The sequence below is a fragment of the Delphinapterus leucas genome, chromosome 1, assembly GCF_059928025.1.
Source record: "Delphinapterus leucas isolate spDelLeu-1000000601 "Yukka" chromosome 1, BTC_Dleu_Yukka2, whole genome shotgun sequence".
Taxonomy (NCBI): Eukaryota; Metazoa; Chordata; class Mammalia; order Artiodactyla; family Monodontidae; genus Delphinapterus; species Delphinapterus leucas.
Window position 1 is genome coordinate 158,373,343 of NC_143129.1, and position 140,821 is coordinate 158,514,163.

Consider the following 140,821-nt stretch of genomic DNA (forward strand, 5'->3'; position numbering starts at 1 on the left):
TGGAAACCCAAATAGGGGGTCCTAAAGGAAGCACGGTGTAAAGTTTATGCCTTTATAACCCACCCGCTCTTCAGTCCCCAGTGGTGGACTGGTAAGAGCATAGAAGGATGCCTAGGGAAGGCTGGTTAGGGGTCACTCAGGTGGAGAATGGGGACAGGAGTTGATCTTGGAGATCAGGGTGGTCTGAGATGGAAGCAAAGATGTGGAGAGGAGCAGAGTCAGTGTCGAGACTGCCCGGCAGCTGGGCGAGGTTGTGCTGTGACAGCCAAGCCAACATCAGTAACCATTCATGGCCCCCTGCATCAGCACTACCACCACCTGTGCTGAGGAGCCACGATCACTTGCCGGTAAGTCCTTCTCTTGTCAGCTACCTGCTGTTGCCCTTGAATCACCCAGCAGGAGTGATGCCCACCCATGCCATGCCCCAAGTGAGCCATTTCCTGTGGACACCCACTTTCCACAACAGCTCAGGGACATTATAAGCCTCATAAAACAAAAGGTGGGATCCTGACGCTGAGTATCAGTGGTGTGGGAAAGTCTGCAGCACCTGAACTTGGGCAGAACTGGACATTGAAGCTGACCTGTTTCACACGATGACACCCCACGCCACACTGAGGAAGGAGCCCCTGGGAAGGAGCAAGCACTGAGTTGGATTCATCTCTGTATCCCTAACGTATGGGTGGTGCTTGGTAGACATTTATGTTGAAAGAATGAATGAAAATCACAGCCTAGTGAGGAAGACAGATACACAAACACATAATTATAATACAACCCAAGTGCCGAGATAAAGGACCGTGGAAGAGGAAGAGGGTCCAGAGACGTAGAGATTTCCCGAGGCAACACCAGGATTAGTGCACAAGTTTTTTGAACTCTACTCCAGAGCACCCCTGGGGCAGGTAGATGCTCTGGGGAACAGCTGTCCAGCCCGTGCTGCTGTGTCCGGGCACTAGGACTGGGTGCCTGGCTGCGCCCTCAGCCACAGCTGATGGGCTCTTCGTGCAGAACCCAGGGAGGGTTCTCCCTCCCCTGATTTTGCTGTTGGGATTCAGAGATGCCAGTCCATTTCTGCTGCTCACCTGCCCTGAGAACCAAGAGTGGGTCACATTTCGCCGTGTGTTTAGGACAGTGAGGCCCAGGGAGGGAGAGAAGCTTGCTGTCTGCTCCATGGTTTTAATCAGAATCCTAATTCCCTTGAGGTCTGATTGCCCCCTACCCTTGGGTTCCGTGTGACACCGCAGAAGACTTGTATTAAATTCCTCTTTTACTCAACTTGCTGGAGCGGTTTTTGTTTTGTGCAATCAAGAGTCTTGGCTAACGTTAACCTCACTGATGTCACCATCACACTCTCAGCAAACACTTCTACAACTCCTACCCTGCCCCAGACTTTGTTCTGAGAGCTTCACATGTAATAGCTTGTTAAATCCTCAACATTCCCCCGAGGTAGCTACAACTATCATCCCTCATTTTCAGATGAGGAAACTGAGGTACAGAGAGGGTAAGTAACCTGCCATGGTCACACAGCTACGAGGTGATGGAGCTGGGATTCACATCTAGACAGCGCCCATGCCCAACGTTGCAGTTTTATCATATTTTCTTGAGCCGAAGTTTGTATTTTTATACATCTTTAACCCATTCTTCCGGAAGAAAGTAGTTCTCAATGCCGAACACCACGAGGAGCCCTGAGTGAGTCCTGACAGGAGGCTGGGGGGCCCGCTCTGTCCGCCCTCCCCCAACCCCGGGTCCTGCCTCTTGCTTTGCCGGGACTGGCAGGGGAAGCGCGGGAAGGAGCTGCTGGGCCGGGCGCAGAGCTTGGCGGCAAAGCTGCTTGTGCGCGGGGCGGGGGCAGAGCCGCGCCCTGGCACCTGGCAGGCAGCCCGGCCCCGCCGTTGAGAAAATACCTGGAACAAAGGAGTCCTCCCGCCTCCACTGGCCGCCTCTCCTGTGCCTGCAGCGCCTCCGCTGAGGAATCTGACCTCCGGGCCAGGCCAGGTCGGGTCCTTACACGGCCTCAGGAGGCCACGGGGAGGCCTTGATGCACAGCCTGGAACGCCTGCCTGACTGTCTGGGATGGGCGTCCTAGAGGGAGGCCTTCATCTCACCCCATTCCCAACCAGGGGCTCTGCTGGGCTGCCTGGATCTCCTGTTACTGCCATCCCCCACCCCCCTCAAGGTGTCTTCACGGCTCTAGGGCCTGGCATTCCTCCCAGCCAGGAGGTCCGTCTCAACAGCCATGGCTGCTCAGAGGAGCAGACCGGACAGACGTGAGTCTGTGGTAAAGAACCAATGGCCCTGCAGAGGAATTTGGACATACCACCAGGCATCTGGGAGAGTAAGTCTGGACTAGGGGCCCAGGAGAGTGAAAAGTGGAAAAGACTCTGGACCCCCGAGGGCAGTGGTATGGTTCGTGTTAGACATATCTTTTTTTTTTTTTTTTTTTTTTTTGCAGTACGCGGGCCTCTCACTGTTGTGGCCTCTCCCGTTGCGGAGCACAGGCTCCGGACGCGCAGGCTCAGCGGCCATGGCTCACGGGCCCAGCCGCTCCGCGGCATGTGGGATCTTCCCGGACCGGGCACGAACCCGCGTCCCCTGCATCGGCAGGCGGACTCTCAACCACTGCGCCACCAGGGAAGCCCCTGTGTTAGACATATCTTGAGCAACGCACTAGAAGCTCCTCAAAGGGGAGGTGCAGCCTCCTGAGGGGGTGGCCAGCCTGTTCCTTCTCCTTCCTTCCTTCCTTCTTGTGAGCAAAACTTCGGGAGCACAAATCTGGGCAAGAGACCACCACACTGCAGCTCTTTCATTCAAACAGGGCCCAGCCCAGAGCCCCAGGCCCAGCTCCCAGCCCTGGCCGACATCAAGGCTTACCCCACCACCGTGCTCTAGTGAACCCTGACATCAGGGCCACTGCCAGCCCGTGTGGTGCTTAATGATGATTCAGAAAAGGAAGTTCTTTACTCCAGGTGGACACAGCCTTCCTCCAGGGCCCCCAGCTGTGCTAAGCGGAGCCTTCAACCCCCGCTTGCTTCTCATTTATGTGAGCGTGCGCAGATCCAAGCTGTGTTGTCTTATGCAGGAGCAACAATGCCTGGGAGGATAATCCCCGAACCATGACCCTGGGCCCCTGATTCCCAGGCCAAACGCTGTTCCCCTGACCTGGATATTCCCTGGGCTGGACAAAAGGAGGCCATTTCAGAGGTGGTCCCTCTTCACTGGCCCAAACCAACTCCAGACAGCAGGGCAAGGACTCAGGAGGGGTCTCTTAGAAAAAGCCCCCAACACCGTTGGGAGGAGACTTCTTCCCAGGCAGCACTCCCTGGCCCCGGAGTAGCCCCTGAATGAGGAGCTCCCAGCTCTGTTGGTAGCCTCGAGGCTCTTCTGGGGGCAGAATGCTACCCAGGAGATGCTCTGACCTGCAATGTGTCAGTCTGTGTGGAAGATCAGGCACGGGTGGCATGGAGCCGGCACACTCAGGCCTGGCTTTCTGGCCCTTGGGCTCACTGCTCAGTGCCCAGACCAGGGAGCCCATAGGCTCAGGGCCTGCAAGCGTGTTTCTGCTCATTTCAGTCCCCATCATTCACCACAGGGCCCAGGGCATGGCACCCTGTACCCACGACAGGGCCAGCTCGGGGTGAGTCCTGCACAAATGAATGAGTGAAAGAATCATCCAGAGGAAGAGGCCCCTCCTGGGGCAGGTGTGGCTGCCCGGGCCCGGGGTGCCAGGACCCCGCGCCTTGCTGCCGTGGGACTCCCTGAGCCTCACCTCCTTTTCTACAGAACGGGCCTAAATGATGCCCATCTCCCTTGGCTGCTGGACAACTTCCTATTAATAATAAAAACAGCAACAGCAACAATAATATAGCCACCACTTCTCTAGAACTTCCTCTGTGTTAGTGCTTTGCATGAATCCTCACAGCAGTGCTGTGAGCTAGGCGCTCTCCCCATTTTACAAAGAGCTGGGTAATGACTTAGTGAGGATGAGCCTTGTTCAGGAGATGCAGCTGGATCCCTTCTGTGTGTAGGGCAGTGTGGGTTGTGCATGGGGCCACGGGTGTCTGTAGAGTTCACAGCTAGGGGAGGAGCCCCGATCACAGTCCAGAATCCATGCCCACCCCGTCTCCCCACCAGGTGCTGAGTGTCACCTGAGTCTAGGGCCAAGGTCATAGCTGCTGGGAGGCTGGAGTCCTGGGCTCTGGTCCCACTTCTGCTTCTGATCGGCTATGCCACCTGGGTCGGTCACTATACCTCCCTGGCCTTGGTTTATCCTATTGTAAAGTGAGAAACAGAGGTCAGATCCCTGATCACCAAGATCTCTCACCACAAAGAAAGGCCCAGAGGAAGTTCAGGCAAACTTGGAGCCTGAGTCTGAATGCCTGGCTTCTCTCTGCTCCCTGGTGGACATTAGCAGCCTAGCACCCGGGCGAAGTGGCCGCCAGAAAACAGTAACTCCCAAGGACTTGGGCACTAGCTATGTGTCCTCCACCAAGGATCCTATCCCTTGGAGCCCCAGTCCCCATCTGTTAAATGGGGATAATAATAGTACCAACATCATCAGGATGTTGTGAGGATTAAGTATAACAGTGAATATAAAACACTTGCTACTGGGTCACACACGGGATGTGCCCAATACCTTCCCATCATTATCATTACGCCTTCTTCTCCTCCACCTCCACGTCCTACCAGTCACCAAGCCCTGCTGGTTCTGGTTCCTCTTGTATCCCCTGTACCTCTTAGACCAGGCCTCATGATCTGGATTTCTCCAAAATCCTCAACCCTGCTCCATCTGCCAATGCCCCATCTTGGACGGCTGTCCGAGTCCCTCAGCCAAGCCCTCTGGGACCCCGCCTGCCTCTGCAGCCTCAGTCACCCTGTACCTTTCTGCTCCCTGTCTTCTGACCACACCCACCTCCCAGCATCCCTTCACTTAAGTGAGTTCATTGAAAGGGTACTTCAACTGTCTTTGCTTCCCCCTTCCCCACCTCTGCTGTAGCCCCGAACCCTCTCTAGGTCTCAGTTTCCTTATCTGCCAAACTGAACTGCTGTGAGGATGCAAAGAGGTAGTATACAGAAGTACGTAGCCCACAGTGGCCACCAGACAGAAGCCAGGTGCCTACAGTTGGGAAGGAGGGTTCCAACATCAGTGCAGTAGGGAGTCACATTTGTGGGCAGGGAGGGGACAGAGGCATGCGATGTGGTGAGAGCTCCAAGACCCCACCACGGCCCTCAACCCCAGCAGGGGCACCATCTGAGCAGGTGAGCATAGACTCGGCTTCTAGGTAAAGCACAGAGCTTGGTTGGTCCCTCAGTGTGATCCTGCTGGCCCCATCCCACTGGAGGACTAAATGGAGAACTGTCTCTCTGGCTCAGTGGCCCCAGGCAGCAGCACTGGGACTGAAGCGCTGACAACCCTGAGCCTGACTTAAGAGGAGGGAGGCACCTGACATGAGGCAGACCCATTCTGACCCTCTATCAGGCCTGGGGCCAGAGCAGTAGACCAGAGTCCTAGAGCCTGTACACAAAGTAGGGGAACCAGGGATGGGAAGGCCCTCAGTGGTCCTCCAGGCCACGTGGGGAAACTGAGATTTCGATTAGGGAAAAGAAGTTCCTTAGGGTCATATGGAACATTCATTAATTCAACACATTTTTATTCTATTTAATATTTTGGTTAAGTAACATATTCACAACATCCAAGAAGCAACATATAGAACGATATACTTTACAAGGCTTTCCTGCTACCTCTATCTGCGTTCCTTCACTTACCTCATCCATGCCCTATAAGTAATCCACTTTATTAGTTTCTTATGTATCCTTTTCAGGTGAATAAATACAACCAAATAGAAATATGCATTCTTATTCATTCACACCCCTGTTTTACTCAAAGGAGGGCATACCATGCTCTGTATCTTACCTTTTTCACTTGAAAAGGTGTTTTGTAGTTTAATTAGTCCATAGAGAGCTTTCTTCTATGAGCTTTCTAGTACATGATGGGATGTAGCAGAGTTTATTAGCTAGCTCATTCCTTAATTACACTTGGGTTGTTTCCAGACTTTTGCTATCACAAACAATACTGCAGTGAATAAACTTGCCTACCCAGGGCTGATAATTAAGCAAGAGTATCATGGGCAAGGCTATACCAGATGTTAAAATATTGAAATACTTTTGTAGTGTTTGGTAAATAGTACAATTGTAGCTGTAACAATCAATAACTTAATACAATTCTGCTATAACTCTTTAGTTCAAGCTATGGTTGTAGGATGTCAGGACTTGCCCAATGGGCCTTCCGGACGATTAGAAATGTCAGGACTGGGATTTCCCTGGTGGCACAGTGGTTAAGAATCTGCCTGTCAATCCCTGGTCCGGGAAGATCCCACATGCCGTGGAGCAACTAAGCCTGTGTGCCACAACTGCTGAGCCTGTGCTCTAGAGCCCGTGAGCCACAACTACTGAGCCGGCATGCCACAACTACTGAAGCCTGCGTGCCTAGAGCCCGTGCTCCGCAACAAGAGAAGCCACCTCAATGAGAAGCCCATGTACAGCAACATAGAATAGCCCCTGCTCACCACAACTAGAGAAAGCCCACACGCAGCAATGAAGACCTAACGCAGCCAAAAATAAATTAATTAATTAATAAAAATAAAAAAAAAAAAAAAGAAATGCCAGGACCAGTTGGGACTATAGCCCATGCTGCAGGGTGACTGTGCTGATGTATTGAGAAGTCTTTACAGAACACTCTGTATTTTAGAACCATCACCGGTTTATCATTCTCTTTTAATTATCTAGCTGCTACTGCTTGTAAATATTTTAGTTTTCACTGAGCTTCTACTGGTTCATTTTCATTCTTGTTCAGTAGGATGAATGCACTGCTTTGATATTTGTAAATTTAAGATTTATAGTAAAATTTTAAAAACAAACACCAAAATGAAGAGACAAGAAATGTTGGATGTTTCTTAACATTTCTTTTAAATATTTTTTAAATTAATTAATTAATTTATTTTTTGGTTGCATTGGGTCTTCATTGCTGCGTACAGGCTTTCTCTAGTTGTGTCAAGCAGGGGCTACTCTTAGTCGTGGTGCGCGGGCTTCTCACTGTGGTGGCTTCTCTTGTTGTGGAGCACAGGCTCTAGCTGCACGGGCTTCAGTACTTGCGGCATGCGGGCCTCAGTAGTTGCGGCACTCAGGCTCAGTAGTTGTGGCACATGGGCTTATTACTCCACAGCATGTGTGATCTTCCCGGACCAGGGCTCGAACTTGTGTCTCCTGCATTGGCAGGTGGATTCTTAACCACTGTGTCACCAGGAAAGTCCCTCTTTTAAATATTTTAAATGTGAATCTTCCTTTCCAGGGAGAAAGAAGAAAGAAGAAATAACAATAATAATCCATCACAGCCTGGGATATCGTTTATTGCTGTGTCCAAATCTGAAGAGCCTAGAATATTTATTAACATGCAAGAATCAGAACAAAATAAGACAAATAATTTGCATTTCTAGAATAAAAAACAAATTGATAGTCTTGTGCTTCAGGTTATTATGGATGGGGTAATTCTAATCAATCCTCTTTTTGAGGAATAGAAAAGTTGGACAAAAGTTGGACAAAGTAGAATCATTTAAAAATCATTCTACTTAACAAGTGAATGGGTTTAAAATGTGTCCAATTATTGATGACATGCCTCTTTTCAAGAGGTAGAGCCCAATTCCCCCTCCTTTGAGTGTGGATTGGACTTTGTGGCTTGTCTCTAATGAATAAAATAGAGTGTAAGTGACCGTGAACAGCTGGGCCGTTAAAGAGATTGCGGTCTCCTCCTGCTCTCATTCTGGGAGAAGTCAACTGCCATGTTATGAGGACACTCAAGCATCCCTAGGGAGAGGTCTACGAGGTGAAGAAACTGAGGCTTCCTGTCAACAACCAGCACCATCTCACCAGGTGTGAGTGCACGATTTGGAAGTGGGTCCTCCAGCCCCAGTCAAGCTTTCAGATGACTGCAGCCCTGGCTACCAGCTTTACCGCAACCTCATGAGAAACCCTGAGCCAGAGCCACTCAGCTAAGCCAATCCTGGATCCTGACTCTCAGAACCTGTGTAAGATAATAAATGTTTATTATTTTAAGCTGCTAAGTTTAGCAATTATTTGTTATTTGGCAATCAATAACTAGCACAAAGGCAGTGGAGTGATAATAAGTTAGTGAAGAGTTACCAAGACTGGGCCAAGACTCTTGGGAGTGTAGAGGCTCAGGGAGGTGAGCTTACGTTTGGGGCTGCTTTTCCCCTGAGGGGGAGGCTTAGAAGCTGAGTAGTACTTCCACAAATTTGCAGGGTAAGAGGGACAGGATTTGGAGTCAAGGACCATCAAGGAGGGCTCCTTGGTGAACGCCCCTCCCTTTGCGTTAGGACACTAAAAGGCTAGCCTCTGGGCGTATGTAAGGACAAATGGGAAGTAGATAGATCTTCATAAAGAATGCACCTCAGGGACTTCCCTGGCGGTCCAGTGGGTAAGACTCCATGCTCCCAATGCAGGGGGCCCGGGTTCGATTCCTGGTCAGGGAACTAAGATTCCGCATGTCACAGGGAGCAGCCAAAAAAAAAAAAAAAAAAATTTACCTCCACTCTGTACCATCACAATCCCTGAAATTGTACTAAGGCGATCCCGGATTGCAAATTTCTCCAGGTGCTGGGCAGAAACAAAAAAGTAAGTCCTCTCTGAACTTACTCTCTGGAGGAAGCTAACACTACCCTCAGCCTGAAATTCCTACAAGGAATTTTCCAAATACAGTGACTGTCCAGCACATGCATGTGTGCACACACAAACACACAACAAGCACATGAGGAGTTAACATGAACAAGACCAGTAGAACAAGAGATAAGAAAAACTGACTCTCAGAGGCTTCAGATATTGGAGCTCTAGACAGACCTTTAAATAACTTTCTACATTCAAAGATATAAAAGGCAAGCTTGAATTTCAGCAGAGAACTGGAAACTAGACAGAACGATAAGGAAAGTGTTATGGGTTGCATTGTGTCCCCCCCCAAAGATGTGTTGAAGTCCTAACCCCCAATACGTCAGAATGTGACCTGATTTGGAAATAGGGTCAGTGTAGATGTAATTAGAAGTTTAGATGAGGTCGTACAGGAGTAGGGCGGGTCCCTAATCCAAGATGACTGGTGTCCTTACAAAAAGATGATGTGAAAACACACAGGGAGAGAATCCATGTGATGATGGAGGCAGAGATAGGAGCGATGCAGCCACAAGCCAAGGAACACCAAGGATAGCCTGCAATGACCCGAATGGAGGTGTGGGCCAGATTCTCCCCCAGAGCCTCCAGAAGGAACCAACCCTGCTGACACCTTGATTTCAGACTTTTAGCCTCTAGAACTATGAGCGAATTCGTTGCTGTTGTTTTAACCCACCCAGTTTGTGGACCTCTGTTCCTGCAGCCCTAAGAAATGAATACAGAGAATCAAGTTGAAAGATACAATGACTCAAAGTAAAAACTCAGTGGATGACAGTTAGTGAGCTAGAAGACTGGTCAGAAAAAAGTACCCAGAATCAGGCACAGAGAGACAAAGGGATGGGAAATACAAAACAGAGAGTAAAAGACCGTCAGGGAAGAACTCTAACCTCATAGAGGACGGCAGGTAACAACGCTGCCACAACTCCACAGAGGCTGAGCAAGGCGACCTATTACTCATAGCACAGCAATGGCAGGACTATCAGTATAATGGTGCCCGTTCCCTTGCCTCCAAGTCCCACGTGGGTGACGTGATGCACCCGGATAGAGGCTGCACACGAAATATGGATTGTGCCACAGCTACACCAGAGGAAACCAGAGCCAAGGGCCCAGCCTTTTTTTTTTTTTTTTTAAGATTTTTTTGATGTGGACCATTTCTAAAGTCTTTATTGAATTTGTTACAATATTGCTTCTGTTTTATGTTTTGTTTTTTTGGCCACAAGGCATGTGGGATCCTAGCTCCCTGACCAGGGATTGAACCAGCAACCCCTGCACTGGAAGGTGAAGTCTTAACCACCGGACTGCCAGGGAAGTCCCTCGAGCCTTTTTTTTTTTTTTTTTTTTTTTTAATTGAAGTGTAGTTGCTGTACAATATTATATAAGTTACAGGTGTACAATATAGTGATTCTCAATTTTTAAAGGTTATGCTCCATTTATAGTTATTATAAAACATTGGCTATATTCCCCATTTTGTACAATATATCCTTGTAGCTTATTCTATACCTAATAGTTATATACTTTAATCCCCAATCCCTATCTTGCCCCTCTCCTCACCCCTCTCCCGACTGGTAATCACTAGTTTGTTCTCTGTATCTGTGAGTCTGCATCTTTTTTGTTATATTCACTAGTTTGTTGTATTTTTTAGATTCCACATATAAGTGATAACATACAGTATTTGTCTCTCTCTCTTTTTTTTTTTTTTTGGCCATGTCGTGTAGATCTTACTTCTCTGACCAGGCATCGACCCCACGCCCCCTGCAATGGAAGCACGGAGCCCTAACCACTGGACTGCCAGGGAAGTCGCCCAGTATTTGTCTTCCTCTGTCTGACTTATTTCACTTAGCATAATGTCCTCCAAGTCCATCCATGTTGCTATAAATGGCAAAATTTTGTTCTTTTTAATGGCTGAGTAGTATTCCATTGTATATATGTACCACATCTTCTTTATCCATTGCTCTGTTGATGGACACTTAGGTTGTTTCCATATCTAGGCAATTGTAAATAATGCTGCTATAACATTGGGGTGCATGTATCTTTTCAAATTCGTGTTTTTGTTTATCTTCAGATATATACCCAGGATTGAATTGCGGGGTCATATGGTAGTTCTATTTTTAGTTTTTTGAGAAGCCTCCATACTATTTTCCACAGTGGCTGCAAGGGCCCAGAACATTTTGAAGCGAGAAGCAAACTAGTCTCATCCTCCGGAGAGTGAACGGGTACATCAGTCTCCTGTGGTCTCCTTGACCTGTCCCATCATCTTTGTGAAAAGCTGCAGAGACTGCTCAGTGCCAGGTAGTTTGGTTTAGCCCAGCAAGGATAGACAGGGGCTCTCAGGGCCCATGGTGGCTGCCTTTCTCAACAATCCAACCCCTCAGCCCTGCACATTTTTAAATGAGTTCAAATCTTCGCATGAATAGGCCATCCTATCAGAAACTCGGGTTAGACACCATCAGCAGAATCCCAATCAGCAGTGCGAGGCCAGGCTGCAGGAGTGACCTCATTCGTGCACCCCAGCATCCCTGACTCAGCCAAATGAGTAAGTCCCAGAGGGATCGGTAGGGGTTGTTTCAGATAATCTTTGAGCTTCCTTTCTTGTGCTGTAGGTGGATTGTTCTGCTTAAACTATGGCATTAATTCAAATCTAACAGGAGGTGTGGACAACCATACATGCATACAATCATACCCATTGCAACCACACAAGAGAGCTTAGACTGATCTGTTGACCTGGGACTTGTGTCATCTCTGTGACTTGGTGGCTAAAGTAAAAGGTGGGTCTTTGATTTTTTTTTTTTTTTTTTTTTTTTGGCCACGCCATGCAGCTTGTGGGATCCTAGCCCCCCTGCAGCGGAAGTGTGGAGTCCTAACCACTGGACTGCCAGGGAATTCCCGGTGGGTCTTTGATTATGGTCTTTGGAGCATGGTCTCTGTTGACAAGGTACAAGACTCATACTGCTTATATAGAACCAGGAGTCAGTGTATGCTCCCGGTTCCTAGAACTATCCTCTTTATCCGGGGACCCAACAAAAGGAATGTGACCCAAGGGGAGGGCAATTGTCAATAACTACAGAGGATGATAGGGAAGCCAGAAAGCAAACCCATCCTTAATGGAAAGACTTTAATGGCTCACTCTCCCCCACGTACAAACATATGCCTCCAAGACTTTTGTGGTGATATAGTGGGGCCAGTTTGGAACCTATACAGGCAGTGGGTTGCAGCATAGCTGAGGAACTCAGGGCCAAGGGCCCAGCACTTTTCGTTGTAGCAAGCCAAAGTGGTTATTTGAACAAAAGTAAAATATACAATGAACTTTAAATTCTCCTAACTTCTTATTGAATCCTGAAACTTGGTCAAAGGATGCTTGCAAAGTTATGTGAGTTGAAGGTAAAAAACGATCAACAACCTTAAGCCAACTATTTAAATATGACATTCAGATTAATGACCTTCATGATTGATTGGTAATAGAGATATTGTATGATACATACAAATCTCACACATCTAAACTGGAGAATATCAGTAGTAAAATTTCTAAAGGGATGCTCAATTTCATTCACTGTATATATATTTTTCTATACAATTTCAATGATTTGATATACAAATGTAAGACTTTTCATGTTACCGACTCCAGTAAACAGCCCTGAAATATTTTTAAATAATCTCACACAGTATTATAATTGTTAGAAGGACTTTGAATATAATTGCTGTTACTTCAGAAGAACTAAGAGCAATTATAACAGAAGAAAAGTTTCAGCCCTATGAATAATATGACTGCTTTTAAGAATAAATTCTCTATTGATTGAGAGGACACGTCACCTACAGATGATCAATTTAGCGGAGAAAGCGTTAGAAGAGTTTAATGTCGAATCACGGCTCAGACAAGAATATCACTTAGCTAGTGACAGCTGCATTATACAAACAATATGCCCGCAACTTCTAAAAACCAATATATGATTTGGAAATCATTAGAAGAATTTGATGAATAGGTTAGCACCTACAATTTGTATCACTTGTTAGACAGTCATATAAGATATACTTTAGATAAATTAGACAATAAGAGGGACTATTTTTAAATTATTGTTATACATATATATAGACACATATGTGTATACATTTTAATGATCATATCCACTTGTTAAATATATTGAATATCACCTTTTTACATATGTCATTTCTCGGTGCAGAGATATGTCTATAAAATCAATTCTCAGAAGAGGGATTGCTGGGTCTAAGTGTAAATGTGTTTGAAATTTTGATAGATACTGTCAAATTGCCCTCTGTAGAGATTGTACTATTTTTGTACTCCCATCAGGAATTTACAAGTACCTATTTCCTCACAGCCTCATCATGCCCGTGTTGATAAACTTTTTGATTTTTTTGTTCTTTTGATAGGTGAGAAATTTTAGCTCAATGTAATTTAAATTTGTACTTTTCTTATTATGAGTGATGTTGGCATATTTCAATATATTTAAAGGTTGCTTGCATCTCTTTTCTTGTGAACTATGTATTGATGAGAGCCATGTCAAGCATTTTTTTTAAATCCTGAGAGCAATAGGAAGGTGCTGTAGGGTTACCTGTTGGGAATGAACATACCCAGATTTGCATTGTATAAAGTATATTTTTTAAATTAATTTATTTATTTTTGGCTGTGTTGGGTCGTCGTTTCTGTGCGAGGGCTTTCTCTAGTTGCGGCAAGCGGGAGCCACTCTTCATCGCGGTGCACGGGCCTCTCACTATCGCGGCCTCTCTCGTTGTGGAGCACAGGCTCCAGACGTGCAGGCTCAGTAGTTGTGGCTCACGGGCCCAGTTGCTCCATGGCACGTGGGATCTTCCCAGATCAGGGGTCGAGCTCATGTCCCCTGCATTGGCAGGCAGATTCTCAACCGCTGAGCCACCAGGGAAGCCCCAGATTTGCATCTTAAAACAAGCACCTCTGCAGCTCTCTCCTAATTCTTCTCCCTTCACACTATATCACTTCCCTCCAAAGAATAGTGCAAAGTTCCCAGGAACCTGGAGGATGGAATTCTGTGCACAAAAGGAGTCCTTGGATAGGAGGGAAGGAAGGGAGGAGAAGGCAGCTGTATGATAGCTTCTATTTTCTCTGTCAGGTAGAACATTAGGTCATCTGCTGAGCATGAGCAGGGTAGAAGGGAAGACAGAAATCTGAGAACAGTGTATCTAAACAACAAAACATAATAGAAGTGTTTAGCAGCCGTGAGGCTGGTGACTATGAATTTACAGTGTCACTTATATGGCCAGTTGTTTGTGTTCTTCAGCAGTGCTGAGCAGCCTGGATGCAGGCACAAAGGAGATGGGCAGTTACGTTCATCTAGAGTTTGGAGTTTTGTTAGGTAAGGACTGAGGGCAATTGTGTTCAGGATGTTTGCAGGAAATGATTAAAACAATAGAACGTGAGTCCAAAAAAAACAATGGAACGTGAAACTTAAGTTGGGTAAAGAGCAAAATAAAAGGCAGATAAGAGTTGATGGATAGGGAGAAATTGGAAGGTTCAGTGGACTGGATATCTTTTTTTTTTTTTAATATTTTGGGGGTTGCTTTTTTGTTTAAAGTTTGTTTATTTATTTATTTTTGGCTGCGTTGGGTCTTCGTTGCTGCACACAGGCTTTCTCTAGTTGCGGCGAGTGGGAGCTACTCTTCGTTGCGGTGCGCAGGCTTCTCATCTCTGTGGCTTCTCATCTCTGTGGCTTCTCTTGTTGCGAAGCACGGGCCCTAGGTGCACAGGCTTCAGTAGTTGTGGTGCATGGGCTTCAGTAGTTGTGGCACACGGCCTCAGTAGTTGTGGCTTGTGGGCTCTAGAGCACAGGCTCAGTAGTTGTGGTGCACGCGCTTAGTTGTTCTGCGGCATATGGGATCTTCCTGGACCAGGGCTCGAACCCGTATCCCCTGCATTGGCAGACGGATTCCCAACCACTGCGCCACCAAGGAAGTCCCAAAAGATACCATTTAAACCATTTTTAGGTGTACGGTTCAGTGGCATTAAGTGTATTCATAATGTTTTCCAACCATCACTGCCAACCATCTCCAGAACTTTTTCAGCATCCCACAGTGAAACTCCATACCCATTTAAAAAAATGACTCCTGGGACTTCCCTGGTGGCACAGTGGTTAAGAATCTGCCTGCCAATGTAGGGGACACAGGTTCGAGCCCTGGCCCAGGAAGACCCCACATGCTGCAGAGCAACTAAACCCGTGTACCACAACGACTGAACCTGTGCTCTAGAGCCCACGAGCCACAACTACTGAGCCTGCGAGCCACAACTACTGAAGCCCACGCACCTAGGGCCCGTGCTCAGCAACAAGAGAAGCCACCGTGATGAGAAGCCCACACACTGCAACAAAGAGTAGCCCCTGCTCGCTGCAACTAGAGAAAGCCTGTGTGCAGCAACGAAGACCCAACGCAGCCAAAAATAAATAAATAAATAAATAAATTAGTTAATTAACTTAAAAAAAACAGAAAAACTCCCCTCTCCCCCACCTCCTGGAAACCACTATTTTACTTTCTGTCTCTATGAGTTTGACTACTCTAGATCTCTCATATAAGTGGAATCATAATATCTGTCCTTTTGTGTCTAGCTTTAATTAAGCATAAGGTCTTCAAGGTTTGTCCGTGTTGTAGCATGTGTCAGAATTTCCTTCCCACACAAGAGGGAAGAGATATGGGAACATATGTATATGTATAACTGATTCACTTTGTTATAAAGTAGAAACTAACACACCATTGTAAAGCAATTATAATCCAATAAAGATGTAAAAAAAATGTAAACATTACTATTAAAAATAATAATGTTTACATTATCGTTATTATAATGTAATATAATACATTACACTATAATAATACTGCCTCTGTCTCAACAGAGACACCCTGACAAGATTCAAAGTTTTCAAACATCATACAACTTAAACATGTGTATCTCATTGCCAGGCCACACCATCTATATAGTATACTGTCAGTTAATGTATTTATCTTACTATATTTTCACCTTTTCCTTTTATAATTTTGAGACTAAACTATAGAAATGCTATAAACTGACCATTAAATTATTTTTGTTATACTTAAAAAAAAAAAAGAATTTCCTTCCCTTTAAAGGCTGAATAATAGTCTATTGTATGTATACTCCACAGTTTGTCTATTCATCTGTTGATGGGCATTTGAATTGTTTCCACATTTTGGTTACTGTGAATAACGTGAACATTGGTGTACAAATATTTATTCAACTCACGACTTTCGATTTTTGGGATATATATCCAGTAGTGAAACTGCTGGATCATATGGTATTTCTATGTTTAGTTTTTTGAGAAACTTCCTTACTGTCTTCTGCATTGGCTGCACCATTCTTGCTGGCAATACACAAGGGTTCCAATTTCTCCACATCCTCACCAACAGTTGTTATTTTCTGTTTTTTTGATAATAGCCATTCTAATGGATGTAAGGTGGTATCTCATTGTGGTTTTGATTTTCATTTCCCTAATGATTAGTAATGTTGAACATCTTCTCATGTGCTTATTGGCCATCTATACATCTTCTTTGGAAAAATGTCTATTTAAGTCCCTTGCCCATTTCTAAATTGGTTGTTTGTTTTATTGTTGCTGAGTTTTAGGAGTTCTTTATGTATTCTGGATATTAATTCCTTGTCAGATGTATGATTTGCAAATATTTTCTTAAATTCTGTGGGTTGCCTTTTATCCCTTTACTCTATTGATAGTGTCCTTTGATGCACAAAAGTTTTAAATTTTGTTAATGTCCAAAAGTCCAATTGATCTATTTTTTCTTTTGTTGTCTGTGGGTTTGTTGTCATCTTGATAACTTGCTGCACAGCTTGCGGGATCTTAGTTCCCCAAGCAGGGATGGAACCCGGGCCACTGCAGTGAAAGCTCCGAGTCCTATCCACTGGACCTCCAGGGAATTCCCATCGTCTTGATAACTTTTAACTGCATTTCTAACCATTCTAACCTCCAATATGGAGGTCCTTCTCTATATAGGGTTCAATCAATATTCCCCTTCAGTTGGGCTATTCATAAAAAAGAGATCCCCTGAATTGGGAAGGTTTGTGTGCTTTTCTCAGACAGCACAAGTTGATGGAGGTCCTGCTGTTTTCAGGCCAGTTTATGGACACTTTGCTGGCCGTGGTCAACTGGTTGTACAAGGTGGAGCCGAAGCTGGCTTGAGGACCAGCCTGTGCACGGGGATCTCAACCTCATCATGAACCTCACAGATGCCCATAAGGTGAGGGATGAGATCTGGGCTGCGTGGAGGGCAAAGCTGTTGGGTCCTCCACCTGTATGTGCCTTCGGCTCAGGGTACCCTCCTAGGGGAGAAAGGAAGTCTCAGAACGTCTGTATCTCTGCTTGTCAGAGAGGCAGCTCCCTGCTCTGTGTGTTTAAACAAACTGTTGCCAGGGTTCTGCATCAGCCACAAAGAATTTACCAAAGTTGGTTTGATTCAGATTTGGCGATATGTAAACGTCACTTCGAGAGGTTTCCCCCACCTCCACCCCCATCCCCAATCCAATCATCCATTGGTGTCATTTGGGTCACAAAATGGATTTAATTTCAGGTGGAAAGACACCCATTTCCACTGACTCCCAAAATAAACGTGAGGACTTTTTAACCACTTTGGAACCATACTCATCAATATTTAGTGTAGCCTGAGCCTGTCATGTTCAGGTGCATAATACCCTCCTGTTTCAGTAGGATGGATTCTGATGAAGTGACACTTTTATCATTATCTCTGCTAACATTCTTTACCTTGAAGTCTAGTGTCTACTTGATATTAATACAGTCCCTCTAGCCTTCTTACTTTTTTATTTGCATGATATATTTCTTCCATCCATTTACTTCCAACCCATGTTTTGTATTTACAGTGCATCTTTCATAGACAGCTTATCATTTGTTCTTGCTTTTTTTTTTCTCCCTTAACTCATCTGACAATCTCTGACTTTTAATTGAAGCATTTAGTCCATTAACAGTCCATTACCCACTGGCTGGAGATTCCCCACGAAGACAAGACTGTCTCGTTATGTCTATGTTTATTCTTGCCATGTAATCACACCTTCGGAGCATGATGAACTGGATTTTCCCAGCATCCTGGATGCAGTCAGGAAGGTGAGTGAGGCACCTCTGAGGCCTTTCATTGGTCATTTAATGAGGCATTATAGTGCGCCTACACCAAGGCAGCCTGTGGGCCTGACATGATCATGAGATAGGAGCTCAGGACAGGATCCTGTGATCGTATTCATATCTGTGATAGGTCCTCAGATCACAAAATGCAAAGATTACATGTATTGGTGATAACATCAGATAATCTCCACTCCTGTAGTATCTCTCATGGGAAACTTGTCCCTGTTCTTTTATTATTTATTTATTTAGGTTGCCTGGCGCAGCTTCCGGGATCTCAGTTCTCTGACCAGGGATTGAACCCAGGCCATGGCAGTGAAAGCCAGGAATCCTAATCACTAGGCCACCAAGCTACTCCCTCTGCTTTTTTTTTTTTTAATTTAATTAATTAATTTATTTTTGGCTGCGTCGGGTCTTCGTTGCTGTGCGCAGGCTTTCTCTAGTTGCGGCGAACAGGGGCTACTCTTCGCTGGGCTGCGCGGGCTTCTCATCACGGTGGTTTCTCTTGTTGCGAGTATGGGCTCTAGGTGCGCGGGCTTCTGTAGTTGTGACACGTGGGCTCAGTAGTTGTGGCTCGCGGGCTCTAGAGCACAGGCTCCGTAGTTGTGGCACCCGGGCTTAGTTGCTCCGCGGCATGTGGGATCTTTTTGGGCCAGGGCTCGAACCCGTGTCCCCTGCATTGGCAGGCGGATTCTTAACCACTGCGCCACCAGGAAAGCCCCTCCCTCTGCTCTTTTAAATTGCTGTCTCTTTTTCATATTCTATATAGAGTAGGTCTTGGCGATCATGAATTTAACCTTGTGGTTTCAGTAGTGAAAGTTCAGGGGTTTGCATTTGTGGTTGGCGTGCAAGAAAGCTAGGCACACAGCAAGAGAGGAAGCCTTACTGGACACCGACGCCCACATTCCAACACAGCTTTGTTCTGTTCATTGCTCCCATGCGATAGTGAGCAAGTCTTAGTGGAAGGATTCATGAAGGGTGGAGGCTACTCTTTTGTCAGAGACTAGTAAATTCACAGATATTTATTGAAATCTTAAATATGAGCCTGGGACTTCCCTGGTGGCGCAGTGGTTAAGAATCCGCCTGCCAGTGCAGGAGACACCGGTTTGAGCCCTGGTCCCGGAGGATCCGGGAGCAACTAATCCCGTGCGCCACAACTACTGAACCTGCGCTCTAGAGCCCACAAGCCACAACTACTGAGCCCACGTGCCACAACCACTGAAGCCCGCACACCCAGAGCCCGTGCTCTGCAACAAGAGAAGCCACTGCAATGAGAAGCCCGTGCACCGCAATGAACGGTAGACCCCGCTCACCACAACTAGAGAAAGCCCCCGTGCAGCAACGAAGACCCAATGCAGCCAAAAATAAAATAAATAAATAAGTTTTTTTTTTAAAAAAAGAAGTATGTAGGACGGAGTAGTCGGGAGAAAGGGGAGAGGCAGGAGAGCGGGGGTCCTGGAAGCCGAGGGAGGAGAGTGTTTCAAGAAGAAAACAGTCAGTAATTCCCCTACGTGCAGATGACAGCGGTAGAGAGGTGTTTTTACCTGACAAATTGGCAGAGACTTATTTATTTACATATCTAACAATAACACCTAGTGTTGGCAAGGGTTAAAGAAAATGGGCAGCCTCATACTATTGGGGCAGCAGATAATACGTAGCAAAAACCTTAAAAACTGTGTATGCTCTTTGACCCAAATATTCCATTTCTAGAAATTTATCCTAAAGAAATCACCATGGGTGAGCACAAATTATTTGACAAGATTGTAACAGCAATGTGCATAATATTAAAAAAACATATTATTCAATCATGTATACTTGGTTAAATGTTATGATAGTCATATGATGAAAAAATACCATGAAGCCAAAAAAAAAAAACACATGAGAAATAATCAACGGCATGGTGAAATATTGCAATATATTGTAAGTCAATAGGACAAGTGTGATCCTGTTTTTTTTTTTTGCATTAAAAATGTACAGATGGGGCTCCCCTGGTGGCGCAGTGGTTGAGAGTCCGCCTGCCGATGCACGAGACACGGGTTCGTGCCCCGGTCCGGGAAGATCCCACATGCCGTGGAGCGGCTGGGCCCGTGAGCCACGGCCGCTGAGACTGCGCGTCCGGAGCCTGTGCTCTGCAACGGGAGAGGCCACAACGGTGAGAGGCCCGCGTACCGCAAAACAAACAAACAAACAAAAAATGTACAGATGTGTTTAAGAAAAATACACCAAATATTACCAGTGAATCTCTTGAACATGGGTTTGGTGATTTTTGTTATTTTTTTAATCTTTCTGTATTTTCAAAAGTTTCTGCAATAAGCAACCTGTTTTCGTAATCAGGAGAAAAGTTTTTTTAGTGCTTTGAATAGTGTAATAATAATACGTTAATAATAGTGACAATAACAATAGCTAACATGTATTGAGTGCTTCCCGTGTGCCAGTCACTGTGCTAAGTGCTCTGTGTACATTCTCATGTAATTCCCATCGCAGTCCTACAATCGTGAGCCTTACTGACAGATGAGAGACAGCCTGAGAGAGGTTCAGTAACTTGCCCAAGGTCACAGAGTTGCCAGGTGGCTGGGGAAGCCCTTATTTGACACTACTTTCTCCAAGAAACCTTCCTCATTTCAGTTCCCCTCCAGTTCAGGAGTTCGAGGATCACCTGTCCCCACTTCCTCTGTCTTTCCAGGCACTTTGCCGGCCCCTCTGTCAGAGCGCATTCTGCTTTTGGAAAAGATTGTATGTTCACCTGATGGCCACCCCTGTTAGAGTGGGGGCCTCTTGGGGGCGGGGAGCTGATCCGCTTCATCTCTGGCTTGGAGCACAGCACAGAGCGCCCCCTGTGGTTGTTGCTAAACTGAATTGTGGGGTGATGCCCTTTGGACTGGCTATAACCTGCTGTTTAGGTTTATGGGAATGTGAGCCTATTGTTTAAAGATCACAGTTATTTCCACTCATCTGAAATTGAGATAAATGATCTCATCTATTACAAGAATACTGGTACTGGGCTGCTTGCAGTCTTGCTGGGAGGCCAGCATTGTACAATACACAACCAGAGAGTTACAGGCTCCATCTGAGACCCCCCAGTGATGTGGTGTGGACTCAAAGGGGAATGCAGAGGGATGCCCAGGGACATAGGGACAGTGAAGGGGGCAGGAGATTCAGAGACCCTGACAAAGTGTGACAAGGGGACACCCCTTTGACTTGGCCCCCTGCCTCTGCATGCAGTCACCAAGCCCTGTGGATTCAGCCTCCTAAACAGCCTTCTCTGCCTTCCACCCATTGCTACTGTCTTCCTTCCTGCCCTCCTATTACTGTACCTGCCCTGGGTCCTGACTCCAGTCTCCCTCCTTCCAACCTGGAGTCCCTTCTGCGTCCAGGCTCTGGTCTTGTCTTGGGCACTTTCAGTGGCTTATCTCCATTGTCCTTACGATAAAGGTCAGCATTCTTACCTCGCCTTACTCGGGGTGTGGAAATCTATCCGCTGGGTCAGACAGACTAGGCGTTGTTGCTAAGGCAACAACAGATGATTGTTTAAGGATTTACTTGACACTTAAATTTTTAAGTGATCTTGGAAAAACGTGAAATTTTTGGACATAATTTTAAAGTTTAATCTTGAATTTACATTAGGGCACCATTATGGCCAGAGGCCCAGAGCCCGCTTCTAGCCTTCCAAGGCCCTTTGTGGTCTGTCCCTTGTCAGTGCCTCCAGCCTCACCCTCAGCTGGTCATTTGCCCCGCAGGCTCTCCAGCCTCCACTGAACAGCTCACCTGCATGTGCCCACCTGCTGCAGCCCAGCTCCAGTGTTGTGTGACCTGAGGGAAGTCCCTTAACCCTTGTGTGCCTCAGTCTCCTCGTCTGTTAAATGAGGTGGGGGAGGGGCGGTTAGGTATCTACCCTATGACAACGTGTGAGCACGAAGAAATGGTACAGAACACGGCTGGCACATGGACAGTGCTCACTGTCACCTGCCACTGTTATGCTCCTTGGAGTCTCGGCCTTTGCACAAGCTATTTCCTCTGCCTGGAACATTCTCCTCCCACTGACCTTTCCTTCAACCCAACCAATTCCTTCCGGCCTTCAGAGCTCAGTCTAAGTGTCTCTTCCTCTCAGCGCGGCGCCTTAACCATAAACGAATAAATGCGGTGAGAAGGCGCCTAGGGAAGAGCAGGGTGTGCAGATCGGGGCTAGTCAATGGAGGAGTTTCCGTGAGGAGCCTTCTCTCGCAAGCCGCTGAGGTCCGTGACAATTCAGATGCGCAAAGGCTCAGGAAGGGCACCAGAGCTCCTTGACCGGCGGGAGGCGGGAAGCGGGTGCGCGTATCCAGCGAGCACCGGGATCCGAAGGGCGCCCAGCCAGACCTAGCGGTGGCAGTGCGGCTGCTGGAGCTGCCGGGGCGGCCCGCCGGAGGCGCCAGCCGGGAGCGCGCAGAAGCCAGGCGGGTGGGCGCGCCAGGAGCAGTGACGGAGCCGGCGTCAGGTGTCCGGGAAAGAGCTCCCAAAGGCGCACGCAGGGGGACTGCGGAGAAGGCACCAAGAGGCCGGCGAGGAGCTGCGGTGGCTGGGAACCCGGGCCCGGCTGCTGGCAGAGGGATGCGCCCCACTCTCGGGCTTGGCTGTCACCCACCTGAGGCGTTTCGGGTCCTGGGGCGACACTCCGCGCACCAGTTGAGGCTGCAAGGTCACTCTGCGGGCCGGACGGAGAGTTGGGATCCAGCTCTGGAAGGGCGATCAAGGACACGCCCCGCTGGAGCGCAGGGTCTGGTCTCCCCGAACCGCACCGCTACCCTGGGTCCCCCGGCCGAGTCCCCGCGGCCACCCGACAGCGTGGCCAGCGGCGAGAAGGGAGCCCAGGACGACCGCGAGGCCCCCGACGGCGGGGCTGCGGACTCATCGCCAGTCCCGCCCGCCACCCACAAGTGGGTAGTATCTCGGGGGCATCAGCGCCCGCCCCCCAGCGCCCCTTCCTGGGGCTTATGTTCCCCGGCCTTGGCCCCGCCCCTGTACTCCATTGGTCGGGTACGGAGGGGGCGGGACCCGACGGCTGCAAGTTGGACTGAGAGAGGCCACCTCGGCCCGAGGCTCGCTGCACAGACTGAGGGTCCGCGCCTCCCGGAGCCCGGCGGGAGCTCGCCCTCCGCCTCTGAGCTGAGCTGCCTCGGCAGCAGCCGGACTGTCTGGCGCGGCGACACAGACAGACTAGCCGACGGTCCCCGGTCCCCGGAGGAGCCCTTGCCCGAGGAGGTGCTGCCGCATCCGACTACTCGGAGCCGCGACAGGCGCCGCGGGCCGGGCGCTCTAGGGACCGCGTTGCGTTCGCGGGCGACGCCCGCCCCGCCCCGCCGGCCCCAAGCCCGGCCCGCCGCTCGCCGTCGGGGCGGCCCCAGCCCCGAGCCCGGCCGGGAGCGGATGCGCGCGCGGTGAGGCCGCCCGGGTCCCGCCATGGCCGCGCGCCCCGGGCCGCTCTGGCTGCTGGGCCTGGCGCTGTGCGCGCTGAGCGGCGGCGGCGCCTCTGGCCCGCGCCCCTCGCCCGGCTGCCCGCAACGGCGCCTGGGCCCGCGCGAGCGCCGCCACCTGCAGCGCGAGATCCTGGCGGTGCTCGGGCTGCCCGGGCGGCCCCGGCCCCGCGCGCCGCCCGCCGCCGCCCGGCTGCCCGCGTCCGCGCCGCTCTTCATGCTGGACATGTATCGCGCCATGGCCGGCGACGACGACGAGGACGGCGGGACCCCCGAGCGGCGCCTGGGCCGCGCCGACCTGGTCATGAGCTTCGTCAACATGGGTGAGAGCGGGCCCGGGGTGGGCGGTGGCGACCCCGCGAGAAGGCACGTGGGGGACGGCGGGCCGAGGGTCCCCTCGGGGGCTGAGCGCGGGCTGCAGGGGTGTGTGCGCCACCTCGGGCAGGGCGAGCGCCCTGCTGCGAGCGGGGAATCCCCTTGTCGTGGACAAGGAAAGGCGGGAGGAAAAACCGCCCGGGTAAGGGCAGCGAAGTTTCAGGGGGTTGGGGGTCGGTGAGCTGCCGATCCGTCAGGGACAGATGAGGGATGTGAGTCCCAGAGGCGTACATTCACCCGCAGCCAAATACATCTGATGGTAAGATTCATGTAGTGTCGGGTGGACGCGGGCAGTGCCAGGAAGACAGTCTGGTCCTGGGAAGGGAGGCAGATGAGTAAACAGAGGCTGTGATGCTGTCCCGTTGATAAGGGCGGTACTGAAGAGAGGGACAAAGTTCAGCGTGGAAAACCCTGGTCACATCATCAAAGCACCAGAGTAGAGATGAGGACCCAGATGTTCTGAGTCCACAGCAGCCTCTTCCCTGGGCCACCTGGGGGTGGGGTGCTGCTGCGGGGTGGGACGGTGGAGAAGGAGTAGACTCTGAGCTCAGCGGGGCAGGGACTGTGGTCTTGTCACCCTGGGCTCACACCCGGGACTTGGCTTGTCATGGAATGAGTGTCCAGGCCATTGAATGACCTGATGGGCAGCTTGGACCCTCTTTGTTCTCCCATGTAAAGCCCAGCTTTTCCTCTCTGCAGAAATTATACTCCAAATCGTGGAGCCATTGACCCTTAAAGTTCTCAAAGATAAGTTTTCCATTACTAAACTCTCTTTAATCTACATTCATGAACATATGTCCCCCACCTGCTTTGCCTCCTGTCTGTGGCCAGTGAGGGGCAGGAGTCTGAGCTGAGGCAGACACTAGGTTGGACCTGGGGACCCAAGGACTACAGCTCAGCCCCAGGTGGGGAGAGCTGTGGGACCCAGAGCAGGGAGAGGACCCTTGCCATGGTCACCAGCCTCCCTTCACGTACAGCACCGCTCTTAACCCTCCCAACAACCCTGTTAGCGACATGATATTCATCCCCATCTCCCAGATGAGGACAGGGAGGCTCAGAGAGGTAGTGTCTTGCTCAGGACAATGTGGCCTCTATGTGGCCAAGCCAGGACAGGCCCAGGTTGTTTGGCCCTCCATCCAGTGCTCAAGGAGGTGACGTTTCTGTGTCAGGAGGGCAGGCTTTCAAGGTGGAGAGAGCTTTCAGAGGGACTTCGGCAGAGGAACCCAGGGGTCAGAGTGACAGTAAGTTTTGTGGGTCTTCAGCCATTTGCCTAAAGGAGGCCCGTCCCCCCCAAACCAGAGCTTGTGATGGGCTCAGGTGGGGGAGCGAGCAGCAGGAGGCAGCTGTTAACCTCTGCGGAGAGCCCAGTGCCAGGCACAGGACTTGGGCTGGCGGGTTCTAGATGCCACCTTCCTGGTTAGAGGGCAGGGGTGGGGACTTGGGACAGAGGCGACCACATGTGGAACTGAGGCTGGAGCTCCGTGCTGGGGGCAAGCTGACCCCGGGCTCAGGACCAAGAAGAGCTGTGGATGCAGTCACCCTGAGAATGCCTCCAGGGGAGCCGTCCATCTGAGTGAGTCACCGCCTAGCCCATGCCCCTCTTCCCTCAGCATCCCCTGGGGCAAGGGGTGCACAGCCCTGGTGGGAGCTGCTGCTGTGAGTCGAGCAGCACCCTGAGCTCAGGAGGAGCTGGTTGCCCTCCAGCTTCTGCTCTGTGATCTTAGGGAAGTCCCTTGCCCTCTCTGAGCCTCAGATCTCTGCTTGTAAAATGGGGCTCCTAGTGATCCATCCTCAGAGTTGTTGTGTGATAGGTTGATAGAGGGGGAGGGGCAGAAAGTCAGCCCCCTTTTTAGGGTGAACCTGGCCCTGGTCAGTGCTGATACCAGACCCTCCCAGCTGCTGCTCAGCCTTGGTGTGGATGTGATGGAAATGTCCCCACATGTCTTATAGACATGTGAAACCCAGAAACAGATTTTTAAAGTCAGCCAAAGGTGTTTCTATCTGTTTTTGAATAAAAACTAGCATTTGAAGTTCCATAGTCCTATAAATACTCATTTCACCCATGCAGCAACTTGTGAAGCTGTTTTACCAGCCTCATTTCATGGGCTCAGAGAGGCTAAATAACCAACCCAGGGTCACACAGCACGTCCATGGCATCATCCAGGCTGTGGATTCCAAATCCCAGTTTCTTCCCACACCACCTCTGTGTGTTTCATGAAGATCTAAGGCCTCTGACGCTGTGGATTAACAAGCAGATCTTTGTTCAGTGGAAGCCTGGCCTGTGGGCAGTCCAGCCAGCTGTCTGAGGGCCTTCTTTATTCTCACGTACTAATTGCACTAGTAAAACTCCTTCAGTTCGAGTAGTTTTAACTGGTAATTAGCTAGGCTGATGTGGGGGATTAGAACCTACCAGGATTGTTTCCTCCTTTGGAGGCCCCGGCTCCAGGCCCCTGAAGGTCAGCGGCCCCTGAACCACCGTGGAGTCTAATAGCAGAGTCGCTGTGGCATCAGCGCCCACGCCGAGGCTCCCACACTGTTGGCTCCAGCTCCACCTCTGCTATTGGCCTCATCAGCTCCTGAGAAGCCAGCCGGGCCTGGTGCTTGCCGGGGCCCTGACCGTCAGTGGCACCTGTAGGACCCAGAGGCCTGGGCCTGCCGTCCAGGGGTCAGGCCTCTGCTTTTGAGCAGATGCTTTAGGAGCCGTGTCGTGACTGACAGGGCCTGTGTTGGGGGTCAGGGCTGCGGTCAGAGCTGGGCCCTGCCTGGCCTGCCTGTCGATCTCCGCCTGTGGACTCTTGGCTCCCCTTGGCCAGGACACAGTGACGGGGCCGGTGCCCTCGAGGAGCAGACGGAGCCTGTCCCTGGTGCCGCCTGAGCTCAGGGGAGGGGGCCCTGATCTGGGAGGCAGCGCCCAGGTTCTTGTCCTTCCTGGGCCTGCTGTGGACTCCTGCACGTCCCGAGCCACATCCCTTCCCTTCTCTGGGCCTCTGCTTTCCTGTCCAGTCCACAGCGATGGTGTCAGAAAAACGAGGTGCCTCCCAGCTCCGGCCCTGTGGCTCCTCGGAGGCAGCTTCTCACACCACCGCCCATCCCTCCGCCCGGCTCGGTGTGACTGGCTGGACCCCCGAGGGCCTCAGCCGGCCCAGCCAGCCCTGAGGGAGGAATGAGGCAGCAGAGCCCACCTCTGCATGTTCCTCCTGAGCCCTTCTCCGCATCCTCTCCTTGGAGCACCAGGTGCCCATGCTCTAGAGTGAGAAACTGAGGCACAAACAGCACTGCAGGCAGAAGTGTAGTCAGAACTGGATGGGCCGTCTTCACTTTTGTCCTGACCCTTCCGTGGACTGGACTAATTCACTCCCGTGATCCTGGGTGGCTGAGGACACGGGTGGGGATGAGCTGAGGCTGTTGGATTCGGGAGACGCAGGGCTCAGTGCGAGCGAGGGACCTGGCCCGGGTCCTGCTCAGCCCCCTGACCTTCACCTCCGTGAGCCCCAGGGTCACTTTCTTTGGTTCTTTAGTAAGCAATTCTTGCATATTTTCCTGAATTCACTCCACAAATTGTCATGTAGTACCTGCTCTATGCCAGGCTCCCTTCTAGTTCCTGGAATATAACAGGGAATGAAACTAAGTCCCCCCTTGTGGAGCTGACTTTCCAGTGGGAGAGAGAGACAGATAACAGTACATCAGCCACAAGGTGATTGTCACGTGGTCTAGACAGTGACGCCTCTCTCTGGAAACCGGGAGCGGATGGACAGTGGGAGGGCAGGCAGGACTGGGCTGGGGGTTCTGACCTGGGACTCAACAGAATTTGCATCATGACTCCACCCACTACTCTCAGTGTGATCTGGATTTTCAGTCCACCTCTAGGAACCTCAGTCTTCTCCTCTGTAAAATGGAGATACTCATGGTACCCACCCTAGGGGCTGTTCAGGGATTGTGTGAGATGACACCCAGTGATGACCACATGCCCAGAACTTCCATGTCTGTCCTTTCATTTCATCTCACATTTACTGTCACATCTTTCTTTAAAAAGATGACAGTGAGGGGGATTCCCTGGTGGCGCAGTGGTTGAGAGTCCGCCTGCCGATGCAGGGGACATGGGTTCGTGCCCCGGTCTGGGAAGATCCCACATGCCGCACAGCGGCTGGGCCCGTGAGCCATGGCCGCTGAGCCTGCGCGTCTGGAGCCTGTGCTCCGCAATGGGAGAGGCCACAGCAGTGAGAGGCCCGCATACCACAAAAAAAAAAAAAAAAAAAAGGACAGTGAGATTCAGGGTACTTTGGTGGTTTTCCCAAGGTACACAGCAGGTTGTCTCCCTGCCTGCACATCCTTTGCTGTTGTCCTACACAGAAGCTGCCTCTCCCCCTGGCCCAGGGCCCCTCATTAGGTGCAGTTCGTGCTGCTGAATTGGACTGAATTAAATGTGAGCGTGTGTTGTAAACTAGGAACGTGATTTTCAAAATATCTTTGTTTTGGGATTTATAGAACTGCTGCATATTCATTGTAGAAAATTCATACCGTATGGCGACATTATAGAATTTCATGATAGAAAATTCAGACCATATGTCTAGAAACATATAATATGGAAGCTCCTAATAATCCTCTGTCTACCTCAGGGAGAACCAATGTTTAATCCTTTAGCTTAGCCCTTCCCCAGCAACCAGCCCTGATATTTTATCAATTTGTGTTATTCTTTTTTACAAAGTGGAATCTAAATGCCCACTGTTTTGCCATTTTGTCTTTCACTTAACAATAAATCCTTTATCCGTCTTGAAAGTGACTATTAAGTGACCACATTATTTTTCTTTTTATCTATCTACCTTTTATTCATTTATTTTTATTTCAACTTTATTGAAGTATAAAATTGACATATAAAATTGTAAGTTATTTAAAGTGTACATCAGGATGATTTGCTATACATATACATATAACAGTCCCCCCATCTAGTTAATTAACACATTCATCACTTCACATATGTATTCTTTTTTGTGTGTGAGAACATTTAATTTCTACTCTTTTAGCAAATTTCAAAATTACATAATAGTGTTATCAAATATAGTCGCCACGTTTTACATTAGCTCCTCAGACCTTATTCAACTTATGGCTGAAAGTTTGTACCCTGTTATCAACCTCTCCCTATTTCCCCCACCCCCAGCTCCTGGCAACCACTTTTCTACTCTTCTGACTTTTTAACTTTTTAAAATCCACATATAAGTGATATCATGAAGTATTTGTCTTTCTCTGGCTTACTTCACTTAGCATAATACCTTCAAGTTTCATCCACGTTGTCGTAAATGGAAGGATTTCCTTCTTTCTCATAGTTGAATAGCATTCCCTTGTGTGTGTGTGTGTGTGTGTGTGTGTGTGTGTGCGCGCGTGCACACGCCTTATCTTCTTTATCTATTCATCTGTAGATGGACACTGAGCTTACTTCCACATCTCGGCTGTTGTGGATAATGCTGCAATGAACATGGGAGTGCAGATATCTTTTTTTAAATTGAGATATAATTGACATATAATATCATCTCAGTTTCAGGTGTGCAACATAATGATTCAATACTTGTACATATTGCAAAATGACCACTACCATACTTACACTTTTTTCTCTTTGATATCCTGTTTTTATTTCCTTTGGATATATATCCAGAAGTGGGATTGCCGGATCATATGGTGGTTCTATTTTTAATTTTTTGAGGAACCTCCATATTATTTTCCATAGTGGCTGCACCAATTTACATTTCCACTAACAGTGCACAAGAGTTCCCGTTTTCCCACATTCTCATAAATACTTGTTATCGCTTGTCTTTTTTTTTTTTTTTTTTGCTGTACATGGGCCTCTCACTGCTGTGGCCCCTCCCGCTGCGGAGCACAGGCTCCGGACGCGCAGGCTCAGCAGCCATGGCTCACGGGCCCAGCCGCTCCACGGCATGTGGGATCCTCCCGGACCGGGGCACGAACCCGCGTCCCCCGCATCGGCAGGCGGACTCTCAACCACTGTGCCACCAGGGAAGCCCCGCTTGTCTTTTTGATAATAGCCATTCTAACAAGTGTGAGGTGATAGCTCACTGTGGTTTTGGTTTGCATTTCCCTGATGATTAGTGATGTTGAGCACCTTTTCATGTACCTGTTGGACATTTGTATGTCTTCTTCGGAAAAATGTCTATTCAGTTCCTCTGCTCATTTTAAAATTTGGATTGTTTGTTTTTTTGCTATTGAGTTGTATGTGTTCTTTATATATTTTGGATATTAACCCCTTATCAGAAATGTGGTTTGCAAATATTTTCTCCCATTCAGTAGGTTGCCTTTTCATTTTGTTGATGGTTTCCAAAGGTATTTCTCTTTCCAAGAGTTGAAGGTGGGTCTCTTTTCTCCAAAACCCTGTTTGGCCATCAGAATGGTGTGCCCTATGAATCCCTGACGACTGGCTACTCCTCCCCGCCCCCATCTTCTCAGTCTTTTCTCACCCTTCTGAGGTAAATGACTACTATTGCCCCTAGGTGACAGGGGAGAAGTCTAGTCTCAAAGAGTATAAGTGACTGGCCCAAGGTCCTGGGTGCCCAGATCGATCCAAAGGAGCAGATATGAAAACTGGGTCATAGCAGTGAGGAGGGTTGGCCTTGGAGGTGGGAGAGCACAGTGGGGAAGACCAGGTTTTAATTCAGGGTCTGCTACTTGAGATCTGTGAGATTTTGAACAGGTTACTTGAAGTCTCAGCATCTCAGTTTCCTCATCTTTAAAATCAGGATAATAATACCTATACCATAGTGCAATGGTTATACAGGTTAAGGCATTGAAAAACTTAGCAAGTGCCTAGCACCGCTCAGTAAACAGTAGCCAGAATTATGCGGAAGAGCCTGCTGTGTTTGTCTACCCTCCCGCCCCTATCATTTACTTGGGGACCTGGAGCCGAGTGGTAAGAGCACGGTTCCAGAATCAGATCCCCATTCTACCACTTGTTTTTAGTGGATGCTGCGGTGCCCCCCAGATATTCTCTTTGGGACTGCATCACTTGTTGCACCAGCTGCTTGGAGGGTGGGCTGCTGACGGCTGGGTCCTTCTCTCAACATCAATCCACAAGCTTCTTGCTCAAGGTTGGGCACCCTCCTTGAGGGCACCCCACATCCTGGCTTATTGGGGTATAAATGCCCAGCCCCCTTGCCTCAAGGAGGGACAACTGTGAAGGGCCATCAGCCCAGAGCTCCCCGTGCAGATGGGTTGGGCTGGCCCTTTTGTGATTGCGTCAGCTGTTCAACTGTACCCACTCCTGCTTGTTCCCTGCAAGAACACTCTCCACTAAACCTACCCACTCAGCCTGTTGCCCAGGAAGTCTGACCTAAGATATATTTATATGACTTTTGTGTAAGTTATTTACTGCTGTGTGCCCCAGGTTCCTCATCTGTAAAATGGGAGCGATAATAGTTCCTGCCTCCTAGGATGGCTACGAGCATTAAATGACTTACTCTATGTAAAGGGCTGAAACAGTGCCTGGTAAATGCTCAGTAAATGTTAGCCTGGTTTGATTGTTTGTTTTTAGCCCAAGTCCAGCTGGTCAGTGACAAGACCAGAAGTAAAACCCAGTTCTTTCCTTTAACTGCTGGCTCTGCCCCCTGAGCCGCAGCCATTCCTTCAGAACAGTCTAGGGCTCTGAATACAGGAAGGGTTCTGGGGAAGCCAAAGGCTGCAAGACCCAGGTATGGAGAAGGTTGGATCCTTCAGTCTGAGGTCATTGCTTCACAAACACTCCTGGGAACCTACTGTGTGCTGTTGCCCTCCCTGGTTATCTTGGTGCCCACTCCAAAGCACAAGCCCCAGCCCAAGATCCGCTCATTACTGTGGGAAAGATAGGCCCACAGACAACTCAATGTAAATGATTGCAAAGTGGGAGAAATGGCCATTCCCCCACTCAGATACGAGCATGAAGGTTCAGTGCTGCAGAAGACAGACCAGGTCCCGCTCTCATTTGTGGGGGATGGACAAGGCCAGAAGAGGGGGAGGAATGAATGGCCTCCTGGCTGGGGGACAGAGAAGGCTTTGAAGGAGGTGGCATTGTGCTGGACCTTGAAAGAAGGGTAGAACTTAGTCAGAAGCGGGTGAAAGGAGAAGGTGTCCAGGCAAAGGGGAGACATGGAGGTGAAAAAGCTCTCAGCCTGTTCTTGGAACTGCAGTTACTCAAGTGAAAATCCACTCATGGCTTCTCCTGCTTGGGATCCTTCTGCGTGTTCCTTCTTACCAGCCTGGCACTCGGCGTTTGACATTCTAGTCCTGCAGAACCCTGCGGTGTTCCCTTGACATGTCCCCAACCTGATGAGGCTGTGGATGGGGAGAAAGAATGTAGACTTTGGAGACAGTTACACCTAGACTCTCATCCCACCTTGGGGGCTTCTGGGTGTGGTCTTGTGCAAATCAGTTAACTTCCCTGATCTTCGGTGTTCTCACCTATAAAATGGGGTGAAGAATGCCTCTTTCACAGGGTTGCTGTGGTTGCCAGCCTCCAGTATAGCTCTCAATGATCCCTGCCTCCTGGTTTTCACACCCTTATGTCCTCCCACACTGGGCCAGTGCTGGTCTATGTGACCAATAGGATGTGACAATAGGGATGCTGCGTCACTTCCAAGATTAGGTTATAAAAACACTGCAGCTTCCGTCTTGGGCTCTACCTGCCACCCCCCAAGATGACTCATTCTGAGGAAAGGTCATGTCGTGAGAGGTCCACATGTGGAGCCTCTACCCTCAGCCACAAGTGTGAGCTTAGAAGTGGATCTGTTCATCCCAGTCAAGTCTCCAGAGACCACAGCGCCACCTGACAGCTTGACTGTCACCTCATGAGAGACCCTGAGTCAGAGCCACCCAGCTAAGCACCTGGATTCCTGACCCTCAGAAACCATGTGAAATAATGTGTTGGTTGTTTTCAGCTGCTATATTTGGGGTAATTTGTTACACAGCAATAGATAACTAACACAGTTAGGTAAACATTAACAAAAATGGCCTGTGTAATGTGCCCAGGATGGTGCCTGACATACAGTTCAGTGCTCAAAAAATGGGAGCTGACACATTATTTCCCACCTCCGTGCTTTGCCTCAGATACTTTACTCCATTTCTGCTTGTCAGAATTCTTCCACCACTCTCAACTATGTTTCCTAGAAAAGTGTTCTCTGACCACTTCTCCCCAAGGCACCTCCACGAGCACCCTCCACCTTGATCATCTGTATTTCTCTTAGGAATGGAGTTGCTTTCTGCCTGTCTGATTCGGGGGCACATCTAGTCCCTTTTTCTCTTACCCACCCCTTGGCCCTACTAAGAAACTATGAACAACCTCAGAACGGGGACCAAATCTGACTCTGGGCCTGGACGGATGGCACATAAGCAGGGCCAGCCTCCCGTCTTTTTTTGTTGTTGCTTTTTTTTTTTATAATTTGGCCACGCCACACGGCATGTGGGATCTTAGTTCCCTGACCAGGGATGGAACCAACGCCCTCTGCATTGGAAGCACAGAATCTTAACCACTGGGCCGCCAGGGAGGTCCCTCCAGCCTCCCCATCTTTGCAGATCACCCTGTCCCTCCCCTGGGACCCGAGTCCCCGCAGGGCCCTGCCTGGAGAACAGTGGCCTCAGCAGGCCACCTCTCAGGTACCTGTTGATGGAAGAATCTTGTGGAGAGGTGATTCCCGCATACCAGTATCGCCACCCAGAAAGTCCAGGGCCACTCATTTTATATGGGCTCCAAGTCTGCAAGTCCACGTGAAGGGCCCCTAATTTGACACGTGACCCCAGCAAGTCTCTGCCCCTCTGGGCCTCAGTTTCCCATCTATGCAGGGTTGCCACGAAGCCCTTTCCAGCTCCCACAAAAGAATGTGTCCCCCACCCTCCCTGCCCACTGATGGGGCTCCTCCAGGGCTGAGGCACAGGGCGGGAGGACACCCGCCACTCCTCACGGGCACCCATTCCCCACGGGAGAGAGGGGATGTGTCACCGTGACCACGTCCTTCTGGAAAGCCCCACAGTTCAGGTCCTTCCTGGGTTTGAACTGGAGGAACCGCATCCTTCTTGCTCACATCTCCTTGGATCTATTTTTGGCCTTGGCGGGCTTGATGTGGTGCAGTGGGCAGGTTGTTCCCTTTTAATTTGGGCTCTGAAGCCGGCTGAGGCCTGGACCAGTAATTATAAGCACAGAGCCATTTATGGAAAGAGCTCTTGTAAAAGTCAGTAATGAGAACTGACTAAAAATACCCCCAGAAGTGAAGCAGGGGGCCTGCTCTGGGCAGCGCTGAGATTCCTGGGCAGGAGGAAGCCCTGAAGGGGCAGAACCGGGGGGGGTGATGGATTCTACAGCTCACTCGACACCCGCATGGGCCGCGGAGACCCGGGTGTTTCCTTAGGTCTGAGGGGCCCCTCGGCCTTGTTACCGGCAGGACCAGCCAGACGGGTCCAGCCCATCCGCCTCCGGGGCCCCGAGGGAGCCTGTCCTCCACCTCGGGGGCCAGGCCGTGAACGGAGGCGAGTCCCACAGTAAAGTGAGAACATGGGTGGCTTGGGTTGGAAACCCTCGGTGACGTGGAAGCCACTCCCAGACCAGCAGGACGCCCCAGCCCAGGGGCTGCGCTGCTGGATGCTGAGCCGCTGTCCTGGGGACCAGGAGCCCTTGGGATGAGGGGCCGGGCCTCCCCTCTCTGGGCCCCCGGGATGAGCAGACTGCTGAGGCCTCCCGTTTCCACCCCACATTGTTCAGTCTGTGTCCTCAAAGTGGTCACCGTCCAGAGGGCAGAAGAACCAGGGACGGGGACCCCCGGGACAGGGACAGGGAGAGACCGGCAGGCTGATGTGTGTGGGCTCAGAGGTGGGCAAGGGGGCTTTCACAGCTGGACCGAGAAGAAAGTAGCCTTTATACTTGGTGGGATGGGGCAACTCCAGAGAGAGCGGCTTTGAGGAGGGACTCCAGGGGGAGGGTGTTGGCACCAGAAGGCCCAGGAGGCTGTGAGGATGGGCAGGGCCAGCCTGTGTGGGTGAGGGGCGGTGGCTGGACCGGAGAGCCAAGCGTAAGACCCTCCCATGGGCCTTGAGGGGCTGGGGAAGGGTTTGAGGGCAGGAAGGACTGTCAGGTCAGAAGATGCCATTCTCTTAATAGCCACACTGGACTGGAGGAAGGGGGTGTCTTTTGAAGTCTTACTTTTTGGTCAGGAACAAGACAGATTTAGGTTGGCCAGGTGACTCTACATTTTGTTGAGGGCACAAAAATAGCCAAAGCCGATGAAGGTGTTGGGCGGGTGGCATCTGGAGCCTGAGCTGTGGGTGCAGGGCCTCAGACATGGAAAGGCAGAATGAGGGCCACAGACATGGTGGTGGAGGCCGCCTCCTCCTGTGGGCCCTCCCCTCAACCGCGGGGTCTGGAGCTGGTTTATCAGGGGCTGGAGGCGAAGGCCGAGGGTCCAGTTGGCACTCACTGGTGAATCATGACTGTTTATTGTTCTGGGGGCTGCATTAAGGCGACCGGAGAGTAAATTAATTTGCTGCTGCTTCTCCAGACAGAAAAGCTGGTTCAGTGATTGAACATTTTGGGCAGCTTTTTATAATTTTGTGGAAAATAAACATGTCAAGGTGCCTATGGAGCCAGACATACCTTTGTCTGCTCCCTGTGCCCAATGAAGTGCATTGTGCCTGTCTTTTCATATCTTTGCCAGTGTGTCTTTGGGAATCTTGGGTCAAAGGATAAATTCATAGGTAATTTTGCCAGGGTATTGCAAAAGGATGTTGCCAAATTCCTCTCCATGGTATCCCTACCAGCACCATGTGAGAATACGCACATCTGCGCTTACCTCTTTCCTTCTCACAGGCCATACTGTGCATCCAAGGACAAGCCCCCCTACCCCTTCCAATCCTCTTGAAACCATAATGCTCTGTATTTTTCTTACAATAGAAATGGCATCCCCTATTTTATTTGTCTTGTTTGTTTCTATTCTGTCTCCCCTGTTAGACTGTAAACACTGTGAATGCACTGTCTTGTTCTGTCTGTTCACTGCCGTGCTCCCAGTCAGAACAGACTCTTACATACCGTAAGAACCTGATAAATCTGTTTATAAATTGAACTTGATAAATTAATGAATAAATAAATGAATGATGAACACACTCATTTAGAAAACCATCACTCAAAATCTCCCCTTCCCCTCCACCCCATGGCCTTGCAGTTGCTGACATGGCCTTCGAGGGTATCTCATCTTGGCTCAAAGTTGGGAGGTTGCAAGTCAGGCTCATCCCAAACTCCTGTTGAACAGCCATCCCTCCCAGTCCATTGCCTGACTATTTACAAAGTCCTTTCATGGACTTGTGAGGAAAGCTGGGTGTCTCCTCATTCCCAGTTCACACAGGAGAAGACCAGGCCCAGAGGGGATTTCCATACCTGGTTAGTGCAGGGACAGGCCTGCAGTGAGGCCCTGACCACTGGCCAGAACCCTCCAGGATGCCCTAAGCTGCCTCTCTGGCTAAAACAGGCTCGGTCTGCACAGTTAACAAGGGGGAAATAGAGGTGCCAGAAAATGCTTTCCCAGAACACCAGCTTTTGGGAACTCTCTCTCCTAACTCAAAGCCACAGGCACTGAAAAACCTGCACCTCCACAGGTGGCCTCGCCCTCCCCTCCCCACTGACTGTCAGATAAAGGACTTACTCTCTTTACCCAGTTCCACACTCAGGATAATTCACCAATTTCTGATGAAAATCATTTTCCTAAAAATGTCCCGCCTCTAGCGCTTGCCTGGAACTGCTGGGGTGGGCAGTTTCCTGTGCTGGAACTATTGCGGGGGTGAGGGGGTGGTGGGCATCGATTTCAGAAACCCACCGGATGGAAGTTTGGAACTGGGGTCAACCCAGGTGAACAGGGCTCTCTTGACCCAGCACACGCGGGCCCCCAGGTCAGCAAGGGAGGGAGGCCACAGAGCTTGGTGCCCGCGGGAGCTGGCAGGTTTGTGGTTGTTCCCTCAGTCCTGGATACAACATGAGTGAGTCAGTGTCAGGCCTGCAGACAGAGGTTCCCAATGACCCACCAAGGGTCACCCACTGTGCCTTGGGGGCAGATATATAAGAATGATTTGAGAGGGGTCAGGTTCAGGGCGTGGCTGAGTGACCCCTCCTTATTCTCAGGGCCACACCCTGTGACAGCCAACAGCCTGGACCTATTTCATCCTGCAGATCAGGGATGCTTACACAGTCACGTAACCGAGGTTGTCTCTGCAGTTACCGAATCCGAAATTGTCCCCAAAGCTCTGTGTGGGAGTCTGTAGGGAAGAGGGGACTCGTGTGGTGATATTCATGGCGAGCATCACTCGGCAAAGGTCCAGAACCCTGCCCTCCGTGCCCTGCCTGTATGGGAGGACCCGGATCCTCCTATGACATGCTGCCCCTGGAACAGCCTGGCTCGTGGCTGGGCATTTACTGCGGGTCCAGCACCCTGTCAGACGATGGAGGTTCTATTTCCTCTCCTCCCTGGTCAGGGGATGAAACGCCCATCTCCTGCCCAAACATGTGTCCACTGGCCCCGCCCAGCACAGCTGTTTGCCCATCCATCACCGGACCAGGTCTCCACCGCAAGGACAGGAAGTGCTCCCACATCCGCCTCTGCCACCAGCCTGGTGACTTGTGGTCTCTGAGTCCAGTAGCCAGAGAGAGAATTTTTAAAAAGACTCACAGACATGTAATTAAAATCTCAGTGTTGGTTTTGGGGGAAGGCTCTGGGAGGCTCCCGCCCCTGCTTTGCGGAAACACAGATTTTTAGTGTTTGAAAGTGACAGGAGGCTAAAGTGAGACGCTCTAAATATACTGTCCTGGGCATTTCCGGGCAGCTGGGGAAATGTGGGGTTTATTCTGCTCCTGTGGTCTCTTGCCCAGACTGTTAGAGCAGCCCTGCCACTGGCCTGCCTCGGGTCCCCTCCAGCCTGGGCTTTACCCTCGCCTCCACACATAGCTTCCACTCTACCCTTAAACCACACTCCCTTGCTGCCCAGAGCCCTGACGCCCCACTGGCCAGAGCACAGCCCACGCTCCGAGGCCAGAATTCCAGCTCTCCGCAGTCAGGCCACAGCCAGACTTATGCCCTGAGCTGCACATTGAAGGATGGTGGGTGGCCCCAGCACCTCACACCTGTGCAGGACCTCTGCCTAGAATGTCTTCTCCCCCACCTTATCCACCTACCAAGACTCAGTCCCATCCTTCAAGGCCAGTTCAGGTGTCACCTCCTCTGGGAAGCCTGCTCAGATCATGCCATGGGACCCTCCAGCTTCCCCAGCACTTGACCCAGCATCTCCAGGAGCTGTCATCCTACCTCGCCTCTTCCTGGTTCTTTCCGTGTCTCCCTCCGGCCCCCCTTCCTGCTTCCCCTTGTTTCAAAGAGGGTCCTGCCGTCCTTTCACCCTTTGCTGGGCTTTATGGCTGCTGTTTTCCCTGCCGGTGCTGTCGTTCCTTGGCTCTAGGCCTTTGCTCAGGCTGGACCCTGCCTTTGCAGCATCCTTCTCCCTTGACATTGTGGCAAATTCACTCTCACCCCTCAAGGCCCAGCTCCAAAGCCCTCTCTCCCCTCAACTCCCATCCACATACCGGCTGACTCCGGGAGCCCCGTCCTGCCCAAGTGCACTCAGCTATGTCCCTGCTGCCACCGTGGCGCTTTCCTGCCTTGGGTCTGATGTCCATCTCCCCAGAGGAGGGACCTGTCCTGGGCCCCATCTGTGGGTCCCAGAGCCAGCGGGGTGCTGAGCGGGGCAAGCTGGGTTTGGGGCTTGCGGACCAGACGTGGACACTGCCCTTGTGGCACCGCCGCCGTGTGCCAGGTGCCGTGCCGGGCGCCTCATGACACAGCTCCCGGAGCCTTCTCGGCACCCAGGAGGCAGAGCTGGGACAAGCCTGTTCTCGAGCAGGGAGCGGTCCACCCAGACTGCCCAGGCCCCCAGATCCCACCCGGCCCTGCCCACCCCGGAGCCCGAGCTGGAACCACAAGTGACCGCCAGTCCCACTTTGTCTTGCAGTGGAGCGGGACCGCACCCTGGGCCACCAGGAGCCCCAGTGGAAGGAGTTCCGCTTTGACCTGACCCAGATCCCGGCGGGGGAGGCCGTCACGGCCGCGGAGTTCCGGATTTACAAGCTGCCCAGTACCCACCTGCTCAACTGGACCCTCCACGTCAGCATGTTCGAGGTGGTCCTGGAGAAGTCCAACAGGTGCCTGCCCTGAGCCCCACGGGCCCACTCAAGCCTCTGTCGGAGGGTCCGGCCCAGCCCTGGGTGCCGGGGGGTACATTTCCCAGAGGACAGAAGGGGAGCTTCCTGGGCAGCCCACCCTCAAAGGACAAAGATGGTTGGCCTGAGGCCTCGTGTCACCGTGGGGAGAGGCCCAGCATCAGTCCTGGATTCAAGTCCCCATCCTACTGTCCTAGCTGTGGGACATGGGCAGGTCACTGAGCTCCTGAGCCTCAGATTCCGCATCTGTACACGGGCACAGTAACACCTTTGTACAGTAGCCGCAGTGAGAAAAGGCATGTAAGGCACCCAGGTCAGAGCCAGGCGGGGTAGATGCCCCACTAATGGTCCCCCAGGAGGGCACTGGAAACAAAGGCAGCTGTGCCGGCCCTCGGTTAATTGTTCTTTCGTGTCCACAGGGAGTCTGACTTGTTCTTTTTGGATCTTCAGACGCTCCGATCTGGGGACGAGGGCTGGCTGGTGTTGGACGTGACAGCAGCCAGTGACCGCTGGCTCTTGAACAGTAACAAGGACCTGGGACTCCGCCTCTATGTGGAAACAGATGATGGTAAGACTCGGGTCAGCAGTGAACCTTCCCCTGGGGGCTCCTCCGAGGAAGCTGCTGGCGGCAGGCGCAGCTGGAGCCCCTCACGTGGCCCTGGAGGCCTGGCCTTTTCCGCCTGTGCCGCTGGGGGATGCCTCCACCCCTCCGCGGGGCCCAGTGGGTGGAGTGAGGTTTCCGCAGTGCAGGACAGCAGGAGGCCCCTGCCAGCCGAGGGTCCCTCCCCTCCTTCTGCAGGACCAACAGCTGCGCTGCTCGGAGTGAGCCCACGTTTTCCCTCCCCGAGAAACGGGAGATTCTTTCTACCCTACGGAGCTACCTTCTGCATCAGGAGTTTCCGTCCTGGGCTGGGGGGGTGGCGGGGGGAAGCGCTCACACCCTAAGGCTCTGAGGCAGAGGCCTGGGTGTGAATCTCGGCTCTGCAGCCTTCTAACTCGGTGACCTTGGCAGGTTACTTACCTTCCTAAGCCTCGGTTTCCTCATCTGTAGAATGAGGATTCACACCTTCATTCATTTAGCGGGTGTTTGGGGGAGAGCCTCCTGGTGGGCCCAGGGTTGGTGTGTGCAGTACAGCGGGGGCCACCACGGCTGGAGCACAGAGGGCTAGGCAACGGCTGTGAGGAGGCTGAGAGAAGTGGGCAAAACAGTAACTCTGAAATAAATGTCATCTTATTTAATAGCAGTGGAGGGGGACAGGATCTGATTCAGCGTTCTATAAAACAACCCTCTGAGACACTCCCCCTCGAGGGGGTGTAGCATCTCTCCCCCTCCTTCAGTGTGGGCTGCGCTTACAGACTTGCTTCCCAAAGTATGCCGTGGGCTGGGGCAGTACCTTTGCAGGGGCAACCTGAGCGGCACCCCTCAGCCGGGTGCTCAGGCTCCCATGAACACGTCATGTAGCTCCCAGACACCCTTGATCTGACGGAGTGGGAACAGCACTTCACCTCCATGGTCTTCGTCCCCAAAACCCAGAACCCCAGTCTCACCATGAGAAAAACATCAGACGACCTGAAACTGAAGGGCATTCTACAGAACACCTGCCTGACCCGTACTTCTCAAAACTGTCAAGGTCATCAAAAAACACGGGAGGTCTGAGAAATTGTAACAGCCCAGAGGTGCCTAAAGAGTTGTGATGACTATATGCCAATGTGGGACCCTGGGTGGGATCCTGGAAAAAAGACGCTGGAGAAAACTAATGAAATCTGAGTAGATCGTGATGTTTAGTAAATAATAAGATACCAGTATTGGTTGATTAGTTGTGACAAATGTGGTTCCAGGACAGTACGTGCTGGGGACACAGGTGTGGGAACCGCTGACGTGCAGGTGGATCTGGGGGCAGGGGGACGGGAGTAACGCGCCGGGGAGGAAGGGTGACGATGGAGAGGAAGGAGACGGCGCCCAGGCTTCCCCGGAGGGACGTCGCCTCGGGGCCTCCGTGCGCCAGTCCCCGGATCCCTCCAGTCCCGCCTGACGGTCCGGACCGGTCCCGCCTCCTGCCTTCGCGGCCCGGGAAGCCCGGCGCCTCGGGCCCTCGGAGCGCGGAGACAGAGCGGGGCGGCGGGGAGCCAGCCGGGGGCCCCGTGCCCTGTGACGCGCGGGCGGGGCGCGCACGGCCGCCGCCTGTCCCCGCTGGGCCCGGGGCCGGAGCCCCAGCCGGAGCGGAGCGGACGATGGCAGCCCTGCGGCTCCTGGAGTCTGCGCTCGGGCGCCGGGTCGCCGCTGGCCGCTCGGTGCCCACGCTGGCGACAGGCGGTGTGTGCGGCTTCACCAGCAGGACCCGCGCGCGTGCCTAGTCCTACGTGGAGGCCGTGAGAGACATCCCGGGCGGCGCGAGGATCATGGTCCGGGTCTTCGGCCTCTGCGCGATCCCGGAGAACCTGATAGGGGCGCTGCTCAAGGCCCGCGTGAAGGACTTGACCTTGGTCAGCAGCAATGTGGGGGAGGAGAACTTCGGGCTCGGCCTTTTCCTGGGGACCAAGCAGATCACCCGCATCGTCTGCTCGTACTTGGGGGAGAACTCGCTCTGCGAGCACCGGTACCTGGTGGGCGAGCTGGAGCTGGAGATCACGCCCCAGGGCACCCTGGCCGAGCGCATCCGCGTGGGGGAGCGCCGGCATGCCCGCCTTCCGCACCCCCACGGCCTACGGGACCCTGGCCCAGGAGGGAGGCCCACCCAGCAAGTACTTAGAGGACGGCCACATCTCCATCCTGAGTCAGCCCAGGGAGGTGAGGGAGTTCCACGGACAGCAGTACTTTCTGGAGCACGACGTCACGGCCGATTTTGCTTTGGTGAAAGGGTGGAAGGTCGACCGGGCAGGAAACCTCGTCTTCAGGGCCAGCGCCAGGAACTTCAACGTGCCCATGTGCAAAGCTGCGAGAACCTCAGTGGTGGAGATTGAAGAAATTGTGGACCTGGGGTCGTTTGCCCCAGAGGACATCCATGTTCCTAACATTTACTTAGAGGACATCCATGTTCCTAACATTTACTTAGAGGACATCCATGTTCCTAACATTTACTTAGATCGAGGAATACAGGGGGGAAATATGAGAAAAGAAGCGAGCATTTAATGACCCGGAAAGAGGGTGATGAAATATGCAAGTCTGCAGACAGTATGAGGACACGGGTCCTCAAGCAGGCAGCTCTTGCCTTTGAGGACGGCCTGTATGCCAGTCTGGGCATGGGAATCCCTCTTCTGGCCACCAGCTACATCAGCCCCAGTATAACCGTTCATCTTCACAGTGAAAATGGAATCTTGGGCTTGGGTCCGTTCCCACTGAAAGAGGAGGTGGACTCAGGTCTCAACAATGCGGGCAAGCAAACAGTCACCCTTCTTCCTGGGGGCTGTTTTTTCTCCAGCGATGAATCATTTGCCATGATTCGAGGGGGACACATCGACCTAACCTTGAGGTTTCCAAATATGGTGACCTGGCTAACTGGATGATACCCGGCAAGAAGGTGAAAGGAATGGGGGGTGCGATGGATCTGGTGTCCAGTACCGAGACCAGAGTGATGGTCACCATGGAGCACTCCACCAAGGCCAGTGAACCCAAAATTTTGGAGAAATGTACCATGCCGCTGAATGGAAAGCGGTGTGTGGACTGAATCATCACCGAGAAGGCCGTGTTTGACATGCACAGGAAGGGAGGACTGGGCTTCCCTGGTGGCGCAGTGGTTGAGAATGAGCCTGCCAATGCAGGGGACACGGGTTCGAGCCCTGGTCCGGGAAGGTCCCACATGCAGCAGAGCAACTAAGCCCATGCGCCACAACTACTGAGCCTGCACTCTAGAGCCCGCAAGCCACAACTACTGAGCCCACACGCCACAACGAAGAGTAGCCCCCACTCGCCGCAACTAGAGAAAAGCCTGCCCCAACGTAGCCAAAAATTAATTAATTAATTTAAAAAAAAAGAGAGGACTGACCCTGATCGAGCTCTGGGACGGCCTGATGGTGGAGGACATCAAAAAGAGCACGGGGAGCACCTTTGCCATCTCCCCGAATCTCAGACCCATGCAGCACGTCTAAACCTAGCCAGAAAGTGAACCTTGGTCCCAGAACGTGTGCTTCTCCCTTTAACCTCCTGGATTGCATCCTGAGAACGCCGCAATCACATTTCTACATTTCACCAGCATCTGGCCGGCTTTCTCCTGCCATCCCAGACTGGCTGCCACTGGATAGGCTTTGTTCTCTCAAGAGGGACATGCCTTTAATTAAAAACAAAAGGAAAACAGAGGCACTGACCTTATATGTCCTGTGAGTTCTGAGAAAGCTCTGCTCCAATCACCCTCCTCCCTGTCTGTGGTATTTACATTAAATTCTATGCAGCTTGAGATGATCCCATGGGAAAGGTTTCACTGAAGTTCCTGCTCTTGTGAATGAATCATGAAATGTAGGGAAAAGTGATGGGGGAGGAACAACTCCACCCAGAGTCTGTGGAAGGCACCATTTTAGTGTACTGGAACTATGAAAACATACACACATAAATGTGAATTTGTCACCAGGAGAAACGCTGTCTAAATGAAAGGTATTTTCCTTTGGCTCTATTGACTTTCCTTCTGGGGACTTTCATTTTGTCGCTAAGTTTTGTTTCCTTGTAGCCTCACCTCCTCTGCCTCTCACATTTCTCCTCCTCGTAGCTAAATAGATGTCTCTAGAAGGGAAGCAAGACCGTCTAGGCGGCCAGTAAACTGGTAATAGGGGCAACTGAAGGGGGAGAGACCGTTGGTGCTGACATTTCTCCGAGAAGTCTCCTCTGTGGATAAACGGCCGCCTGTGTGTGGCCAAAGGCTGCGGCTTAGGATGGGAGGAGTTCTAGAAATGCGGGCGGTGGACGTGGATGGGTTTTCTCTTCTTAAATCATAGCGTTCCTCTGTCGTCCAGATCAGACACTTAGACCCTTCCTCTCTGTTACGGAGCCTAAACCAGCCTCTTGTTCATACTCCCTTGAAACCCATGAGGGGCAGTGATGTACTTCATCCTGAATCCATAGTCTCACAAACTAGACAGAAAAAAATGAGTTTTTGTTTGCGTGCGTGTGTGCGTGCGTCTGTGGGGTTCAAACCCAGGCCTGCCATGGAGGCTGTGCTTTCTCAATGCGGCTCTAGGGCTGCACAAAATGGATGGGAGCCCGTGGGTAAGAACAGGAAGCTCCAGCTGGTCAAGGAAGGCCTTTCAGAGAGGCTCCCTGCGGCCTCACGCTGACGGGAGGCCCGGATCCTGGAGTGGAGAGACAGTGCACCTGAGGGGACAGCCACAGAGTGTCAGGGGACCGTGGCCAGGCGGGCGGTGGATGGACGTCACCGAGTGGGCTGTGCAGCCCTCTGGGGCTTCTGGGGAGGAGGACTGATCTGCCCTGCCTGGAGGGAGACGCCTTCCAGCATCGGCCTGGGACAGGCAGAGGTTTCCAGAGGCAGACGAGTTACAGGTCTGTTAAACAGTAGCAAGAAGGAAAAGCACTGAGTTCCTAGTTCTCATGCGGTGAGGAAATAAATAACCTGTGGGACAAAAGCACACCTGGTCACAGCTGGCTCCCCTCCAAGGGTTTCAGCCAGGCGTCCTGATTGTCCTTCAACGTGGCACTAGGGTCATATCCATGACCGCAGGCTGAGGTGGGGCAGGGGCTGCAGGGAAGGGGCAGGTGGCACCCAGAGCAGAAAGAGGCCTTGGGGAGAGATGGGAGCAATCTTGGCCTGGCCCAGGGGTAGGGGGCGTGAATCCCCAGGGATGGGATAGGGCAGGGGAGCTGCCAAGACATCCGGGCCCTGATGGGGTAGACTCAGAAATGGGGGGAGGCTGGAGGTGTCAGGGGCCTTCCTGGCCCAGAGGAGCAGCATCTTCATCTGGGTCTGCGTGCTGGGGGAGGCCACAGTGTGGCCCCCATCTCGAGGTGTGGCCACACATCCCACGTCTCTCACAAAGGGGACAGCATGCCTGCCAGCACCCTCACAGTTCAGGTCTAGAGGCAGGGACCCTGGGCCTCAGAGGTTCCTGAAGTTCCTGCCTCTGCTTTCTGGAAAGGGTCCCGCCAGAGCCAGGCAGCCTGGGGGCCACCTCCTGGACAGCCGGGGCCTGCCTTGTGACCCAATCTCTCTGCGCCCAGGAGACCCCAATACGATCCTTGACCAGACAGTTGCACAAGAAAAGTCTACAGTGAGCACAGCCTCGGGAGCACCGAAGGTCTCCCTGGCCTCTCAGTGGACAGGGCTCTCCAGGGACTCACAGGACAGGGCGGTTGCACATACAAGCCTAGAGGGCTGCCGGGTCAAGGCCGCCGCATGTGTCCACCAGGTGTGGAGCTCCGCTCCAGTGCCGCGTGGACGACAGCCGCCCGCCTGCCCCCATCACTCCGCGGCCTCCTCCTGGTGCCCTCACGGGCCTTTCCCTCTGTGGGAGGGCTGCTGTGTGTCTTGTGGCTCCGCATCCTCACGGGCCTGCTGTTCTTCCTCGTGACCCTAACCTGCCATGACCCAAACTCCCCGAACGGCTTCTCCCTGGGCCCCTTCCAGTGTCAGCTCCTGTCTCAGCAGGGTCATCCCTGAGTGGCACCTCTGATGGGCCCAGTGCATGTTTGTGGCAGGTGATGTCATAGGTCAAAGGTTAGTCTCTGGTCGATTAGTTGTTTAGTCAACCCTGGCCCATGGACTCAGGGCTAAAGCACAGCTGTGTAAGGGCCGGTGATGTCCCTGACCTGTAATGTGCAGTGGAGGCTCATGAGACCCACTAATAGAACACACGTTTATGTATGTGCACATGTGTACACTAGCTGTATAAACGCACACGTGTGTGTACACATACATATATGTGCATGTGTGTCTATGCCTGTGCATCACTGCTGCAACACTGGGGTGAAATGTAGCTGGAAGTGGGATGTTCGGCCCTGGGTTTTAAGAAACATTAACAGTGAGCTTGTAGTCATGCCCTGTTGTTTAGTGTGTGAAAATTCCACAGGGAAAGGAAATGAAGAGGTTCTATCACATTCTCATCTTTATGATGAAAGCCAGGAAATAACTTAAATGTCTAAAGATGAACTAATATCTAAATATTCAGATGTATCTACTCAAAGGAATTTTATACATTTGAAATGTTCATAGTTGAGACTTAACAACCAAGAAGATGTTTACGTGGAAAAATTGGGGAAAGTACACACTTCTTTCTTAACGCTCACAATTTAAATTAACATATGAAAATAGCCCAGAAAAATGAAAATGATGCGTTGTAGCAGGGGAGGGGTTTTATGGGTGATATTTTTTCTAAGGTTCTTTACAGTTGTTATATATCACTTTGACAATTAAAACACAAGAGGTCATTGGAACTGCAAAGAGGTACAGGAAGATAGTTTTACTGGTGGAGGTGACTTTTCCGGGGATAAGCAGCGTGTTTTTCCGGCATCCTCAGGCTTTAGCAGCTGCGGGTAAAATCCCAGCTTTACAAGCATCACTACTCCTAGGCTGAGGCCCCAGTCATGTCTCTGCCCACAGCCTTTTCTCTCTTTCTTCCTTTTCAAACCACAAACCCGCTGGTTGAGAACTTAAATGGATAAGAAGGGCTCTGGAATTAGATGCACGTGTCTGAACGTGGACTTGGGGTAAATGTCTCTGCCCGCGGAGCCTGGGGTCTCGTTTGGGGGCATCGGCGAGTGGCCTGCTCTTGGGTGGTGCTCAGCAGAGCAAGCACTGAGTCCTGGCAGCCGCTCCCGCCAGCCAGGTGTTGTAAATCCTACACTGATCCCCAGAAAGGATGGGGTGGAAGGTAGAACTCGGGCCCCGGGGCCCCGAGATGGATGGGAACCCTGGTTCTGAGAGTCCCCGGTAGTGGTGCTCTGAGCCGTCACCGAGGGGCTCTGATGCTTCTCAGTGAAATGATGGGTCTGGCGTCACCATGAAGACTGGTTGAGATCATCACGTGAACTGACTGAAAGCTGTAAAGCGCTGTCCCAACAGGCGGTGCCCTGGACCATCACTAATCCCAAGCCTGTGCTCCCGAGGACCCTCCCCCTCTCCTGCAGACCTGCCCGCTGGGGGCTGGGGCTGGACTTCGGACTCAGGTCTTCAGAGGAGGAAACTGAGACCCAGTGGGTCCCCTGCAGCCTCAGGCTCCATGCTCCTGGCCCGCCCACAGAGAGGTCCCCGCTGTGTCCCCGTGCAGGGCCCCACCCTCGAGTGACCACCCTCTCTGCTCTCTCCGTCTCAGGGCGCAGCGTGGATCCAGGCCTGGCCGGTCTGCTGGGGCAACAGGCACCGCGCTCCAAACAGCCTTTCGTGGTCACCTTTTTCAGGGAGAGCCCCGGCCCCGTCCGAGCCCCTCGGGCGGTGAGGCCCCTGAAGAGGAGGCTGCCGAAAAGAACCAACGAGCTGCCGCCCCCAAACAAACTGCCGGGGATCTTCGGTGAGGTTGGGGACCAGGTGGTGGGGACAGAACCCTCCTGGCTTCAGTGGGGTCAGGCTGATGGTCAGTCACCCAGCCACCTTTCCTGACACCACTTTGCCCCTGCACCCTGGGGCCCAGCCACTGCACGGTCTCCAGGGCTCTGAGCATCTGCCCTCGCCGCCCTGAAGTCCCTTCCTGTCCTCCCTGGCTCACCAGGCCCCCACCCCACCCCCCCATCAAAATCAGGTGCCCCTGGTGGCCCTCGGTGCTGCCCCAGGCACCCTGAAGTATCCAAGCGTTTCTGTGAAGGTGTCCCTACCAGGCCAAGCCCCTTGGGATCAGAGCCCCCTGGTGCCCTCCTTTCCTTCACGGGGAGCCAGGCTTTGCTTGGCCTCAGTGGGAGCCACTTGTCCTGTGGAATGGGCGCGGCTGGAGAGGCGGATGAGGTCAGGGGTGTCTCCGGAGGAAAGGAGGAGGGGCTGCTGGGCGGCAGAGGGTCCCCGGGCTGCTGAGTGGACCATGGGGAGTCACAGGCTGAAAGTCAGGGGAGGCTGGGCTGAGCGTGGGGTGACTGTAACCACGGGGAATCATCTGGAGCCGTCGAAGGTTCTTGACCAGGGTCACGGCGCCAGCAGAGCTGCAGAGATGGGCTTTATGAGACCAAATGGGTTAGTTTCCCATCGTTCATTTACTCAACAAATGAGCCCATCAGGGCGTCCCCCGCCCCGGGAGCTCCCCGTGGTGGGTGCACAGAGCGGGAACCCCAGCAAAGACCTTGCCCCTTCTGTACCCCGCAGACGACGTCCACGGCTCCCACGGCCGACAGGTGTGCCGTCGGCATGAGCTCTATGTCAGCTTCCAGGACCTTGGCTGGCTGGTAATTCCTGACTCTCCTTCTTTCCTAAATGACAGTCCCCACCTTGATGATGGCAAGTGTATGTTCAAGAGGAGGTAGAAACATGGGGGATTTGCATTTTCTTGTTTTATTTTCCTCTTTGTTTTCCCAAGTTCTCTAAAGGGAGAATGTGTTGCTTCTGTAGTGAAAAGTGCTTTTTTGTGAAAACCATGAAAATGGAGACTGTCTGAATCCTTAGCCATAAAATGTCAGAGCTGCAGCAGGAAAACTGAGGCCAGGGTGGGCAGTGCCTCTGGCCTTTGCTGTGGAGCTGGGGAGGATGAAGCTGAGCGCTGATGGCGCATGAAGGGGACGGAGATCGTGCCCAGCCCTGTCTGCTGAGGGTCTTCCGGTGGATGTCAGACCTCTGGGGGAAACTGCCCTGGGAGGGGCCCGAGGGTGGGCTGGTGGGCCCTGAGGCTGAGGGAGGGTAAGGGGCAGCCCTGAGTTGTGCTGTGACAGGTGCTGGACTGGGGGGCTCGGGAGGGGCACATGGATGGGACTCACCTTCTCCCATTACCTGCCCCCAGGACTGGGTCATCGCCCCCCAAGGCTACTCAGCCTATTACTGTGAAGGGGAGTGCTCCTTCCCACTGGACTCCTGCATGAACGCCACCAACCACGCCATCCTGCAGTCCCTGGTCAGTACCGCGTCCCTCTGCCTGGACGCCCAGGGGAGGGGTTTGCGGAGGAGAGGGGCGCGTGCAGCCAGCAGGTGATGGCAGCACTGCTGTGTCAGGGAGCTTTCTCTACATGGAAACCTTTCTGCATGCACGTGCAGTGAAATCCCACAGCCGTGCAGAAACTGGTCCCCGTGTGGGCCACCCCCAACCCGTGCACCTAAACACACGTGCACGTGGGGGACTTGCACGTCCATGCGGTGGGTACCAGACTTACAAAGGCCCGCCTGCTGGTGGTCAGAGGCACAGCCCGTGCATGATAGGCGGGCATCCCACACGGCTACTTGTGCCCTCGGAACACACACGTGCACCATGTTCACTGGCACGTTCGGCCTCCTGTGTGTCACACACGCCCTCAGGGTCGGGGTGGGTGACGCACATGTGGGTTCTGCCCCCTCTTCCTGTGCAGGAGTCCCCAGGTACCCCGTGCCCTTCTGGTTTCCCCTCCTGTTCCTTTCCCATTGGCTCTTTTTTCTGGGTCCCTCTGGGCTCTTTGTGTCTCTACAGGCTTTTGATGCCTCGGTGTCTGGGGAAACTTTAAATGCTGAAAAAGTTTCTAATAGGAACACTGTTGCTGCTGCTTATCGCTAAGTGTTTTAAATGTTTTTTAGTGCTGAGGCTTCTTTCTAGAACATTGACCTGGACACTGTAGTTACAGGTTGTTCAAGGTGATGCCCTAGAGCAAATGAGTTAAGGCAGCATGGACCCCAGGATAATGCCTCCTTTCCCAATGGTCACATGGGATTTGCTGGACCCCTGGGGAGCTGCCTTCCTTGAAGAAGGTCAGGGGTGATGGAGCCTGTCCTGGCAGCAGGCTGCTCAGAGCTGGGGCTTCTGGGATAAGGCTGGGCTCTGGGAACCGGGGGCCAGGCTGCCGGACAGGGCCCCCCATGAGACGGCTTCGCCCAGGTCCTGCTCAGTGGCCTCCGTGAGGCCTGGGAGTTCCCGGTGGATGGAAGCAGGTTCCCTTTTCTCTCTAGCCCCTGACAGGCTGGACAGGCCCTTCCATGTGGGGCCCCGATGAAGAGTCCAGGGTGAACGGCAGCATGAGTCTCCAGATAAATATTTTTGTAGAGGCTGCAAGAGCTCACTCAGTCAGGCTGTCTTTAGGGGTAGAGCTGTTTGGAGGAGGGTAGCAGAATCCTCGTGCCAGGTCCCAGTCGTGCCACGGCCTCGGCTTCAGCCATGGAACTGGACAGGTGACTCGGTCCCTGTGCCCTCAGCGGTCATCTGCCCAGAACAATCCCTGCCTAGAAATTGTTAGGAAGGGTGGAGGTGCTTTGAGAAACAACAGTGTCGGACACCCCAAGGGTGAGCCTAGAAGTCTGGCCGCTAGCAGGTGTACCACGGACCTTCACCGGCTCCCAGTCTGGAGGGGGAGACGGACCAGAAACAGCTCATGCGGACAAGACACGATCAGGGACGTTGCAGAAGCGCAGGGACAAGAGAGGAGCAGAGGGGACCCCGGGGGCGGCGCTGCAGGGGCGCAGGCAGGACCTAGGACACGTGCCGGGGGCCAGCAGGGTCAGGGTCGTCCTGTCTGACGGGAGGGGCTGTGACAGAAGCCACAGGTGCCCTGGCTGGGTCTGAGGGCAGCGGCGGGGCGGGGGGAGGGGTTGGGGTGGCCAAGGGGGCGGGGCCGGGGCAGAGTTCGCGCCAGCACCTGCCGGGGTGCGGGGCGAGATGGCGCCGGGGAGGGGCGAGCGGCTGCAGCCCGGGCGGCAGGAGCTGGGGGCTGGGACGGGGTCCCCGCGGTTCTCACGCCTCTGCCTGCCGCCCCCTCCCCGCCAGGTGCACCTGATGAAGCCTGACGCGGTGCCCAAGGCGTGCTGCGCGCCCACCAAACTGAGCGCTACCTCCGTGCTCTACTACGACAGCAGCAACAACGTCATCCTGCGCAAGCACCGCAACATGGTGGTCCGCGCCTGCGGCTGCCACTGAGGCCCCGCCCCGCCTGCTGCACCGCCCCTACCGGGTCAGGTCAGACCTCCGCAGGGGGCACCACCCAGCGCCCTCACAGCTCAGGCAGGGCGGCGGCAGCGAGGGCGCCCCTCCGCTGCCCACATCCTGCCAGGGGCTGGTCCTCCCCAGGCCCCTCTGCCCCGCCCCCGCCCGGCGCCTGAGGCGGTGGTGGAACTCCGGCCTGGTGGTCTGCGTCCGCAGCAGGGTCCTACCCCAGCCCCTCCCCAGAGGCACCGGCTGACCGTTCTTTGGGGCTGGCAGAGAGTCCTGTCTGAGGACCTGCCCTTGTTCACTGCTGGCCCAGCTGTGGGCGGATGTGGGACGAACTCAGAGGAACCTGCAGCCCAGGATGGCCACCTCAGGCCCTTCACCGTCCACGACAGGGTCTAGGGATGTGTAGACAGGTCCTGGTCCATCTCCAGTTGCCTGCCCTTCCCAGGTGCAAAACTGGGCATTTCTGGGCACTTCTGTTAGAGTGTGGAGTTGCCCTTGGTGGGCTATATTTGTGGATCTGAATTACCAAACCGCTGGCCACAAGGAGGCATGTGGGTCGCCTCCAGAAAGAGCTAAATGAACAGCATGAGTTAGGGCCAAGGCCGATGGCATTCATCTTCCCTGCCTTCCTCCCTTGACCAGCCTCTGCTGTCTGGGGAAGACGTGCAGGGCACGGACACTTTAGGGAAACAAAAAATACTGGGGGCTTTATTGACCCCGTCTGTCTGTCACCATGTTGAACCATCGGGAGTTCAGGTCTGTGGAAAAGTTATCTTTTTGCTGAGCCAAGTATGGTGGATACATCGGGTGGCCCAGGGTGACAATGCCCAGCACGGGTGACATAGTTTCCCTTAACCTTCTGCACGGCAGTCATCAATTATCAACCTTGATATTTTTTCTTTCAAATCTGGATAGAATTTCAAAATGACCAGCACAGAACTCCAGGCGGCCACCACCAACAGGTTAGAGTTGGCATGTGGAGTGAAAACTCTCTGCCATCTCCTGCCTCCAGTGCTCTGGGACACGGGGCAGCCTGGGGCCAGGCGTGGAGCGAGGGCAAGGCTTGTTAGCACCTGCCCGTGTCCAGAAGCTGCTGTCAGAAACAGACTGTTCAGCCAAGTCTGCGTCACCCTGTGTGCCCAGGAGCCCTGTCCTGTCTCTGGGGGCCTGTGAGCCAGAGAAAAGGCTCCGGTCCCAGGGGAGTGACAGGCAGCAATTAAGCTGAGCTGGGTGGGGAGGTTCCCGGAAACCTCTGCTCTCCTTGGAGCGGCCGCCGGCAGTTGGAGTGTTTATTTGATTTCTGACTTGGTAAGCCTGTAATTTACCTGGTGGAGCAGACTGCGTCCAGCTGCCCGAACCCTGAAATACTGTGTCATTAAAAGCAGAGCCTGGGCCCGCCCCAACCCACAGGCACAGCCCAGGACGTGCAGCCCTGGAATTCACTCTGCACCCCAAGGAGGGGCTCCGGGAGCGCAGGTCTGGCAGGAGGGGTGGAGGCTGGGGCCTTGCTGCAGGACAGCAGCCCCTCCGCCTGGACCTGGGAGGGCCTCTGGGAGCCAGTGCACAGGAAGAGACCCTCCCCATGGACACAGGAGACTGGAAAATGGTGAGCTCCCCATCAGTGTAGGGATCTAAGCTCTGGCCTACATGTTAGGGAACGTGACTTGGTGGCTTCCTCCTCTGGGCCTATTTCCCATCTGTAACATGAAGCATGGACTTTTTGATCTGAAAAGGGCCTTCAGCCAGGGAATCTGTCTGCCAACCCTGTCTCACACTGAGCCCAGAGGCAGCCTGGTAACCCTGAACACGGAGCTCAGGTGGCCATCACGAATCAGAGCTGGCACGTAACATGGAACCTGTTTGTTATTCTAGTACTTACTAACAGTTCTCTCTTCCCAACATGGAGGATTGTCTCTTAGGTAAATATAAATCTTAAATTAGCAGATTATTTTGAGAACTAACTTTTTTCACTTGAAAATTTTTACTTGTAATTTTCTGAATTTCAAATTGTTTTTTATTGCGGAAGTGGAAAAATCAAAACATGTTAGCTCACCAGCTACAAATTACTGAAAAAAATGGTAGTCTTAATGGTAGTTTCATCAATGACTACCATTAAAATGGAATTGACAACTAATTTTTTATTTTTTTTGACAATTTTTTATTTTTTTTGGCGGTATGCGGGCCTCTCACTGCTGTGGCCTCTCCCGTTGCGGAGCACAGGCTCCGGATGCGCAGGCTCAGCGGCCATGGCTCACGGGCCCAGCCGCTCTGCGGCATGTAGGATCTTCCCGGACCGGGGCACGAACCCGCGTCCCCTGCATTGGCAGGCGGACTCTCAACCACTGCGCCACCAGGGAAGCCCCGACAATTTTTTAATTTGGTATTTTTAGGCCCAGCCAGTGATTAGCTTGGTCGGGTACACCAAGAATGTCTGTCATACTATCCAAAGGTTGGTAGATGTGGAGTACACCTCATCTACCAATCAAGCTGTGCACAGCAGGAGTGGAGTTACAACCCTTTTTCAAGTAGAACAACTGAAAAACAGTAAGTTATTGCTTATGTACCTGGCCGTCAGACTTCCAGCAACTTTTGCCATCCAGTTACCAAATGAAATCAAATAGGAAAAGCCCCGAGGAGTGGAACAGTTGTGAATGGACACGAAGCCCGTGTATGTTATCCCGAGAGTTATCTGTTTGCTTAGCCAAGCATTGCAGCTGCAGTACCCTTGCTCAGGGCCTGGCTTGTTTACCTGGCCAGACTAGAATAAATAAGGGTGGTCAATTCAGACTCACTGACAGCAGTAAGAAATCAGTGACAGTTGATAGGGAGGACACGTAGGAAAAAAGGCTAAGGTGAAATGCACAACAGTTTTGGTGTTTGCAGTGCAATCCCGGCCTCAAGACCAAGTCATCATAATGTGAGGTTCACTGTCTTCAAACTAAGATAGGTAGTAACATGTTCTGGAAAAATCCCTAAGAAATAGGAAAAGAGGCAGCACAGCAAGAATACAGATTTTTGGAGCCAAATGGATTTGAATCCTGGTTCTTCTTCCTCTGTAGAGCAGGATACTGGCTTTCCTTCCAAGCTATTTAAAAAGATCATATATGGACACATTTAGGACAACATCTGGCATGTAAATGCTTAACAACTGGTACCTGTTGGTATTATTACAAATGAATTTGCTAGTTTTGAGCCCCTTCCGTGCTTGTCCACTAAACCTCTCCTCCTCCCAGGATGTATCCTGTGGTGTTTTATTTCAGAGCTGTGCTTTTCCCACCGCAATCCTTTGAGGGCAGGACTTGTGTTCTCACCTGCTTTAAAGGCCTGGGACAAGTGCCCAGTTATGCAGGCCAGGGCTGTGACACTGTGCTCTGTGTTCCCAGAGACAAGGGGATCCCAGTGGCCTGCTGAGGGCACTCAGCACCACCAGGTGCCCTTTTGGCAGTTTAAACAGGGGTTGTCCATCCCAAGTGTTATTCCTTATGAGGAGGCCTTTTGTGAGCATTTGGCCCACTTTTTTTAAAAATGTGCTTTTCATTTATTACAAAAGTAATGCAGTTTTGGAGAAAAGTTCGGAAAAAACAAAAAATAAAACAATTCAAATCACTATAATCCTCTAAGTCAGATAAACATGCTAGAAAAATTTTGAATTTATTTCTAGGCTTTTTTCTTAGAATACATATAAAATATAGATGTTTACATATTACAGATAGGTATTTGTACAAAATTGGGATCATACTGTATTATATAAACTGCTTTAGATGTGCTTTTCCCATTTTATTATATGGTGTAATTTTCCCTGTTAATAAATATTTTTTGAAAATATGGCTGTCTAGTTTTCTATCACCTAACTCCATAAGACTCAGTTTTCACCACTAAAAAGTAGGTCCCACAACCTCTTTCTTGTGCTGGCAGCATCTGGAGCGGACACGCTGTGAGAAAGTCCAGCAGTCACAGGACTGGTCCCAGGGCTACACCCCCGGGTCTGTTCCTCCATGCAGCCCTCACAGGGCCTGCACAGATGGGGCCCGGCCCTGGAGGAGCTAGTGAGGGGATGCATGAGCAAAGCCAAGCCCCATGTTCTCAGTCCTGGTGCTGGAGCAACAGAGCAATGGAAACGTGGACGGGGAGGCCAGGCAGTCCCAGGAAGGCAGCTTTGACCTTCAGCCTGCAGCAAAGGCCCCACAACGCCCTGGGTCCACTTCCCACAAGCCAGAGTCCTTCTGAGCAACAGAGGGTCAGTGCTGTGCTGTGACAGGTTGAGGAAGGTGGCTGGGCCGCTGCTCCCCACACTCTGGACTCCCTGTCCTGCCTGGCACAGTAGGGCCCAGACCAACCATGGAGACCATGACTCTGTCTCCCCACAGGCCTGGGGTTGCCCTGCTGTAGACTGAGGCTAGAGCTCAGGAAACACCCCAGGACTCCATTATGACTGATGGGGAGATGGCCACACTTTCGACCCCAGCTCTGCCACGTCATCCTGGGTGACCTGAACAGTCATGTCACCTGAGCCTTGGTTGACCTCTGCACAGGGTTCTGGTGTGGAAACAGTGGGTTAACACCTGTGGACACCCAGAGAGGCACTGGGAAGGCCACTGTAGCTCCAAACCCACTGAGCTTCCCAACCTGCTGGCTGGTCTCAAGCTCCCTAGGCTGTCAGGAGTCGGTCCTCTCTTGGGGGGCTGGCTGTACTAAGCTCTTCATACATACCCTTTCTTGGCTCTTATAAAAGCCCTGAAGTCACTGCCATCACCCTGCTTCACTAAAGCCTGCCCTAACGCTGTGGGCAGTCAGGTAGACTGACCTGTGACGGCCACAGTCTGCACTCAGAGGGGGCGCCTGGGCCTTGAGATGGGGGGTCTCTTTTGGCAGCTCCATAAGGATCAGGGGTAACTGTGGTACATCTGAGGTCCAAGGAGACAGAAACCTGGTCAGCTGCAGCAAAGGGGGCTCAGCTGAGGGCCAGGAGTCCACTTGGCACATGGGAGCCAGAGGTAGAGCCAGAGTGCCATCATCCCTCAACAGGAGCTCTCCTGGGGTCACCAGGGCCAGGGGACAACAGGCCACACTCCTGCCTCGTCCAGACTTCTACTCAACATGTAAAAGCCCAGCCGGGTAGACTCTGAATGGTCTGAGTAACCCCACCCCACAGGGAGGTACCTAGTGGCTACAGGGCTCAGTCTGCTCAGTGCCTTCAGCAGGTCAGGGTTCCTTTAAAGCCACTTGGCTGACCAGTCCATGGAGGGTGAGCGGAGAGAAGCCAGCCTGACTTGAGCTCCAGGAAGTGGCTGCACAGAGGGACCAGACTGTGAGCTCAGCATGGGTGAGACCATTTGTCTCATCAGTGGTCAGCAAACTTTCTGCAAAGGTTCAGATAGTAAATATTTTAGGCTTTGGGACGGCATTGGTTAATTTTGTGTTTATAGCTAAGCCATGGTATCAACTTTTTAGCCAAACACCAGTCTGGATGTTTCTGTGAAGGTATTTTTCAGATGTGATTGACATTTACATCAGTAGACTTGGAGTAAAGCAGATGACCCCTCCATAATGGGGGTGGTCCTCATCCAATGAGTTGAAGGCCTTAAGACAGAAAGACTGGGATCACCTGAGGGAGGAGGAATTCTGCCTCCAGATGGCCTTTGGACTCAAGCTTCAACATCAACTATTTCCTGGGGCTCCAGCCTGCTGGCCTGCCCTGCAGCTATCAGACTTCTCAGCCCGCACGACTGCAGAGCCAATTCTGTGAAATAAATCTCTTTCTCTATGAACACATACGCACACCCTACTGGTTCTGTTTCTCTGGGAACTCTAATACAGGGACCATACAGTATCTGTCACCAATTACTCAACTCTGTCACTGCAGTGAGCAAGCAGCCACAGACAATATGTAAACAAATGGGTGTGGCTGTGTTCCAATAAAACTTTATTCACAGAAACAGGCAGTGGGCCGGATTAGACCCAACGGGTTTGCTGACCTCTTGTCTCCTGACAAATAGGTACAGTACCTGGCATGGAGAAGGCATTTTGAGTAATAAAATACCATTTAAAACACCTGTAGAATGAAAGTGAGCAAATGAATCACGGAGACTGGGCAGTACACCCACTGGCTACGAGACTGGCAGCATGATTTGGGAGTGGAGGCACTGTAGATAGGAACTTTTCCACTGTCTTTGATTCCCATGGTCTTGACAATGGTCTGACAAGGGTATCTGGCTTGAAGATATATCACCCGACATCTCAGGGAATTGCCCGAGGGAAGAAAGAAAAGCTGTGGGGAAGACGCTATTTCCTATTCCTTCACCAACCTGTCTCGGGGGGCAGTTTAGCTTTAGATGCAACCTCTGACAACTCCCAGGAACTAGCTGGAGGCAGCAGTACAAAAAAGAGAATTTATTTTACCAGAAGAAAACGTCTAGGATCCACACAGGTGAGCCCAGGAGAGGCCCTGGCCTGGAAAGGGCACACACAGCCGTCCATGGTGGGGAGGGCAGCACCCTGGCCCACGGCCCCACTTGGGGAAGAACCAGAGGCGGCCCAGGCCGTGCCTGCAGAGGAGCTGCCCCACGCTGACCCCAAGGAAGGGCCAGGACACAAAGCCCTGCTTGCTGCAAACGGGACACCTTGGCTGCCGGTTCCCCGGGCTGACAGCTGCCCTCTCACACGTACTCCCCACAGTCGGAGATGATGACCTTCTGCTTGGGCTTCCCATCCTTGCTGCCCTGGGCCTTTGCAGGCAAAACAGAAGAGGAGGAATCAGGGGAGGGAGGGAGGGTGGAGAGGAAAGGGCAGCTCAGGATACCCGCCCCGCCCCCTGCCCCCCCCACCCCCAGCAGCAGCAGCCGTGGCCTCTCTCTCCAGGCCCCGGAGTCCCCGCTCCTGCCCTCCCACACGGCTGTGCACCGGGGGCCCGGGCGGCCGCCCACCTCAATCTGCCGCAAGACATCCAGGCCTTCCGTGATCTCCCCAAATACCACGTGCTTGCCGTCCAGCCAGTCCGTCTTGTCACATGTCAGGAAGAACTGGGAACCGTTGGTGTTTGGGCCAGAGTTGGCCATGGAGAGCAGGCCTGGGGGAGAGAACGACCACATCGACCCCCTCCACCCTGCTCCCGGCCCTCAGGACGTCTGGTAGTAGAGGGAGGAGCGTAAATGCTGCTGGGAGGGGGAATGGAATGAGGACCTGGAACTGACTATTGGCAAGATGGAGGCTGCCAGCATCTTTGAGAAGAGTGGTTTCAGTGGACAGGTGGCACTAGAAGTCGGTCTAGTGGGGGACAGAGAGAATGGAAGGCAGGGAGTCTACATAACTTTTTCAAGAAGTTTTGCTTACAATGGGGACCAGAGGCATGGGTGATAGCTGAGGGGGTACATGAGTCAAAGATTTTTTTGAAAGATTGATGCTGCGCACTTTTATGCTGAAGGACTGATCTAGCAGAGCAGGGGAAATGCATTACACAAGGCTGCAGGGGTACATCCACAGAAGCCAGGTTCTGAAGTAGGGGAGAGGAGTAGGGGTCCAGGCCACGAGCAGAGGGAAGACAGCTCAGCCCCTGTACTTGGAGGGAAGTCAGAGCGGGCATGTGTGGACAGATGCAGGAGGCCAAGCATCAGCTGAGGCAGAGGGTGACATGAAGGCTTCGGGAATGAAGGAAGGGATGGAATTGTTATCTCTGACCAGGACTGAGTGTTAACTAGGGAGCTCTATCTAGTACGGCTGCTGAGGGCCTCCTGCAGAGCTTCGGTCATAAATTTCAGTACAGTTCTGTGTTTTTCCTAGTTGCTGGGGGACCAAGCACTGAACTTTTTTACTGGATGAGCCTGACAGAGCGAGGCGGGTAGTGGGGCTGAGGGAAGACAAGGGCTTACACTGGCCGACCACAGAATGTAAGCTAGGCCAACAGGGAGTGCGGACGTGGTCGGGGGACGGGCAGTACATGAATGGAAACAAGCTCACTCTGCTTAGCCAGGCCCAACGCCTCTCCTCTGTTCACTGGGTGGGTCCCCTCCAGACCCCCAACCTGTCAGCCAGAACCACAGCCCATCACTCCCCCCGCACAGTCATCCTGCCCCAGCCCAGCCCACCGATCACCAGCCACTGATCGGGTCCCACCTGGTCCCGTGTGTTTGAGGATGAAGTTTTCATCGTCAAACTTTTTCCCGTAGATGGACTTGCCCCCAGTGCCATTGTGGTTGGTGAAATCGCCGCCCTGGCACATGAACTGGGGGATGATGCGGTGGAAGCTGCTGCCCTTGAAGCCAAAGCCCTTCTCATGGGTGCACAGGCAGCGGAAATTCTCTGGCGCCAAGAAAGGAAAAGGTACCCAGGTTAAAAAACAAACCAATGAAACCTCTAACTAGGCTCTGAAAAACTGTTGTATTTGTTTAATGTTCATATTTTCATTTCAAAATATGACATGCTCATTATAAACCTTTGAGATGCTGACATCTTGAAGGACTAGAGGGGATTCTAGTTAAAGAAGGAGTGAACACACGCATTCCAGCTCTGTTCTACACTAAACTGGCAGTAAAGCAATTTTTTAAAAGAAAAACCAAACAGGATCTTAGAAAAAAAACACAGGGGCAACTCTTTGTGACTCTGGATTTGGCAATGGTTTCTTAACTGTGATACCGAAAGTGTAGGTAACAAAAGAAAAAATAGGCAAATTAGACTTCATCAAAATGAAAACTTCTGTGCATCAAAGGACACTCTCAACAAAGTAAAAAGGCAACTCAGGGAAAGGGAGAAAATATTTGCAAATCATTATCTCTTAAGCATTTAACATCCAGAATATATAATGAACTCCTACAACTCAACAACAAAAAGACAAACAACCCAGTAAATAAATAGGCAAAAGACTTGAATAGACATTCCTCCAAAGAAGATACACAAACGGCTCCTTCCCCTAAGCACATGAAAAGATGCTCCACATCATTAGTCATTAAGGAAATGCAAATCAAAATCACAATGAGATCCTACTTCACATCTACTAGGATGGCTATAATAAACAGAAAACAAGTTTTGGTGAGGATGTGGAGAAATTAGAACCCTAATACGTTGCTGGTGGGAATGTAAAATGGTGCAGCCACTGTAGAAAACAGTTTGGCAGTTCCTCAAAAAGTCAAATTAGAATTACCATATGACACAGCATTTCCACTCTTAGGGAGGCACCCAAAACAATTGAAAACAGGGATTTAAACACATATTTGGGGACTTCCCTGGTGGCGCAGTGGTTAAGAATCCACCTGCCAATGCAGGGCACACGGGTTCGAGCCTTGGTCCGGGAAGATCCCACATGCTGCAGAACAACTAAACCCGTGCGCCACAACTACTGAGCCTGTGCTCTAGAGCCCACGAGCCACAACTACTGAGCCCACGTGCCACAACTACTGAGCCCACATGCCACAACTACTGAAGCCCACAGCCTAGAGCCCATGCTCTGCAACAAGAGAAGCTACTGCAATGAGAAGCCCACGCACCGCAATGAAGAGCAGCCCCCACTCGCTGCAACTAGAAAAAGCCCACGCACAGCAACGAAGACCCAACGCAGCCAAAATAAATAAATAAATAAATTTATATTTAAAAAACACACACACAGGGGCTTCCCTGGTGGCGCAGTGGTTGAGAGTCCGCCTGCCGATGCAGGGGACACGGGTTCGTGCCCCGGTCCGGGAGGATCCCACATGCAGCGGAGCGGCTGGGCCTGTGAGCCATGGCCACTGAGCCTGCGCGTCCGGAGCCTGTGCTCCTCAACGGGAGAGGCCACAACAGTGAGAGGCCCACATACCGCAAAAAAAAAAAAAAAAAAAGATAAAAAACACACACACATATTTGTACACAAACGTTCACAGCAGCATTATTCACAATAACCAGAAAGTGGAAACAACACTCAAGTGTCCATCAACACATGAATGGATAAACAAAATGTGGACTATCCAGACAATGGAATATTATTCAGTCATAAAAATGAACAAAACATGGATACACAGATGACCCTTGAAAACACGATGATAAGTGAAATAAGCCAGACACCAAAGGACAACTACTGTATGATTCCATTTATATGAAATGTCTAGAATAGCAAATTCTGAGAGACAGAAAATAGAATAAATGTTCCAGGGCGGAGGGGAGAGGAGAATGGGGAGTTGTTGTTTAATGGGTACTGACTGAGTTTCTCTTTGGAGTGGTGAAAAAGTTTTGAAAATAGATAGTGGTGATAGTTGTACAACATTGTGAATGCAATTAATGCCAGTAAACTGTACACTTAAAAAATGGATAAAATGACCAAAAAAAAAAAAATAGGAGCAAGAGAAAAGACAACAGCAACAAAAATCTTTGAAACCTAGAAGACAAATAGATGAGCCATAACTGATATAGCAGACCTAACAAACCTGAAGCTTAAGCTGGTAAAGCCGAGAGCAATTCGATTTATGCTGCAGAAATGCCAAAAGCTCAGAGCCAAGAATGAAGATGGCTCTAAAAACAGTAAGTGTGGTTGAAAGCCTGTTTAAAAAAGTAGCTAGCCCCCAGATCCTCTCCCTTCCCTGGCCCTGGCTGCCGGCTGGAGGTCTGCCCTCTGGTATGTCAAAGCAGAGGGTCTATGCTCTGGGATGCACTACACATAGCCGACGGTTGAGGTACCATAAAGACAAACGGAGATCAAGTGAAGTTTATATACTGTTCCCATCCCCCCAACCATGATGGCAAAGAGCTGTAAACAGGACCACTAGCAAGAGACTAGAGTCTGCTCTGTGGACTCCGCTTTGTCCAAGAGACTACAACTCAGGAATACTGACCATCCAGGGTCCAAGAGAGAGAGAGAACCACCTGGCAGTGGAAGCCTCAGTCAGCAAGCCTTACCAATATCCAGGGAGTTTCCAAGCAGATTTTTAGGGCCCTAGTCTTAAAGGCATCTAATGTGAAAAGCAAAGACCAAAACAAGCAAACAGACCAATAACAAACAAAGCAAAACAAAATTTAAAAACTCAGAAAAAAGTAACCTGAAACATAAGCTGTATAGGAAAAAGAAGCTTTAGTAATCTCCCAAGATGAAATGGCAGTACATGCATGAAATAAGCACAGGATGCTATAAAAAAGGACATTTAGGAAGGTTCCAGAATGAGAGAAGAGAGAAATCAGAAGGGACAAATGCAAAGAAATAATCCAAGGAAATTTTCCCAAACCAAAAGATAGGACTGTCCTGATTGATCGGTGTGGTATGCGGAATAATGTCTCCCCAAAGATATCTATGTCCCAATCCCTGGAACATGAGACTATGTTATGTTGTACACAGCAAAAGGTACTTTGCAGATGTGATTAAGATTACGGACGTTGAGATGGGGAGAGTAGCCTAGATTATCCAGGTGGGCCTAATACAATCACAACCTTTCCCATCTATAGTCAGAAAGAGAGTTAGAAGTGGATGGAAGAGGAGGCAGGAGAGAATAGAAACATGAGAGGGACTGGATCTACCACTGTTGGCTGCGATGATAGAAGAAGGGGACCACAAGCCTCTAGAAGCTGGGAACAGCCCTCAGCTGGCAGCCCACACGGAAATGGGTACCTCAGTCTACAGATACAGGAAATTGAATTCTGCCAACAACCTCACTGTCTCTGGAAACAGATCCATCCACCCCTAGAGCTTCCAGTAAGGAATGCAGCAACCCAGCCATCATCTTCATTTTAGCCTGCTGAGACCTGTGTTGGCCTTCTGGCCTTCATAACAGTTAAGATAATAAATTTATGTTCTTGTAAGCTGCTAAGTCTGTGATAATTTGTTACAGCAGGAAGAGAAAACTAACAAAATAGGGCCCACTGAATATCCAGCATGACGAATGGAAGGAGGTTTACTCCAAAGGCACACTGTTTCAGAACACAGGACAAAGAGACACTCCAAGCCTCCAGACCAGTGTTATCTAACAGCTATTAAGCATTTGGATAGTGTAACTGAGGAAGTGAATTTTAATTTTATTTAACTTGAATTAATTTAAACTTAAATAGTCACATGTGGCTAGTGGCTACCATACTGAACAGCTGAGCTCTAGGCAGAAAATTTTAAAAAGGTTTTGTATAAAGGACCAAGAATCAGAATACTAGACTTCTCTACAATTTTACAACCAAACCATCAAGTGGGAAAGTAGATATTTTCACACATCAGTCTCAAAAAACTTATCCTCCAAGCTCTTTTCTCCAGAAGCTACAGAAGTATGTCTTCTACCGAAACAAGAGAATAGACCAAAAAAGACAACAGAGGTTCCAACATAAGCGAAAATAGGAGATCCCATGACAATAGCCATGCAGTGGTGTCTGGAAAGCAACTGGTTCAGGCCAGAGGAGGTCAGAAGACTCCAAGGAGGAACAGTGAAATTGACAGAATATCTGATGTATTTGAACATGATGAGAGATTTATAGAAGCAGGAGAATTTCGGAGAGACTCAGGAATATATGCACAGAAGACTAAGCAAATGTGAAAACAAGACAATTGTGAATTCCAGGGAAAACAAAGTGCTATGTATGAAAGGAAGTTATCACAGTATGATGCTTACATAGAATAGCATAGGTTATTACATAGAATAACCTATGACCTAAACAAAATTATGGTAACAATGTAAGGAGGATGAAGGATCAGGGAAGGTGATTTAGAAAGCTAATTCCTTATCTTCTGAAGTGGGAAGCCAATAGATGTCTAAAATGAAGAAAAAACAGAAAGTAGCAACATAAATCTGTTATCTACCAACACGGAGGTAAAAACCAAAAGAATCAGCTAAGAGGGGAAATTGGCTGCCTCTGAGAAGCAGCAAAGGGGGGGATGGGGCAGGATGGGAGGACAACATGGGGGCACTGCTGTTTTTCAAAACAAGCTTTGTGGAATTAACATTCTAAACTATATGTCTATATAATAAAATTTAGATTAAAAGAAGAATAAATAGAAGTCAATATTTAGCAAATGAAAAATACTCAAGAAACTGTTAGTTAACAGTAGTTACTTCTGGAGAGTAGGACTAGATGTGGAGAAGAAAGAAAGACTTAGGTTTTCAATTCACTGCCTTCAATATTGTTGGAATATACTTATGTGTGTATACTTTTTTTTTTTAAACCATGAATACAAATTTACTTGTATTAAATAAAAAACTATTATTAAAAAGTAGTAAACCAGGGACTTCCCTGGTGGCGCAGTGGTTAAGAATCCACCTGCCGACGCAGGGGTGGTTTCGAGCCCTGGTCTGGGAAGATCCCACATGCTGTGCAGCAACTAAGCCCGTGAGCCACAACTACCGAGCCCACGTGCCACAACTACTGAAGCTCGCGTGCCTAGAGCCCGTGCTCCGCAACAAGAGAAGCCACCGCAATGAGAAGCCCAGGCACCGCAACGAAGAGTAGCCCCTGCTCGCCGCAACTAGAGAAAGCCCGTGTGCAGCAATGAAGACCCAATGCAGCCAAAAATAAATAAATTAATTAATTAAATAAATTTATATTTAAAAAAAGTAGTAAACCAGCACTTCTAAAGCTTCAAAAATGCCTGCTCTGACTCATCTGTTAATAGATCCCAGGATCTGAGATGCCGCAAATCAACTCAGGTCAGAAACAACGTCAAGGACACAAGAACTAAGGCACTGAGAACCTTGGAAAGGCTCACTGCTCAGCTCCCAGCTTCCCGGCCATCCTGACCGGAGTCCTGCTCACCTGCTGTCATGGGAACGATGTCTGAACGTAGGAGCATCTGAATGCGGCCTGCTGGCTTGTTCCCAATCTTGATGTCCATGTACACCTGAGGGTTTGACCGGGCCTTTTTTACAGCGGGCTCTCCCTAGACGCAGGAGAAATGGCCAGGTTAGAGAGAACAGCCTGACTCCCCGACTAGGAGAGCAAGTGTTCTTCTGAAGACACCCCAGAACCCACTGCAGCGAGCGGGCTGAGCAAGGCACTGACAGGAAAGGCCTTGGGCCCTGATGGGGCTGCAGAAGGCGGAGGCCATGGCCATGGCCCCCAGCCGGACACCCAGTGACAGGAGACCTCAGCACTGTCTACCCGGAGCCCCACCCCTCGGGCATTTTATCTCATCTCACTCCCTCAGACACGTCAGCTCGCTTCGCCTTCACTCTCCCCTGCAGTCACAGAACAACGCTTTTCTGGCTCAAAACACACAACTCTCAACAACTTCAACTTCCAGTTCAAGCCCACCCACCTTAGTCAGTTAAACGGACCCACTTCTGCAACACCACCCCCTTCCTCTATGCTCAGCCCTGCATATCCACAGGCTGGCTGCAGTGGAAGCAAGGAGGGCCTAAGTGCTCAGAATGGAGGTGGTTGGGACCTTGCTTTATACTCCAAGTAGACAAGGCTGGGCAGAGGAGATATTTATTACAGCTGTCACATTTGCTCCAAAGAGAAAACTCCAGTGTTCTTGTTTGTGCTTCAGTTTAACAAACTCGCTGAGGTATCACGCTGGGCACTGAGGACACTGTGACTATTATTTGCTGTTAACAACAGCAGTAGCGTAGTTGTAACAGCAAATACTCACATAGCACTTGCCATGTACAGGGTACTATTCTGAATGTTTTAGGTAATCAGCTCATTTAATCTTTACAACCACCTGTGAGATCAGTGCTACCATCATTCCCATTTCATAGATGGGGAAACTGAGGTACAATGAAGTTCAGTAACTTGCCCAAGGTCACAGAGGTGCTAAGTGGTGAGCCTGGAATTCACACCTAAGCCCCCCATCCCCCAACCAAGTCCATGTTCTTAATCACATTACCCCACCTCACATTCCACATTTTTATTAACAAGGCCTTTATTAATACGAGGCCCCTATCCTCACAGAATTTACTGACTAGAAAGGGAAAGGCAATAAGCACTTGCGTAGCCTTTACAAAAGCAAAGACATACAGGGAAATACAAAGACTGGTTTTACCAATAGTGTAAAGTGGGGACTACAAGGTGAGAGGTGGGCAGGGTCAAGGCTGGGAGAGTCCCCCCGCGACTTTATCTCACGGGACAGGTGATGGGCAGCCACTGAAAAGTTCTCAGCAGGAGAGTCAGGTGATCCATGGTATGCTTTAAAAAGATCATTCTGGCTGCCTTTATAAAAGACGGGAGGAGAGCAAGGCTGCAGCCAGAAGGCGAGTTAGGAAGCTATTGCAATTATCCAAATGAGACGAGAAGTTACATTGGGACGATGGAGTAATCAGGGGAGGATCGATTCAAGGAAGATTTAAGAGAAAAACTTGGCAGAATATGATGTTCTGGCTCTATTTTAAAGAGGCGTCTAGAGTGACCTAGGGTTACTCCACTGACTGAGGGCCATTTATGTGCTCTGCTTTGCATCTGGATTTCTGGCTGAGGTCAATGTGGATGGATGGTGGCAAGGTGGTGAGTTTGAGAACACAGGAAGAACGGGATTAGAGAAGGGAGGGCGAGACTTGCAGCAGAAACGTCTGAAGCTCAGGACTAGAAACAGAGGCCAGGAAAGTCAACAGCACAGGAGAGGCTGTGCAAAATCAGAGTGACTGCCACTGTTCTGGCAGAGAGGGGAGAGGGCTGCTGTGAGTCAAGAAATTCAGAAGAACAACGTTTAGAAGAAGGGGAGAGGCAGCCTGAGAGGCAATGGTTAGAGAGGTATGCCGAGAATCAGGAGGAAGTGCCAAGGCGGGTTCTCTGGAAGGGAGACCCTCAAGCCTGTGCCCAGGCTGCCAGGAAGGGACCCCCACCCAGCCCTGCCTCCCCTGCATCAGGACAGGAAGCCCCAGCGATGGGGGGGGCTGATGAGGAGGGCTGCAGTGGTGCGCTCACCACCCCTCCCCACCTCAGGCTTCCTCCTCGTCGGCGGCAATCACAGAACAGAACCCAGGCAGAGCTGAGAAGCTCCTCACGCAGAGCACAAGGACAAGAGGCCTAAAGCTTCCCTTTAGTTCACTCATTAGCACCTCCACCAAAACACTAAAAGCTCATTTTTCATTCTCTCTGCTTTTGTATATATGTTTGCAAATTTCCATAAAAACCTAAAAAACGAAGTCTCCTGTGGGAAGTGCCAGCCTTCAGTCTCACCTCCTGGGTTTCCACTTTCGGAGGCTCTGACCCTTCTTCCTCTTTATTTTCCTCAAGAGTCTTCCCAGAAAACTTCTTCAACCAGTCGTCATCGGACCAAACTGAAAGGAAAGAGGCAGGCAAATGAGAACAAATTCAAGCTATCAGCCAGCTGCTAAGTGGCTGCTTTGGTCAGCAAAGCAGAACATGCTCTGTGGCCCTCTCGGCCACAGGACTCCACTTTGGGAACTCCCACGGTAAGGAAAGTTCCCACCTTTCAGAGACTGCCAGCCCTGAAGCCCGGCTCTTAGCAGGACTAAGTGAAAAAGCTATGTCCCAGGGAAAGGTGCAGCCTTTGCCAGTCCCAGCCCTTGACGGAACCTGCCAGGAGTGTTCAGAAAATGGGGACAGGTAAGAGATTAGGCTGCATTTCTCTCATAAAGCAAACAATTACCCTGGCTTGGCTGAGAAGCTCAAACTCTTTTTATTTCCCCACAAAGGTGGCGCATGTCCTTCGCCAATGTAAACCATGCTCTACTCCTGTCCACCAGAGTAGCATTCAGCTCCCACTTCCAAGAAAATCGGGACAGAAAGGCAACCAAGGCCAAACTGGAGGATGTGATGGGGAATCTGTATTGCTCCCACTCACCTGGTCTGGAAGAGCCTTCCTTAATCCTCATGGGTTTTGCCAAATTGACACGAATTGTCCGTCCAAAGAGCTCAGACTCATTCTGAAAAGATTGAAAATCCAGCTGCTTAAACTCTGTTAGGTTAAAACAAAGTCAGACAGCTTTCCATTTCCTTCTGAAAAATCTGAGACAAGCTCATGACTTGTTCTCCCTTAACCCCTGAGCCCCTAGCACCCAAGCTATGCACCTACTGCAAAGCAGTCTGTAGGTTGCAGGGAATTTCCTCCCTGGAGCCATCACATACCTCCTTTCTTTCTTTTCTTTTTTTTTTTTCAAAGTTGAAGCATAGTTGATTTACAATGCTTCAGGTGTACAGCAAAGTGATTCAGTTATACTTTACATATATATGTGTGTGTGTGTATATATACATATATATATACACACACACACATATATATATACACATGTATATATATTCTTTTTTAGACTTCTTTTCCATTGTAGGTTATTATAAGATATTGAATATGGTTCCTTGTGTTATATAGTAGGTCCTTGTTGTACATCTATTTTATATATAGTAGCATGTATCTGACCTTTCTTTCAATACCACCAACGACCTGTGCTTCCAAAGGTGACTCTGGGTTCAGAGCACTCTGAAATTACAAGGATAAATGCAGTTTCCAAGTACCCGAGTTCACCTTCAAAAGTCAAGATCAGCTTTAAGTGGTGAGAAATGGTCTCTCTCTCTCTCTGAGAGCTGAGGAATATGTTTGGTGAATGGGAAACAGAGAACAGGAATAAAGGAAAACCTTATTATCCTAAGATAACTGGTACCAGGAAAAGTCACTGAATGTGAATTCACTTAAGGCAGTGAAGAAAATTTCATGGTAAAAAGTGAAGGGAAAAAAGATTGATTGGGAATTTACTGTGATGAAACTAAAAATAATGAAAATAAATGTCTTATAGTTAAAATTCAGGTTTAATTTATGTGCTAATTTATAGGACAAAGATGTAATGGATGCTGATTAATCTGTAGTATTTTTCCAACAAAATACTATCAAAATATCAGTATGATATTTTTGCATTTCTTATCTGCTGTGAAAATCATAAGCATCTTGAAGAGGGAATACATAATCAAGAGCTACATCATTTTCCCCAAGGAGCTCTCCAGGCTATTCCAATCATTTGCATCAGTAGCATAACCTATCTTTATCCTTGTTGAATTTCTCTTCTCAATTGTTAACTGGTCTAACACTTCATGAAATCCTGCCTCTTTTGTAAAATATGCAATTTCATTGTGCAATCAATTTGCATTGTGTTTGCAATTTCCTATCCTAGACTCGGGCAGCCAGTGAGAGACTGGTCAACAAGGATGGTTAGCATTCACATTATTATCAAGTTGATCAAAAGCGATCAATTCACAGTGAATATTTTCATATGATGATAATCTGTACTTGCCCATGCAACCTTGTAACTTTGGAGGTTCAGCAAACTCATGTATGAATAAGTGCCCTCTGTACCACCAAAAAGCAACTTCTGTAAGAAGGAGGATTCCTAGCCATACCATGTTGTCGATAGCTGCTGCAGCATCCTGCCAAGGAAAGACAAGGGACAAGTTTAGGCTTGCAATATATGTGGAACCTAGAAAATGGTACAGATGAACCGGTTTGCAGGGCATAAATTGAGACACAGAAGTAGAGAAAAAATGTATGGACACCAAGGGGGGAAAGCGGCGGGGTGGTGGTGGTGGTGGTGGGATGAATTGGGAGATTGGGATGGACATGTATACACTGATGTGTATAAAATGGATGACTAATAAGAACCTGCTGTATAGAAAATAATAATAATAATTTATTAAAAAAAAAATTTAGGCTTGCAGTCAAATGCTTCTTGTGGTGTCTAAACATACTCAGTAGCCAAAAAAAAAAAAAACCCAACCTCACAGGAAAAGGTCTATTTATACTCCTTGCCCAGGTTGTATGTGTCTAACAAAGTGCACTTCCTGGGTGACTTCAGCTATTGGCTATTTAGTGGAAGACAAAGAAATAATCACCAGTGCCACAAGAGCTCTGCAGAGCAAGAGGCGCAGGACCTGTCTGCGATGTTAACCACAGCCTACAGTTTGATTAAGTGAGGGAAACTTTCCTTCAAATAGCACTTCTTATCTCTCTGGAAGCATCAGCACCCCAAAACCCAACCAAATGGAGAACAGCTCCCTTTGTAATCAGTAACAATAATAACACAAGCCAAAGACTTAACATAGGTAACAGAATTTTCTCACCTCTGCCAACTCAAATTCAACAAAAGCAAATCCTCGGTGCTTTTCTGAAAAAAGGCAAACAAAGCCAAGCAATTATCATGTGGGGCAATGGGAGGAAGCAGGTGGTCACAAGGAAAGTGAAGTCAGTTGCATGCCTTATCCATTCATTTGAAATTCTACACAATCACTATTTAGGAAGAAGGAATCTTACTCTTTGATTCTTTCTAGTTTAAATAACATTTCAAGCAATATTAAACTGTTCTGTAGTGAACATAGCTGAATAATCAACTATAGTTTTAATCTCTAAAAGCAGCATTCAATTCTTTTACCAAAGCCAAATTAAAACCTTAACCTCTGCGTGCAGGAGCTAGAAAAATGAAGTCATTTAACCTATCAATTATTCATTCCAAGCATACATTTTGAACATCAACTGTGCGTAAAGCATGAATCCTAAAACCTGGGTAAGGACACTGTCTTTATCCTCAGCGAAACACTAATCTAAGTAGAAAGGCCAAGTGCACAACAGCACTAGTTTAATTAACCAATTAACCTTAGAGAGTCAATATAACCTTATCATTTTTATAACATATAAAGATCCCAGGGAGGTTAAAATTATATGCAAGGTTGATGACAGAGCTGAAACACACAACTCGACTCGGGACTCAGTAGAGCATAGGTTGCTAAAACCTCAAAACACATCTTAGGACTTAATGAAGCTCACGTTCTTTCGTCTTGGCCCAGAAAGAATTCAGTGAGAAGCAAAGTGACAGGCAAGAAGTGATTTATTAGTATAGGACACTTCTGAGAGATACAAGGGGTCAGGAAAAGAGAGTGCCCCACAGAGAACTCAGTGGGCTACATACAGTTTTATAATTAAAGGAAAAGTGGGGAGGGGGAGAAGACCACCTTCTTCCTCATTCTTCGAGTCTTCCATAATTAACTCCTCCTACAGGTTGGGCAAGGGAGTTTTTGACCCTACCTGGTCCAACCTGGACTGTCATGATGCTATGGAAATGAGCAAAAAGGCGGTAATATACACTAAAATATGGTAAATCACCTCAGGTTTCAGCATAATGTCACCTTTCCCCTATGTTTTTGTTTTTAGTGTGTGCAGAGAAGCGTGTCCTAGGGATCATTAACTTACTGACCTCAACCAGCAGGATGCAGGCATCACTGACTTGATGTATAGTTTTGTTGTTAAGCAAGCCTGCTTGGTTGCACGAGTTAAGCAAGCCTGCTTTCTTGAGTGATCATTAACTTACAGGAGTCTGCCAAAGTTCCCTCTCTATCTATGATCCCCCAGTGGGATTTCTAAACTAGCTGCCTACTCTATCCCTATCAGATCTGGGCCTAACACTCCAATCTTAAAAATGACAACAAAGGCTAAAATAGAAAACTGAACTACAAATGTGATACTAATTGATGGAAAGCTTATCCCCAGGTACACAGAGGCTAAGGCCCCACTGTTGAAGCTGGGCTTTCCTGCTACCCTGTTTAATAGCACAGCCGCCAAGAAGGGAGCAGGTGCACTAGAGTGCCTGGCAGGTAGTTCAAAACAACAGATCTCCATGTAGCTCAAAACCTATCTTCCTACTGGCTAACTGAAAAGTTTGTCTTTGCTCAAATGCAACAGATGGGACTCTCTGCAAAGCATGTTACAGCTCACAACCACAAGCCTCAGAACAGTCCTTCTGCACCAAGATCACTGTCATGCTGCCCAATGCATATTTAGAATGCACTGTGATATAACTTAAAAAAATTTTTTTAAGCTCTTTTCCTTGCAGGAGGATTCTGAGCAGGCGAGACACTAAAAAGACTTACCTGTTTCATAATCCAGAGGAATCTGGATATCTGTGATGTCTCCAAAAGGGATAAAAGCAGCATGAAGAACTTTGTCATCCACCTCCTCTGCAAGTCCACCTGCAAAGAAGCCAAGGGCCTTCTGAGACACTGTCCTCTATTCTCTCAAGACCCCGCCCATCTTGAGAAGTCCCTGCTGTAAAGTCAGCATGCTACCACCAAGGGGAGGGGTCTTTCCATCCAGTCCTTTGGGTTCATAAACATCCCTCTCATATGCTCCCTCACACCTACTTATGATGCACACCCCTCTCTTCACCCTTCTTTCAGACCCTCATCTAGCCCCAGGATTACTGCAATAGCTTCATAACTGACCTTCCTCTCCTCCACAAAGCCAACTAGAAAGATCCCGGGAATGTGCAGATTTTAACCCATCACTTCCCTGGTTAAACTACTTCAAAGGTTTCCCACTGTCCTAAGGATAAAGTATAAACTTAGCAGTATACGCAAGGCTCTTCATAAGCCCCTGCCCACCTCTTCAGCCTCTTTCCCTTTGATTCCCCGCAAAATGATACACTTGCCTCCAAGTGTCAGGCTATTTTACACCTTTGGGATTTTGCTCCCTTTCAGTAAACACACTTGCTTCTACTTCAGCTACCTGGCTAACTCCGGCTCATCTGCGGCGTCACCGCATCCTCAAAGCTTGCTCTCACCTCTCCAGATGGAGGGGTCACTTCTCCCCGCACCCAGGCCCATATCACCAGTGTCCGTCCCCACCAAAGCGCTCATCAAACTGTGCTGCTGAGGTTATTCCCATTTTTAGCCGCCTAGTCTGGGAACTCTTTTGCCTAGGGCAACAGCGGGGGCTGAGCCCTCACTGCTGTGAACATAAAGTGAATGGGCGCGAGGATTCAGAGTTCCCTAGTATTCCTCCACCACTGCCCCAGGCCCAGGAGGTGAAGAGGTTCCTGTCAGAGCCTAGCGGACTTGGAAGAGCTGCAAAGATCGTTACGTCTCAGGCTCACACCCTGAGGCCAAGCAAAACTGCCAAAGATACGGTCTACACAGCTGCTCGCCGCCCTCCGCGCCCGGAGACCTGTCCAGCTCCACACCACGGCCCACTAGCTGCCCGGTTCGCCCAGACTCCACCCAGAGCCCGCGCCTGCTCACCCACGTACAGCACTCGCTTGGTAGTAGCCATCTTGCTCCCGCACTCTTCCGCCGGAAGCCTACGCTCAGCCCGCCCCCTTCCCCAAGGCCCCGCCCCCGGGTACCGCTCTCGCAGACCCCGCCCACTCCCGCTTAGGCCCAGCCCGCCTCCGGCTCCCTTTGAGCGGCGGGCGCTGTACAGGTGTGTCTCGGTGGGTGAACAGCGCTGCCCGCGTTCCGTGGTGCTGAAAACAATCCTGTGAGGAGTCAGCCGGTGTCCGCAAGTAATAAACTACCAACAAACTACGGTCCGCGGGCCATCCTGCCCGTCTGTTTTTGGACAACCCGGGAGCTACAAATGATTTTTACATTTTTAAAGAGCTGGAAAAAAAAAAGATAAGAAAAAGAAACGAAACAAGAATAATATTTCGTGACATGTGAAAATTATATGTAATTCAATTTTCATCAAAAAAATTCCAAAAAAATTTTATTGTAATCCAGTCTTGCTCATTCCTTTTAGTATTGATCTGTGGGTGCTTTCGGGATGCAAGGGCAAACCCAGGGCCTACACAGCTTGAAAAATATTTACCATCTGGCTCTTTGGGAAAAGCGTTTGCTGACTCTTGGAATAAATCAGCTAATACATAAATCGATTGACTTAAGTGGTACAAAGTAATGGGGCCACTTATTTTAGATACAGCAGTTGGTTAAGACCTCCCTGAGGCCACATTTAAGCTGAAACCTGGAGGAAGAGGAGCCAGAGAGAGGATGGAGCAGGGAAAAGGGTTTCAGGGAGAGGAGACAACTTCTGAGGATTAAATGAACTGAAAGGCTAGGTGTGGGAGCTGGGGAGGGGAAGGGCATGAAACATCAGGCAGGAAAGGTGGGCAGGGGCTGCTTGATGCAGGGCCCTGTAAACCACGTGGAGGATTTGGGGGCTTTGAGAAGCTACTGAAGGTTGTGATAGGGAGTTACATTGTCACATTTATGTTTTAAAACAGTGCTCTGGGGCACTTCCCTTGTGGTCCAGTGGTTAAGAATTCAACTTCCAATGCAGGGGACACAGCTTCGAACAAAGAGCCTGCGCCGCAATACAGAGCCTGTGTGCCACAACGAAAGATCCCGCATACCACAACTAAGACCCGATGCAGCCAAATAAATAAATAATAAATAAAAAAATAAAACCATGCTCTGACCACTATGCCCAGAATGATTTGGATGGAAACCTGGAGACCAGGAGGTTAATGCAGTCGAGACTAAGGAAGAGTTGATGGTGGCTCTCTCCCTCCAGTCTGCCCTCTGACTTGTTCCCAGGATGATCTTTCATCAAAACAAACCTCAACTCTCTAGAGTTCCCTTCTTTTTTTTTTGTTTTTTTGCAGTACGCGGGCCTCTCACTGTTGTGGCCTCTCCTGTTGCAGAGCACAGGCTCCAGACGTGCAGGCTCACTGGCCATGGTTCACAGGCCCAGCCGCTCCGTGGCATGTGGGATCTTCCCGGACCGGGGCACGAACCTCTGTCCCCTGCATCAGCAGGCGGACTCTCAACCACTGCGCCACCAGGGAAGCCCTAGAGTTCCCTTCTTAATCAGTGCTACTGATGACAAGACTCCTAGAGCCCTTCACAAGGGGCCATGGCCACGTCAAGTCAAGCCCTACCAACACACAAGCCCTGGCCCTTACCATGTGCTTGATTCTCTTGACTCTGCCTCTGCCCATTTGGTTCTCTCCTTTCTCCATCTGGAGGCATCCACCTGTCCTTGTTGGAGGTCCTACTTACCCCTCAGAGAGGTGCCCTGGCCTCCAAGTCCAACAGTTGACTGAAACACACCCTGTGACTGTAGTCATGTGTGTGTCTGTCTCCCTCTTTGACAACAAGGCCTGTGTCTGCGTTCCCAGAGCTAAGCAGTGGATGCAAACACAGCCAACCTCAGCATCCTTAGGCCCAACCAGAGCGGTACCGCTCATAGAAATGAGGCTGTGAGATCTGATTACAAGATCCCCTTGTGAAACTGTCACTACTCCAGACCAACAGGTCACTCTTCAGGGGAACCTGACCAGGTGTCCTTTATGTGGATATGGTATAATATATATATATATATATTTGGTCTTTGTCCCCAGTACCTAGCACCAAGCCCCTAAAACCCCTGAAATTTCCTGAATGACAGGAGGACCTTTTTGTTGTTGTTAATAAATTTATTTATTTATTTATTTTTGGCTGTGTTGGGTCTTCATTGCTGCTCACGGACTTCCTCTAGTTGTGGTGAGCGGGGACTACTCTTTGTTGCGGTGCGCGGTCTTCTCATTGCAGTGGCTTCCCTTGTTGTGGAGCACGGGCTCTAGGCACGCGGGCTTCAGTAGTTGTGGCACACAGGTTCAGTAGTTGTGGCTCACGGGCTCTGGAGCTCAGGCTCAGTAGCTGTGTCGCACGGGTTTTGTTGCTCCGCAGCATGTGGGATCTTCCTGGACCAGGGCTCGAACCCGTGTCCCCTGCCTTGGCAGACGGATTTTCAACCACTGCACCACCAGGGAAGCCCTAAGAGGGCCTTTTTAAATTCATAATGAACCCTTTTGACCATACCTGAGTTTACCCTAAGGTGGTGACGCATAGTGGGGTCCTGTATTAGTTAGGAATCTTCAGAGAAATAGAACCAATAGGAGAAATATATATATACATCATATAGATACATATGGAGAGATTTATTATGAGAACCAGGGGAGCCAATTGTATAAATCCCAGTTCAAGGGCAGGAAGAGGTGAATTGAGATGTCCCAGCTCAGTCATTTAGGCAGATGAAAGGGCTAATTCTCCTCTCCCCCACCTTTTGTTCTGTTCAGGCCCTCCATGGACTGGATGAGGCCCACCCACATTACAGAGGGCAATAGCATTACTGGGTCCACTTATTCAACTGCTAATCTCATCTAGAAACACCCTCCCAGACACACTCAGAAACAATGTTTAGCCAATATCTGGGCACCTTATGACATAGTCTAGTAGATACATAAAATTATCCATCACAGGCCCCTAGATAGCTTCCAGATGGGGGCTGCTCAGCAGAGGAACCAACCACATGATTAGAGGGTTGGAACTTTTCAGCTCCAACCCCTGACCTTCAGGGAGGGGAAAAGGGATGGAAATTGTGTTCAATCACCAATGGCCAATGATTTAATCAATCATGCCTAGATAGTGAAAGCACATGTAAAAATTCTAAATGCGGTTTGTTCGGGGAGCTTCTGGGCTGGTGAACACATGGCTGTGCTGGGAGGGTGGTGTGCCTGGAGAGGGCAAAGAAGCTCCGCATCTCCTTCCTCTGACACCTGGCCCTATTATTCTCTTCCATTTGACTCTTCCTGAGTTGTGTCCTTTATAATAATCTATAATCATAAGTATACCTCTTTCCTGAGTTCTGTGAGTTATTCTTGCAAATTTTCAAACCTGGGGGGGGGTGCAGTTCATGGGAACCCAAATTGGTAGTTGGCTGAGCATAAGTGTGGGTAGCATAGGGACCCCATTTGTGGCTGGTGTCTGAAGTAGGGGCAGTCTTGTGGGACTGAGCCCTTAACCTGTGGGGTCCGTGGTATCAGAACTGAATTGAAATGGTGGGTCCCCGCTGTTGTCAGAGAATTGTAGAATTGATTGGTGTCAGAAGAAAACCACAGTGGAAACTGTTGTTTGCCCTTTGTAATTCACAGCTTATCCCCTCCTTTCTCTAACTTCAGATGACAGATAAGGCACAAAGGTAACAGGATAAGGGGGCAGGATAAGCAGTAACAGAAGCAGCGCTCTCTCCGTTCCCTCCTCCTTCTGCCTTTTTAGGATGATTGTAAATCAAAGCCATCGCAGGAAATGAAAGAGCCAAACATACGGGTTGTCCTTGTCTAAGAGGTAGCAGCAGCAACAGCGCCCACCTTCTGGGCAGCTTCTTTCTTGGCATGATGAGCCTGTAGGACCGCCACAGCTTCATCCACCTGTGAGAAGCTCCAGGTGGTCAGTGACACCTGAGGAGAGCCCCTCCGCCCCTCCCTGGCACCCAGGCCCAGCGGTGGCCTCTCCTGGTGCTGACCGCTTTCCCAGATACCCACGCGCCAGCAGCCCTCAGGTCACAGGCGAGGCACGAGGAGGTCACAGGGGCAGCAGACCCTTCTCTCTGCTGCCCCTGGGTGTCCAAGGCCACCCGTGTCCTCCTGACCCGAGTGAGCGGAAGCCGTGGGGGTCTGGGAATCTGCTCACCTTGGAGCGGAGAGACTCGGGGGACTCCAGCATGTGCAGCAGCTCCGAGTTGTCAATCTCCAGCAGCATCCCCGTAATCTTCCCAGCCAGGTTTGAGTGCATCGTCTGGATGAGCGGGAACAAACGTTCACCTGTGGGAAGGTATTCCGTGAAAAACCCAGTGGCATCCCAGTAGAGAAGGGACGCTGGTGTCCAGGTCAGTAGCAGCTCTGGCCCCCTCTTCTGCAAGCACGTGGGTCACTCACCCAGCATCTGTTTCTGTTCCTGCAGGGGTGCTGCGGCCAGCATGGAGGCGGCCAGCGGCTCCTGCCCCTGCACGTGGACCGCAGGCTGGGGTGCCTGGGAACCAGGAGAGGCGGCGGGCTAGCACCAGGGAAAGGACACTTGACAGTGGTCGAGGTTAGGACAGTCCAACCATTCAACACCTGAATGCTACCATTCAGCATGCCAGGAGAGGAGGACGAGAGGTCCCTGGGCAAATTCAGTCCACTGAGAGGGGAGTGGTGGGAATATAAAACCTATATAGATTCCTGTGTACCTATTCAGGTATGTAATACAATGCAGTACAGTCAGAAAGGGGAGGTGAAGTGAACCCATAGAGGACACACCTGCTCTGTGTCAGGCCTAGTGCTAGGCAGCTATTTCCTCAGATATTTAGTCCTCATAAACTTTTTCAGGTAGAGATTATCACCCAATTTTACCCATAATGCCCAATGAGGTCAAGTCATTTGCTCACATTAGCAAAATAAAAACTGAGTATTGAATTTGTTTATTGAACATACAAAGTTATAGTAACTATCTTTAGCAGTACAGCTTTTTTCTAAAGACCCCGTTATTTCCTTTGGAGGGACTCCCAGAAAGTACTGGGCCCAAGGGCATGCATTTCAGACCAGTTATAATTATTATATACCATACGCCCTCTCTCATAAAACGCTCTATAGAAACATGAGATGTTTCTAGACATCAATGTCTAGATGCTTCTGTGGGGTCAGTGATGATCTGGGGCATAGAAGCAGGACCTTGCAGGCTATAGAAAGGATTCATGCATTGCAATGTTTGAGCCCAATTAAAAGAATTCTAATAGTACTTGCTTCACTTGTGAAGAAGAATAAATCCAAAGGAAAGGTGTAAAAAAAAGAAAGGCTTCGTATCTTTTCAACAGGGCATTACATCTTGGAACTCCCATATTTAGAGAGCGTTAGGTAGGTGAAGTGAATGAGACAGTGGGCCACATCCGTTTCTCTCCTGCATTTCTGAAGGGAGTAGTTAGACACTGTGCTCACATTTAGCACAAGTTGTATTTAATTTTTCTTTGTATCTACTTTTTAAAATCCCCTTTCTCCTACTACAGAAGGAGCATTTTGAGAGCAGAGTCTATGTCAGTTTGTTTACCACTGTCACGCCATCCCACTCACAATTCCTTGGCATTTAGTGGAGTTTTAATATCTGATGAATGAAGCATGGGATGTGGGCTGCTGACACTGGGTGCATTTCCGTGGAGCAAAAGCCCAAGGAGGAGCCCAGGCATGAGTGGTGGCTCAGGTGCAGTGGGAACCCCTAAGGAAAAGAAAAAGCCAACTTAGATCCCACCATTCTTGGCAACCACACTCTCCAGGAGTCTTCCTTTGAGTCAGTGTTTATACCATGGAGACTGTTTGAAGGGCTAGAAGTTAAAACATTCTCTCTGCTAGCTATGGACTTTTTTCTTCACTGGCAGCAGATGTCCAGGTATGCCAGAACCTAGAGCTTGTGGCCACTTTTCCTTCCTTTCAATATCATCTCATAACACTGGAGTCAATGCTCATAGCAGCACTATTTACAATAGCCAAGACATGGAAATAACCTAAATGTTCATCGACAGATGTATGGATAAAGAAGATGCAGTATATAGATATATACAAGTATATATACAATGGAATACTACTCAGCTATAAAAAAGAATGAAATAATGCCATCTGCAGCAACATGGATGGACCTAGAGATTATCATACTAAGTGAGGTAAGTCAGACAAAGACAAATACCATATGATATCACTTGTTATGTGGAACCTAAAATATGATACAAATGATCTTATTTATGAAACAGAAAGAGACTCACAGATATAGAAAACAAACTTATGGGCTTCCCTGGTGGCGCAGTGGTTGAGAGTCCGCCTGCCGATGCAGGGGATGCAGGTTTGTGCCCCGGTCCGGAAAGATGCCACATGCTGTGGAGTGGCTAGGCCCGTGAGCCATGGCCGCTGAGCCTGCGCGTCCGGAGCCTGTGCTCCGCAACGGGAGAGGCCACAACAGTGAGAGGCCCACGTACCGCAAAAAAAAGAAAACAAACTTATGGTTACCAAAGGGGAAAGTGGGGGGGATAAATTAAGAGTTTGGGATTAGCAGATACAAACTACTACATATAAAATAAACGACAAGGCCCTACTGTATAGTACAGGGAATATTATACTGTATATTCAGTATCTGGTAATAACCTATAATGGAAAAGAATAAAAAAATATATATATATATGAATCACTTTGCTATATACCAGAAACTAATACAACATTGTAAATCAACTATATTTCAATAAAAAATATACAATTGATAGTGTCCAAAAAAAAAATTGTCCCTTGGATTTGGCAATCGTTTCTTAGATAAGACACCAAAAGTATAAGAAACAGAAGAAAAATAGGTAAATTAGACTTCATCAAAATTAAAAATTATTGTGCATCAAAGGACAATATCAGGAGAGTGAAATGATAACCCACAGAATGGGAGAATATGCTTGCAAATGATATAGGTGATGAGTCTCCTGTCCAGAATGTGAAAAGCACTCTTAAAACCCAACAACAAAAAGGCAAACAACCCTATTAACAAATGGGCAAAGGACTTTTCTCCAAAGAAGAGATACAAATGATCAAAAGTTCATGACAAGATCAATGTCATTATAGCACTTACATGTGGAACCTAAAAAAGCTGAACTCGTAGAAACAGAACATAGATTGGTGGTTTTCAGGGGATGAGGGGGTGGAGGAAATGGGGAGATATTGTTCAAAGGGTATAAACTTCCAGTTATAAGGTGAATAAGTTCTGAAGATTCATTGTTAATAATATTGTATTATATACTTGAAGATTACTAAGAGAGTAGATTTTTTAAAAGATTTATTATTTATTTATTTTATTTTTGGCTGTGTCGGGTCTTAGTTGCAGCATCTTCATTGAGACATGTGGGATCTCTCATTGTGGAACCGGGCTCTTTGTTGTGGCGCACGGGCTTCTCTCTAGCTGTGTCGTGCCGGTTTTCTCTCTCTAGTTGAGGCGCGCGAGCTCAGTAGTCGTGCTGCGCGGGCTTAGTTGCCCCACAGCATGTGGGATCTTAGTTCCCTGACCAGGGATCGATCCAGCGTCCCCTGGATTGTAAGGCAGATTCTTTACCACTGGACCACCAGGGAAGTCCCAAAAGTAGATCTTAAATGTTTTCACAACAGAAAAGAAATGGTAATTATGTGACATGATGGAGGTATTAGTTAACTATGGTGGTAATAATTTTGCAATATATAAGTGTACTAAATCAAGACGTTGTAGACCTAGGACTTACACAATGTTATAGGTCAGTTATATTTCAATAAAGCTAAAAAAAATCAATGTCATTATGTCATCAGTCATTAGGGAAATACAAATCAAAACCACAATGAGTTACCACTTCATACCCACTAGGATGGCTATGATTGAAAAAAGAAGTGAAAACAAGTAGCAAATATGTGGAGAAACTGGAAGCCTCATACATTCTTGGTGGAATGTAAAATGGCGCAGCCACTCTGGAAACAGTTTTGTGCTTCTTCAAAAAGTTAAACATAAAATTACCATATGACCCAGCAATTCAGAAAGAAAAAAAGAGAGAGAGAGGGAAAGAAAAAATATTTGAAGAAATAATGGCCAAAAAATGTCCTAATTTTAAGGAAAAACATTCATTTACAGATCCAAAGAACTCCAAGTAGGATAAACATAAAGAAATCCACATTTGGACACATTATCATCAAACTGTTGAAAGCCTAAAACACAGAAAATTTTGAAAGCAGCAAGAGAAAAACAGCACATCAGAACTCACAAGTAGGTTCTCGGCCAAAATAAAAAGTAAAAAAGGGGAATTACCTGGTGGTCCAGTGGTTAGGACTTGGTGCTTTCACTGCTGAGGAGCTGGGTTCGATCCCTGGTCAGGGAATTAAGACCCCGCAAACAGTGCAGCCAAAAAATAAAAAAAGAACTCTTAAGTACAGTTCTGACAAGCCTTTTCTCAACAGAAACAACAGAGGCCAGAAGGCATTTGAATAACATAATCAAGACGCTGAAAGAAAAAAAAAACAAAAAACCCTGTTCACAAAAGTTTCTATGTCCAAAAAAATTATCCTTCACAAATGGATTATTTTTTTAGTTTAAGTAAATTGAATTTAAAAAAATAAATGAAGATGAAATAAAAACTTTCCCAGATAAACAAAGACTGAGAGAATTCATTGCTAGCAGACCTGACTTACATGAAATATAAATAAAGTCCTTCACAGTGAAAGGAAATAACACCAGTGGTAACTTGACTCTACAGAAGGAAATGGAGAGCACCAGAAAAGTGACATATGTGGGTAAGTATAACCAGGGACTTCCCTGCTGGCACATTGGTTAAGAATCCGCCTGCCAATGCAGGGGACACGGATTCGAGCCCTGGTCCAGGAAGATCCCACATGCCACAGAGCAATTAAGCCCGTCTGCCACAACTACTGAGCCTGCGCTCTAGAGCCCGCGAGCCCAACTACTGAGCCCACATGCCACAACTACTGAAGCCCGCGTACCTAGAGCCCGTGCTCCACAACAAGAGAAGCCACTGCAGTGAGAAACCCGTGCTCACCGCAACTAAAGAAAGCCTGCACGCAGCAACGAAGACCCAATGCAGCCAAAAATAAATAAATAAACAAATTTATTTTTTAAAAAAAGAACCGTACAGGGACTTCCCTGGTGGCGCGGTGATTAAGAATCCGCCTGCCAACGCAGAGGACGCAGGTTCCATCCCTGGTCCGGGAAGATCCCACATGCTGCAGAGCAACTAAGACCATTTGCCACAACTACTGAGCCCTCATGTCACAACTACTGAAGCATGCGCACCTAGAGCCCGTGCTCTGCAAAAAGAGAAGCCACCACAATGAGAAGCACGTGCACCGCAACAAACAGTAGCCCTCCTCGCCGCAACTAGAGAAAGCCCACGTGCAGTGACGAAGACCCAATGCAGCCAAAAATTAATTAATTTTAAAAAACTGTACAAATATATATTCTCTTTTCTCCTGTTAATTTCTTTAAACGATATAAGATTTTATGAATCACTAATTATAACACTGTATGTTGGGTTTATAACATATATAGATGTAATACATGTAACAATAATAACACAAAGGAGGGGGTATGAAATGAAGCTATATTGGAGCAAAGTTGCTATATTTAACCGTTTTTAAGCTAATATTAACCTAAAGAAGATTATAGTAAGTCAGGATGAATACTGCAGTCCCCAGAGCAACCACTCTACTTACAAATATAGTTTGAGTAAGTAAAATGGCTGAAGTTCTTGAGTGAATTTGGATGACTCAATAAAATACCATTTAAAAAAGATCAACAAATAAATTTAAATGGTACTCTAAAAAATATTTTAGCACAAAAGTAGGCAGTCAAAGAGGGAAGAGAAACAAAAGAAAACAGGATAAATATAGAAAATAAATAGCAAAATGACAGGCATAAAGCCAGCCATATGAATAACTACACTAAAAGTGAATAGACTAAACAATTCAATCAAAAAGTAGAGATTGTCAGATTGGATTTTTTTTTTTTAAAGCAAGATTCAAAAAAAAAAAAAAAAGCAAGATTCAATTATATGCTATCTATGAGAGACACAAATCAGATTCAAAGACACAGGCAGGTAGAAAGTAAAGGGATGGAAAGAGACCATGCAAATTGTAACTCTAACAGAGCTGAAGTGGCTGTGTTAATGTCAGAAATGTTACTGGCAATGAGAGGAATATTTATAATGATAAAAGAGTCAAGACATCAGGGAGATGTAACAACTATAAATCTATACATACCTAACAAAGAAGTCCCAAAATACATGAAGCAAAAACTGATAGAATTGAAAAGAGAAATAAACAATTATAGTTTTGGCTTTTCAATACCTCACTCTCAATGATTGATAAAGGATATATATCCTGAATATATAATGTACTCCTACAACTCAATAATAAGAAAATATATTATCTAATTTAAAAATAGGCAAAAATTTGAGTAGACATTTCACCAAAGAAGATATGAAGGTACAAAGAGCTAACGAGCACATGAAAAGATGCCCAAGATCATTAATCATTTGATATACACAAATTAAAACAAAAATAAGATACCACTACACAGTCACTAGAATGGCTATAAAAAAAGATAATAACAAATGTTGGTGAGGGTGTGAAGAAATTGGAGTCCTCATACATTTCTGATGGGAATGTAAAATGGTACAACCACTTTGAAGAGTTTGGCAGCTACTAAAATTTAAACCCTATTTATGACCCAGCAATTCCCCTCCTAGGTATCTATCCAAGAGAAGTAAAAACATATGTCTACACAAAGATTTGCACATGAAGTGTTCATAGGACCATTGTTCATAAATAGCTAAAAAGTGGAATCCATTGAATATCAACTGGTGAATGGATAAACAAACGATAGTATACCCATACAATGGAATGCTATTCAGCTATATAAAAGGATAAAACTTACATGCTACAACATAGGTGAACTTCAAAAACACAATGTAAACACAATCACAAAAGGCTACATATTGTATGAATTCATTTTTATAACATGTCCATAAAAAGCAAATTTATAGTCACTGAAAGTAGATCAGCTGTTTGCCTGGCCCTGGGGGTGGAAGAAGGGACTGACTGAAAATGGGCACAAGGGAACTTTTGGGGATGATGGAAATGTGCTAAAACTGGGTTGTGACTTACAGAGTTGTCAAACTGTAAGTTTACTAAAAATTATCCAAGTACACACTTACAATGGGCATATTTCATGATATGTAAATTACACCTCAATAAAGTTGTTTTAACATTAATCACATTCAACAGGTACAGAAAAATCAGCTTTGGTTTTCTTATCCATAATGGAGGAGTAATAATAATCATTTCTACCTCATACGGTTGTTGCAGCATTAAATAATTCATACAAAATGCTTAGCAAATGGCAACAAGTGAATCACAATCATTGTTAGCCGTTATTGGTCAAGAATAGGCTATGTTCTAAACTGGGAGGTAACAGGGTTAGATTTGTCTTTTAGAAAATCACTCAGGTTGCAGAGTGGTGAATGAATTGGTGAGATGGAGGTGAGGGAATGATGTGTATACAGTTCTGCTCTCTGCCTCTTGTCTGTTTGCAGGCAAGAGACAATGCAACCTGAAGTAAGCCAGAGGCTGCAGAGGTGGAGACAAATGAGCCAGGAGGTGGGACAGAAGGGGCTGGGAGGTCACTAGGACGACTCCCCGGCTTTTGCCTTGATGACTAGGTGGCTGGCGGTGTTCTTTCCTGTGGTAAAGGAACAGGTGTGCAGGAGTAAGGATGGATGCTGGTTAGGGGTGTGCTGAGTGTGAGATGGAGACCGAAATTCGGGAGCCTGTGGAGCTGACATCATGGAAGTGGACAGGTGAGGGCGAGCAGAGGAAGAGGAGAATGAATAGGAGCCTGCGGAGGGCCAGCAGGGGAGGAGGAGGGCTTGGGCAGATGTGGCAAATCAGATGCTTGGGCAGGATTTTCTGACAGACATCTGTAGTGAGTTTGGTCAATTCTGTTTTTTGTTTTTGTTTCGTTTTGCTTGAAAGGTGCTTAACATGTTCTTTATTGAGACATAATTCATGTACCATAAAATTCACCACCTTAAAGTGCTCAATCAGTGTTTTCTGGTACATTCACAAAGGTGTGCAATCATCATCACTATCTAATTCTAGAACATTTTCATCCCTCCCCCTAAGATGCTCCATACCAGTCACTCCCTGTTACCCCTGCCCCCCAGCCCCTGGCAACCACTGATTGACTTTCTGACTCTGTGGATTTGCCTATGCTGGATATTTTATATAAGTGGAATCGCATAATATGTAGTCTTTTGTGATTGGCTTCTTTCACGTGCATAATTCTTTCAAGGGTCCTCCATGCTGTAGCATGTGTCTGTACTTCATTTCCTTTTACTGCATAATAATCTGCTATATGAATATACCACATTTTATTTATCCACTCGTCAGTTGATGGACTGTGGGCTATTATGAATAATACTTTTATGAACATTCTTGTACACGTTTTGTGTGGACTTACATTTTCAATTCTTTGGGGCATATACCTAGGAATAGAATTGCTGGGTCATATGGTAACTCTGCATTCAGCTTTTAGAGGAACTCTGTCTAAGTCTGGTTGTATCACTTACCAGCTGTGTGACCAAGGGCAGATTGTTTCACTGTTCTGTGGCTCAGGTTCCTCATCTATAAAAATGAGACAATAGGGCTTCCCTGGTGGCGCAGTGGTTGAGAGTCCGCCTGCCGATGCAGGGGACACGGGTTTGTACCCCGGTCCGGGAAGATCCCACATACCACGGAGCGGCTGGGCCCGTGAGCCATGGCCACTGAGCCTGCGCGTCCGGAGCCTGCGCTCCGCAACGGGAGAGGCCCGTGTAACGCAAAAAAAAAAAAAAAAAAGAGAGAGAGACAATAAAGGACATTTTTGCTGTTTCCAAAGCAATTGAACCATTTTACATTCCCACCATTAATGTATGAGGGGTCCAGTTTCTCACGTCCTCGCCAACACTTGTTATTGTATGTCTTTTTTATTATAGCCAACCTAGTTGGTGTGAAGTGGTATCTCAGTGTGGCTTTGATTTGTATTTATCTGAGTATTAATGATGCTGAGGATGGCCATGGTGTTTTCCTATGTTGAGATTTGCTAGAACATATCATTAGGGTTTTTTTTCCCCATTAGGTTGTTTTCTTCCTGTTGATCTACAGAGATTTTCCAGATGGAAAGCTGATTTTTCCTATATTATAGTTCTTATGTTATTTATTAACACGGTCCAATGCCCCCATTCTATCATCCTGTAGGATTGATTGTGCCCTTTCTGTCATATATCGTCTCCAGTGTTTTTGGTCTGTATCTGGGCTCTCTACCCCTTTAGAATGATCCTGAATTAATTCTATCCTATTTAATATCTATAGTTTAATGATAAATTTTTATATCTTGTATCTTGTTCTTTTTTCAGAATTACCTTGTATATTCTTGGGTGTTTACTCTTTTGTATGAATTTTATTTTATTTTTAAAATTATTTAATTAATTTATTTTTATGTTTATTTTTGGCTGCGTTGGGTCTTTGTTGCACGCACAGGCTTTCCCTAGTTGCGGCGAGCGGGGCTACTCTTCATTGCGGTGCGCGGGCTTCTCATTGCAGTGGCTTCTCTTGTTGCGGACAACACACCTAAAGCACACGGGCTCTAGGTGCGTGGGCTTCAGTAGTTGCAGCACACGGGCTCAGTAGTTGTGGGTTGCAGACTCTAGAGCACAGGCTCAGTAGTTGCCGTGCAGGGGCTTAGTTGCTTTGCAGCATGTGGAATCTTCCTGGGCCAGGGCTCGAACCCGTGTCCCCTGCATTGGCAGGCGGATTCTTAACCACTGCGCCACCAGGGAAGCCCTCATCTGAATTTTAGAATCCACCTATCAAATTACATGAAAAATCCTCATACATTTTTACTGGAATGAATTGAATTTGTAGATTTATTTTAAGGGAGAAGTGACATCTTTATGATAGTATTCCCATGCATAAGCATGTTATATCTCTCCATTTAAAAAATATTTGTTTTATAACTCGGAAATACTTTGTATTTTCCTCTGTAAATGTCTAGCATGTTTTTTTAAAGATATATCCCTAGATACATGATCATTTTAAATGACATTGTGAATGGTAACTTTTTGCCTATCACATCTTCTAGTTTCTTATTCCTATTACAATCAGTATGGTAATCTGTTGATTTTTGTATGTTGATCTTATATCTAGTAGCCCTGCCAAACTCTTTTATTAGTTCAAATAGTTTTTCTGTAGATTTCCTAAATTGACAGTAATATAACCTGAAAATAGAAACAGTGTTGTCTCTTCCTAATTCTTATCCCTTGTATTTATTTCACTTATTACATTGGCTAGGAAGTCGGGATAGTGGTGATTAGTAAGGTGACAGTGAGCAATCTTCCTTTGTTCCTGACTCAATGGAAATGCTTCCAAACTTTCATCTTAAGTATAAAGGTTAGGTTTGGGGTAGATACCTTTTAAAAGTTCCCTTCTATTCTCAATTTGCTAAGCATTTTTATAAGGAATCTCTGTTTCATTTTGTTGAGCGGTATTTTTGAGTTTTTGAAAGGATCATCTGATTTTCTCCTTTATCAGTTAATTAGCAAATCACAGTGATAGATTTCCTAATGTTAACTTATCTTTCTGTGAGTAAAGTGAAAATTAATATCGGACCTGGGCTGATGCAAGCCTGCCTGACACTGAACTTGGTCTTCCACAATAATGTTTCCTTAGAAACAGTAGAGTTAAGATAAAAGGGGGTTATAGTGTACACTTCCTTTGTTGTGTGCTTAAATTTTGTGGGGTTGTCAATGGGCTTACACATCCAAAATGGTGTAAATTATTGGTGGGAAATAGAGGCTTCAGCTTCTATAAGTCAAGGTGACCCTCACACACCTTGGCTCTCCTGTACATGACCTGTGGGTAAGTGACAAAAGAATCTGTGTACTTGGGTAACTGCTGGGCCTCCCAGGAAGATGAAAATGGCATCTGCCATATATCCTGCTTTGTATTCTAGATTAAAATCTATTTGTGGGACTTCCCTGGTGGCCCAGTGGTTAAGACTCCATGCTCCCAATGCAGGAGGCCCGGATTCCATCCCTGGTCAGGGAATTAGATCCCGCATGCCGCAACTAAAAATTCCGCATGCTGCAATGAAGATCCTGCACGCAGCAACGAGGGTTCCATGTGCCACAACTAAGACCCAGTGTGGCCAAATAAATAAATCAATATTTTTTTAAAATCTATTTGTGGGCTTCCCTGGTGGCGCAGTGGTTGAGAGTCTGCCTGCCGATGCAGGGGTCACAGGTTTGTGCCCCAGTCCAGGAAGATCCCACATGCTGTGGAGCGGCTGGGCCCATGAGCCATGGCCGCTGGGCCTGTGCGTCTGGAGCCTGTGCTCCGCAACAGGAGAGGCCACAACAGTGAGAGGCCCGCATACCGCAAAAAAAAAAAAAAAAAAATCTATTTGTGTCTCATGGGTCTGATCACCAACTTGAACCCATAATCACAGTGGTGGTACTGCACCTTCCATTCTAGTAGTCATGATATATGATTTTTTGTAAGTTGCCAGATTCTATTTGTTAGCATTTTATTTTAGGATTTTTGCAAATATATTCATGAGTTTGGGCTAAATTTTCTTTTCTCATACTAGCATCCCAGATTGGTTTGACATCAGTTATATAAGTCTACAATTCTTATCTGCAATTCCATAATTCAAAAAGTTCTGAAAACTAGCAACAGGTTTTCTTTGGGGGAAGGGGGTACATTTTCAGCAAACTCACCTGGCCACTAAACTTGATCTGTGAGGCTATTTACAGTTTTTATTTGTCCCACTTAGTATGTTTTATGGCAGAGATATTAACATATTTAATTGTAGGGGACTGGTCCCATCTGTGCTGAGGGTGTTTATACACAAGTTACACACTGCATCATCTTTCTAAACTTCCAAACCCCAAAAAGTTTAAGATGAGGATAGTGAACCATTTTACCGTAATAAACTGTTCAGATTTTCCAGGTTTTTTTGTGGGGTTTTTTTTTGGCGGGGCGTTGGGAAGCAGTGTATTTGAAATAGTTGGCATAAGATAGGGATAATTTGTTTCTTTAAAGTGTGGAAAACTTGTTTGTGAAGCCAGCTGGCTTTCATGCCGTGTGTGTGTGTGTGTGTGTGTGTGTGTGTGTGTGTGTGTGCGTGTGTGTTATTGGTGGTGGCGGGTAACTTATTTTTCATGCAATTAATTCTTTGGGGCCATTCTGCCCTGCATTACGCAACTGGGCCAAGCCTTCCTGTTTCTCTTCAAGGAAGTCTGATATTTCAGTTCAAAAATATTGGAGTCACTAAAGACCAGTTGTTATTGGGCAATTTGATTTGCAGAAACTACTGCTTTTTGGCTGGACAATTTGGGAAGAAAGAGGCTTTCAGGGATTGTATTTAGCATGGTTATGGAGACAATGTTTTAATTTTACCTCTAGAGGGCAGTCATAGATCATAAATTGGTAGGACTGTTCTAAAAACCATTACCTAAAAATAGATTAAACTGAGTGCCCTTCTTGCTATGTATTATTTCCCTCACTTTACAGATGAGGAAACTAAGCCTTAGAAAAACTAGGTGATTTGCTTATTTTACAGCAGTTTTAAGCAGCATAAAGCAGATCTGGGATTTTAACCTCGATCTATTTCCCACTAAAATCCATACTCTTAACCACACTATATTCTCATTCTCTCTCTTTCATTCTCTCTCTCTCTTTCTCTTTCCTTTCCTCCCTCCCTCCCTCCTTCCCTCTCTCTCTCTCTCTCTCTTCCCAATAGAAACAGTATATCAAACTGGTTAAATGTACCAACTCTTAACAATTCTAAAGTCAGTCTGCTTGACTAGGGAGGCTGGGCCTCAGTGAGTACCTGCGGAGCATAATGGCATCAGGAAATTGAGTCCCATGAAGAGTAAGGCACCTAGCACCCCTACCAACCTCTGGCTCTATTGCCAGCTGTGTGACCAAGGGAAAGTTATTTACTTGCTCTGTGGCTCAGGTTCCTTATCAGTAAAAATGAGGTGATAAAAGGAAATTTTTGCTGAGTCTTGAGCATATGCAGTATACTGCATGACTCGAGCCTGTATTGCTAATAAAATGCAAGAAAACAATCAATCAGGGTCCCAAAAGAAGGAACCAAAATGCATCCCTCTTGGAGAACTGATCAGAATCAGCAGAAAACAAATCAACAACAAACACAAAAGCCAGCCTGGGGCTTCCCTGGTGGCGCAGTGGTTGAGAGTCCATCTGCCGATGCAGGGGACACGGGTTCGTGCCCCGGTCCGGGAAGATCCCACATGCCGCAGAGCAGCTGGGCCCGTGAGCCATGGCCGCTGAGCCTGCGCGTCCGGAGCCTGTGCTCTGCAACGGGAGAGGCCACAACAGTGAGAGGCCTGCGTACCACAAAAAAAAAAAAAAAAAAAAAGCCAGCCTGATGATGAACTTGTTACGTTTGTGATCTGTGTTTCAGATGTACTACTTGGACTCAACCTACTGGACCTACTGGGTCAATAAAGTCCTTAAAAGCCACAAATGGAATTGGGGCTCTGCTTCATTACAAGCCAAACAGTCCTGTGCCGACAAGCTAAAGATTCATTTAACCAGCCAGTCACCTCTCCTTATATTGTACAGTGCCTTTCGCTCTTAGAAGCCCATCCTTGTCTTTGGACTGGGAGTCAGTCTTCATGAGCCCTGTTTTTCCTTGTAGATTCCCTACCTGAGAGTACACCCTCTATGCTTTAGCTGATCATCCTGAGTCGTTTGCTAACATTTCATCTGAAGACCCAATCTTACATGGTCTAACTTCTGCACTAGATCAAGCTTCCCTGCCTTACCCAGCAGTACAGTCAGTTTAACCACTGACCACGTATCAGTATTTATTTTTTTATTAGGAATTAGAGTCCCTATCTCATGAGATTATTTTGATGATGAAATGATACATGTAGGGCACTTCGAACAAAGCCTGAGGTGGTAAGAACTCACTAAGTGCTATTGCCGTTAGTTCAACAAATACTTTTTTGAGTGCCTACAATGTCAGGCACTATTCTCCATTTGAAAGACACTTTGAAATGTGTGTGTGTGTCAGGAAGAGTCTGATCAAGAGATAGAAATTACACTGGTTATTTGAGCAGAGATTTTTTTTTTTTTTTTTTTTTTGCGGTACGCGGGCCTCTCACTGTTGTGGCCTCTCCCGTTGCGGAGCACAGGCTCCGGACGCGCAGGCTCAGCGGCCGTGGCTCACGGGCCCAGCCGCTCTGCGGCATGTGGGATCTTCCCGGACCGGGGCACGAACCCGTGTCCTCTGCATCAGCAGGTGGGCTCTCAACCACTGCGCCACCAGGGAAACCCTGAGCAGAGATTTTAATATAAAGAATTGTTACCTAGGTATAAAGTTATTAACCGGTTAGCTGACAATGCAAGAAAAGAACAGTAAGGTATCTTGGAGGCAGCAATTAAGGAAGCATCTACTGCCCCTTAGGCTGGGAGAACAAATGGAAGATATTTAAATTATTAAAACTCAAGCTTAGCGGAGTGGCCCTGCTGAGCTGAAACTCAGATTTCTGAGGAGGGGGGACTGTTCAGCTGTTGCTGGATTTTCTGGGTGAAGCACAATAAGGTTGGTACGCAAGTGTTGGAAATACTGCAAACTAGATTCAGCATCCTCCCCAGGAAGGAAGTGTTGCGGCCAGGGTGAAGAAGCATTGCTGGAGGATGTTCACAAGTTCAGGAAGCCCAAGGGAAGAAACCAGTTCCTTCTTCCTCCTCCAATCTTGTAGCCCCGTCACGTACCACCTATTCATAATGCCTAAGAGGAACCTGCTTTTGGCAAAGCAGAAATATGGTTACTCTGGTCCCTGCCCCAGCATCACAATGTAGAGTATAGAAGGGTGGGTTGGAGCCAACAGAAAACAGATTATTTAATGGCACAATCCGTCCCTTTGGCTATTCAGCATCCCTATGTACCTTCTTCACGTATTTTAACTTCCTTAAGAAAATTAAAAACACTCTATTTTTCTTTCTAACAAGTTACAACTGTCCTTCATTCAAACGAAGACATCTAATTCTCTACCCTGAATGACGAGATGCAAAGTTGCAATAATCATTGTATAATCAAATCATCTTTGAGTGACAGTCATACCATCCATTTCTAAAACATGTTAATTACTCCTCAAATTCAGCCTTAATCCCAACTGATTATTCATTTGAGCTTGTCATTCCCTCTCTGTAGGCACTCTAGGGCATTCAGAAGTATTCATCCCACACCATAGTCCTTGTAGTTCTTATTAGTGCCCTAAGACCAAGTGAAACAGCCACTCTGTCAAATAGCCCTTTCAATAGGGCACTTCATCACAATCAACCACAGGTGAAAATTTGATCCATCAAGAAGCCACTGCACACCATGGATTGCTAGTATTTCCCATCGTCAGGGAGGTCAGCACTGAGTTCAACTCCAAGAACACAACCAAAGCATTGTCAAAAAATTCCTCTTCTGGTACCAATTTCTCAATCAGCTAGGGTCCAACGGGGAGACAGAACCCCACTAGTTATTTGAACAGAGAGAACTGATTATAAATCATTGCAAACTAGATATACAGTTGTTAATGAGGTAAGTAAAAGAGCAATAAAAAATACACCAATTTATCATAGACATAGCAATTGGAGGAAGCAGCTACCACCCCCAGGGTTGAAGGAACTAAGAGAAGAAGTGTGAATAATCAAAACGGTTGAGCGTAGAGGAGGGGCACTGCAGAGCTGAAACTCGCATCCTTAAGGATGAGTCACTGCTTAGATGATGTTGGTGTCTCTGAACCTGGAAGAGGGTCCCACGGGGCTGAGAACCAGACGTCTCGGGGACAGGGCACTGGCCAGCTCATGCTGGTATCTCGGAGAAAAGCGCCATGGAGCTGTCTCTGCAAGTGACGGAGATTGTGACTGGATGCAGCTGCTGCTACAGGAAGGAACTGCTGTTACCAGGGATTAGAAGCATCCCTGGGGTGATACTCAGAAAGTGTAAGCCATCAGAGAGCCCATAGGAAACCAAAAGCAAGTTTCTTCTGCTACCACCGTCCTTGCGTGTTCTCTCTCCCTATGTATTAATCACACCTTTTAATTTCCTGTTATTTGTTGCTTGGGCATTCTGGGGCCTTACTGACCTTGGAGGGATTGCTTCTTCCAAGGCTAGCTAACATCCCCTCTAGAGATGGCAAACAACTTGCCTTAGAGCGTTCTTTTCATATGCAAACCAACTGATCCAGAGCCCATGATCCCAACCATCTTCTCTGTTGAGCTCTCACACTCTGGGCCACTATCCATCCACCCTAATCACTCCAAGGCCGGGTACCAGACAACTAAGGACTGTCCCTATACCTCAGAGACCACTGAAATTATTCAAACTAGCCAACCCTAAGCCTGCTTACCCTGCCTTGCCTGTTCCTTCCAGTGAAAACCACAATAAAAACTCTTGCCCATGTTTATTCCTCACCCCTTTTGCCCCCTGACCCACCCTGGTGCTTCGCCATGTGACCCTGAGTGGTGTGCCATGCCTCCTGTTTCTAGGGAACTGAGCAAATTTCTTCCTTCATGATGGTCAATTCCATATCTGTGTGTCACACAGATTAATCAAATCCCAGGTACCCTTAAAACACCCTGTAGCATCCCTTCATGACAGAGCCTAACAGGAAGCCAGTTCACAAAGGAGAAATGTGGGTGTCAGAGTCCCAGCTCCAGCCTCACAAGGGAGAGTACAGAAAGGAGAGTTTGAAGCAGAGAGATAACAGCGGACGCTCTGGCCGGTGTACAAGTTAAATAAGGTCTGTTTACGAAGGAGCTTCTAGTCTATGACAAAATTGTTTATGACTGGACAGTAACAGTAGAAAATTGCACCTTTGAGACATGCCTCACCTGAGATCACCACATAGGGAAGGCCAGCAGAGAAGGCCTGCGAGAGCTAGGGCCGGAGGAAGGCTTGTAACTTAAGGTGGAGCTATCAAAGAAGGCTTCCATAAGTGACACTGAGCAAAATCCAAAGAAAGGGAGGAAATGGGCTATGGGGTTGTCTAGGAGCCATGTGGATATCTGTGAGCAGAACATTTGGGTAGTGAAAATAGTAAGGGCAAAGGTCCTGAGAAAGGATGACCCTGTCTTCAAGAAATGACAAAGAGGTCATGTGATGTTCTTTTTTTTTTTTAATTTTAATTAATTTATTTATTTGGTTGCACTGGGTCTTAGTTGCGGCAGGCAGGCTCCTTAGCTGTGGACTCTCAGTTGCGCCATGCATGTGGGATCTAGTTCCCTGACCAGGGATCGAACACAGGCCTCCTGCATTGGGAGCACAGAGTCTTAACCACTGTGCCACCAAGGAAGTCCCGTGATGTTCATTTTATGGCTAAGTCATGGTGCCCAGTTCTTTGGTCAAACACCAGTCTAGCTGTTGCTTTGAAGACATTTTTGGGGATGTGATGAACACTTAAATCAGTCAACTTTGAGTAGAGCAGATGACCCTCTGTAATGTGGGGGGACCTCATTCAACCAGCTGAAGCCCTTAAGAGCAAAAATTGAGCTGCCCCTGAGGAAGAAGGAATTCTGCCCCCAGACTACACAGAACTTCTGCTTGAGTTTTCAGCCCTCAGACTCAAGACTACAACATCAGCTCTTGCCTGAATTTCCAGCCTGCTGGCCTGCCCTGTAGATTATAGACATGGCCAGCCCCTACAACAGTGTGAGCCAATTCCTTAAAATCCATCTCTCTCACCATAGTTATAATATGATCCTATTGGTTCTGTTTCTCTGAAGTACTCTGACGAACACAGGCCAGGGTAGCAGAAGAGATTGAACAGTGGGGTGAGTCCTATGAAATGGGGCCAGAGGTGAGGATGGGAGGGAGGAGCCCATGGTGGGGGGCCTCGTAGCCAACAGGAGGGCTTTGGCCTTTACGTGGGCTGGGAAGTCACTGGAGGGTTCTGAGCAAAAGGGTGACATCATCTGACTTGTGTGTTCAAAGCTTCTCCTGGCTGTTGTGAGGAGAATGGACTGCGGGGCAAGGCCGGAGGCAGGGAGGTCACTGCAGGGATGGACACGTGGTGGGGACGTGGCGGGGTCAGGAGAGAAAGGGAGGTGGCAGTGCAGGTGGTGAGAAGTGGAGAGATGCCTCTGAGACATTTGGCTGTTGGGTTTCCGGATCTGGACTTCAGCGGTCTGGGCTGGAGATGTAACTCTGGCAGCTTTGAGGCAGCTTTGAGCCGGCCTCACCCATGACCACACAGGGAGGCCGCGGAGCTCTACCCAGGACCAGGGCCTGAGTTCTCCACTCTGCACCTCAAGCGTGGCCTGTGTCCTAGGGAGGCTGCTGCAGCGCCCCCAGCTCCCCACACGGTGGCTCCCAAGAGAAGCACCGACCTCCATGCCCGAGGCAGGGTGGGTAACACCCAGGCCTCCTCGCCGCTGTTCACAGGTCATTGCACTGCAGGCCACGGTTACTCACAGAAAATAGGAACAAGCCTGGAAAACCCCAAACCCAGTTTTCTATTAACCCAGTCCTGAGTGAGGACCAAGCAGACAGGCCTGGTTTTCTCAACAGAGCTGGTTTCTGTTACTCCAGGGAAGGCAAACAGGTTTCATCTCATGTGCCAATCTTGATGAGTTAAGCTTGGCTCTGGATAGAGCTGTCTTAAGCAGAGGGAAGGGGTGTGGTCATCCGTCAGGAATCTCTCAGACAGGGTGGGGGAGGGGGCAGGAGAAAGGAAGAGCTGCTCTTCAAATACCTGTGACATGAGTGTGACATTTAGCTCTGTCTTTCCCTCAAAGCAGCCCAGGTGGGCTATCTGAGGATTGGCCTGGGGGTGGTAGAGACAGCTGAAGCAGTGGTGCAAGTAGGGGGAAGCTTGTGTGCAGCTCATTCATTTGTTCAGCAAATAATTTTTACCTGCCTACACGTAGCAGTTACTATGCTAAGTGTAGGGGATGAAAAAGTGGAAACAAGCCTACTCTGTAAGCCTGCTGTTTTAGTCAGCTCGGGCTGCCATGACAAAATAGCACAGACTGGGTGGTATAAGGAGCAGAAATTTATTTATCACAGTTCTGGAGGGTCAAGTCCAGTTCAGTTCCTGGGGAAGGCTCCCTTCCTGGCTTTTGGACAGCCACCTTCTCTGTGTTCTCTTCTTCTGTGTTCTTGCGTGGACTTTCTTCTGTGTGTACATTTTGTGGCGGAGCGGGGAGATAGAGAGAGATCCTCTGTTCCTTTTCTTTTCTTTTCTTTTCTTTGGCCATGCGACTTGCGGGATCTTAGTTCCCCGACCAGGGATTGAACCTGGGCCCTCAGCAGTGAAAGTGCGGAATCCTAACCGCTGGGTCGCCAGGGAATTCCCTCTCTCTTCCTTTTCTAAGGTCACCAGACCTATCAAAGGATTAGAGTCCCACCCTTATGACTTTATTTAATCTTAATTACTTTCTAAACACCCTGTCTCCAAATACCGTCATATTGGGCGTTAGGATTTCAACTTATCAATTTTGTGAGGATAAAATTCAATCCACAGCACCTGTCTCATGAAGATTGACAACTTAACAATATAAACAAGTAAACAAAAATATAATTACAAGTCCTATTAAAAAGTAAACAGGGTGCTGTGACAGAGAATAGTAGAGAGGGAGAACCTAATTTCTACAGGGAGATAAGTGCTCTCTGAGGATGTGACATTTAGATCTGAACCTGAAGGATTAGAAATAGTCAGCCGTTCAACAAGCAGGTGAAGGATGTTCCAGGAAAAGACACCCACACGTGCAAAGGCCCTGAAGCAGGAAAGAACTTGGTATGTTAGGGGAAGTGAAAGCACAATTTTGGCTTTTAAAAGATCACTCTCGGGCTTCCCTGGTGGCGCAGTGGTTGAGAGTCCGCCTGCCGATGCAGGGGACATGGGTTCGTGTCCCGGTCCGGGAAGATCCCACATGCTGCGGAGCGGCTGGGCCCGTGAGCCATGGCCGCTGGGCCTGCGCGTCCGGAGCCTGTGTTCCGCAACGGGAGAGGCCGCAACAGTGAGAGGCCCGCGTACCGCAAAAAAAACCAAAACCAAAACCAAAATAAAAGATCACTCTCATTTCTGTGAGGAGAATAGACAATATAGGAACAAGAGTATAGGAAAGCAAACCAATTCCAAGGCTATTGCCATCATCCATGTAAAAGATGATGCTTGTTGGAACTAGAGTAATAAAAGCAGAGATGGAGAGAAATCAACTGATTCTAATATATATCAGTTGAAGGTAGACTTGATAGGATTTGTTGATTGATTAGAGTTTGGAGGTATTAGAGGGAAGTGAAGAGAATGACTCCTAGGTGGCTGGTCTGAGCCACGAGATAAATAGTGGTGCCATGTATTTATATGGGGATGTCTGGGAGGCATGGACATGGCAGGATTAACCAAGAGTTCTAATATGGATGTGTGTGATTTGAGATTCCTATTAGATACCTAACTGAAGAGCCTGCAAACGAGGCCAAGGTGAGGCCAGTGAGTTACAGGAAAGGTGTGTTACAGAAGGTGATGAGGAAAGTTTTTCAAGAAGGAGTTTGTTCGACTGCATTGAAAGTTGTTGAAGGGATTAAGAGGGACAAGAATATAAAATTGCTATTGGATTTGGTAGAGTGGAGGGCTTTTGTACACTGGACTGCCTTTAGATAGGAGATGAACACTTTCCATTTTCATGGGGGCAGAAGAGATGGATCCAGACATGAGTGGTTTGTAAACTTGGTGATAGAAAGACAATGGAATCCCTCTTTTTTCCTAACAAAATGCCAATATAATGAGCTGTGACCATTAGTCAAAAAAGGCATATGTGATCATTAAAATGCCATCAAACACATTTGAAGTAATACAAGCTACAAGATCAACCTGTGACTATAAACAGGGCTTACGTAACAGTTGTGATGGTGAGAAAAACCACCATGGATGTTCCCAACACCAGATCTCACCAGCTGAACATCTCCAGTCATTCAGAACTTCAATAAATGATCAGAGATGGTTATTAGTTAGGGTGAGTAACGTTAGCTGCTGGAACAAACATCTCCAGATGTAAATGGCTGAACTTAATAGAAATATATTTCTCATTCATGTCACCATCCGATGTAGGATGGTGAGGTCTTTGCTCTATACGGTCATTCAGAGACCCAGACTTCCCCCATCTTAGGGTTCTGCCTTCTTCTAGGTCCTTGAAATCCTCTCCATTCATCTGATAGATGGAGAGGAGAAAGGATCATGCCTGGGAGGTCTGTATGAGGAAGCGAGGCATATCACTTCCAGTTCTCAGTCACATGTCCACTCCCAGCAGCCCCGGCTGAGATCCCCATCAACACCGGCATCAAGTACCCAACATGAGTGTGACGATGTCTCCAGATGACTTTAGCCCTCGGCTGTCAAAATTTCCCAACTGAGGCCCCAGGCACTGAGGAACAGAGATACACTTTCCCCTACTCCGCCCTGAACGAATCCCAACAATTGAATAAATTCTAATTCCGTAATAAATTCCTTTTCCTATATTGGTCATCGTGTTTCCATTTGTATGATCCAACCATGATCAATATCAACTCTGGATTTGAACTGAACATAATGGCCATTTCTGAATGGTGCAAGTGCCACACTAGTTGGTTCTGGATCTTTTAAGAAAACAAAACCCTGCTGACTTACTACTTATACCAGTGTTAGAACACAGCCACAATAAAAGCAAAGTAAAGGGTCAACTATTTATAATCACTAACAAGTGAGTAATTTGAGGATAAAGATAAACTGATGATTCCTCTAAAGCACAGAGCAGAGTTCTTCCTAAAGAATGAGCAATGTGGCATGTGCTGTGGACGGGGACGTGAGCAAAGCAGCAGAATGCCATCGGTGTTTCTCGGAAGTGGCTATTTAAGAGGCCCGTTTATCAATGGTCATGAGGGTATCCAATGAACAGATGAGCTTATATTATAACATATTTATAAATAATTAATTGTACTATTTATTGCAGTTGCTGCTTGCCACTTGCCAACTGGTATCTTAGTATTTCAATATTTCATCCACTGTCACAGGCTTCACAGTGCATACCTGTCCTGCAGCCCCATTAGTGCTCGCCATCGTTGGGGGCGGATGGCAGGGCGAACTGGTGATTTAGTTGGAGGTCTTCCCACCTGCAAATTCTCCTTTCAGAATTCAAATTGTAGAAGCATTTCATTTGTTCTTTTTAAATGGGAAAAACACTTCCTGGATGCAGGCAAACCCTGTGTCCTCACCCCATGCACAGCTGGTTTATTTTGGGGCCCTTTCTTTCCCATCCAATGCTCCTCACCCAAGGGCACCAACTACCCTGCTTTTATTTCTCCTCCTTTGGCCTCCAGTTTCCCTGAACTGAAAATAACTAAGATGGACAAGTCAGCAATTCTCAAATTTTATGATACACAAATGCAGATTCCCAGGAGTCACCCCTGAGTTTCCAATTTTGAGACAGTAAGACTTTCTCCAGGTCACTTCGAGCCCTGCCCTTCTCTGGCCCTAGGCTACCGCTCTGCCTTCCAGATCTGGTGATTCTTTACCCCCATTTGATAGGGTTGGATGGCCCAAAGTATCCAGACTCTGTCTGCAAATAAGAGAGGGTAACTGAGGCTGCAGACCCATCTCGGATCACACAGCCCCAGACTGATCATCCCCTAGTCTCATCCAGAAACTAGAACTTTCTTTAGGCACTGGGAAGCAACCTCCATCTGTGGAGCCACTGTTATGTGCCTGATACCATGCTGTATTTTTTCATGTATCGCCTCACTTAATCCTGACAACAAATCTTACGAGCCTGGGATTTTTTTAAATTTTATTTTATTGAAGTGTAGTTGATTTACAATGTTGTGTTAATTTCTACTGTGCAGCAAAGTGATTCAGTTATATATATATATATATATATATATATATATATACACATTCTTTTTCATATTCTTTTCCATTGTGGTTTATCAGAGGATACTGAATATAGTTCCCTGTGCTATACAGTAGGATCTTGTTGTTTATCCATCCTATATATAATACTTTGCACCTGCTAATCCCAAACTCCCAATCCTTCCCTCCTCTCCCCTTGGCAACCACAAGTCTGTTCTCTATGTTTGTGAGTCTGGTTCTGCTTCATATGTAAGTTCACTTGTGTCATATTTTAGATTCCACATATAGGTGATCTCATATGGTATTTGTCTTTCTCTTTCTGACTTACTTCACTTAGTATGACAATCTCTACATCCATCCATGTTGCTGCAAATGGCATTATTTCATTCTTTTTTATGGCTGAGTATTATTCCATTGTGTGTGTGTGTGTGCGCGTGTGCGTGTGTGTGTGTGTGTGTGTGTGCCACCTCTTCTTTATCCATTCCTCTGTTGATGGACATTTAGGTGGTTTCCATGTCTTGACTATTGCAAACAGTGCTTCTATGAACGTAGGGGTGCATAGATCTTTTCAAATTATAGTTTTGTCTGGGTATATGCCCAGGAGTGGGATTGCAGGACCATATGGCAACTTTATTTTTAGTTTTTTGAGGAACCTCCATAGCATTTTCCATAGTGGCTACACCAATTTACATTTCCACCAACAGTGTAGGAGGGTCCTGGGACCATGATTAATCCTGCTTCTGAGAGGAGGACACCAGGCATCAGTGAAGCCCCAGTAGAGAGTATAGGGCAGAGTTGGGATTCCATTCAGACCTGTCCTGAAGCCTCCTGAAGTCTGCTCTTTCCCTTCCTACATGCTCACCCAAGAGCAGGAGCTGGAACTCAGATCCAGAAGTGCCTTTGAAACTCAGTGTAGCTACCTGTTGTCTACCAGGAAGAGAGGAATGAGCTTAGCACTTCACTCTCCATGGGTTGGCTCCCCTCAGGCTTCACCACTCACCCCCAGAACCCTAATGCACAGGCACCTTCCCTGCACCCAGCACCCAGATGCCCCCAATATCTGGAATGATGGGCCAGGCTCCCGATCACCTCCCATATTCTAGGTGTGGGAGGTCATGGGAGCGGGTCTGCAGACTCTTCTCCCAACAGCTCTTATCTGCTTACCCGTCTCCATAGGGTGCCAGCACTTCCAGTCCAGACCTCCATCCCCTCAGCCACTCCAGCTCTCAGGCCCCCAACCCACTCAACACCTAGAAGCCCAAGTAATCCCTAAAAGTGTGACTCAGGCTGTTCATGTTACTCACCCGCAGCCACGAAACAGTCTGATGGCACTTGGGATAAAATCCAAACTCCTGGCCGTGGTCTTCTCTCAGCAAAGACACTTCTCTCCAGCCATAAAGATCTCCTCTGAGCTCATGTGAGAAGTCACTCTTCCTCACCTCAAGGTCTCTGCCCATGCAGTCCCTCTGCCTGGCACACTCTTCCTCTTCTCTCATGCAGCTGGCCCCTTCCAGTCCTTTAGATGCCATCTTCGTGGAGGCGCTTCCCCACACCTCCAGTCTGGCACCGAATTCCGCTCCCCCTTACTCGGTCAAGCATCCTGTCATTTCCCTCATGGCATATTGTGACAACAATGTGTAATTACATAATTATTGGTAACTTTATGTCTGTTTGGCTGTAAACTCCATGAGAGGGGTTGCCATGTTGGTCTTCATGATGGTAAATTTCATGTGTCAACTGGACAGGGCCATATAGGGTGTGTCTGCAAGCGTGTTTCTGGATGAGGTTAGTGTTTGACGTAATGGACTCAGTAAAGCAGATTGCCCTTCCCATAGTGGTGGGCCTCATCCAATCCACTAAGGTTTGAATAGAACAAAAAGCTGAGGGAGAATTTGCTCTCTCTCCTGACTATCTCTGAGCTGGGACATTGGTCTGCTTCTGCCTTCAGACTCAGACTAGGACTGGGACTTACACCATAGGCTCTTTTGGGTCCCCAGCTTGCTGGCGGCAGATCTTGGGATTTCTCAGCCTGCATAAAGGTAGGAGTCATTCATTCTCCCTTTCTCTCTCTCTCTCTAGGTAGGTAGATAGATACATAGATAGACAGATGATAGATAAATGCTTTTAGTTCTGTCTCTCTCAAGAGCCCTGGCTGATACAGTCTGGTTCACATTTGTATACCCAGAGTTTAGTACTTATTAGTACATTTAATCCAAAAATATATATTAAATGGATGAATAAATGATGCAAGTTAAGAGAAGAATGACATAGGACTCACATGAAAAAGGAGGCCCAGGCTTGTGAATGTGGAGGAGATGAACCTTCCTCATCCAGCCCCTCATTGAGCAGATGGGCTGCTTCACAAAGACTGGAGGCCTGTGTGAGGGGAGGAAGTCTCTTGACTTACACGCCTACCTGCAATTTTTCCAGTGTTTGTCCTAATTGCCCTTCCCATCACCTCAAAGGAGAAGGTGTCCCCATTTCCCTTTTCCAGATTGTTCCACCAAACTTTGACCTCAGAATCTTCCACCTCTTCCCATCTTCCTCCTCTGCACCAAGTCTCCCGCTCCCAAAACATCTCTGTTCTCTAGAAGCGTCTGAAGTCAGTGACCACTGTCCAGTCACCCTCTTTTGTTGTTACTTGTTATTTTCTGGCTCTATCTCTGGCCTTTTCCTAAGCACTTAAGATGCATTGTTGCACACTCACAGACATAGAAAACAAACTTACGGTTACCAAAAGAGAAAGAGGGTGAGGGGAGGGATAAATTAGGAGTATGGGATTAACAGATATATACCACTATATATAAAATAAACAATAAGGACTTACTGTATAGCACAGGGAATGGAATGGAAGAGAATTCCAATGGAAGAGAATCTGAAAAATATATATATAATGTATAACTGAATCACTTTGCTGTATAACTAAAACTAATACAATATTGTAAATCAATTATACTTAGATTTTTAAAAAAAGAGATGCATTAAAATAAAAATAAAATAAATAAAAGATGCATTGTTGCATTTAATCCTCACAACAACCTTGTAAGGTAGGTTCTAGTTTTATCTCGGTTTTACAAATGAGGAAACCAGAGAGGTTAGGTGACCCACACAAGGTCACACAGCGAGTAAAGTGAATGATGTAGATATGATTGAAACAGAGGCCCCAACTTCCACTTCACCATCTCCTCATGCACCCTCCCTGTCCTTGCTAGAATAAATACATAAAGGAAGAGCCACCTGTCTTCCCTTCAAAGGCCTCCAGAACCTCTGAGATCATTCAAAGGCCCCTTCAAAGTGAGCCCAGAGTGTGCTCTGCTGGCATTCCTTCTCATTGCATCTCCTGTCTCTCACCTTACATGGCCTTCATTAGTTGAGAGTGGTTTGGCTGCAAGCCATAGGAACTAGCTCTGGCTAACTTAAGGGGAAAAAGGCAGAAGGTAGGAGGGGCGAGCAGGGGATGAACATTAGAAGGGTCAAGGATAGATCATGGATTCCAAGACAGGGTTGAACAGCCAAGAAATTGCCACAAGGGCAGACTTAGAGACACTCCCTCCCCTGCCCCAGCAAGAGATCACAGGGCTTTCTTCCTAGAGCACCACCATCAAAGGGCTTCTGGTCCATTGACACTGAGATTTCTGTGCCTCTCCACTCAAAATTCCGAATTCCCAGAGATGGCATCTGATCAGCACAACTTGAGACAGGTATTTCCACAAGTAGAGACTGAGGCCATGGGGCCACATGTCAGCTCACCTCCTTTAATGGCCAGGCTGGCCCCTACATGCCTTGATCTGTTCTGGTATTCCCAAAGGTTCTTAGACGTCTCAAGAGGCAACCAGGCATGCTAGGGTGTGTGTGTGTGTGTGTGTGTGGCCAAAGGACAGGGCCTGCCCTGGGCTCAGTGGCTGAGCATTCCAGGGCCAGGGAGAAGGAGATGTGCCAGAGATGGGCAATAGCAGACAGAAGGTCAGCGCCTGGATGAAGGGAGTAGATTCCTTTCACCTTCCCACCCATCCCTACCCCACTATTTCTATCACTTTTTAAAAAATAAATTTATTTATCTATTTATTTATTTATTTATGGCTGTGTTGAGCGCACGGGCTTTCTCTAGTTGCGGCGACCGGGGGCTACTCTTCATTGCAGTGCGCTGGCTTCTCATTGCGGTGGCTTCTTTTGTTATGAAGCATGGACTCTAGGCGTGGGCTTCAGTATCTGTGGCACGTGGGCTCAGTAGTTGTGGCACACGGGCTTAGTTGCTCCGCAGCATGTGGGATCTTCCTGGACCAGGGCTCGAACCAGTATCCCCTGCATTGGCAGGCGGATTCTCAACCACTGCACCACCAAGGAAGCCCTCCGTCACCTTTAATGACTGAATTGACCTCAATTAGTTAAAGTTTCAGTTTCACATTTGACTCAAAACTCTTTCCCAGCCCCACTCCATGACTCCATGAAAGGCAGACTTAAAGCTCCAGCTGCTAGGGGCAGGGAGGGAGCTCTGACACACTCACCCCCTTCCTGTGATTGCTTCTCTGGTGTGAGTTTCAGGGAGGAGGGAGAAAGGAAAAAACAGGTTTCTCATGTGACTGCCCATGGTGGGTTGGGGCAGGCCTCTTCCTGTGGATCATAACCGCTCTTCCCCTGCACAAGCAAACACATAGCAGTTGCTGTGCTTTCAGTGTCCAACACCAGGGGTGATGCTTCAAACATTTAACAACCACAATACCACAAGCACCAACCCATCAGAACAGTTGCAGGCCAGTTGCCGGTCCTGAAAGCTCCCTGATGTGTCAGGCCAGAGGCAGAGGAGCAGGGGTGGTTCCACTTGGTGGTTCAGGAATCCAGGGAGTCCTGGTGGTGGGAGCAGGGTGGCAGGTGGCACTTGGGGAAGTGGCTATTTACCAACTGATGTAGAAATGTTTCGATATTTTAATGATTGGTATGTCGTTCTGGCATCGAGAAATGGGATATTTCCTGCCATATCAGTAAACAAAGGATGTCACAGTCATCAGCGATTGCAGCCCTCCAACAGGAGCTGGTGAGCCCTGAGGAAACCCAGGAAGGAAAGAATACCTGCCATCTAGCAGCCATCAGACCCTGAGGAAACTCTGGATGTGAAAACACAGGATCCTGGCCCCAGATAGCTGAGGTACATATCAAAGGAATGATTTCAGTGAGCTCAGACTCTTGCATCTTCTCATACATAGAAAAGTGCTAAATTCCTTAGCTTGGGATATCTGGTTCTCTTTAATTAACACTAATCTTTTTTTTTTTTTTTTGCTTTTTTACTTAATATATCCTGGTTATCTTTTTTTAATTTTTTTTTATTGTGGTAAAAGTCACATAATATAAAACATACTATTTTAACCATATTTAACTGTACAGTTCGGTGGCATTAAGTACATTCTCACTGTTGTACAACTCTCACCATCATCCATCTCCCGAATTTTTCACCTTCCTAAACTGAAACTCTGTCCCCATTAAACACTAACCCCCTTTCCCACTCCCCACCCCCCCCCACCCCCCGGCCCCTGGCATCTCCCAATGTACTTTCTGACTCTGTGAAGTTGACTATTCTAGGTACCTCGTGTAAGTGGAATCAAACAGTATTTGTCTGCTCCCAATGTATATTGAAATGCATTTTTAAGGTTAACTCAATATATGTCCTGAAAACAGATTGTACCTTCTTTTTTTCCCCCTGTGCTATACAGTAGGCCCTCACCAGCCATCTGCTTCATACATAGTAGTGTACATACGTCAATGTCAATCTCCCAATCCATCCCACCCATCCCCTCCCCCTTGGTGTCCATACATTTGTTGTCTACATCTGTGTCTCTATTTCTGTTTTGCAAATAGGTTCATCTGTACCATTTTTCTAAATTCCACATATGTGTTAATATATGATATTTGTTTTACTATTTATGACTTACTTCACTCTGTATGACAGTCTCTAGGCCCATCCACGTCTCTGCAAATGGCACAGTTTCGTTGCTTTTTATGGCTGAGTAATATTCCATTGTATATATGTACCACATCTTCTTTATCCATTCCTCTGTTGATGGACATTTAGGTTTCTTCCATGTCCTGGCTATTGTAAATAGTGCTGCAATGAACATTGGGGTGAATGTATCTTTTGGAATTATGGTTTTCTCTGGGTATATGCCCAGGAGTGGGATTGCTGGGTCATATGGTAGTACTATTTTTAGTTTTTAAAGGAACCTCCATACTGTTCTCCATAGTGGTTATATCAATTTACATACCCACCAATAGTGTAAGAGGGTTCCCTTTTCTCCACACCCTCTCCAGCATTTATTGTTTGTAGATTTTTTGATGAAGGCCGTTCTGACCTGTATGAGGTGGTACCTCATTTTAGTTTTGGTTTGCATTTCTCTAATGATTAGTGATGTTGAGCATCTTTTCATGTGCCTCTTGGTCATCTGTATGTCTTCTTTAGAGAAAAGTCTATTTAGGTCTTCCACCCATTTTTTGACTGGGTTGTTTGATTTTTGATATTGAGCTGCATGAGCTGTTTGTATATTTTGGAGATTAATCCCTTGTCAGTTGCTTCGTTTGCAAATATTTTCTCCCATTCTGAGGGTTGTCTTTTCGTCTTGTTTATGGTTTCCTTTCCTGTGCAAAAGCTTTTAAGTTTCATTAGGTCCCATTTGTTTATTTTTGTTCTTATTTCCATTTCTCTAGGAGGTGGGTCAAAAAGGATATTGCTGTGATTTATGGCATAGAGTGTTCCACCTATGTTTTCCTCTAAGAGTTTCATAGTGTCCAGTCTTTCATTTAGGTCTTTAATCCATTTTGAGTTTATTTTTGTGTATGGGGTTAGGGAGTGTTCTAATTTCATTCTTTTACATGTAGCTGTCCAGTTTTCCCAGCATCACTTATTGAAGAGACTGTCTTTTGTCCATTGTATATTTTTGCCTCCTTTGTCATAGATGACGTGACCATAGGTGCGTGGGTTTATCTCTGGGCTTTCTATCCTGTTCCATTGATCTATATTTCTGCTTTTGTGCCAGTACCATACTGTCTTGATTACTGTAGCTTTGTATTATAGTCTGAAGTCAGGGAGCCTGATTCCTCCAGCTCCATTTTTCTTTCTCAAGATTGCTTTGGCTATTCAGGGTCTTTCGTGTTTCCATACAAATTGTAACATTTTTTGTTCTAATTCTGTGAAAAATGCCACTGGTAATTTGATAGGGGTTGCATTGAATCTGTTGATTGCTTTGGGAAGTATAGTCATTTTCAAATACTGATTCTTCAAATCCAAGAACAGGGCATATCGCTCCATCTGTTTGTGTTGTCTTTGATTTCTTTCATCAGTATCTTATAGTTTTCTGAGTAGAGGTCTTTTGCCTCCTTAGGTAGGTTTACTCCTAGAAATGAGATTGTTTCCTTAATTTCTCTTTCTGATCTTCTGTTGCTAGTGTATAGGAATGTAAGAGATTTCTCTGCATTAGTTTTGTATCCTGCAACTTTACCAAATTAATTGATTAGCACCAGTAGTTTTCTGGTGACATCTTTAGGATTTTCTATGTATAGTGTCATGTCATCTGCAAACAGTGACAGTTTTACTTCTTCTTTTCCAATTTGGATTCCTTTTGTTTCTTTTTCTTCTCTGATGGTTATGGCTAGGACTTCCAAAACTATGTTGAATAATGGTGGTGAGAGTGGACATCCTTGTCTTTTTCCTGATCTTAGAGGAAATGCTTTCAATTTTTCACCACTGAGAATGATTTTGCTCTGGATTTGTCATATATGGCCTTTATTACGTTGAGGTAGGTTCACTCTATGCCCACTTTCTGGAGAGTTTTTTTTATCATAAATGGGTGTTGAATTTGGTAAAAAGCTTTTTCTGCATCTGTTGAGATGATCATACAGTTTTTATTCTTCAATTTGTTAATATGGTGTATCACATTGATTGATTTGTATATATTGAAGAATCTTGCATCCCTGGGATAAATCTCACTTGACCATGGTATATGATCCTTTTAATGTGTTGTTGGATTCTATTTGCTAGTATTTTGTTGAAGATTTTTGCGTCTATGTTCATCAGTGATATTGGTCTGTAATTTTCTTTTTTGTGTGATATCTTTGTCTGGTTTTGGTATCAGGGTGATGATGGTCTCATAGAATGAGCTTGGGAGTGTTCCTTCATCTGCAATGTTTTGCAAGAATTTGAGAAGTATGGTGTTAGCTCTTCTCTAAATGTTTGATAGAATTCACCTGTGAAGCCATCTGGTCCTGGACTTCTGTTTGTTGGAAGATTTTTTATTACAGTTTCAATTTCATTACTTGTGATTGGTCTGTTCATATTTTCTATTTCTTCCTGGTTCAGTCTTGGAAGGTTGTACCTTTCTAAGAATTTGTCCATTTCTTCCAGGTTATCCATTTCATTGGCATGTAGTTGCTTGTAGTAGTCTCTTATAATCCTTTGTATTTCTGTGGTGTCAGTTGTAATTTCTTCTTTTTTACTTCTAATTTTATTTGTTTGAGTTCTGTCCCTCTTTTTCTTGATCAGTCTGGCTAAAGGTTTATCAATTTCTTTTATCTTCTCAAAGAACCAGCTTTTAGTTTCATTGATCTTTGCTGTTGTTTTCTTTGTTTCTATTTCATTTATTTCTGCTCTGATTTCTTTCCTTCTACTAACTTTGGGTTTTGTTTGTTCTTCTTTCTTTAGTTGCTTTAGGTGTAAGGTTAGGTTGTTTATTTGAGATTTTTCTTGTTTCTTGAGGTAGGATTGTACTGCTATAAACTTCCCTCTTAGAGCCGCTTTTGCTGCATCCCATAGGTTTTGGGTTGTCGTGTTTTCGTTGGCATTTGTTTCTAGGTATTTTTTGATTTCCTCTTTGATTTCTTCAGTGACTTCTTGGTTATTTAGTAGTGTACTGTTTAGCCTCCATGTGTTTGTGTTTTTTACGGTTTGTTTCCCTGTAATTGATTTCTAATCTCATAGCATTGTGGTTGGAAAAGATGCTTGATATTATTTCAATTTTCTTAAATTTGCCGAGGCTTGATTTGTGACCCAAGATGTGATCTGTCCTGAAGAATGTTCCATGTGCACTTTAGAAGAAAGTGTTTTCTGCTGTTTTTTGGATGGAATGTCCTATAAATATCAACTAAGCCTATCCGGTCTAATGTGTCATTTGAAGCTTGTGTTTCCTTATTAATTTTATGTCTGGATGGTCTGTCCATTGGTGTAAGCGGGGTGTTAAAGTCCCCCACTATTATTGTGTTACTGTCGATTTCCCCTTTTATGGCTGTTAGCATTTGCCTTATGTATTGAGGTGCTCCTATGTTGGGTGCATAAATATTTATAATTGTTATATCTTCTTCTTGGATTGATCCCTTGATGATTATGTAGTGTCCTTCCTTATCTGTTGTAAGAGTCTTTATTTAAAGTCTATTTTGTCTGATGAGTATTGCTAGTCCAGCTTTCTTTTGATTTCCATTTGATGGAATATCTTTTTCCACCCCCTCACTTTCAGTCTGTATGTGTCCCTAGGTCTGAAGTGGATCGCTTGTAGACAGCGTATATACAGGTCTTGTTTTTGTATCCATTTGGCTCATCTGTGTCTTTTGGTTGGAGCATTTAATCCATTTACATTTAAGGTAATTATCGATATGTATGTTCGTATTACCATTTTCTTAATGGTTTTGGGTTTGTTTTTGTAGGTCTTTTTCTTCTCTTGTGTTTCCTGCCTAAAGAAGTTCCTTTAGCATTTGTTGTAAAGGTGGTTTGGTGGTGCTGAATTCTCTTAGCATTTGCTTGTCTGTAAAGCTTTAGATTTCTCCATCAAATCTGAATGATATCCTTGCTGGGTAGAGTAATCTTGGTTGTAGATTTTTCCCTTTCATCACTTTAAATATATCCTGCTGCTCTCTTCTGACCTGCTGAGTTTCTGCTGAAAAATCAGCTGATAACCTTATGGGGATTCCCTTGTATGTTATTTGTTGCTTTCCCTTTCTGCTTTTAATATTTTTTCTTTGAATTTAATTTTTGTTAGTTTGATTAAGGTGTGTCTTGCCATGTTTCTCCTTGGGTTTTTCCTGTATGGGACTCTCTGTGCTTCCTGGACTTGGGTGGCTATTTCCTTTCCCATGTTAGGGAAGTTTTCGACTATAATCTCTTCAAATATTTTCTCAGACCCTTTATCTTTCTCTTCTTCTTCTGGGATGCCTATAATTTGAATGTTGATGTGTTTAATGTTGTCCCAGAGGTCTCTGAGACTGTCCTCATTTCTTTTCATTCTTTTTTCTTTATTCTGCTCTTCAGCAGTTATTTCTACCATTCTATCTTCCAGCTCACTTATTTGTTCTTCTGCCTCAGTAATTCTGGTATTGAGTCCTTCTAGTGTATTTTTCATTTCAGTTATTGTGTTGTTCATCACTGTTTGTTTGTTCTTTAGTTCTTCTAGGTCCTTGTTAAACATTATTGTATTTTCTCCGTTTTATTTCCGAGATCTTGGATCATCTTTACTATCATTACTCTGAATCTTTTTCAGGTAGATTGCCTATTTCCTCTCCATTTATTTGGTCCTGTAGGTTTTTACGTTTCTCCTTCGTCTGTAACATATTTCTCTGTCACCTCTTTTTTGTTGATGGGTGGGGCTGTGTTCTTGTCTTGCTGGTTGTTTGGTCTGAGGTGTCCAGCCCTGGAATTTGAAGGCAGTTGGGTGGAGCCAGGTCTTGGTGCCAACATGAGGACCTCTGGGAGAGCTCACACCTATTAATATTCCCTGGGGCCTGAAGTACTCTGTTATTCCAGCAGCTTGGACTCAGCACTCCCACCACAGGGGCTCAGGCCCAACCCCTGGCCTGGGAACCAAGACCCCGCAAGCCATGCAGCGGGGAAAAAGAAACCCCAAAAAACAAAACAGACAACAACAAAAAAGAGAATAACAAAGCATAAAAAATAAAATAAAATTAGAAAAGTAAAATTGAAACAACAAAACACAACAGCAAAAAAAAATTAGAAAAATATTAAAATAAATTAAAAATTAAAATTCCCTGGTGCCTTTGCTATTAGTGTCCTTGCCGCCATGGTGAGCTACATCCAACCCCTGCCTCCCCAGTAGGGCCTCCAAGACCTCTAGGTGGGTCTCTGAACCTGCTGTGTCAGCACCACCTCTGCGTGTGTTCCTTTCACCAGTGTATGCCCCTGAAGCTGACCTGGAGCGCATGTGCCTGCACAGGCTGGCTGGGCTGCTGGCTTCCATGGGTGTGTCCGCAGGGGCCGGCACAGCTGGAGGAGGCTTTGGAGGCGGGTGGTGCTCGGCCCGCCTGGACCCACGTGGCCCATGGAGGCTATGGGGGGGTGGCAGTGCTCAGGTCCACTGGGACACACACGGCCAGAGGAGGCCTTGGCAGGGGTGGGGCTCAGGCCTGGGACCCGTGCAGCCAGAGGAGGCTTTGGCAGGGGTGGGCAAAAATAATCTTTTGATGTTCCCTACTCCTGCTCTTTGTTGCAAAACTCCAATATATCCTAGCTCCCCTCTCACCTCCTCGGAGCAGTTCTATCATGGCTACTTGAGATGCTGCCTCCTGGGTTTAAAGTCCTAAAAATTCCCACTGAATTGTTAGCACAAGTTCATGTGCCCGATGCACTGTGAAGCCAAACAAACTGAAACATCAGAGTTTGGAGCAGAGAAAGGTTCATTGCAGGGCCAAGGAGACAGGTGTCTCATTCCCTAAAAAGCCCCGAGCTCCCGAAAGGGTTTTGGCAAAGCACTTTTAAAAGCAGGTGAGGGGGGCTTCCCTGGTGGCGCAGTGGTTGAGATTCCGCTGGCCGATGCAGGGGACGCGGGTTCGTGCCCCGGTCCGGGAGGATCCCAAGTGCCGCGGAGCGGCTGGCCCCGTGAGCCATGGCCGCTGAGCCTGCGCATCCGGAGCCTGTGCTCTGCAACACGAGAGGCCACAGCGGTGAGAGGCCTGTGTACCACAAAAAAAAAAAAAAAAAAAAAAAAAAAGCAGGTGAGGGGGCCTTCCCTGGTGGCTCAGTGGTTAAGAATCCGCCTGCCAATGCAGGGAACATGGGTTCGATCCCTGGTCTGGGAAGATCCCACATGCCGCGGAGCAACTAAGCCCGTGTGCTACAACTACCAAGCCTGCACTCTAGAGCCCAAGAGCCACAACTACTGAAGCCCGCGTGCCTAGAGCCTATGCTCCACCACAAGAGAAGCCACCGCAATGAGAAGTCCGCGCACCGCAACAAAGAGTAACCCCCGCTCGCCGCAGCTAGAGAAAAGCCTGTGCGCAGCAACAAAGACCCAACGCAGCCAAAAAAAAAAAAGCCAGGTGAGGGAGGTGGGTCAAAGGGTAAGTGATCAGCTCATGCACAGTTCTCTGATTGGCTGATGGTGAGATAACAGGGTGGTGTCACAGGGGTTAACATTATCAGTCCTTAGGCTCCAGGAGGCCTGGGCCCATGTGCTCATGGTCATCAAGTAGTTAACATCTTCCATTTGGTGGGGGTTTTTCACATCTGTAAAACAACTCAGGAAATGTGCATCAAATACTGTTATCTAGCTACTTCAGAGAGGAGCTAAAGCAGAGGATATGGGGGAAGGCCTGTCCCAGGAAGGCCCCATAGGGTCCTGCTCCATTACAGAATAAAAGATAACTCTCAACTTTTAGACTGTGAATAATTTTTTAGTTGACAGTGTGTTCTGGTTGAATTTCAGTCTCGCCACCACTAATCCAATTCATGGTCTGTAGACTCAAGAGCCAGCAGTGAGCTCCCTACAGGCTCTGCTGGTGAGAGATTTGATCCTAAACCATTCTCTCAGATATGGATGGGCTCTTGAAACATAGTCACATTTGTCTGCTGACTCCCAGCTGGCAGCACGTGGGGTTCCTCTGCAACGGTCCCAGCAAGCCTGCAGCTCCCAATCTTATGTAGTCTCTTTATCTCCAACTTCAAGTTCGGCAGCTGGTGCTGTCTGATCTAATAAGCACGACCTATAAGTGATTATTTAAATTAAAATTGACTAAAGTTAAATAAAAATTTTAAATTCTGTTTCTTCATTCACACTAGCCACACTTCAAGTGCTAGTCACGAGTGGCTAATAGCTACCATGTCGGATAAGCGATAAGCATGGAGGTAGAACGTTCCCATTGTCGCGAAAAGTTCAGTGGATCAGCGCTGGACTGTGAGATCTGTCTTCCGTAACTCTCAGGAACTGACCGCTCCAGGGCACGCTCTTTTCTCTCTCCAGTCGGCACTGTCACTACATCGTCTCTCCCCGGTACCTTTTCCGACACCATCCTGCCCTTGCCGTTGCAGCACTGAGGCAGCTGATACTGTGGGTCAGCTGAGAGAACTGACGAATGAGTCAATTCCCCTTCCTGACTGTGATATTGTGAATTATAATAAGAAATATATATTTGGTCTTCGTTGACAGCACAGTTTCTAAAACGCTTGGAATTTCCTAAATGGGTAGAGAATGGTGTCTGTTGTCATGTTAATGAGGTGACTTCTGGCATGCCCTCGGGTCACCTAAGGATGGGGCTGGTTGCCAGGGGAACTAACCCTTTGGTTGTAGGGTTGGAACTTTCTTTCCCATCCCTTGACCTCCTGGGAGGGGATAAGGGCTGTGAGGCAGGAGGTAGATGGGCCCCCCAAGGAAAGCAACTGGAGATTCGTTCCCTGTGGATGGATACTCCAAGAGGAGAATGGCAGGACAGTTGAGAGAGGAGGCTGGGCCCTGCCCAGATAAAAGATAAGAGGCCACATATTTCTCATTCCGGAAAATCAAGGAGACCTCCCTGACTACACATGCGCAGAAAGGCTCCCTGGAGGTCAAAAGGGAAGGGGGTGCCACCACATAGTAAATGATGTCAACTACCCATAGTCCTCTTCGGTGGAATCCATCTTGGCTGAGAGATGCACGCACACACATAGGAGGATCCTGAGATATACCAAATACGGACTCTGAACTAGGCAAATCAAAATGATTGGCCAAAGGAAACCTGGAAGAAATGCCCCATATAAGTGATTTAAACTACCACGAGGGCGTGACTTTCTCTCTCTCTGAGTCCACCTGTGTGTCCATCCACGTAACTGTACTCTTTTTCCTCCTAATAATTACTTGTTTCACTACTTTCCATCTTTGTGGGAATTCTTTTCTGCAAAGCTGAAGGGCCAGGGCCTTGTCACTGACCACTGGTCAGTGGCTAGGATCTGGTGCTCTGACTGACGAGACCTGACCTCAATCTCTGGCCAGGAACTGAAACCCTGCTTCAAGTCGCTGCAGGGAGAGGCCACCCGAGATCAGCTGGAGGTTGAATTGATCACCAATTACATAGTCAATCATGCCTATGTAAGGAAGCCTCCATAAAAACCCCAAAATGAGAGGGTTTGGAGAGCTTCCATGTTGGTGAACACCTGGAGGTGCTGGGAGAGTGATGCTCCTGGAAAGGACACAGAAGTTCTGCGCCCTTCCCACATACCTTGCCCCATGCATCTCTTCATCTGGCTGTTCATCTGTATCCTTTATCATATCCTTTAATGAAGTGGTAAACGTAAGTATTTCCCTGAGTTCTGCATGTGGCTCTAGCAAATTAATCGACCCCAAGGAGGGGGTCATGGAACCCCATGATTTGTAGCCAAGTGGGATAGAAATTTTGGGTGACGTGGGGACCTACTACTTGTGATTGGCATCTGAATGGGAGATTCAGATTGGAGCAGGGCTTTGTAAGACTGAGCCCTTAACCGTGGGATCTTACAGGTTTTATCTCCAGGTAGATAGCATCAGAATTGAGTTAAATTTTAAGGCACCCAGCTTGTGTCCCAGAGAATTGTTTTGGTGTGGGGACCAGAAGGGTCAAAAGTGAAGTGTTCTGTGTGAGTGTGGTAGTGATGTGAGAGTAAAGGAGACACACAGGAAAGAAAGACACAGGAAGCAGAAAACAGGTTTTTCCTTTATATTGAGGATACCCCAAAACTTCATGAACTAATTTCTGGGATCCCCCTCCAAGAGCTATCAGGAAGGGAACCAGATGAATACACTCACAAGGAATGAGGGGCGAGGACAGTCTGTCTCCCTTTACAATCATAACCTCCTCCGGTTTCCGTCCTCTTTGTAGAAATCTATTGGGAGGGTAGAGAGATTCTTGGGCTAGTTTTGAAGTTGAGCATCTCTCAGTAAACACTGGAAGAAGGTGGCTGAAACTACAGTCCTCAGTACTCTGAATTTATAATACCAGCCACTTATCTGCTTGCTCTAACTCTGTTCTCGTCCTACTCTGCCCTCCTCTGTATAGCCTGGAGCTGGAAGCCTGTAATCTACATTTCTTAGACTCCTTTTTCAGCTGGCTTCCCCTTAGGTTTTGCCAATCAGGGGCACTGGTGGGAGTTTGGAAGACAGAAGGGAGAAGCCTTTTTTTTCTTTCTCCAGCAGTTGTAAGAGCAGCAAAACCATGAGTGGCTGCAGGCTCCTGGGTTCCTGCTCAAGCAGCACTCTTCCAGACGTGGTAGGTGGCTGGCACTCCAGCAGCCTTAGCAGCATGGTGCCCTTGAACTCTAAGTCTGGCAGTGTCAACAGCAGCAGCAAGTGACTTCAGCAAGGGTGTGAGCTCCTGGCTTCCTGCACGGCAGCAGTGGTGGTGGTTCTAGTAGTGACAGCAGCAGGTGCACCAGCTGCCTTCGCAATGCAATGAACGTGGGCTCCGAAGAGCATCGTCTTCCTTTTTATCCCTCCAGCCCACTGGTGGTAATGGCGTCCCCTAATTAGACATCTCTGGGTAACCTCACTGTCTGTGTTTTGTTCCTAGAGCCCTTCTAACATTTTTGTGTCCAATCTCTTGTATTAAATACACTCTTGGAAATACTAGAATCATTTTTGTTTTCCCTCGTACATGAAAGGAAGCGATATGAGCCATTTCCAGCTTCCTCCATTCTCTTTCCCTTTTCACTGGCTGGAGACCTTAGGAAATGGTAGAATCACAATGTAGAAGGAGCCTCAGTCCCAAATTCCTATAAGGAGAGCCACTCACCAACCTGACACTGACCCTCGACTGTACATAAACAAGAAAAAATTTCTATTGCGTCTGAGTTATGGTATGGTTGGATCTATTTGTTAGAGCAGCTTAGCCTCTGCCCCAACAAATATAGCACCTTAACTGTGGTTTATATATTTATGTGAACATAGTGCTTACTTGTGCCAGGCAGTCTGCTAAGCAATTTCTCCTCCTTGAATGCCTCACATAACAAGTCATTCTTCTTATTATGCCCAAGCCACACGAGGAAAAAGAATTGCAGAGAAGTTAAGTAACTTGTCCAAGGGCTGCCTAACTTGAAAGTCAATGCACTTGAAAGTCTATATATAGAGAGCTACTTAGTATACATATATATGTGTGTGTATCCATATCTATATCATCTATTTATTTCCCTCATTAGGTTTGTTCTCTGCTTGCCTCCACTTTCTACCCTCTCTGTGCTGCCCCGGGAGACTGACTTGTGAACTTGCATCAACTGGGCTACTTTGCCCTCTGGCTTCTTGTTGTGTTTGGCCAATGGAAGACATGAGTATGAGAATGGCACATGGGAAGAGAAGGGGGTCAGTGTATTTATTCCACCCACCCTCAGTCTCTCTGTACCAGGCCAGGTGTTGGCAGTGACTCTGTTCCTTTACCAAAGGCCATGGATCCCACTGGAACACTCTCCTAAAGTAACAGCTCTGTTCCCTTTCTCGTCGTGTGAGGCCTAGAAATAGTCATGACTCTCCACTGGCGCTAGCCCCAGGATGCTTGACAATACCTTGCTGATATCTCAACCCTGCCCATATCTGTGTAAATAGTTCCCCCATTGACCTGTCTTAGTTATCTCTTTGAGTACCATCTGCTTCCTGTCAGTACTCTGATAGTATAACTTGTACGCGTTTTTATAATTTAGGAACTTCTGTTGTCCTTGGTAGGAACACCCTCCTTCCCTACTCTGGATACACATCCTTTGGGAAGAGTTGACCTTACCTCCCAGTTCTAGGGGTAGACAAGTGACTCAGCCCTAGCCAATGAAAGCACTGCATCCCCCTGTTTTCAGCAATTGATTCTGAACTTAGCCTGTCCCAAATCAGGCCAATGAGAACCAGCCCAGGATGTTGACTAGATGCCCTGGGGAAGAGAAATTCTCTTCTTTTCTGTGGGACTCCACCTGAAAGGATGTTGGCTAGAGATGATGGCAGATATCTTGCCTTTATATGGAACCCAAGAACAAAATTGACATTGACACAAGTGAGTAAAGCCAAGCCCTAGAAAGAGGTCAGATATTAATCACATTGTCTAAGCCCCTGAATCAAGCCACGCCTGAAGTCCACTCTACTCCTGGGGTTTTACCTTACTGGAGCCACTACATCCTTTTTTTGCTTAGCCCATTGTGGGCAGGATTTTCTGTCATTTGCAACCAAGAGTCATTACCGATAGAGAAATATGACAGACTCATATGAACTTTCTGCAAGCAAACAGAAGTCACCTTTAGATAGCTTAAGTTTAAAAAAAGAGAAAGAAAATAAATTTGGGGGGAGGGATGTGAAATGGCTCACAGAGACAAAGGAAAAGCAGAAGTAGGTCTTGGAAGAGATGTGTACCAAAGTGATCCCTGGGGATTCAGATAGCAGGAATGAACGTACAGTGTCATCAGGGCACTGCTCTGGAATAAACCAGAGCTAATTATCTACCACCTTTGAGTCACCTTACTCAAGATTCAGATTAGCTTGGGAGAGAGAGAGAGAGAGACTATTTAGCCTTACCTGAGTCTCATGCCCAACACTTGCCCATGGGAAGGCGGGACACCGGATTGATAGTCCCACCAAGACTGTATACAATGGGGGCTAATTCCCCAAAGCAAAATCGGTTCTAAGTGCTTTGCATATATTAACTCATTTTAATTCTTAGAGTAGCACTTTGAAATAAGTACTCTTATTACTATCCCTATTTTACAGATGAGGAAATTGAGACATAGAGAGATAAAGTAAACTGCCTGTGGTCATACAGCTGGAAAGTGATAGAGCTGGGATGCAAACCCAGGCAGCCTGGCCCCAGGGTCTATACATTTAACCCACTACACTATAGGGCTTCTCCAGCAGAAAGTGAGTGAGGGCAGGGCCAGCCAAAACACAAGGTCCCCTGCACGTAATGATCAAGGGAGAGAGTATGGGGAACTTCCACCCTCTCTATTATTCTTTTAGCCACTATGCATTAACAGGAAAAAAAAAAAAGATTTCTATTTTGGAAATTAAAAAAAAAAAAATCCTGCTTAGCCAATAGAGAAAGGGAGAGAGCCCAAAGCTGGTGATCTTACTCTCTCCCAGCCACTAAGAAGACTATGAAATATCTAGAACCAAGGTGAATTCCAGCTATCACCAGGCTGCACTTGCCAAGGCTGAGGAAACCCAGGGAGCCAGGAAGGCATTATCCATCATAAAGGCACAGTTTGGGACCAACAACGGGAGGAATGCTAGCATTTTTGTGAAGCAAATTGAAGTGGCCACAGCCTGCAAACTTTTGCCCTCACTGAAACCCTGATGGGCTCAGTGTCATCTGTGCCTCCCTTTTGGGGTCTCCCACACAGACACACCGTTCCTTCTTCCTTGCACCCTGCCCCGCCCTCCTTATTCTGCAGAGCCCACTCCCTCAACATACATAGTAGGTATTGCCAAGCCTGAGAACAGAGAGGTCACAACAAAGTTTCAGAACTTAAACCTCATTCCTCTGGCTTAGCCTTTAGCCGCAGAACAGTGGAAACAACAACTCTTGTTCTGGACGCTCTCCTTTCCCAGGAACACAGGACAGTTTGTGGTTAAGACTGGGTGCTCTGGAGTCAGACCTAGGTTGGAATCCCAGTTCTGTCACTAGCAGGCTGTGTTACAATGGGCCAGTTGTCTAACATCTCTGAGCTGCCATCCACTGCCATGAAATAAAGTAATGCTACCAGCACTGAAACTCAGTCCCTACACACTGGTACAGCTGGCTGTTAAAACATCGAAATACCTGCAAATTGACTGGTAAATAGCCATAGCCTTGGGTCCCTACCTCCCTAGCTTCTCCCCTGCCTGCTCCCCTTGATCCAGTAACTGAAGTGTTCACTCTTGGCAGAACGGAGTCCTTGATCTAGCACTAAGGCCAGCATCTGTTCTGATTGGTAACGCTTGTGCCTCAACAGAAATGACCCCTGGCAAAGGTCATTTCTGGGATGATGCAGATAAAGGACTGGGCAGAGTTGTTGCGGGAAGGGGGACCCCTTCCCAGGCCCGAGAGTGGGCTCTTGTCTCACACTCGGAAATGAACTGTCCGAGGAGACACACGTGCTGACACAGCAAGAGACTTTATAGGGAAGGGGCGCCCGGGGTGGAGAGCGGGAGGGTAAGGGAACCCAGGAGGACTGCTCTGCCACGTGGCCCACAGTCTCAGGTTTTAGGGTGATGGGATTAGTTTCCAGGTTGTCTCTGGCCAATCATTCTGACTCAGGGTCCTTTCTGGTGGCACGCACAACCGCTCAGCCAAGATGGATTCCAGCGAGGAGTCTGGGAGGTTGGCGGGACATGTGGACTGACCTCTCCTCTCTCCTTTTGACCTTTCCCATATTCTTCCGGTTGGTGGTGGCTTATTAGTTCCATGTTCCTTACCAGGATCTCCTGTCGTAAAATAAGCCATGCAAATTGTTACTGTCTTTGCCTGGCCAGGGCAGGCGGTTTCAGTCAGTGTTTCCCCTAACAAGGGTGTCTGGTACATAGTGAAGCAACTCAGTCCATGTCAGTTGCTATTGCTTTAAACATCGAACCTAAAGGGCAGAGGCAGGATCAAGATCAGGGTCTCAAGTATTATAAGCTGGTGAAGATGGGTTATGACTGGCAGTTCAGGAACAGTCACAGGGCCGGGGATGAGTCAAGGGCAAAGCTGTGTGGGTGGTCCTGCCTGAAGTAAAGAGCCAGAGCAGGACCAATATATCCTGCTGGGCTTTGTCTTTTTAATGCCTTGGGGGATCAGGGAAGAGTATTCCAATCCAAGGCCCCTCCCGTTGAGGACTTGAATGATCTTAAAGAGAGGCGGTATTGTGTACTGGCAACAAGTCTGGGCTCTGGAGCCAGACTGCTTGGGTTCAAATCCAAGCTCTGCAGCTTTACTAGCTATGTGAACTTGGGCTAGTCACTTAACTGTTCCGTGCCTCACTGTCCTCATCTGTTAAATGGGAGTGATAAAAGTACCTGCCTCGAAGAGTTCTTATGAGAAATAAATTAGACAATACATATACAGTGTTAGAGGAGCATTTGGCACAAAGTAAGCTACCTGTATGTTACCTATTGTTAAGAAGCTCACAGGTGTAGTGGAGCAGTCAGATTCATGCCCACATAATTCTGTCCACGGTGACAATCTTTCTTCACCCTCCTAGTTGAAACTCTTCCCCTGCTCTCCTGGGCCTCCTGTACCAGCTCCCACATTTTACAGACTGGGAGGCACAGAGAGAGAAGGGTCTTGCCCATGGCCACATGTGGGGTCACTGGCAAAGATGGGATTTTATTTTAGAGTTCCAGAGACCACTTCCAGCATCTCATGCTGCCTCTCCCCACTTCCTCATGCCTTAGATTATGGTATCTGTGAGCAGGGATGAGCTTTTGCCTGTCTCTGGGTCCCCAGGGCCAGGTGCTCAGAACGTGACAGAGTCAGGACTTTCAAACACCTGTCTCTCGTAAATCACCAAACAAAGGGGCCAGGGACATGCCTGCTAATTGGTGCCCCAGGTATGCTCTCATCCTGCTAGGACCCCAGAGAGAAGACATAGCCTGCAGCTGGGAGGATGGACAGCAAAACAGTTTTCACGGGGAACGGGGCGATTTTTAAAGAAAAAGAGAGAACTCCAGTGGCTCCTCCCCAGCGAGCCTGGCCCTGAAGTTTCTGGGATCAGCCAGAGAAACCTAGCTTCCCCTCTTGGCAAGCTGGTCCGCATCCCCTATTGCGCAGCCCACCTCAACACTCACTCAATTGGCAGAAGCCCCGCCTCCACCGCCCCCAAGCTCTTCAACATCCGGGCTCAGATTCAACCAATCCCCAGATGCCCCGCCCTACTTTTGTCAGATGGCTAGAAGTGCCTCCCCCGCACGTGGCCCAACCCGAGGGTATCTGCTCCCCTTTCGCCCCCAGTTTGGCGTAAAAGGATTCCTTCTCATTGCCTTGGGTCAGGAGCTCTCAGCTGCCACTGCAGCTGGGGCTGCCGGGCCCGGCTTTGGGGAGACCCCCAAGTGCGGGGAGGAGGTGTTCCCAGGGCCCTGAAACCTTCCAGACCCACTCAGTGTAAACTGCCTCTGGCTTGTGTCAACATCAGAGGCCGGAGACTGGCGGCTGGGGACAGGCTTCGTCTACGGGACGGGAAGACGGGAGGGTGGGGAATGGAGGGGTTCATGAGGTAGGCAGATCCTTCCGGGGGAGATTCCGGGAGGCCTCTGGGACTCCGTGAGAAATAAGGAAGGGACGGATCGGAATTAGAGGCTGTGGGGGGCCCACGGCTAGCATGGGGCTAGGTAGAGGCTGGGTACTTTGCCATCCTCGCCCACCCGCCATGGCTTGAGGGGAGTGGATGTGTTGGGGGAGGGGATGATGCGAAGGCGTGGGCTGCTGACCACCTCATCTCTTCCCTCCCCAACTCAGCTCCTCGTTGCCCTCCTCCGATTTTGGGTGGGATATGGGGTGGGGGGGGACACATCTTGTGACTCATCCTCTTTTCCATCCCCACCCCCGCTGGGGCCCAAGAAGGAAAGGCTTAGAGACTCAGCTTTGGCTCTTCCGTTTCCATAGCAACCATGCGGTTGTTTTTGCGAATCCAATTCAATCGTGGACACTTTTAACCTCAGACGATGGCCCGGGGTCTGAGCCTCAGGACGGGGTACAGATGGGGGTACAGCTCTCCGCTCTTTCCTCGCTACTCTGGGAAGCTCAGGGCGGGCGGGCGGAGCGCTCTCCTGCAGCCGGGCCTCACTGGGCACCAGGTCCCCACCTGAAACCCCGCCTGCCACTCCGCCTCAGCCGACCCAATCAACGCCCAATCTGACCGGGATGAGGCGGGGCTTATGCAAATCGTGTCGCCTCTGAGAGACACATAGTGATACAAGAGCTGGGAGGCGACTCGGGCGCGGACCTTGGGGAACCTGGCCGTCGGCCCGCGAGCCAGTCTCAGTCTCCGCGGCCCGCCGAGGCTCAGAGTCATCCAGCGACCCGGCGAACGGCCTCAGGTAACGTGGGCAGGGCCGGGTGGAGGCCCTTGTCCCTTCCCCCTCCACTCTTCATTCCCATTCCCTCGTCTCCTGCCCCCTGTGATTCATCTCCCTGACCCCTGGTTCCAGCATAGGCGGCAGCATGTGGAGGGCTCGCCCCTGGCCAGGGGACCCCCCCACTCCAGTCCACGCCCCACAGGTCCCAGGGAAGGAGGCAGAGCTGCCTCCTTACCCCCCGAGCAACCACTGCTCTGGCCCCCAATACACAGTCACACGCACACACACACGTGGGTGTGGTGTTGCCGGTGCTAGAGAGGAACCCATCACCCTCCCTCCTTTGCAGGTGGGTAGTCCGCTCAGCCCCATGGCAACCTCCCACCTCCACAGATAGCCCCTACCCACACCCTACCCGGCCCCACCGGCAGCTCACTGCAGTTCACATCGCAATGTCCCTGCCCCAAAAGACAGCCTCCACCTCCAAAGAGAGCCCACTCCCACTTCACACTGTCCCCTCAGACTGTCCCCACCTCCACCCCTCAAGGTGACAGAGCTCACAGCATACCTGGGGGTGGGAAGAGGCTCACCACCCAGTTCTCCTCCTTGTGACCCTCTCTCAACAGGCCCCCCTGCCCATGGTCTCAGTGCAAGGGAGAGGCCCCATGTTTGGCCTCTTTCACCTGGCTTCAAGATAAATCAGGGACACCATTCCCCAGCAGACCATCCATACCTGTCAGTCACCACTGCCAAGGTCCCAGCCTCCTCCGTTCCCCTGACTTCTCACGGCCAAGCACCAAGTTTTCTCATTCCACCTCTCAAATATCTTTCTAATTCGTACCCTCTCTGGCCTTCTTGCTCCCAGCCACTCCCTCTCTCCTATCTTCCTGTGTCTCAGTAGGGATCGTGCCAAAGCTCCATGTGGACTGTATTGCTCCTTCCCTAAGGCAGCCTGAACCTGGAGGGCAGAAGAGCTGGGTTCAAATCTTGCCTTTGCCTCGTTTCTGTTTGACTTTGGCCAAGTCACTTCCCTCTCTGATCCTTCGTGAGATGGGGAACAGGGGCAGGGTGGGCAGGACAGAGAGTGGACTTGATGAGATGATATTGGACAGCCTTCCAACACTGACGCACTCTGGTTCTGTGGTTGATTATGAGAGAACAGGACCCTTTCTCTCTTACCCTGAACCATTAGGACATTTCAGAGAGGAGGCTTTAGTCTTCACCAAAAGGACATTGCTTCTTACCCAGGCCTGGGTATGGGCCAACCCCTTCCCACATACTCTCCAGGCCCAGGCTCCCCCTCAGCAGTTCGGAGTCCCTCCTAGACCATCAGCCCGCATGGCATGGGCAGCTCCAAGGTGGAGGTGCTCAACAGGGCCCACCTTTTGTTTATCATTCCCTGTGTCTCACTAATAAGGAGAGGGAGAAGACCTGGCTTTTGCTGCCATGGCCACTGCTTGGAGAAGAGCAAAGGGAGAAGGGAGGAGAGGAAAGAGAAAAATCTCCTGACCAGGGAGCTGTTGTCACCATGGCAACAGTCTCAGCACCAGCTCCTCTGAAGCTGGGTGAGGGTGTGGGATTATTGCCTCCCTCAGCCCCTCCCACCCTCCCTGCCATCTCCGCATTTGGAGCCCACAACCCTGAGTCCTGCCCTCTGAAAGAAGCCTCTGAGCCCAGAAGGGCAGTGGCTTTGTGTATGGGGCAGTGCTAGCTCCTTCACAGCTGGAGGGCAGCTCTCAAGAGGAGCCTGCCCACATGCAGCCAGGCCACAGCTCCAACAGAACATGCCCCCAGTGGGTTCTGGCCTTCGCCTTTCTGCTGATAGGCTCTACTTGACTTTGGGTGAACTCTTCCTTTCCTAGGGTCTGGGTTCCATTGTCTCTAAGTGGGAGCGATGGCAGGAGAACACAGATAAACAAAACAGCCTGACGCCATTCCAAGGAGAAAGAAGGGGGTTCTGCCCCTTGCATATAATCCACAAAGGGACATTCACTGAACATCTCTGTGTTCCAGATGTGGCCTTTAGGTCTCTGCAGAGCAGCTCTGTGTTGCCACAGAGGGCAGAGTGGCAACCTGTGTGGGGCAGCTACAAGAGGGCAAGTAGGAACAAGGGGAGAAGTACTTTCCTCACTGTCCAAGCTGCTCCCAAACAGACTGGGTTATATCGGGAGGGAATAAGCTCTTTGCCATGGAGCAAAAGTCCTGGAGAACATTTTCTGGCTCAGACAAGAGTGTAACGCAAAAGTCTCTCCCAAGTCAGGCTCCATTGTGGAATTCTAGAGCAGCACGTGAGGGTCAGAGAGCTCTGAAGTCTACGCACCTGTGGGGCTCAACTCCATGGGCTCACAGGTTCTCCTCATGCCCAGAATGCCAAGTCCATGCTGCTGACTGTCAACTCTCCAGGCTGGGAGAGGCTGATCATAAGGAAGTGGGCTTCAGTCAGGCCTGAAGGGTGATTATAGCTGCATCCGCCCCGAAGAGAAGAGAGGATATTAAGGAAGATGGAAACAGCTAAGCAATAGTTGAAGTAGGTTCTGGCTGTGAGAAGACTAACTTGAAAGTATGCAATTGTGAGGGGAGCAGTGGGAGGTTAGGCAAGACAGGTGGACACCTTGACACCAGATTCTAGCGGATTCTGGAGTTTCAGGAGCCCATGGGCATGGCCACCCCTAGCCTATATTGTACTTCTGGGCAAAACTAGAAAAGACATTCTCGTGGAACAGAGGAATTAGAAGGAAACGCACCCCCTCCGAGGCAGTTGAGCCCACAGGATGGCTTGGCAAGCAGTGCCCCAGCTGGGTTTCAGCCCCCTTGGCTGTGCCCCTGGCCCTGACTATGTGGGGAGAGGGGACATGGTGTAGGTTCCAGGAACACTTCTAAAGAAGGAACAATAGGACTTGGTAGCAAGTTGAACCTAGGGAAAAGGGAGAGGGGAAACTAAGGGTAACTATGATCACATTTCCCAACTGGGATGAGGGAGGGAAGGAAGGAAGGGCAATGGAGAGAGAAGGACCATCAAGGGTTGAGGGTGAGTCTGGTTGTAGATGTGCTGAGTCAGAGGCGCTGGTGCGCCACCCCAAAGGGTCGATATTTCTTGGGTATCAGATACTGTGGCCTGGAGCCACCAAGATGGTCCCACTGAGGTCAAGGGGGAGATCAGAGCTATGGTTTTCCTGGAAGGCAGGTAGGAGTCTGTACTAGACAAGAGTAGCCATGATTTGGAGAGGGTGGTCCAGGCAGGTGGCATGGATTCAGCCTGGGTGTAACTCAGCCAGTTTTCTCCTCTCTCTGGGTTCCAGTTTTCACTAAAATGAGGGGATGATCTTAAAGGGCATCACCAGCTTTGGCCTGCTGACCTAAGAGCACTAGAAGGAATGAAGAGAGATGAAGGAGGAGTCATGTCCTTGGTGGGCCTGGGATCAAATGGGCACTGAGAACAGGTATGGCCCCAGGAGACAGAAAATGGTAGGAAGGCAGCGCAGGGAAGGAGGAGAAAAGGGGCAGGAAGTGAGAGTCACACAGATGCCATCTCACACACACACACACACACACACACACACGTGTGCACTCTGGCAGATTTGCAGTCTCATACGCTGATGTGCTCCCACCCACTCCCAGCCCTTTACGCAGACACTCAGGCACATCCCACAGGAGCGGAGGGAGAGGCTCTGCCTTCCCCGTCAGATACTTCCACCCCTGGGTTCTTGAGCCCTCAGTGTGCTTTGGGCTGGAGGAGGGGGCAGCTGAAGATGGAGCCTGCCTCCTTCTGCCCATGCGTGTTCCACATGTACCCTTGACTCTGGCCCCAGGGCAGCCGTTTTGGACCCCACAGTTCTAGGTTCCTGAAGATGGCACACCTCCCCCCTCCCTGCCTTCTTCTGGGAGCATATAGGAGTCCTCATTCTCTGGGGTTGGTAAGTGGGAGAGGATGTTGCTACCCCTACTGCTCCTTGATCTGCCTCATGGCCCAGTAGAGGAATCTGAGGCCCAGAGCTATCCTGTAACTCACTGAGGTCACATAGCAAGGGAAGGGGCATGGACCTGACCCATCTCAGATCTAGTTACCTAGGGGCACTCCCAGCAGTAAGGATTAGAAGCCACACTGGCAGGCACTGGGCTGTGGAAGTAGAATTCCTTCTGCCAGCCTGAGGGCTTCCTTTTCCAGAGTGTCTTCATGACAAGCTACCCTGCAGTCAGAGTCTGGCACCCCTCCAAAGAGACTCCAGGCAGGTCAAATTCACCTCCCAGGCCATGTCCTGGGAAACTGGGGCTCTAGTGGGACATTCCTGAATGTCCACTCAGCCTTCCGGGTCTGGTGGAGGCCTCACTCTAGCCAGGCTTCATGGGGAGGGCCTGTACCTCCCTCTGCAAAAAATTCCTTGGGCACAGGCTACTTGAGGGGCTCATGTTCCCACTGGGGACTGACTCTTCATTCTTCCCAAACCTGTTTCTCAGCAACACCACCTCTATCTATTCAGCCCCAAATCTGAGCATTGGCCGCAATTCCTCTGTCCCTCTCACCCCCGCATCCATTCAGTCCCCAAGTCCTGCTAAGGCCCCTCCTAACATCTCTCAGTCCATCCACATCCCTCCACCACCCCTACCCTAGTGTTATTGTCTCTCACCTGAACTCTGCAGCAGGACCTCTCTGCTCTCCCTCCTTCCCGCACCCAGGTCATCTTGCACACTGTAGCCAAAGGAAAAATCCTAAAACACATTCCTTCTCTCTGGGTCCCCAGCACCATATCGTAAGCAATCTATAAGTGTTTGTGGAACGAATGTGGTCCTCTTAACACTTGCTTTAAAACCCCAGGAGCTTCTGTCCCCCACGGGTAAAGGCCAAACTCCTTGGCATGGATTGAAGGCCCTTTACAGTCAGCCGTCTACCTCTTTGACCCAATTATGAGTTAGTGAAGGCTGGCTCATGTCGACTTTATCCCCATCACTGGGACAGGGCCTAGCACACAGTCAACCTCAATAAATGCTCAGGGAATTGGGCTTCCCTGGTGGCGCAGTGGTTGAGAGTCCGCCTGCCGATGCAGGGGACACGGGTTCTTGCCCCGGTCTGGGAAGATCCCACGTGCCGCCGAGCGGCTAGGCCCGTGAGCCATGGCCGCTGAGCCTGCGCGTCCGGAGCCTGTGCTCCGCAACGGGAGAGGCCACAACAGTGAGAGGCCCGCGTACCGCAAAAAAAAAATGCTCAGGGAATGAATGAACGAATGAAAAGGAGAATGCAATCAGCGTCATCAGTGCTACCAGCTAGGACTTCTATTTGTACAGAGGAAGGAGGGAGAGAAGTTTCTTGCTGGAGTGGCCTGGAAGGCCTTGAGGAAGAACTTGGGAGACATGCAGGGGGAGCATGTGAGGAACCTGCCTGGCAGTAGAGGAGCCTGCAGAGGTGGGTAGGGGCTGAGTGCGGAAAGCTCTGAATAGCAAGGGGAGGATTAAGACTCTCTTCTACGGGTGTAGGGAGCTATGGAAGGTGTAAAGAGGAGAGGAGAGGATGAAGATTGTAGCATGCAGACTGGTCAGTGAGAAGGAAGAGTGCTGAGACCTGGAAGGCTAGAGATCCTGGTTTCCAGGGCAGGAACCCTGCTGTGAGGAGAGGGGCGGGGCCTGCTGTAGACAGAGGAGGCCCTGTAATGAGGGGAAGCCCCCAGCCCAGTTGTGTGTAGGGGAAGGGGTGGGGGGGGAGGTAGGAGCTCCTACGGGAAGAGGTGTGGTGAAAGGACACAGCCCAGCTGTAGGAGTTGGGGGTTGTCCAGGGTGGTGGTGAGAGGAGGGGGACCCACCCTGCTATGGAAGGAGGGGTCCTGGCTGTGGGGATGTGGAGTTTGTTATGGGAGGGCGCTGTGGTGGAGAAAGGGAGCCTTGTCCTACAGAGACCTGGGGGAAGGCTGCTGAGGTGAGGGCCTTGCCCTGGGCCAAACTGAGGGAGCTCCCTGTCCCCTCAGGCCCTGCCATGGGGAAGACCAACAGCAAGCTGGCCCCAGAGGTGCTGGACGACCTGGTTCAAAACACCGAGTTCAGTGAGCAGGAGCTGAAGCAGTGGTACAAGGGCTTCCTGAGGGACTGCCCCAGCGGCATCCTCAACCTGGAGGAGTTCCAGCAGCTCTACATCAAGGTAGGCGGAGCCAGGCACCCCGGGGGGCGGGCCGGACGGGCGGGGGCGGGGCCAGGCACTCTGCGAGGCTGTTGCTGTGCCGCAACTCCAGTGTCCCCGCCTTAGTTCTTCCCCTACGGCGACGCCTCCAAGTTTGCGCAGCACGCTTTCCGCACCTTCGACAAGAACGGCGATGGCACCATTGACTTCCGGGAGTTCATCTGCGCCCTTTCGGTCACCTCCCGCGGCACCTTCGAGCAGAAACTCAACTGGGCCTTTGAGATGTACGACCTGGACGGCGACGGGCGCATCACACGCCTCGAGATGCTGGAGATCATTGAGGTGCGCTGGGGCGGATCCCAGAGACTGGGGTGCGCTGGGGTGACGCGCTACCTGTCTTTGCTGCGGGGCCCTTCTCTGGCACCGCCCTCTCCAGCCACCCTCCACTCAGGCCTCGGGAGCCACCTCGGGACACCCCACCACTCCCCTCCTCCCTCCTCCCAGGAACCAGTGGGTAGCATTGGTTGGGCGCTCAGTGTGGGACAGGTCTTGTGCTATAGTGCTTTACCCAACAACTCCAGGGGGTAGGTACTGTTAGAAATCCCATTTTACAGATGAGATGAATCAAATGGCGGTTCATGATTCCAGTCTAAGGAGTCTGACTCCAGAGTCTAAGTTCTTAACTCATTATTATTTCAACAAATGTATACTCAGTGCCTGCCACGTGCCAGGCACTGTCCAAAGTTCTTGGTTTCATGGGACATTCCTTCTAGTGAGAAAATTTAACAACAACAAAACTTGTGCTGTGTCAGGCAGTAAGTGTTATGAAGAAGGTAAGTAAAGCAAAGTGAGGGGAGAGAGCGATGGAGGAAAAGCAATTTTGTGTAAGGTGAAAGGTGAGCAGCGACCTGGATAAGGTGAGGGAGCTAACCACGTAGGTGTCTGGGGGAAGAGTGATCTGTGCATGGGGAATAATAAATGCAAAGACCCTGAGGTTAGACTGTGTTTTCAGTGTTCAAGGAGTGGCCAGGAGGCCAGGGTGGTGGGAGAGAAGTCAGCAAGGGGAGAGTGGTAGGAAGGGGGTCAGATAGGTAGCCAGGAGTCCATCTCTTAGCATCATAGTCTGGGGTAGAGACTTGACTTTCTTCTGAGTGAGATGGGAGGCCCTTAAGGGCTCTCTCCATTCTCTGTGTGGAATAGGGGGTGGGAGGGCAGCAGAAGTAGGGAGACCAGTTTGGAGACTTCCACAGCAGTCCGGTCAGGAGGGGATGGAGGCAACAACCATGGAGCAGTGGAGGTAGCAGGCAGTGGCTGGTTATTGGACCTATTACAAAATTAAGGCTGACAAGATTTGCTGAAAGATTGGATATGGGTGTGAGAAAAGGAGAGTCGAGAATGGCATCAAGGCTTTTGGTCTGAACATCTAGAAGAATGAATTTGCTGTTCACTGAGACAGGGCATGCTGGGGCCCGAGCAGGTTGGAGGTGAAGAGTTGGGTAGTAGACATGTTTGGTGTGAGATGCTCATTAAATCACCAGTCTTAATGACCATTTGTCACCTTCCAGTATGCTCACATCTCCCAGTGCTCTCCATGCCCACCCCCAGGCCCTTTCGCTCACCCCCAATCCTCCCTTCCCATTGTGAGTGTTAACACCTGCCTTCTTGCCCCACCAGGCTATCTACAAGATGGTGGGCACTGTGATCATGATGCGCATGAACCAGGATGGGCTCACGCCCCAGCAGCGTGTGGACAAGATCTTCAAGAAGATGGACCAGGATAAGGACGACCAGATTACACTGGAGGAGTTCAAGGAGGCGGCCAAGAGTGACCCGTCTATTGTGCTGCTGCTGCAGTGTGACATGCAGAAGTAGAGGCTGGTGAGGGGCAGGGCCCCTGGCCAGGAGGGGCGTGGCCACCTCCCAACCCAGTGACCTCTGGTTGGCCCTTCCCCAGGGGGAGGAGGACTCCAGCCTCACTCTCTGGCCCACCCACCCCTCTGCCCAAGTCCTTGCTCCCCTCAGTCAAGATCCTTGAGGGACCACCTAACTCTGGAATAGAGACAGATCCTCAGGTATCCTGTGGTCTAGCCCCAGCCCCAGTCTTGGCCCAGAATCAACATCCACTGGGCATAGGGGAGTTGGTTTTTGCATCAAGGTGCAGGGTGAAGGAGGGGGGCTGGGTTCTGCTTTGAAATTCTGTTCTTCCTGGGATTGTGCTTTATAGGATGTGGTCCCACAGACCCCGGTTAAAGGGCCAAATTGGGTCTGTCCTTTGCTGAGGACCCAGATCCCTTAAAGGTGGTCTGTGTCCTGCCCCCACGACTCTACCTGGCCCCTGTGGCCCCAGCCTTTGGAGTGTTCATTCAGTCCTTTCTTCAGCTAACAGTTATTGAGCACCTGTTCAGTGCCAGGCGCCTCTAGGTGCTAAGGCTATGGCAGTTTACAAGACTCATTCTGTACCCTCCGGCAGCTCGTAGGGTGGTTAGTGGTCAGGGCCTCAGGCAGGGATGTTGAGCACAGGTGAGCAGAGGGTGCGGTGAGACTGGTTAGTTTGAGAGGAACTATTAAATCTTTCTGCTCAACTCCACACAGAGCTGCAGAAGGATGAAATGAAAAGTGTTTGGAAGTCTAGGAACCATGTCAGGGAGAATTTTAAGAAAAATTGAAATTTATGTAATACCTATATTTTTAGGACCCTTTAAAAGAGCTAAAATCATTTTATTAGTTGAGGATATTAAAACATACTTTATATTACTTGGTTTCTTGTAAAATGATTAAATGGATACAGAAGATGCTAATTTTCAGGGGGAAAAAAGAACTGAGAAAAAAGAGAGACAATATCACCCAACTTACCAGATGACACTTTTTCTTATCAGGCTAAGTCCTGAGCTGTCACAGTTAGCACTTCCTGCTGCTTCCTTTTTAATGATCTTTTTCAATTCAGCGAGCACGTCTCTGCTGTGCGCTTATTCTGGTTAGGTGCTGACTTCACAAACGAGAACACAAGGTTTGCCAAGAGTGAGACAAGTGTAGTTCCACATCTGGATTTGCTCTAGTTTAAGGATGGGCTTATTCTTTCACTGCTACAGAAGCAGGCGGAGCTAGAAGAAGAGGACCAGCCAGCCGCTGTTTTGGCTGCCAGGCTGCATGTATGGACCAAATGCCTAAAAATGTGCTGGGCATGCTCCATTGAAAGGCTTTTTCTAACCCCAAATCCTAAGTCCACCAGGTAGTTCATCATCTTCCAAGTGCACTGGCTTTGCTTTCCAATGTCTGCTTTCCAATTTTGGATCCATGAGCTATACAGCTGCATGCTTTGAATGCCAGAAAATTAATCTTGCTTCTTCATCAAGTCTTTCACTTTACTTTCTCCTGTGCTTGTAATCAGAAATTAACTTCAATGTGCAGTGACAGTGGATTTTCTCTTGAACTGCTGGTGAAAATAGTCTAGTACACAGGTGCTGTCAGCCCAGGGTGGGAGCTGGGAATGATTGCTGGGTTGGGGGGCGTGGGGTTGTATCTTCAAGAAAGAGATGCAGCATATCTCTTACTTTGGAGTGCTCACCTGTCCTCCCTCTCTGCAGGCGGAAACTCTTGGGGATGCTGACCTGTGGTCTCAAATTCTATTAGACTTTCCTTCTTGCTGCCCTTAGGGGTGGCAAGTCCGCTGGGTTGCCACCCTCTTTTTATCCTGCCAACGACCAGCCACATGGTAAGACTGGGGAATTCACATCCTTGGGCAGTAAGCAGCAAGTTTTTATCCAGTAATGTCTCAAGGGATGTTTCATTGCTCTCAGGAGCTGGCCATTAAGTGTGTCTTGGGCTGTCAGTCAACGCCAGAGGCACATAGGGACTCAACAGCCCAGCTCAGATGAGACTTCCAGTGGAAGGCTTTTACAAAGTGGGGTTCCTGTCCCCCCAGCGTTGACTCTAACCTAACTCACAATCACACAGAACTTCATGGCTTTCGAAGGCTTGCATTGACCCCTCTCATTCTATCCTCACAGCCTAGGGAAATAGGAATTTTCATTCCATTTCTCCAGATGTGGAACCTGAGGCACAGAGTAGAGTTCCCTGTGCAAGATCACAGCCAGGAGGTGGCACAGTGCCAAGACTTGAACCCAGGGCTCTACAAGGGTTTCTTCCCTTCAGAGCATCTTCCCTGCTCATTCCTCTGACTCTGAGTTGTACAGAGATTGACTGTAGGACAAGCTAAGTTGGTTTTGGTCTTTTACAAGCTTCCTGCTAAGAAGTTTCTGAGGCTGTGGTCTTCCATAAAGAAATAGGAGCTTGACTGAAGTCCCCACATTTTCAAGCGTCTTATTTTCTATTTCTGGGCAGCTCTGCTAACAGGTCAGTGCTGTCCTAGGAGACCTCTGACTCAACCCGGGAAGCATCTTTCACTGTCTTTATTATCTTCCTCCCTGAGAGAACTGTTTTGATTTTTCCTAGATGGTGGGCAAGTCCTACCCATGAAGGCATGTTTGATCACTCCAAGCTTCTGGACATATACCCATGGGTGATCTTTGACGGTCAGGCCAAAGATTCTCAGACATCTCAGCAGTGTGAACACGTAATGCCAGGCTGGGAGCTGGGACCACCATCTTGCTGATGGGAAGGGCCAGAGGCAGGCCAGACCTTGCTCCCACTTATTCCTGGATGTCCCCAGGGACTGTGTGCTTGGGAATTCCTGTGGTAGAGCACCGGCCCTGCCTTGAGAAGAGAGGCAGGCCTCCCATCCCTGCTGCAGCTAAGAGGGACTTGCCACAGAGCACAGGGTTAGCAGAGACTGAAGTATGACTCGCCTAGACACAAAAATATACAGACAGTTAAAATGCCGAAATATTTAAACTCTCTTTTGAAGTTCTGTATCTTCTTGCAGCAACTCTGTGAATTACAAGGTCCCCAAATCTGCCTTCTAACTGTATTTTGTCTTTATTCATCCTTTTGGGCTAATTGAAAGGGGGCCCTTATTTCTTATCTCTAAAAGTCACCACCAAGGGCAACTTCAGATGGCCACTCTAGTCTTCTGAGCTGTACTCAAGATTATATGACTTACGTTTAAATCAAAAGTTAAGAAACAGGAAGCCCATAAGCAAAGGCACTGAATCTTTTCCTGATAATGGCAGAGTCCCTAGAGGTAGAAATTCATCCTGCTGCAAAGAGAGAGAAGGAGGAGAGCGGAGAGGAGGGAAAGGGAGAGAAGAAGAGAAGAAGCTGGGCAGGGTAGAAAGCTGACACTAAATATTTTTACACAAAAATTTACTAAAGCAACAAATATTTCCTGAAGATCCACCCTGGGTGAGGCTTTGTGCTGACTTTAGAGATCACTGTGGGGGCATGAATACATTTCTTACATATTTTATTCATCCGTTTTGTGAAAAAAAATAATTCAAATATGCAATTGAAAAGTCTCAGAAAAATATGGAATTTTTTTCCTGAACTTTTCAGCATTTTCTTTTACCTTTGCCAGAGTGTTGGGGGCAGGACTGGACCTCCAGGGTGTATGGCCCTTCCTGCTTTGGTGGAGGCCTGGAGAAGCAAGGGGGGCTGGGTGGCAGAAGGGGGGCCTCCCAACTCATTCTCCAACGTGGCCCCCTGTCCCCTTCAGATGTGCTGCTCCAGGCTGTGCCTGCAGTGAATGTCCTCAGTGTTCGACCCTGTGCTGTGTGGTGTATTTTTTTTTTTTCACTGACAGTGAATAAAAGGCGTGACCGTACCGAGGGCTCCTTCTCTTCCCTAAGCTGAGATAGGGCTGGGGTGAGGGGAAACGGGGAGAAGAGGCCTGAGGGAGCTCACACAGTGGGGGAACCTCAGCATCCTCCTTGGGGCTGAGGTCCTTGTTCTAGGTTACGTGGAACAGAGACCCACACGAGCTAGTTCAAAGAAAGGGGTGAACAGATTACAAGGGACCCTAGAGATGGAAATTCAAGAATGTCTGCGCCTCAGGAGAACTGGGACTGTCATTGGGGCCTCTGTCCTCTCACCTCTGGGCCTGCGGGTTCTCATCCCTTTGGCAACATTCACATCTGTGCTCTCTCCTTAATTTCTCTTCAGACATCCATGGTTTCCCAACACAAAGTGGCTGCATCTCCAACTCTGTATCCAGACTCACCAGCGACTGACAATTCCCTTCTGTGTCTCTTAATCCAGTTCTCAAGAGAAAGAATCTGGTTAGCTTTTGGTGGGAGCCCATGGTCCGTTCATCGATGGCCAGACCAGAACTGATTTGCGGGGTCTGTGGGCAGAGCAGTTCCCCCATAAGGGAGCTAGTGGCAGGAGACCTTGGACTCAGTTTCTCCTTGTGTCCAGTGGAAGGCATCGTGAGAGCCCAAATGAGTGGATAGTGGGCAGCGGGGTGAGAGGCTGAGAGCCAGGATTACAAGTAGTCCATCTGGGGCTCTTTGCACGAATTAGGAAAAGGTGCCCCTTTGAGTGTAACAGTCCCATAAGCATTCAGCTCGGCCAATGGATGGCACCTTTGGGCTAATGAGAAAAATATACCCCTTTTCTGAACAAATACAGCCTTGTCATGCCATGATGCACAGCTTGGCAAGTGGCAGCCAGCCTGGATCTCAGCCTCTACCTGCCCTCCTGGTCAAGGGTACTGTGTACTGCAGACACTGTTCCACTATCCACAAGAGCCCAGAGCCCTGAGACACCCTACACTGACCCAAATGTGGTAGGGTGGGGATGGGAATCGGTGGTGAACTGTTTTTCTCAGAACGCCCCCCCTAAAGCCAGAGAAGAGCTGTGCTCTGCAGGGAGTCGGGGCGGGGCGGGGCGGGGAGTGGGGGGGGGCAGGTGCAGTGGCAGCTGGAGATGCGTGCTTCCTCCTGAAACGCTCAATTACTTTTGCAAGGTTTTTCACAAGGACGCTTGGAGGGGGCCAGCTCCCTTGACAGGAAGCAATTAGGACAGAGGAATAAGGCTGACCTGGCCTCAGGGCAACCATGAACCTAAGGAGGTGACTCAGAAGCCTGAGAACTGGTGCGGCGGGGTGGGGGTTGGGGGCTGCTACTTGCAGCTGAAACTACACTGAGGGGAAAGGGAGTCTAGTTCCTGCCTGTCTTGAGGTCACAGGTCAGTCCAGCTTCCGCTTTCAAGTTTGCCCTCTGGACCGTCTGCCCCTAAGGGACCAGAGTGATCTTCCTAAAGCACCAGTCTGACTATGTCAACTCTCCAATGCCCCGCTTCTTCCCTCAGTATAATAAGCTCCTTCGAAGTCCCTCACAGCCCTGCATGATCTGTCCCCTGCTGACCTCAGAAGTCTGCTCTAAGCCCCACCTCCCCCTCCTGCACTTGAGTCACCCTGAATTGCCCTCTGTTTCCCTAAGGGATCTCTTAGGCCTCCGTGCCTGTGCGCAAGCCATTGCCCCTCCCTGGGCCACCCGTACCCCTGTCTCAATGATCTCCTCCTCTGTGAAGCCCTCCCAGACCTCAAACAATTGGCCCCTCATGTGTACACAGTCCATCATAGTAACCAAAGAGCTTCCCATGTGATTCCCTGTCAGCTGAGCTGAACACACGTTTAAGTCTCTGTTTAAAAAAGAAAAAAAAGACAGGAAATGAAGGCTCAGAGAATGGATGGTAAGGCTGGGATCTGAACTCAGGTCTCCTAAGTTCAAAGCCACTGCTTATAGTGCCTCCTCATCCACGGGAGGGAATCCAAATCTAGATGTGAAAAGGGAGGTAACAAACCTTGAGCTCTGGGCATCAGAGGAAGGGAGGGTCTTGCCTGGGGGGGGACCAGGAGGTAGGGGAGGAGAAGGGGAGGGGGACAGGTAAAGGATGAAGGGAGGCTTCATGGAGGAGGTGGCTTCCACCCCTGGTCTTGCTGAAAACCAGCCCACAGGGGGAGCAGTTCAGGTGCGGGGATCCTGAATCCTCTTCAGATGGGCTTCGCCTGCCACAGGGAAAGATGGGTCTCAGCTCACATTGTCCCAGATTAATAACCCCAGAGAATACAGAGCCCAAATCTCCCAGCATCCCTGTACAAGAGTCCGGCGCAGCTGAGGTCGCATCCCCGTTGTGGCTCAATCACTGTGTCCAGGGAAATAGAGTTATATGACTGGGCGGCATCGCATGCCTATTCCTGTGACCAGGGAGGCAGGGCCTGTTACTAGGAGGAGAGGGTGGGAAAAGTTGCCAGTCAAGCAAATCCAATAGCCACCACCTTTCTGAGGGGCATTTGTTGAAGCAGTGTGGAGAATCTCATGGAAATTTAGAGATGGGCATTATAGCCAGGCTTCAGCTAGGACTTGGGAAACTATCAGGACCAGAAGCAGCTCCCTCTCAGGGCAGCACGGTTTCTCTTTCATGGGGTCTCTGCTGCCCTCTGCAGAAACCCTTTTCCATCTTTATGCTGATGGGCTCATTCTGCTCACAGAGTTTCTGCTCCCTCTTAGATTTATGTTGCACGTAACTGCAGCTGGCTAAGGCCCATCCAGGCCTCTTGGAAGCCAACTGTATTTCGCAGCATCCTTGGCTTCTGTTCTTACAGTTGACTATCCAGCCCCTGTTTCCCAATTCTAAATTCCTGAGAAAGAGGAATCTGGTTGGCACAGATCATCTTTTCAACCCAGGCTACTACCCAGGTCAAAGGTCACTGGACAGCACGGGGATGGTTCACCTTTGGGTCAGGTGCTCCCTGCCATCCAAATAACTCTATACATTCTCCCTGATGACCTCCTCCTCCTCCTCCTCCTCCATGAGGCACCTGAGAATAATTGACCCCTTCCTAGAGTTTCATTATTTACAGCTGTGTAACAAGCCACCCCAAAATGTAATGCTTAAAACGATAAAAACGTATCATTTTTCATAATTCTTTGGTTTGCCTGGGCTCAGCGGGGAGGTTTTGCTACTTTATGTGCTGTCTGTGGAGGTCACTCCTCCTGCTGCACCGCACTAGGAGCTGGGCTGGGGCTGGAGCAGTAAGATGACCTCACTCATATGTCTGGCAAGTGATGCTGACAGTTGCCTGGGAAACCACTTTTCTCCACTGGCTTCTTATCCTCCAGGGCCTCTCTGCCTCTCCATGTGGCCTTTCCAGACTCCTTTACATAGTAGCTGGCTCTCAAGAGGGCAAAAATGGAAGCTGCAAGGTCTCTTAAGGCTTAAGCTTAGAAATCACACAGCATCACTTCTACAGCATTCTATTTAGTCAAAGCAAGACGCTGGGTCAACTCAGATTCAGCTCCACCTCTGGATGGGAGAAGTGTCCAAGTCACATTGCCAAAGAGCAAGCAGGATGGGAGAGAGTTTGAGGCTATGTATGGAAACAATCTACCAAGCCTGGAGAAGGACAAGTCTGAACATACTTCCCCCAATCCTAAAACTTTCTGTTATGATTATTTCTCCTTTTCTCCCATGCAAGGTTTGGTTGGTTCCTCCCAGGTCATGATGGAGGCTGGGCAGACCCCTCCATTCTGTACCCCATCCCAGTCAGACGTCCACCAGGCTAAGTCAGTATTTTCTCCTGCTGCTCCCAGCCGCCTTTGCACACTTCTAGACACACACAGAGATGCCCCTTGTCTGCTTCCTAGCCTGTGCCTTGGAATGAGGGGCATTAATGTCTGCACCTCGGGGTCTGCACCAAGGAGGGCAATGCCCTAGAACTCCAGGATGTTGGTCCAAGACTCTTGGGTTCCTAGGCTCCTTTTCTATCCTCTTTCGATCCAGCCACTTCATGGCGTATAACTAACCAAGCTCAGCAGGTGGTACCTGGGAGTGTGCGCCCCCTGCTGGCCATCAAGGGGCTAGCAGGAACCGGGGTCCCCGGGAGTCTCTCTGGTCTGGGTCCCCGGCCAGGCCAAGGGGAGCCTGGTCTCGCCACCGACTTCAAGGGTCCCTCCGCCTTGGTGGGGAAGAGCTTCCCGGCTGGGCCCTCCGCTGTGCCCCCAGCTAGGAGCAGGCTCCTGCTCGTGGATGGAGCTGTCCATCCACCACCTCCTCCCCCTCAGCGGAATGGACTAGGGTTTGAGGGAAGAGGACGCCGCTCAGGGTCCCACTGTCCTGGCATCAGAGGGGAAAGACGGGGGCTATCTTTGTTTTGTGGGGGCGGCTAGCTTTGCATTTTTTCCTTTGTGGATCACCACCCCGGGGGGAAAAAGTCGGCAGGCCTCCCCTTCTCTCGGTGCCGAATAAGCTCATCGAAGAACACTATCCCCGCAATCCCGAACCCGTAGCAGCCTTCTGGCCCGTCTTAGGCCCCCTCCTCCTGCGAACCCGAGGGTCCAACCGCCCACCCCCCCCATTTCGGGCGTGGGGCGGTCGGGGAAGGAGAGCGCAGCTGTCCTGAAATACACATCCACCAGCAACAGAAGCAACGCACCGGCTGCCGACAGGGCGAGCTGAGCACCCCAGCGCCGCCCCCCCCCACCCCATCCCGCCCTCCGGCCGGCCCGCACGCGCACTCTCCACCGCTGCCCGCCCCCTTCTCACGCCTGGGACTCGCCTCCCTCCCGCAGCCCAGCCCCGCCGGCTCCGCTCTCCGCAGCCGCCTGCTCTGGCTGGGCCGGATCAGAGCCGAGCATGGAGCCTGGGGAGCCCCGGGAGCCCCGCGAGCCCGGGCCGGGGGCAGGGACCGCCGCGGCCCCGCGCTGGGAGGAAGCCAAGACTTTCCACGACAACCTCGCGCCCAAGAAGAAACCCAAATCGGTAAAAGCAGGGCATGGGTATGGGGGAGGGCAGGGGGCGGGTCACCGGAGGGGGGGTCGTCAGCCCTCTGGAGAGGGACCCGTGGTGCCCCTCCGAGAAGGGACGCAGCTCCTCAGCACCAGAATGCGCCAGGCCGTTGGCACGGGTTCGTGTTTATTTTTGGAGCTCTGCTCTGGTGTTTTTCTTATCCCGGGGCTCGTGTTCCACGGCAGGATCCCCCTCCGTCATGCTGTCATCAGGGCCCAGCTCCAGGCCGCGGCCCAGCCCCTCCCCTTGCGGGCAGCCTGGGGCTAGCGGACAGCATTTGTTGGCAAAGCCGGTCAGCGGCGCCTGCGGAAGCGCCCCGGGCTCAGGCAACCCGACTCTGAAAACCCGGCTCCTTGCTGTGCGCTCCGGTTTCTGCCATCTGGGCACCGGGCTCCGGACCCGAACCTCTGCGTTTAGGGTCTGAGTCAAGGTCCTGTGCCTTGGGCTCAGGGTGCCGGGTTCCCCGCGTCTTAAGAGAAGGGAGCTGCCCTGGAATCTGCTCTCTGCGCTTAGAGGCTCTGCGTCCCTGGTTCTGGGATCCCGACGCTGGACTCTGCTCCCCAGCTCTGGGCTCTGCTCGCCTCACAGGGGAGCCCTCGCTGGCATCGACATCTCTGCGACCTCAGTGGTCGTCTCATCCCTTGGGGATTCACACAGAGGAGGGAGCTCGTCTCCCCATTGGACAAATTCATGATGCCCTCGTTGGTCCCTGGGCCTTGCTCACTCCAGCCTCCCAGATCTCAGAGCTTGGGAAGGGGATAGAGGATCGAAGCTGGCTCAGAGCATTCTCCAAAGAGCTCCAACCTGAGACCCTTCCCATAAGGCCCACCCTGTCAACAGTCATTCCCCCAGAGCACCTCAAGGCCTGCCCAGCAGTGCGGATTGAGAATGAATTAGACTGAGTCCCCGCCTCAGAAGCTCACAGAGACCCTGGACATGGTGAGTGCTCAGGTGAAAGACCCTAGCAGTGGGAGCATAGAGGCGGGAGTGACTGCCAACTCAGGAAGTCTTTTAGAGGTGGCATTTGAGCTGATTTTAAAGCCTGAGTAGGTGGACTTTCCCAGGCAGAGAGGGAAACAGGCTGGGCAAAAAGCATGATTGATGTCTTTGAAACTGAGAGGATGCAGGATCTGAAGGAGAAGAGTTGAAGTGATGCCAGAGACCCACAGAGGGCCTTGAATGCCACATTAAGGAGTCTGAACCTTATTCAGTGGGGTTAGGGGTCTTAAAACTAGGTTCCATGAAGCCCCATGTTTCAGGAGGTCTACCCACATGTGAAGCCAATTCATTTTCTTTCTTCTTCAAACTATGTTTTACACAAGTAAAAATAGGTGATAAAACTCAACTTACTCAAATGTGTTGTTGGACATTTTAGCACCTTGGAGACTGCCAACATATTAACTTATGCTACATACAGGTTGATTACCTTTTTAGCAAACCTCAGAATAAAGCATTTCCTGTGATCTGTTTTAATAGAAGAGTATCTTGAGATTGCTGACAATCGTTGCTGAGTCTCCTGAGGGTTGTAGTTTAAAACAGAACAAAACAAAAAAAGGCTTTTACCTGGGGCTTCCCTGGTGGCGCAGTGGTTAAGAATCCGCCTGCCAATGCAGCGCACATGGGTTCGAGCCCTGGCCCAGGAAGATCCCACATGCCGCGGAGCAACTAAGCCCATGTGCCACAACTACTGATCCTGTGATCTAGAGCCCGCGAGCCACAACTACTGAGTCCATGTGCTGCAACTACTGAAGCCCGTGCACCTAGAGCCCATGCTCCACAACAAGAGAAGCCACTGCAATGAGAAGCCCGTGCACTGCAACTAAGAGTAACCCCTGCTCGCCGCAACTAGAGAAAGCCCGCGTGCAGCAATGAATACCCAATAATAAATAAGATAAATAAGATAAGTTAAAAAAAAAAAAAAAAACAAAACCTTAAAAAAAAAAGGCTTTTACCGTTTGCAACCACTTATTGGTGTGAATCAGGGCTTTCTCAACGCTGTGCGAAAACCGACAAACGGAAACAGAAACAAACTGACTAGATGATGAAGCTTAAATCCACACTGGTCTCCTGTATTCATTGGTTGACATGATAATAAATATAGCGTGAATATGTAATACAT

The 140,821-nt window shown here is 49.0% G+C and overlaps 6 protein-coding genes and 1 long non-coding RNA gene across 11 annotated transcripts in view; 5 read left to right on the plus strand and 2 right to left on the minus strand.

The window, feature by feature from the left end:
• Positions 1-1,707: 1,707 nt before the first annotated feature.
• LOC149750777 (uncharacterized) lies at positions 1,708-19,149 on the plus strand. Its single transcript, XR_016387700.1, has 3 exons — positions 1,708-8,072; positions 10,437-11,010; positions 11,136-19,149. It is a non-coding gene; the product is annotated as an uncharacterized LOC149750777 (long non-coding RNA).
• A 3,755-nt stretch (positions 19,150-22,904) lies between these two features.
• BMP8B (bone morphogenetic protein 8b) lies at positions 22,905-54,634 on the plus strand. Of its 2 annotated transcripts, none has more exons than XM_089895464.1 (7): positions 22,905-23,619; positions 38,675-38,864; positions 39,302-39,450; positions 47,133-47,327; positions 48,107-48,229; positions 48,721-48,845; positions 50,676-54,634. In XM_089895464.1, exons 1-7 carry the CDS (start codon positions 23,283-23,285, stop codon positions 50,823-50,825), a joined length of 1,269 nt encoding a protein of 422 aa, XP_089751590.1. In that variant the 5' UTR covers positions 22,905-23,282; the 3' UTR covers positions 50,826-54,634. The 2 variants fall into 2 exon arrangements, with proteins under 2 accessions (XP_089751590.1, XP_022431062.2); XM_022575354.3 differs by having other exon boundaries at positions 48,107-48,186; positions 48,735-48,845.
• OXCT2 (3-oxoacid CoA-transferase 2) lies at positions 40,244-43,137 on the plus strand. The gene is given in 5 exon segments (XM_089895492.1): positions 40,244-41,546; positions 41,548-41,914; positions 41,962-42,348; positions 42,351-42,605; positions 42,859-43,137. Coding segments are annotated over 5 exon segments (1,845 nt in total). The 5' UTR covers positions 40,244-40,820; the 3' UTR covers positions 42,969-43,137.
• Positions 54,635-57,215: 2,581 nt separating the features above from the next.
• Positions 57,216-72,756, minus strand: PPIE (peptidylprolyl isomerase E). Of its 3 annotated transcripts, none has more exons than XM_022575356.2 (10): positions 72,720-72,756; positions 71,574-71,672; positions 69,774-69,817; positions 69,057-69,083; positions 67,513-67,594; positions 66,885-66,985; positions 64,521-64,644; positions 58,950-59,135; positions 57,764-57,906; positions 57,216-57,565 (listed from the first exon to the last, which is right to left on the minus strand). In XM_022575356.2, the coding sequence occupies exons 1-10, from the start codon at positions 72,748-72,750 to the stop codon at positions 57,497-57,499; spliced, it is 906 nt and encodes a 301-aa protein (XP_022431064.1). In that variant the 5' UTR covers positions 72,751-72,756; the 3' UTR covers positions 57,216-57,496. The 3 variants fall into 3 exon arrangements, with proteins under 3 accessions (XP_022431064.1, XP_022431063.1, XP_022431065.1); XM_022575355.1 differs by having other exon boundaries at positions 67,513-67,603; XM_022575357.2 differs by lacking the exons at positions 69,774-69,817; positions 71,574-71,672; positions 72,720-72,756 and having other exon boundaries at positions 68,951-69,063.
• Positions 72,757-76,558: 3,802 nt separating this feature from the next.
• LOC111175461 (polyadenylate-binding protein 4) lies at positions 76,559-112,834 on the minus strand. Its single transcript, XM_089913124.1, has 4 exons — positions 112,793-112,834; positions 77,174-77,267; positions 76,929-77,059; positions 76,559-76,666 (listed from the first exon to the last, which is right to left on the minus strand). Exons 1-4 carry the CDS (start codon positions 112,832-112,834, stop codon positions 76,577-76,579), a joined length of 357 nt encoding a protein of 118 aa, XP_089769250.1. The 3' UTR covers positions 76,559-76,576.
• Positions 112,835-121,807: 8,973 nt separating this feature from the next.
• Positions 121,808-134,602, plus strand: HPCAL4 (hippocalcin like 4). Of its 2 annotated transcripts, none has more exons than XM_022575352.3 (4): positions 121,808-121,937; positions 127,868-128,037; positions 128,143-128,358; positions 129,691-134,602. In XM_022575352.3, the coding sequence occupies exons 2-4, from the start codon at positions 127,876-127,878 to the stop codon at positions 129,886-129,888; spliced, it is 576 nt and encodes a 191-aa protein (XP_022431060.1). In that variant the 5' UTR covers positions 121,808-121,937; positions 127,868-127,875; the 3' UTR covers positions 129,889-134,602. The 2 variants fall into 2 exon arrangements, with proteins under 2 accessions (XP_022431060.1, XP_022431059.1); XM_022575351.3 differs by lacking the exon at positions 121,808-121,937 and adding an exon at positions 123,540-127,311.
• Positions 134,603-138,549: 3,947 nt separating this feature from the next.
• Positions 138,550-140,821, plus strand: part of NT5C1A (5'-nucleotidase, cytosolic IA) — a 14,054-nt gene continuing 11,782 nt past the window's right edge. Inside the window, exon 1 of the mRNA XM_089913197.1 lies at positions 138,550-138,675. Within this exon, the coding sequence (XP_089769323.1) occupies positions 138,550-138,675 (126 nt within the window). The remainder of the gene's footprint in view (positions 138,676-140,821) is intronic.

Bases quoted from the DNA above. Each gene is read 5' to 3' on its own strand.
- BMP8B (XM_089895464.1), top strand. From the start codon at position 23,283: ATGGCCGCGCGCCCCGGGCCGCTCTGGCTGCTGGGCCTGGCGCTGTGC. The intron at 23,620-38,674 runs GTGAGAGCGGGC...TTTGTCTTGCAG, and splicing joins CATGAGCTTCGTCAACATGG to TGGAGCGGGACCGCACCCTG. The intron at 48,230-48,720 runs TTGATGATGGCA...CACCTTCTCCCA, and splicing joins CCTAAATGACAGTCCCCACC to TTACCTGCCCCCAGGACTGG.
- PPIE (XM_022575355.1), bottom strand. From the start codon at position 72,750: ATGGCTACTACCAAGCGAGTGCTGTACGTGG. The intron at 67,604-69,056 runs GTATGGCTAGGA...CTGGATTTTCAA, and splicing joins CAGCAGCTATCGACAACATG to TCTTTTCAGAATGAGTCTGA. The intron at 57,907-58,949 runs GTGGGACCCGAT...TCTCTCCCCCAG, and splicing joins CCTCAAACACACGGGACCAG to GCCTGCTCTCCATGGCCAAC.
- LOC111175461 (XM_089913124.1), bottom strand. From the start codon at position 112,834: ATGGGAACGTTCTACCTCCATGCTTATCGCTTATCCGACATG. The intron at 77,268-112,792 runs GTAGCTATTAGC...CCTGGTTCCCAG, and splicing joins CTTATCGCTTATCCGACATG to GCACCCCAGCCTGCGGTCCA. The intron at 76,667-76,928 runs GTGAGCAGATTC...AGCTTCTCACAG, and splicing joins CCGAGTCTCTCCGCTCCAAG to GTGGATGAAGCTGTGGCGGT.
- HPCAL4 (XM_022575351.3), top strand. From the start codon at position 127,260: ATGCAGGGGGAGCATGTGAGGAACCTGCCTGGCAGTAGAGGAGCCTGC. The intron at 128,038-128,142 runs GTAGGCGGAGCC...TCCCCGCCTTAG, and splicing joins TCCAGCAGCTCTACATCAAG to TTCTTCCCCTACGGCGACGC. The intron at 128,359-129,690 runs GTGCGCTGGGGC...TTGCCCCACCAG, and splicing joins AGATGCTGGAGATCATTGAG to GCTATCTACAAGATGGTGGG.